Here is a 125,330-nt window from a genome sequence, read left to right as displayed (position 1 = left end):
CAAATGTCTGACCATATTATAGACACGTATTTCCCTCAGATTACACAGACCCCTCAAAAATTCTAAAACTTATCAAATTTTGAGAAACTCCCATATCTATTAGGTGAAATACCACAGTGTGTCCTCAAAGCAGCAAGATTTGTGACCTGTTGCCACAAGAAAAGGGCAACCAGTGAAAAACGAACACAATTTTAAATTCAACCCATATTTATGTTTATTTATTTTGCATGTTGTACGTTAACTATTTGCACATCGTTACAACACTGTACACAGCTATAATATGACATTTGAAATGTCTCTATTCCTTTTAAACTTTTGTGAGTGTAATGTTTACTGTTAATTTTATATTGTTTATTTCACTTTTGTTTATAATCTATTTCACTTGCTTTGGCAATATAAAAGCCCTTTGAATTGAATTGAATTGAGAGAGAGAGAGAGAGAGAGAGAGAGAGAGAGAGAGAGAGAGAGAGAGAGAGAGAGAGAGACCTGGGTCCTGACAGTAAATCTCAGTAACACCAAAATAATGGTGTTCCAAAAAAGGTCCAGTCGCCAGGACCACAAATACAAATTCCATCTAGACACCATTGCCCTAGAGCACACAAAAACTATACATACCTTGGCCTAAACATCAGCGCCACAGGTAACTTCCACAAAGCTGTGAACGATCTGAGACAAGGCAATGCCATCAAAAGGAACATAAAATTCAACATACCAATTAGGATCTGGCTAAAAATACTTGAATCAGTTATAGAACCCATTGCCCTTTATGGTTGTGAGGACTAACCAAGATTTCACAAAATGGGACAAACACCAAATTGAGACTGTATGCAGAATTCTGCAAAAAAATCCTTTGTGTACAACGTAGAACACCAAATAATGCATGCAGAGCAGAATTAGGCCGATACCCACTAATTATCAAAATCCAGAAAAGAGACGTTAAATTTTATAACCACCTAAAAAGGAAGCTATTCCCAAACCTTCCATAACAAAGCCATCACCTACAGAGAGATGAACCTGGAGAAGAGTCCCCTAAGCAATCTGGTCCTGGGGCTCTGTTCACAAACACAAACACGCCCCACAGAGCCCCAAGACAGCAGCACAATTAGACCCAACCAAATCACGAGGAAACAAAAAGATAATTACTTGACACATTGGAAAGAATTAACAAAAAATCAGAGCAAACTAGAATGCTATTTGGCCCTAAACAGAGAGTACACAGTGGCAGAATACCTGACCACTGTGACTGACCCAAACTTTGACAATGTACAGACTCAGTGAGTATAGCCTTGCTATTGAGAAAGGCCGCAGAAGGCAGACATGGCTCTCAAGAGAAGACAGGCTATGTGCACACTGCCCACAAAATGAGGTGGAAACTGAGCTGCACTTCCTAACCTCCTGCCCAATGTATGACCATATTAGAGACACATATTTCCCTCAGATTACACAGATCCACAAAGAATTCCAAAACAAACCCAATTTTGATAAACTCCCATATCTACTGGGTGAAATACCACAGTGTGCCATCACAGCAGCAAGATTTGTGACCTGTTGCCACAAGAAAAGGGCAACCAGTGAAGAACAAACACCATTGTAAATACAACCCTTATTAATGCTTATTTATTTTACCCTTGTGTACTTTAACCATTTGTACGTTGTTACAACACTGTATATATACATAATATGACATTTGTAATGTCTTTATTGTTTTGAAACTTCTGTATGTGTAATGTTTACTGTTAATTTTGATTGTTTATTTCACTTTGTATATTATCTACCTCACTTGCTTTGGCAATGTTAACACATGTTTCCCATGCCAATAAAGCCCCTTTAATTGAATTGAATAGAGAGAGAGAGAGAGAGAGAGAGAGAGAGAGAGAGAGAGAGAGAGAGAGAGAGAGAGAGAGAGAGAGAGAGAGACAGAGAGAGAGAGAGAGAGAGAGAGAGAGAGAGAGAGAGAGAGTCAGATAGACAGAGACAGAGACAGTGAGAGAGGACGACTTGGGCTCATTTAAAAACCATGTCACTGTCCACCTGAGCAAACAGAGTCCCGGGGAACCAGGGAGGGGGGCAGAGTAGAGGGGGGAGAGGGGTAAGGAGGCGTGAGGAACCAATTGGTGAGGGAGGGCTGGAAAAGTGACAGCCAATGTACAATAACATTAGTCTTCCGCCTTGGCCCAGTGAGTGCTCCTTCTGGACATCTCTCTCTCTCTCTCTCTCTGCTAGCTGCCTTCCTTTACTGTACTCTGAGCTGTTTCTTTCCTTCTCCTCCTCCTTCTTCTTCTTTCTTTTCTTTTTCTAGGACTGACGGAGTGACTCTCTCCAATGGAAACACATTCCTGTAATGCCTCACTGCTGTTCCCTGTTTAGATTTCTCATTACAAACAGCATTACACACATGGGCTGGAGCTGGCTAGGGCATATCCAGCCAGCGTCAGAGAGAAAGAGGCTGCATACGGACCTCGGCTCTCTGCACGCAGCGGGCCAGGGCCAAGGGGAGAGAGGTAAAAAACTAGGCCCTAGCTATCGCAGACAGACAGCACATGGAGGGGGAACAGACAGTCATCACAACTCACATTTTCCTCTATTTACTCAGTAGGCCCACTGTACTGAGCCAAATATCAATAACACGCCAGAATAACAGGGATGCCTCTTCCAACAAGCTCCTCTAAGCACGGGGAATTCTTTGACATTTTTATATCCAGGCCTGAACTGGTGTTTAACTTTGTGCTGACTAGTATTGGTTTTCTGCTTTTCAATGATCTTATTATATACGGAGACGGAAGCCTTTCAAGACATCGGGATGCACTGTATTTCTTCCCTTTAGACATTCTAGGGTGAATATGATTGATTTCATACCTTTCATACTTTTGAGATCAACTCCTTTGCCAAATATGACCATTTTTTATTTCTTGGAATTTTCCTGTTGTTATATTGAAAAATGCCCCAAGCGCTGACTCTCGCTGACACGATTTATGCATGTGAAGTGGTTCTATCTCATATAGGACGCCAGGACTTTATGGAAAGCAGACCTTAACTCTCCTCCCTCTCCTCCAGACCCTCTCATCTTGCTCCAAGCCCAGCATCAGTGAGTTTCAGCTCTCATCTCTCCCCAGGAGGCTCTTGGGTGTTGCTGACTGACACCTGACAGTCTATTCCATATATGGTGCACTACCCCATAGGCCCTGGTCAAAAGTAGTGCACTATATGTCAAAAGGAGTGCACTATATGTCCAAAGGAGTGCACTATATAATGAATATGGTGCTATTTGGGACCCAAACAAAGATGGAGGGAGAGGTCTGACTAGTCACGATATCACAGCAGCAGTGCAGGAGACCTGGAAACGCCAGCGCTCTGGTTTACTCTCAGAAGTGTCATATCCTCTTAGAATAAATGGAGTATGGAGTTCACATTCAGCTGTCCCATATTATGGACAATGAAGGGCCGTTCATTTCTTTGTGACTTGAAGAACTCTTTAGGTTGAGAGTCTGCGACTCTGCGGCAGGTGAAACCCAAGCCAACGTCTCACAGTGGGTTCCACCCCAAATAGAAGCAAACCTGGTTTACTGTTGTGCTCAGCGTGCCACCTGAAGCCAATCCAAGATACCTTGCACAGTAAGAGGGCTTAGCCCTCATCCAAACACACAGAACACGAACTCTTCCTGCTGCATTTCCCAGCCAGTAGTGAGGTGTTACAATCCTTTGAGGTGTTACAGTCCTCGATGCCAGAGAAAGGTTTGGACACAATCTGTTATTGATTTTCCCTCAGTCCAAGGAATTGCATCATCTGCTCCAGCCAATTCTATAAATGATAACAAATGTGGACAGCAGGGTCTTTTGAAGATGTGATGACGCCATCTTTACAAAGGAGATGCTTCTGTTGTCTAACAGACATGAATATACAGACTTAAATAATATCCGAGAGAACAGTCAGAGATCTGTGTTCTCCTTGTGCTCTTCAACACAGGTAACGTTAAGTGTGCCATTCTGGGTTGATCAAGCTCCACAGGTCTGTGCAATCTCAAGATCCAGATTGGGAAAATCGCAAAAATGCTCTCAAAGGATGTTATGACAGATGCATATTATGTATGTTATAGGTTAGTATATTTCACTATCATGCGTTTGACAGGTGCAAGAATCATGCCATTTTAATAGAACAGCACAAACCATAAGTATGGTAATGCAAAGAGTATCTAAAAACACAATGAACAACTCTAAAAACAGTCATAGTTAGTCACTAATATAAAAACATTTGTAGGAAAGGATTTCATCTTCTAGCTCACGATCTGGGGATACTATACGATTAGAAAGGTTAGAAATTTATCTAAAACATCACAGAACAATTGAAAAATATATGGAAACCAATCGAGGGTGGACTATGGTGATAGGTGGGATGGGCTGAGAGAGGCAGAGGGGTGGGATTAAAGAGCTGAGGTCTATGGTGATAGGTGGGATGGGCTGAGAGAGGCAGAGGGGTGGGATTAAAGAGCTGAGGTCTATGGTGATAGGTGGGATGGGCTGAGAGAGGCAGAGGGGTGGGATTAAAGAGCTGAGGTCTATGGTGATAGGTGGGATGGGCTGAGAGAGGCAGAGGGGTGGGATTAAAGAGCTGAGGTCTATGGTGATAGGTGGGATGGGCTGAGAGAGGCAGAGGGGTGGGATTAAAGAGCTGAGGTCTATGGTGATAGGTGGGATGGGCTGAGAGAGGCAGAGGGGTGGGATTAAAGAGCTGAGGTCTATGGTGATAGGTGGGATGGGCTGAGAGAGGCAGAGGCAGAGGGGTGGGATTAAAGAGAGCTGAGGTCTATGGTGATAGGTGGGATGGGCTGAGAGAGGCAGAGGGGTGGGATTAAAGAGCTGAGGTCTATGGTGATAGGTGGGATGGGCTGAGAGAGGCAGAGGGGTGGGATTAAAGAGCTGAGGTCTATGGTGATAGGTGGGATGGGCTGAGAGAGGCAGAGGGGTGGGATTAAAGAGCTGAGGTCTATGGTGATAGGTGGGATGGGCTGAGAGTGGCAGAGGGGTGGGATTAAAGAGCTGAGGTCTATGGTGATAGGTGGGATGGGCTGAGTGTGGCAGAGGGGTAGGATTAAAGAGCTGAGGTCTATTGTGATAGGTGGGATGGGCTGAGTGTGGCAGAGGGGTAGGATTAAAGAGCTGAGGTCTATTGTGATAGGTGGGATGGGCTGAGTGTGGCAGAGGGGTGGGATTAAAGAGCTGAGGTCTATGGTGATAGGTGGGATGGGCTGAGTGTGGCAGAGGGGTGGGATTAAAGAGCTGAGGTCTATGGTGATAGGTGGGATGGGCTGAGTGTGGCAGAGGGGTGGGATTAAAGAGCTGAGGTCTATTGTGATAGGTGGGATGGGCTGAGAGTGGCAGAGGGATGGGATTAAAGAGCTGAGGTCTATTGTGATAGGTGGGATGGGCTGAGTGTGGCAGAGGGGTGGGATTAAAGAGCTGAGGTCTATGGTGATAGGTGGGATGGGCTGAGAGTGGCAGAGGGGTGGGATTAAAGAGCTGAGGTCTATTGTGATAGGTGGGATGGGCTGAGTGTGGCAGAGGGGTAGGATTAAAGAGCTGAGGTCTATTGTGATAGGTGGGATGGGCTGAGAGTGGCAGAGGGGTGGGATGGGATTAAAGAGCTGAGGTCTATTGTGATAGGTGGGATGGGCTGAGTGTGGCAGAGGGGTGGGATTAAAGAGCTGAGGTCTATTGTGATAGGTGGGATGGGCTGAGTGTGGCAGAGGGGTAGGATTAAAGAGCTGAGGTCTATTGTGATAGGTGGGATGGGCTGAGTGTGGCAGAGGGGTAGGATTAAAGAGCTGAGGTCTATTGTGATAGGTGGGATGGGCTGAGTGTGGCAGAGGGGTAGGATTAAAGAGCTGAGGTCTATTGTGATAGGTGGGATGGGCTGAGTGTGGCAGAGGGGTAGGATTAAAGAGCTGAGGTCTATGGTGATAGGTGGGATGGGCTGAGTGTGGCAGAGGGGTAGGATTAAAGAGCTGAGGTCTATTGTGATAGGTGGGATGGGCTGAGTGTGGCAGAGGGGTAGGATTAAAGAGCTGAGGTCTATTGTGATAGGTGGGATGGGCTGAGTGTGGCAGAGGGGTAGGATTAAAGAGCTGAGGTCTATTGTGATAGGTGGGATGGGCTGAGTGTGGCAGAGGGGTAGGATTAAAGAGCTGATGTTTGGTAATGTATTATTGTTATGTGACTGCTTTATATAAAAGTACCATGTATGTCAAATGTGTATGTAAAATATATGTGTAAAATGTATGTAAAATATATGTATATGTAGCAGAAAAGCTGTAAAAAAACAAGAAGATATGTGTCCTCTGAAGAATGAAGATGAACCTGGCCACGACATAATGAATGTTCTGGAAACTTTCACAGAACCAATCTTGGTTTTCTGGGTAACCACTGCTGCACATTGTTCTGGGGGAATTTCCTCCCTGACTACTAACTTGTCATAGGATGAATGTGGATGCTTAGAATTGTTCATTATGTTTTCAGAAACTATTTTCATGACCATAAATAGAGTTTGTATTGTGGGGGGTAGGAGAGAGAATGAGAGAGAGAAAATGTAAAAACGACCCATATGTTTATTTATTTTCCCTTTTGTACTTGAACTATTTGCACATCGTTACAACACTGTATATATAGCCATAATATGACATTTGAAATGTCATTTGAGATAATGTCAAGAGTGTGCAAAGCTGTCATTAATGTAGAAAATAGTAAAATAAAGAAAAACCCTTGAATGAGTAGGTGTGTCCAAACTTTTGACTGGTAATCTCTCTCTCTCTCTCTCTCTCTCTATATATATATATATATAAAGAAAGAGAGAGAGAGAGAGAGAGAGACCACCTGTTCTGCAGTTACTTCCACACTGCTCTCAGCATAATGTGAAGCTTGTTCATGGAGGATTACCACCAGCCCAGATAAGGTGGGCAGTGCCAGCTGAACATCAGAACTGCAGCAGCAGCACAGTGTGGCATCCTGTGCATTTAAATCAGATAATCCCCATACTTGTATATTAGTGGAGACTGCTGAGGGGAGGACGGCTCATAGTAATGGCTGGAACGGATCAAATGGAATGGCATCAAAGACCTGGAAACCATGTGTTGAATGTATTTTAACCGTTCACCTATTCCACTCCAGCCATTACCACGAGCCAGAGATGCCGCCAACCTCCTGGGTTGTATATGGCGATTTCCAGGGTCATCAAAAGCAAAGCCCTGTCTGACAAGACTTGTAGTGTAGTGCTCGAGAAGGGGCATACATTCTAGTCCAGGCGAGTCATGCATCCTTACATTAGTGTAGAACACTTGATTGAAACACTGGCAGGGCCATGGCACCAGGGTGAGGGTTGTGTCCAGTAGTAGTCATGCCCACTGTAGTAACATCCACGTGGGTATCTTGGAACAGTGTGAGCCCCTTGGTCATGGAGCTCCTGTTATACAAGCAAATGAAGGCAAACCACTGTTTTTACTCATTTACGTAATTTCCTATAAACTTGCTGCTTGGCTGGCTAACCAGATCCAAACTGATCCAGACAGATTCTCTTGGATCAACAGTGATGCTGGAGCTCCTATAGTCTTCCTAGGCAGACTGTTGCCTAGGGTCTGGTTTAGGAGACTGTGGAGCTCCTATAGTCTTCCTAGGCAGACTGTTGCCTAGGGTCGGGTTTAGGAGACTGTGGAGCTTCTATAGTCTTCCTAGGCAGACTGTTGCCTAGGGTCTGGTTTAGGAGACTGTGGAGCTCCTATAGTCTTCCTAGGCAGACTGTTGCCTAGGGTCTGGTTTAGGAGACTGTGGAGCTCCTATAGTCTTCCTAGGCAGACTGTTGCCTAGGGTCGGGTTTAGGAGACTGTGAGCTCCTATAGTCTTCCTAGGCAGACTGTTGCCTAGGGTCGGGTTTAGGAGACTGTGAGCTCCTATAGTCTTCCTAGGCAGACTGTTGCCTAGGGTCGGGTTTAGGAGACTGTGAGCTCCTATAGTCTTCCTAGGCAGACTGTTGCCTAGGGTCGGGTTTAGGAGACTGTGAGCTCCCTCCTCAGAACCTCTTTAACTGATTCTAGAATGTTTGTCATCACTGCTCCTGACTCCGACTAATGACTGTGGATTGGATGGATTCATGAAGTGAGTCAGGTTCTGGTTCTGTGTTCTGTCAGGAGACCACTGTTCCTGCAAAGCTTCTTTCTGCTTTCTCACACTGAACAGGACTAGACCCAGCAACTATGATGATGATAATGACGAGAGATATTTTCTCTTTAAATACTGTGTGCAGCTGTACTCTGCTTGAGCCTCACATTTGGCAAGACTCAATGTTTGATTAAACCTCAGAAAATAATGATAGTCAACACCTGTACGATGGGAGTAATTAATTTATAACTCAATTCAAACTCAAAGTTGAACTATGTGCGTTGAATGCCTTGCCAGGATATCACCAGCTCATATGTACATGAACTCATAATCTGAACACACACATATTTGGAACTTGATTAAACACCTCTTTAATTCTTATAATGAGCTCTATGATATTCAGTCTTTTCTCATACTCTGGCCTTTCCTAAAGACTAAATCATGTGAAATACTGTTGAGTACATAATCATCACTGCTTTCAGAGGATGGATGCACAGAGTAAGGATACTTAGCTCATGGTGAATTGCCTGCCATTTCCATGTCTCTTAGGGACAGGGATACTCCAGGGTTCATGGTGAATTACCTGCCATTTCCATGTCTCTTAGGGACAGGGATACTCCAGGGTTCATGGTGAATTACCTGCCCATTCCATGTCTCTTAGGGACAGGGATACTCCAGGGCTCATGGTGAATTACCTGCCATTTCCATGTCTCTTAGGGACAGGGATGCTCCAGGGTTCATGGTGAATTACCTGCCCATTCCATGTCTCTTAGGGACAGGGATACTCCAGGGTTCATGGTGAATTACCTGCCCATTCCATGTCTCTTAGGGACAGGGATGCTCCAGGGCTCATGGTGAATTACCTGCCCATTCCATGTCTCTTAGGGACAGGGATACTCCAGGGCTCATGGTGAATTACCTGCCCATTCCATGTCTCTTAGGGACAGGGATGCTCCAGGGCTCATGGTGAATTACCTGCCCATTCCATGTCTCTTAGGGACAGGGATGCTCCAGGGCTCATGGTGAATTACCTGCCCATTCCATGTCTCTTAGGGACAGGGATGCTCCAGGGCTCATGGTGAATTACCTGCCCTTTCCATGTCTCTTAGGGACAGGGATGCTCCAGGGTTCATGGTGAATTACCTGCCCATTCCATGTCTCTTAGGGACAGGGATACTCCAGGGTTCATGGTGAATTACCTGCCATTTCCATGTCTCTTAGGGACAGGGATATGGTGAATTACCTGCCCATTCCATGGGGACTCAGGGCTCATGGTGAATTACCTGCCCATTCCATGTCTCTTAGGGACAGGGATACTCCAGGGCTCATGGTGAATTACCTGCCATTTCCATGTCTCTTAGGGACAGGGATGCTCCAGGGCTCATGGTGAATTACCTGCCATTTCCATGTCTCTTAGGGACAGGGATACTCCAGGGTTCATGGTGAATTACCTGCCCATTCCATGTCTCTTAGGGACAGGGATGCTCCAGGGCTCATGGGGAGGGCTGAATTCAGACCCTTTTTAAGCACTTTTCTCTCTACGTGTAATTACAACTTTGAACTAAAGCATGAGAATAGCGTGGTATTCATCGATAATCGTGTGTGGTGGAGATCAAATAACTGAAGGTGTGGTGGAGGTGTGTCTACAGATACACCCTATTCTGGCCTTGACTTAACTCCCTCATAATTCCTCCACCTGAAACGGTGAACCTCATCTACTTCATCTTTTCTGATAGAAATAACAGCATTCTCCGTGCACTGGAATTTACAGATTGATAAGAACTATTGATAAGAGCGAGGTAAATGAGTAAGCTGTTTGGGTAAGGGGGTGGTAAATATACATTACAATTGTTTTAGATCTATTTTACCTTATGATCGCTGGAGACAACTGTGAAACCAGTCATATGGCAGCAAACGGATTAACTGAAGCATAGCAACATGTCTATCACCTTTTCCACAGTGCAGCTTCTGAAATGCTGGCCTTGTTAACTTACAGGGATAACATTTGGAGACCCAAGCTATAGGCTTCTGTAGCCAAGCGCAAATGACAGTATAGCGCCAAACCTACTGACTTGATTTGAGTTTTTTAGAAGGTTTTCATTATATGCTCAGACTTTTTATTGTATTTTTTACCATTTGTATGGTGTTAAATAATAGCCACTATCTGTAACAACAATCAAGTATACCCACATTGATTTATAACTGTCACTTTAGTGTTAGTTTCCTTACATTTATAACTGTCACTTTAGTGTTAGTTTCCTTACATTTATAACTGTCACTTTAGTGTTAGTTTCCTTACATTTACAACTGTCACTTTAGTGTTAGTTTCCTTACATTTACAACTGTCACTTTAGTGTTAGTTTCCTTACATTTATAACTGTCACTTTAGTGTTAGTTTCCTTACATTTAGAACTGTCACTTTAGTGTTAGTTTCCTTAAATGTTGCATCATTCCATTATTAGTTTACGTTTCTTTCCTCTGTCATGTTCGTGTGGTGGTTCCTCAGGATCGCTAACAATAGTGGAAGGATCATAATAGGTTGACACTTTACAAGCCTATTTCAATCACTATGGGAGGCAGACCAGACACACCAGTTTAAACCTGGACCCTGGTGCACGGTTCATTCCCACTGGACCCATTTCATCACAGGTCCATGATTAGTGAGGATTATTAGGGTAGATTTATAGGATTATTTTTCAAATCCCTATTGTGTACTTTTCACACCATTCAATATTTTATGGCTGAAACAATTGAATATGGCAACTTTCAGGATGAATCAAACCACTGTATTTTGTATTCACCATGATATGCATAAAGGCTCTTCAACGCTGTTTTTATTATTATTCATGAATACTTTCCTAACCCTAAATATTAAGCAAGATCAGAGTATTTTTTGTCCACCAATTGATGCTGAAAACGAGACGAATATGCATGTATTGACATTGCTTTCTGTCATTGATCCTAATAATAGGAACGTTCTCTCCATATATTCTACTGAGCCTGTCGAGAAATGTCAAAGTATAGCCCTTTTCGTGCAGTCAAATGTGGTCTCATGGGTGGATCTTTTCATCATTTTGTTTTGTTTTGTTTATTTTTTTTAGACAGCCGAAAATTCGGTGTTTCTATGTCAAACGATGTTGATATTTTCAGTCTTCTGTGATGTATATAAAGTGTAATATGGGGATGCAAACTCAAAATGGAGTACATTTCAACTCAATATCTGACATGGTACAGGTGTCTTCATTTTTTAAAGCCCATAACCATGTGTGTGAGGTGTATACTTTTGTTTCGAGGTAGATTTGTTTGACTACCAAGAAACACTCGGTACGACCCTGATTTAGCCCACTGCAGTAAAAGTGGTGCACCACATTTAAAGGGATGGCTTTATTTAAATGTTCTGAAACCCTATTAAATGAAACTCCATTATACGATCTGTTGGCCAGCAAGTGGGAGGGTTTTCAGTGGTTGAATGACATTTATTCAGCGCACGCAAGAGGACCACGCCTGCAAAGCTCATTACGCATCTGCATAAGACTGAATACTAACTACTGAGAAGTACATAGTAAACGCGAGCATATGAAAGGCGTACATTTATGAGTCCTGGTCAAAAGTAATGCACTTTATATGGAATATAGGATGCCATTTGGGACAGACTTAGCCCAGGGACTTGGCCAGGAGCCTCATACCGCTCGAAGACAGATGATGACCCTCATAATGGTGTTGGACAGACAGCCTTGCTCCGAGATGTTTGTATTAGATATTGAGTTAAGCACCCTAACATTCCACAGCTCTAGTTTTGATGTGACCTCTCTCTACTTAGCTAAAGTAAACAATATTAAGGAAAAATAGAACGAGATTCAAACAAATATTTGGTGTAATTAGATTTTATTTCAGAGATAAAAAATATATATATTTAAGTGAAAAAGCTGTCCTCCAAGTCTACTCGTCATTCAAATTGGAAACAGGAAACCTCACAGAGTTCATTGTACATTTGAAACATTTTCTAAACATACTTCAAAGAACCACTCAGTTTGGCACAGGCTGCATTGCTTATTTAAGAGTTTGACATTCCCAGTAGCTTGACGGAAACCCCACTCTCTCTATACAGTCTGTCTAATATTTACACCACCGTGCTAAAGATACAAGATATGAAGTTTCAGTACCTCTTGTGGGAACATACTTTTTATGGATATTTTATACACTTCACATAATGTGGAATCCAACGTGAGCTATGGACATGGCTCCACAAGCAAGGGCTGCATCCCAAATGACACCCTATTCCATAATAGGGCTCGGATCAAGAGCAGTGCACTAAATAGGGAATATGGTGCCCTTTGGACCGAAGACAGGGCCTCCTCTGTAATGTATTGGAGTGATGACGCAATTTGAACATTACACAGATGAACAAACATGGCTGCCAGTGACATTAATGGCCGTTGGAGCCCTGTATTTCCCACTGACCCTGTTAGAGGTTAGTCTACATGCACAACCACGCGCCTTACGTATCACCATACAGATGTTCACCCCAGAGATTAGCCCTATAGTGATATAGTGTGTAGCATGAAGGACAGTCAACTCCCCTGCATGCCATGCGGGACGGGGTGGATGCCTGTGGGACCTCTCCTGGGTCCTTTGTTTCATTTTCTCAATATATAGTGATAATGAGGGAATACTTCACCCCAACCTTGAAAAATGTGCCTCGAGCTGAATTCCCCAGAGCCACTTAATAACATTACTCAAAACCTGTCTGAGATCTCCTCTAGAAGATCTGGAAATAACTGTATCCTATAGACTGAAATGCATTCTTTAGAGAAGTCAATGTGTAAGTGGCTATACATACACAGTACCAGTGAAAAGTTTAGACACAGCTACTCATTCCAGGGTTTTTCTTTCTTTTTACTGTAAAATAATAGTGAAGACATCAAAACTTTGAAAAGAACACATATGGAATCATGTAGTAAGCAAAAAAAGTGTTAAACAAATCTAAATCCAAATATATTTTATATTTGAGATTCTTTAAAGTAACCACCTTTTGCCTTGATGACAGCTTTGCACTTTCTTGGTATTCTCTCAACCAGCTTCACGAGGTGGTCACCTGGAATGCATTTAAATTAACGTGCAATCATTGGAAAATAAAATTGATGACCTACGATTAAGATGATCCTACCAACGGGACATTAAAAACTGTAACATCTTATGTTTCACCGAGACGTGGCTGAGCGACAATATAGAGCTAGCGGGATTTTCCATGCACCGGCAGAACAGAGACACTACCTCTGGTAAGACGAGGGGTGGGGGTGTGTGTCTATTTGTCAATAACAGCTGGTGCGTGATGTCTAATATTAAACAAGTCTCAAGGTTTTGCTCGCCTGAGGTAGAGTACCTTATGATAAGCTGTAGACCACGCTATCTACCAAGAGAGTTCTCATCTATATTATTCATAGCCGTCTATTTACCACGATAGAACGAAGCTGGTACCAAGACCGCTCTCAACCAACTCTTTAAGGCCATAACTAAAGAAGAAAATGCTCACCCAGAAGCGGCGCTCCTAGTGGCAGGGGACTTTAATGCAGGCAAACTTAAATCAGTTTAACCAAATTTTACCAGCATATCACATGTGCAACCAGAGAAAAAAAAATCCAAGACCACCTTTACTCCTTACAGATCCATACAAAGCTCTCCCCCGCCCATCATTTGGCAAATTTGACCATAATTCTATCCTCCTAAATCTTGCTTACAAGCAAAAACTAAAGCAGGAAGTACCAGTGACTCGCTCAATACAGAAGTGGTCAGATGACGTGGATGCTACACTACAGGACTGTTTTGCTAGCACAGACTGTAATATGTTCCGGGATTCATCAAATGGCACTGAGGAGTACACTACCTCAGTCATCAGCTTCATCAATATGTGCATCGATGACATCGTGCCCACAGTGACTGTACGTACATATCCCAACCTGAAGCAATGGATTACAGGCAACATCTGCATCGAGTTAAAAGCTAAAGCTGCCGCTTTCAATGAGCGGGAGACCAATCCGGACGCTTATAAGAAATCCTGCTATGCCCTCAGATGAACCATCTAACAAGCAAAGCGTCAATACAGGATTAAGATTGAATCCTACTACACCAGTTCTGATGCTCATCGGATGTGGCAGGGCTTGAAAAGTATTATGGACTACAAAGGGAAACCCAGACGTAAGCTGCGCAGTGACACGAGCCTACCAGATGAGCTGAATGCCTTTTATGCTCACTTCGAGGCAAGCAACACTGAAGCATGCACGAGAGCACCAGCTGTTCTGGATGACTGTGATAACGCTCTCGGTAGCCAATGTTGTCACGCCCTGACCATAGTTTGCTTTGTATGTTTATAGGTTTTGTTTGGTCAGGGTGTGATCTGAGTGGGCATTCTATGTTGTATGTCTAGTTTGTCTCTTTTCTGTGTTTGGCCTGACATGGTTCTCAATCAGAGGCAGGTGTTAGTCGTTGTCTCTGGGAACCATATTTAGGTAGCCTGTTTTGTCATTGTGGGTTGTGGGTGATTGTCTATGTGTAGTGTTTGTGTCAGCACGATTGTTCATTAGCTTCACGGTTGTCACGTTGTTGTTTTGTAGAGTTCTATTTTCCCATTAAAATGATGAACACTTACCACGACCGCATCTTGGTCCTCCTCTCTATATCCAGACGACGATCGTGACAGATGTGAACAAAACCTTTTAAACAGGTCAACATTCCAAATCCGCTGGGCCAGACGGATTACCAGGACGTGAACTCAAAGCATGCGCGGACCAACTGTCAAGTGTCTTCACTGACATTTTCAACCTCTCCCTGACCGAGTCTGTAATCCCTACATGTTTCAAGCAGACCACCATAGTCCCTCTGCCCAAGGAAGTGAAGGTAACCTGCCTAAATTATTACCGCCCCGTGGCACTCACGTCGGTAGCCATGAAGTGCTTTGAAAGGCTGGTCATGGCTCACATCAACAGCATCCTCCCGGACACCTTAGACCCACTAGACAAAAGGAACACCTATGTGAGAATGCTGTTCATTGACTACAGCTCAGGGTTCAACACCATAGTGCCCACGAAGCTTGCCATGCTACCTACCGCATGGTAAGCGGTACCCCCCCTCCCTTTTGTACACTGCTGCTACTCGCTGTTTATTATCTATGCATAGTCACTTCACCCCTCCCTACATGTACAAATTACCTCAACTAACCTGTACCCCCGCACACTGACTCAGTACTGGTGCCCCCTGTAGATAGCCTCGTTATTGTTATTCTTATTGTGTTACTTTTTTATTATTATTTATTTAATTTTTTTATTTGAGTTTACTTGGTAAATATTTTCTTGCACTGTTGGTTAAGGGCTTGTCAGTAAGCATTTCGCGGTAAAGTCTACACTTGTTGTATTCGGCGCCTGTGACAAATACATTTTGATTTGATTTGATTTGGTAAAATACCAAATTTGGCAAAATACCAAATCAAATCAAATGTAACTTTATTTGTCACATGCGCCAAAAACAACAGGTGAAATTCTTACTTAAAAGCCCTTAACCAACAATGCAGTTTTAAGAAAAATAATTGTTAAGTAAAAAATAGATAAGTAAAAAAATTACCAAGTCCATATTGTGGCAAGAACAGCTCAAATAAGCAAAGAGAAATGACAGTCCATGATTAATTTAAGACATGAAGGTCAGTCAATATGGAACATTTCAAGAACTTTGAAAGTGCAGTCTCAAAAACCATCAAGCGCTATGATGAAACTGGCTCTCATGAGGACCGCCACAGGGAAGGAAGCCCCAGAATTACCTCTGCTGCAGAGGATAAGTTCATTAGAGTTAACTGCACCTCAGATTGCAAAACAAATAAATGCTTCACAGAGTTCAAGTAACATACACATCTCAACATCAACTGTTCAGAGGAAACTGTGTGAATCAGGCCTTCATGGTCAATTGCTGCAAAGAAACCACTACTAATGGACACCAGAGTAGGTGAACGGATGATCTCCACATGTGTGGTTCCCACCGGGAAGCATGGAAGAGGAGGTGTGATGGTGAGGTGGTGCTTTGCTGGTGACACTGTCAGTGAATTATTTAGAATTCATGGCACACTTAACCAGCATGGCTACCACAGCATTCTGCAGCTATACGCCATCCCATCTGTTTCGCGCTTAGTGATGCTATCATTTGTTTTTCAACAGGACATTGACCCAAAACACACCTCCAGGCTGTGTAAGGGATATTTTACCAAGGAGAGTGATGGAGTGCTGCATCAGATGACCTGGCCTCCACAATCACCCGACCTCAACACAATTGAGATGGTTTGGGATGAGTTGGACCGCAGAGTAAAGTAAAAGTGCTCAGCAAATGTGGGAACTCCTTCAAGACTGTTGGAAAAGCTTTCCTCATGAAGCTGGTTGAGAGAATTCCAAGCGTGTGCAAAGCTGTCATCAAGGCAAATTGTGGCTACTTTGAAGAATTTCAAATCTAAAATATATTTAAATTTGTTTAACACTTTTTTGGTCACTACATGATTCCATATATGTTATATATGTGATATTCTAGAATATTACACATTTTTTGGAACATGGAAACAATGCTAATTCTATAGTCATTAAAGGACATGCAGTTTGATGATGGAGATTTAATCAGGGCAGTATATTAGTTTACTCTGTCCCCTATCAGTGACGGCCTTTTTCCCTAACAGATATCATTTAGCATGCCATGTAGACCATGAGGTAGGTCCCGATGCTTCATGATCACACAGGCCACAAACGACTAGAGGAATTGAGCTGGAACTGGAAATGGCTTCTTGGCTTGGAGTTGGAAGAAAAACTCACAAGCCTTACGAGCCCTGGGGGTGTTGTTTCTCCTGGCGGTGCATTCAGGCAACACTTACAAACACGTCCTGTCCAACTAGCCTCTGAGCCTCCGGGAGCGGGCCCACTTGCTTTATGGGCTCTGGAGCACCGGTGGTGTGAGGGAGGCAGGCACTTAAAAAGTGTCCTGGTCGCTGGAATCAAATAGAGAGGGGGAATAGGAGGCATCTCGGGGATGCCTGAGCCACAACGGTAGAGGTTTCTTTCTTTTAAGAGAAGAGGCCAAGTTTGCCAGCCTGTCCAACTCCCACCCCATCACCCCCAGATCCCACTTCTCTGGGCCACTGCAGTTCCTCAGAATCACCTATCAGCCAGGCCAATCATTGGGCTGAGATAAAGCAGTTCCTGGTGGGGCTGCAGGGTCTTTGAACACGGCAGGGGGATGCCTCCCCCAGGTCTCTTATCTCATTAAACTTGAAAAGGAGCATTAATCCTGGTGGAGCTAAGATAACAGTATGGATGACACCGCTCAAGGAGACTGACAGAGGTATAAACCCCTGGACACTATCTATCTGACTGGCTTTGGGTGTTTCATCTCTGTCTGAAGAAGGAGAAGAAGAAGGAAGAGAAGGGAAGAAGAAGAAAATGGAAGAGATGAGAAGGTGAAGAAGAAGAGAAGGTGAAGAAGAAAAGATAAGAAGAAAATAGAACAGAAGAGAAGTTGAAGAAGAAGAGAAGGTGAAGAAGAAGAGAAGAGAAGAAGATAGAACAGAACAGAAGTTGAAGAAGAAGAGAAGGTGAAGAAGAAGAGAAGAGAAGAAAATAGAACAGAAGAGAAGTTGAAGAAGAAGAGAAGGTGAAGAAGAAAAGATAAGAAGAAAATAGAACAGAAGAGAAGTTGAAGAAGAAGAGAAGGTGAAGAAGAAGAGAAGAGAAGAAAATAGAACAGAACAGAAGTTGAAGAAGAAGAGAAGGTGAAGAAGAAGATTAGTGAAGACAATGTGAAGAATAAGAGAAGAGAAAGAGAAGGAAAAGAGAAGACAAGGAAAAGAGAAGAGGGAGTTTTTCCTAGCCACCGTGCTTCTACACCTGCATTGCTTGCTGTTTGGGGTTTTAGGCTGGGTTTCTGTACAGCACTTTGAGATATCAGCTGATGTACGAAGGGCTATATAAATACATTTGATTTGATTTGAGAAGAGAAGAGAAAAGAGAAGAGAAGAGAAAACAGAAGAGAAAACCCCTGGTTCATGTGAGAGGAAGACCAGTAGTTACTTCTTGTAGTGATGGTGGTCTTTCAGAATGATTTGGGTTGAAAAGATGTATTTGTTTGATTTGAAAATCATGTCCCAAAATCGCATTCGTTGCAAAGTACATAAACATAACTAAATGTACTTTGAATAGGTATTAAAAAATAGAGAAGCTTTTGATTTATTCTCTTCACCCCATATTACATATCTCGTCATATATTAAATTACAGTTTGTCTCCAATGATGTCATGCCCACCAGCCCCACTGGACCAAACAAAGCTCAGTAGACAGACCATCAGGCTCAGCCAACTTGGAACAAACTTGAACAATTGGACGGTACTGCGAGTACATTTGGTTTGACAGTCTTGTGAAAATAACCTCAGCCCAAACCCTGGAGAACTGGGCACACAGAGGCCTCCAACATAAATGAGTCCACCACAGTCAGTCCCCAGTCTACCAGAGCACTATTTCTTTAAAGTTCCAGGTGGTCTTTTTGACACCAGCTAGCAGACAAACACAGTGTCTACTTTATTTGCTGGCAGTGGTGTCTCTGCTGTAATGTCAGTGTCCCACACCTCCAGCATTGGTACGAGCAAATGGAAAGAAAAACAGCCCGTTGTATTATAGCTTCCAAGTGGATGCCAACATCGCATCCCCTCACATCCACACGAGAAAGCTGGAAAACGTCAATGCTATGCCGTACTATTAATCTACTTCTATTTCAGCTGTGCAAGTGGCTTTCAAATAGTTCAGGGTTTGATCAGACAACTGAGAATAATAAACAGGGTTTTAGTCAGGAAATAGAAACACAGGGTATAAGGTCTTCACCGAACAGCCAACTTTATGCTATCGTTAGAATGAAGAGTAAAAACATAGACAGTTATACGAACTGGTACGATTGTGTGGCAATCATGCCTCATCTAGTTGATTTTTAAAATTAATTCATTCATTTTAGTTAACCTTTATTTAACTGGGCAAGTCAGTTAAGAACAAATTCTTATTTACAATGATGGCCTACCCTGGGCAAACCCTTCCCTAACCCGGACGATGTTGGGCCTTGATCGGACTCCCGATCAAGGCCGGTTATGAATCAGGCCGGGATTGAACCCGGGTCTGTAATGACGTCTCTAGTGACGCCGCTTTTAATGAAACCAAAGCTAATCAAATGAACTGAAGTCTCAGCCGCGGTTCGATAATCTTTTCTAACAAACTGACCCAAGGAACTTGGTTCCAAAAAGTTTTAATACAGGGGCCAATGTTTACCATATGTTTTCACACAGTTAGCTAAAACAGTTCTTAGTACCTCGCCTAAAATAAGCAAGAAAATTAACTTTTGCTATGAGTAAATGAAAGGAAATTACAGTAAAGTAAAACTTAAAACATATTGATAAGAGAAGAAAGACAGACGGATGGACTGACAGATGGACAGAGAGAGAGAGACAGAAGCCCTGTTAACATGTGTCCTTCGCCCTGATCTTGTCCTGATCTTATCCGTTTACACTTACAAGATCTGATCACAATCAGATCCCAATGCGTCTTTTAACCGTCTACACCTGTCTCAAAATGTGGGCAATATCACGACAAAGGCCTTATGCTGGAAAAAGGTATGAACAGGGCTATAGAGACAGAGAGACTGACAATAGTGTTGTAGTCCACTACTCTGCCTTCCTCCTGACAGCTGGACCTCAGGCTATCCTGGTTTTCTCTGCTTCCAGCCAGGCGATGTCCCATGTCCTGCTGCCAGAGCCCCAGGAGGCAGGACTCCTCATGGGAACCCTCCAGATCATCATTTAGGCCTACCTCAGCACAGACAGAGGTTCTGTCCCATATCTTGCTGCCAGAGCCCCAGGAGGCAGGACTCCTCATGGGAACCCTCCAGATCATCATTTAGGCCTACCTCAGCACAGACAGAGGTTCTGTCCCATATCTTGCTGCCGGAGCCCCAGGAGGCAGGACTCCTCATGGGAACCCTCCAGATCATCATTTAGGCCTACCTCAGCACAGACAGAGGTTCTGTCCCATATCCTGCTGCCGGAGCCCCAGGAGGCGGAACTCCTCATGGGAACGCTCCAGCTCATTATTTAGGCCTCAGCACAGACAGGAGTTCTGTCCCAAATGGACCCTGTTCCCTATATCAGGGCTTCTCCAAGTGGGGTACTGCAGCTAGATCTCAAAATATATTACAAATGAGAGATTTTGATTTACATACAATATATATTTTTAAATGAATAGTACTAAGAACAAAAGATGAAACCAATTTTGGCCAAAGGATGAGTGGAATAAGTTTATGGTGTGTATTATAATACAATGTAACATATTTCATCTAAAATGTATGTTTTAACCCTGGGCAGCATGGGCTTGGGAGGCTCACAGGGATAGTGGTATCTACAGTACTCCACCAATTCTACATTTTTCCACTCACTATGTCTTTTTTATATATACATACATGCAATGTAATTGAAGCTTTAAAACTGCAACATTTTATCTCTGCCCATAAAAAAATTGCAGGATATTATTGTTAAAGCTGCAAAAACCAAAAAATCTTTACTCATGACGAAATGTGTAGAATTACAGAAAATTTGCTTGAAAACTACAATATTTTCTCTCTGATGTCAAAAGGCAGGACTTTAAAATGTTCCTTCCCAGGGTCCATGATTTGGTTTGACAGGCCATGCACTGCCGAAGTCAAAGTCAAACGCCTTGTTGTAAGTAGTACACTATATAGGATAGGAATGCCATTTGGGAAGCACTAGGGACCAAATTCTGAGAATTTGAGGTGCTTTGGGAGAGATTAATTGACAGGAAGTGTATCATCATCTATCACACACACACACACGCACCCACACACAACATCCCAATCTTTAGAGCACACTATGCTCTCCTAATGAAGACCCCCCTACACACTATGCTCTCCTTATGAAGACCCCCCCTGCACACTATGCTCTCCTTATGAAGACCCCCATACACACTATGCTCTCCTTATGAAGACCCCCTACACACTATGCTCTCCTTATGAAGACCCCCTGCACACTATGCTCTCCTTATGAAGACCCCCTGCACACTATGCTCTCCTTATGAAGACCCCCCTACACACTATGCTCTCCTTATGAAGACCCCCTACACACTATGCCTCCTTATGAAGACACACACTATGCTCTCCTTATGAAGACCCCCTGCACACTATGCTCTCCTAATGAAGACCCCCTGCACACACTATGCTCTCCTAATGAAGACCCCCTGCACACTATGCTCTCCTTATGAAGACCCCCCCCCTGCACACTATGCTCTCCTTATGAAGACCCCCCCTGCACACTATGCTCTCCTTATGAAGACCCCCTGCACACTATGCTCTCCTAATGAAGACCCCCTGCACACTATGCTCTCCTAATGAAGACCCCCTGCACACTATGCTCTCCTTATGAAGACCCCCTACACACTATGCTCTCCTTATGAAGACCCCCTACACACTATGCTCTCCTAATGAAGACCCCCTGCACACTATGCTCTCCTTATGAAGACCCCCTGCACACTATGCTCTCCTTATGAAGACCCCCTGCACACTATGCTCTCCTAATGAAGACCCCCTGCACACTATGCTCTCCTTATGAAGACCCCCTGCACACTATGCTCTCCTTATGAAGACCCCCTGCACACTATGCTCTCCTTATGAAGACCCCCCTGCACACTATGCTCTCCTTATGAAGACCCCCTGCACACTATGCTCTCCTTATGAAGACCCCCCTGCACACTATGCTCTCCTTATGAAGACCCCCTGCACACTATGCACACCCTGCACACTATGCTCTCCTAATGAAGACCCCCTGCACACTATGCTCTCCTTATGAAGACCCCCTGCACACTATGCTCTCCTAATGAAGACCCCCCTGCACACTATGCTCTCCTTATGAAGACCCCCCTGCACACTATGCTCTCCTTATGAAGACCCACCCTGCACACTATGCTCCCCCTGCACACTATGCTCTCCTATGAAGACCCCCTGCACACTATGCTCTCCTTATGAAGACCCCCTGCACACTATGCTCTCCTAATGAAGACCCCCTACACACTATGCTCTCCTAATGAAGACCCCCTGCACACTATGCTCTCCTTATGAAGACCCCCTACACACTATGCTCTCCTTATGAAGACCCCCCCCCCTGCACACTATGCTCTCCTAATGAAGACCCCCCTGCACACTATGCTCTCCTTATGAAGACCCCCTGCACACTATGCTCTCCTAATGAAGACCCCCCTGCACACTATGCTCTCCTTTTGAAGACCCCCCCTACACACTATGCTCTCCTTATGAAGACCCCCCCTGCACACTATAACTCTGTGCGGAGAGGAAATAGGTATGTTTTCTTGCTTCCTCCCCTGCTTGGCCACCCTTTAAAAATGCTTGTTTGCTTTTACAACTGGGTCTGTGGGCACCTTGGGGAGGGCTGGTGCAGATAGATGGGGACTCCATTATTTGTTCTGCCTTTGTAACAGCTCATTTAAAACCACAAGGGCAAGAGGCCCCAAGACAGATGGCATCAACTTAAAAAATAATCAAGGTTTAATTTGACTCTGAATACTTCCTAATATAAGGTAACATTACAACTTTGTGAATGTTCCGGAAGAAGTATCTGGAAGCTTTGAGGGAAGAAGGCTGAAACTGAAAGAATAAGAAATGGTTGCCCAATATTTGCTACATTTGCAGCAGTTACTTTGGCTACAGAAATGTCACTGGAGACAAATAACAACCATCCCAAACAGGCTACCTTAAATAGCAGAAAACTGCTCAAGGGTCTGAGCTGTGATCTTTCCTATTGTCATTATTGCGTGTAGTGTGAAATATATCAAGTCTTACCAGTGCAAGAAAGAACTAAGCCTGGGTGTGAAATTGCTTAAGCTCAGTTTAAGTCTCAGTGCAAGTCATACCTATCACCCACTCCTAGCCTAGCCTCACCTAGTCTTAACTGCTGTAATGCTGCTGCTAGGAGCCTCTCTGCTCATCAAAGAGCTGCTTAGAAAGCCCCTTAAGCTCTCCTTTAAAGGGTTACACAGATCCCAGAGAAATGAGGAGCTGGCCTGTGTTTAGTGGGTTATGTGACTGAGTGTGGGAAAGTGGGCTAATGGTTTAGTTTAGGGGGAGACATCTGAGATGTACAATAACATGAACACAGTCTTGTGTTGGGTCTTGAATGTGAAAAATGAAAATCTATGTCCCAAAATAAGGCTATGGGAAGTTGGAAGTATAGACTCAAGCTCTATGACATGTTAGAAACATCCTCTACAAAGACCAGAAAGTTGCACAGTTGGGGAATGAACTTTATTTTATAAAAGAAAGGTTTGTAGCACAAGGCAGAAAAAAGGAGAACAAACGCAAACAGCTATGAACAGAATCCAGGGACCCCCCACGGGTAGAGAAGGGGCCCCGTTACAGCCCAATCAAAGAAGCAAGGGAACAAGACTGACATTGTTCCGATTGAAAGTGATTTTTACACTACAAACATTAGAATGGGCTGAGCTAAATGTACAGTATGAGTCAGACAGGCAGACAGACAAACTGACAGACATAGTTTATGTCTTTCACAGGAACCCAAACACAGAACCCCATAGTCATATTTTATATATTGACAAGACAAACGAAACAGGAAAAAAAAGTTACAGCTTTACATACATTGATTGACCACTTTAAGACCAGAGTCGACATGTTGCATGGGGCAATTTCAAGAGGGAGTCAGGGGTGGGGGATGGGGAGAAGGAGAGAGATCCCATCTTGTTTTTTATTTTATTGAAGTAACATCAAACCTGCGTGTGGAGGTAAGCATGTCACTGGGGAGTACGAAGGAAGCGATTCCCTTTAAAAAAGGGTCTCCCTTAACCATATCCCCACTCGCTTTGTAATTCGCCTTGACAGTAAATCAATTCTCAAGCCTGGCCCCTTGGACTCCTACAACCCTGGGTCCTCCTCTCCCCTAACATTCCTGCACACATGAATCATTCCGACTCCTGGCTTCTAGAAGGCATTTCCTGCCCGCCCTCTACTCTCTCCTTCTTTCTCTCTCTCTCTCTCATTCTCTCTTTCTCTCCCTCTCCTTCTCTCTCTCTCTCTCTCTCTCTTTCTCTTCCTCTACTTCTCTCTCTCGCTCTCTCCCTCTCTCGCTATTTATCTTCTTCTATTTCTCTCTCTCTCTCTCCTTCTCTCTCTCTCTCACTCTCCTTCTCTCTCTCTCTCTCTCTCTTTTTCTCTTCTTCTATTTCTCTCTCTCTCACTCCTTCTCTCTCTCTCTCCCTCTCTCGCTATTTATCTTCTTCTATTTCTCTCTCTCTCACTCTCCTTCTCTCTCTCTCTCCCTCTCTCGCTATTTATCTTCTTCTATTTCTCTCTCTCTCACTCTCCTTCTCTCGCTCTTTCTCTCCCTCTCTCGCTCTTTCTCTCCCTCTCTTTCTCTCTCATTCTCTCTGTTAGTGAATCCTCTGTTGAAAGTTGGGCAGGAACCTGGCTGAGCTTTGATTTGGACCCAGAGGGGGAGGAGGAGGAAGAAGAGAAGGAAGAGGAGGTCGAGGAAGAGGAGAACGAGGAAGATTAGGACGACACGGCATCTCAACACAGGACCGTGGCAAACCAGGATGATTTTGTTGTTTTGTTCTTGCTATATTCCCTATATAGCACAGAACTTTTAACCTGAGGCCTAAGGGATACACATTTGAGAAGCAGACCTGGTCCTATGGCCTGATGGAGCTGACTGCCTGCACCATCCATCATCTATCCATCCATCCATCCATATATCCCTCCCTCCCTCCATCCATCTATCATCTATCCATCCATCCATCCATCCCTCCCTCCCTCCCTCCCTCCCTCCCTCCCTCCCTCCCTCCCTCCCTCCCTCCCTCCCTCCCTCCCTCCCTCCCTCCCTCCCTCCCTCCCTCCCTCCATCCCTCCATTATCTATCCCTCCCTCCCTCCATTATCTATCCATATATCCATCCATTCATCCCACCATCCATCCATCCATCCATCATCATCATCTATCTATCCACCATCTATCCATATATCCATCCATCCATCCATCTCTGCATCCATCCATCTATCCATCCATCCATCCATCCATCCATCCATCCATCCACTGATTTACCATTTGCTCCTCCACTCTGCAGTACTGTACATCAATAAACAGTCTCATTCCCAGTGTAGGCTGGCTGTACTCAGTCGTAAGGGTGTGCTGTGTTGTGTTAAGGTTGAACAATACATTCTCTCTCATACAGACATGAGCATGCTTCCTTATTTTCATGTCATTTTCAGAGACCACTGAACACAGAACATCACAGCTTTTTGGAGAACGACGGAGAATATGACATTTGAATAAAACAACAACAGTTAGCAAGTTAAAGTTGAAGTGAATTGATGGCATAAATGTTACACTATGGGAACATAAAATGGCATTCATAAACTGTACAACGGTTAAACTTTCCATCCCTTCTAGAATATTCTCTTACGCTAAATCTACTGTATACATACATACTACATTCTGTCAATTGAGCAGAACCTGAAAACAATCAAAGCAGTTCCTTAGAAGTAAAAAAAGAAGGAGCACTCTTCTAGTAAATCTTCTCTTCATGTTATATACAGCACGGTGAAACATACTTTACATTACAGATCACTTCACAAAGTTCACAAACAGAGAGTCAGTCTGGTGGGGGTTTGGGGTGCGGCTGCACTTCACTGAGACAGTGTCACATCTCAGGGCAGGGAGAGGACTGCCTGGGGAGTCCTAGTCGGCTCTGTGTGTGTGTTGGCTGCAGTGTGTGTGTGTGTGTGTGTGTGTGTGTTTGTGTGTACGTATGCGTCTCTGAATGTCGCAGTGTGTGATCTCCTTCATCTTCTGCCCCCTCTCAGATCATAGCTCTTATCACCAGCTGACCTTTGACCTGGTGGAGTGAGGCCCTCTGCTCCGCCGCTAGGCTCTGACTGGACAGGGACTCGTCCTCGCTGTCGATTGGCTCCTCTTTGACCTTTATGACCCCCAGGTGGTGGTGGGCCTCTACGATGGAGGACAGCTCCCCGAGAGAGCTGTTGCTGCCACTGCTGTTGCTGGAGCGAAGGGTGTGTTTCTGGATCACGCCACCAGGGGGCATCCTGTCCTCCTGCATGTCCATCCTCTCATCCTCCATCCTCCGGGTGTTGTCCTCCTCCTCCTCTGACTCCTGCAGGTGTGGGTTGACCAGGGAGCTGGGCTGACGGAGTTGCTCGATGGACTTGGACAGCAGCTGCAGAGAGGTACAGCATCAGAGGTAATTTAGTTATAATGCTCAACAGACAGATTCATTATTATTTCACAATTCATCTTTACGTTTTATTATGAGTTTGACCTAGCCAGTAGAGGGTGTTCTGTGCAAAGCAACACAAGTCAAATTCATCCAACATAAGACTACATTTCCACATAAATAAGGCTACACAGAGAATGCAGTCACTGGTGCTGTCTCCTTAAGAGCATGCCCCAGACAGTACTATGAGGCGCTGCTATGGGTTTCATGTCTCAACATCTAGTTAAGCTTTTTGTTAGACAACAGAAATTGGAGCAATCACTTAAACACCTTAACCATTGACAGCTTGTAAGATAGCACAAACACTTTGGCGTAAGAACGTAGGCCTGGTATAAATACCTCTCCGGCAGAGAATTAGCCTCTTTATCTTGGTATTAGTCAACGCTTTTTATACCTCCCTCTAAAATCCTCTCTAAGCTCTTGTAAATGTCCATTAGTGATTAGTGGCCCCTATTGTTGGTGTAAAAACCTTACAAAATACTAACCTTGCAAAACAATCCTGCGCCATAGTGCTACTGTTATTCCTACCATTACTGGTGCTGCAACTGGTTCCAATACTGCTACTACTGCTGCTGCTGCTGCTGTTACCACTACCGCTAATGCTAACGCTACTGCTGCTGTTTCCACTACCGCTAATGCTACTGCTGCTGTTATCACTACCGCTAACGCTATTGCTGCTACTGTTAACACTACCACTAATGTTAACACTACTGCTACTGCTACTGTTACCACTACCATTACCTACTACTGCTACCACTACCACTACCACTACCACTACCACTACTACTGCTACTACTGCTGTTACCACTACCACTACCGCTATTACTGCTACTGTTACCACTACCGCTGCTGTTACCACTACCATTACCGCTACTACTGCTACCACTACCACTACCGCTACTACTGCTACTGTTACCACTGCTACTGCTACTGTTACCATTACCGCTACTACTGCTACTGTTACCATTACCGCTACTACTGCTACTGTTACCACTACCACTACCGCTATTACTGCTATTGCTACCACTACCAATACTGCTACAACTGCTGCTACTGTTACCACTACTGCTACTACTGCTACTGTTACCACTACTACTGCTACTGTTACCATTACCGCTACTACTGTTACTGTTACCACTACCATTACCACTACTACTGCTACCACTACCACTACCACTACCACTACTACTGCTACTGCTACTACTGCTACTGTTACCACTACTAATACTGCTACAACTGCTGCTACTGTTACCACTACCGCTACCGCTACTACTGCTACTGTTACCACTACTACTGCTACTGTTACCATTACCGCTACTACTGCTACTGTTACCACTACCATTACCACTACTACTGCTACCACTACCACTACCACTACTACTGCTACTACTGCTACTGTTACCACTACCACTACCGCTATTACTGCTACTGTTACCACTACCGCTATTACTGCTACTGTTACCACTACCATTACCGCTACTACTGCTACCACTACCACTACCACTACTACTGCTACTGTTACCACTACCACTACCGCTATTACTGCTACTGTTACCACTACCGCTACTACTGCTACTGTTACCACTACCACTACCACTGCTACTGTTACCACTACCACTAGCGCTATTACTGCTACTGTTACCACTACCGCTATTACTGCTACTGTTACCACTACCATTACCGCTACTACTGCTACCACTACCACTACCACTACTACTGCTACTGTTACCACTACCACTACCGCTATTACTGCTACTGTTACCACTACCGCTATTACTGCTACTGTTACCACTACCATTACCGCTACTACTGCTACCACTACTACTGCTACTGTTACCACTACCACTACCGCTATTACTGCTACTGTTACCACTACCGCTACTACTGCTACTGTTACCACTACCACTACTACTGCTACCACTACCACTACCACTACTACTGCTACTGCTACTACTGCTACTGTTACCACTACTAATACTGCTACAACTGCTGCTACTGTTACCACTACCGCTACCGCTACTACTGCTACTGTTACCACTACTACTGCTACTGTTACCATTACCGCTACTACTGCTACTGTTACCACTACCATTACCACTACTACTGCTACCACTACCACTACCACTACTACTGCTACTACTGTTACCACTACCGCTATTACTGCTACTGTTACCACTACCACTACCGCTATTACTGCTACTGTTACCACTACCGCTATTACTGCTACTGTTACCACTACCACTACCGCTATTACTGCTACCACTACCACTACCACTACTACTGCTACTGTTACCACTGCTGCTACTGCTACTGTTACCATTACCGCTACTACTGCTACTGTTACCATTACCGCTACTACTGCTACTGTTACCACTACCACTACCGCTATTACTGCTATTGCTACCACTATCAATACTGCTACAACTGCTGCTACGGTTACCACTACTGCTACTACTGCTACTGTTACCACTACTACTGCTACTGTTACCATTACCGCTACTACTGTTACTGTTACCACTACCATTACCACTACTACTGCTACCACTACCACTACCACTACTACTGCTACTGCTACTACTGCTACTGTTACCACTACTAATACTGCTACAACTGCTGCTACTGTTACCACTACCGCTACCGCTACTACTGTTACCACTACTACTGCTACTGTTACCATTACAGCTACTTACTGCTACTGTTACCACTACCATTACCACTACTACTGCTACCACTACCACTACCACTACTACTGCTACTACTGCTACTGTTACCACTACCACTACCGCTACTACTGCTACTGTTACCACTACCGCTATTACTGCTACTGTTACCACTACTTACTGCTACCACTACCACTACCACTACTACTGCTACTGTTACCACTACCACTACCGCTATTACTGCTACTGTTACCACTACCGCTACTACTGCTACTGTTACCACTACCACTACCACTACTACTGCTACTGTTACCACTACCACTAGCGCTATTACTGCTACTGTTACCACTACCACTGCTACTGTTACCACTGCTACTACTGCTACCACTACCACTACCACTACTACTGCTACTGTTACCACTACCACTACCGCTATTACTGCTACTGTTACCACTACCGCTATTACTGCTACTGTTACCACTACCATTACCGCTACTACTGCTACCACTACCACTACCACTACTACTGCTACTGTTACCACTACCACTACCGCTATTACTGCTACTGTTACCACTACCGCTACTACTGCTACTGTTACCACTACCACTACCACTACTACTGCTACTGTTACCACTACCATTACCACTACTACTGCTACCACTACCACTACCACTACTACTGCTACTAGTACCACTACCATTACAGCTACTACTGCTACCACTACTACCGCTACTATTGCTGCTCCTACTACCTGTTACCACTACCGCTAATGCTACTGCTACTACTGCTGCTGCTACTGCTACCACTACTACTGCTACTGTTACCATTACCGCTATTACTGCTACTGTTACCATTACCACTACCGCTATTACTGCTACTGCTACCACTACCAATACTGCTACTACTGCTGCTACTGTTACCACTACCACTACCGCTACTACTGCTACTGTTACCACTACTACTGTTACCACTACCACTACCGCTATTACTGCTACTGTTACCACTACCGCTATTACTGCTACTGTTACCACTACCATTACCGCTACTACTGCTACCACTACCACTACCACTACCGCTACTACTGCTACTGTACCACTACTACTGCTACTGTTACTGCTACTACTGCTACTGTTACCACTACCACTACCGCTATTACTGCTACTGTTACCACTACCGCTATTACTGCTACTGTTACCACTACCATTACCGCTACTACTGCTACCACTACCACTACCACTACTACTGCTACTGTTACCACTACTGCTATTACTGCTACTGTTACCACTACTAATACTGCTACAACTGCTGCTACTGTTACCACTACCGCTACTACTGCTACTGTTACCACTACTGCTACTGTTACCACTACCACTGTTACCACTACCATTACCACTGCTACTGTTACCACTACCACTACTACTGCTACTACTGCTACTGTTACCACTACCACTACCGCTATTACTGCTACTGTTACCACTACCGCTATTACTGCTACTGTTACCACTACCATTACCGCTACTACTGCTACCACTACCACTACCACTACTACTGCTACTGTTACCACTGCTACTGCTACCATTACCGCTACTACTGCTACTGTTACCATTACCGCTACTACTGCTACTGTTACCACTACCACTACCGCTATTACTGCTATTGCTACCACTACCACTACTGCTACAACTGCTGCTACTGTTACCACTACTGCTACTACTGCTACTGTTACCACTACTACTGCTACTGTTACCACTTACCACTACTGTTACTGTTACCACTACCATTACCACTACTACTGCTACCACTACCACTACCACTACTACTGCTACTGCTACTACTGCTACTGTTACCACTACTAATACTGCTACTACTGCTGCTACTGTTACCACTACCGCTACCGCTACTACTGTTACCACTACTGCTACTGTTACCATTACCGCTACTACTGCTACTGTTACCACTACCATTACCACTACTACTGCTACCACTACCACTACCACTACTACTGCTACTACTGCTACTGTTACCACTACCACTACCGCTATTACTGCTACTGTTACCACTACTATTACTGCTACTGTTACCACTACCATTACCGCTACTACTGCTACCACTACCACTACCACTACTACTGCTTGTTACCACTACCACTACCGCTATTACTGCTACTGTTACCACTACCGCTACTACTGCTACTGTTACCACTACCACTACCACTACTACTACTGTTACCACTACCACTAGCGCTATTACTGCTACTGTTACCACTACGGCTATTACTGCTACTGTTACCACTACCATTACCGCTACTACTGCTACCACTACCACTACCACTACTACTGCTACTGTTACCACTACCACTACTGCTATTACTGCTACTGTTACCACTACCGCTATTACTGCTACTGTTACCACTACCGCTACTACTGCTACTGTTACCACTACCACTACCACTACTACTGCTACTGTTACCACTACCATTACCACTACTACTGCTACCACTACCACTACCACTACTACTGCTACTAGTACCACTACCATTACAGCTACTACTGCTACCACTACTACCGCTACTACTGCTACTGTTACCACTACCACTACTATTGCAGCTGCTACTGTTACCACTACCGCTAATGCTACTGCTACTACTGTTGCTACTGTTACCACTACTACTGCTACTGTTACCATTACCGCTATTACTGCTACTGTTACCATTACCACTACCGCTATTACTGCTACTGCTACCAATACTGCTACTACTGCTGCTACTGTTACCACTACCGCTACCGCTACTACTGCTACTGTTACCACTACTACTGTTACCACTACCACTACCGCTATTACTGCTACTGTTACCACTACCGCTATTACTGCTACTGTTACCACTACCATTACCGCTACTACTGCTACCACTACCACTACCACTACTACTGTAACCACTACTACTGCTACTGTTACCATTACCGCTACTACTGCTACTGTTACCACTACCGCTATTACTGCTACTGTTACCACTACCACTACTACTGCTACTGTTACCACTACCACTACCGCTATTACTGCTACTGTTACCACTACCACTACTACTGCTACTGTTACCACTACCACTAGCGCTATTACTGCTACTGTTACAACTACTACTACTACTGCTACTGTTACCACTACCATTACCACTACTACTGCTACCACTACCACTACTACTGCTACTACTGCTACTGTTACCACTACCACTACCGCTAATTCTGCTACTGTTACCACTACCGCTATTACTGCTACTGTTACCACTACCATTACAGCTACTACTGCTACCACTACTACCGCTACTATTGCTGCTCCTACTGTTACCACTACCACTACCGCTACTATTGCAGCTGCTACTGTTACCACTACCGCTAATGCTACTGCTACTACTGCTGCTGCTACTGCTACCACTACCGCTACTACTGTTACTGTTACCAATACCACTACCGCTATTACTGCTATTACTGCTACTGTTACCACTACCACTACCGCTATTACTGCTACTGTTACCACTACCGCTATTACTGCTACTGTTACCACTACCATTACAGCTACTACTGCTACCACTACTACCGCTACTATTGCTGCTCCTACTGTTACCACTACCACTACCATTGCAGCTGCTACTGTTACCACTACCGCTAATGCTACTACTGCTACTGTTACCACTACCATTACCACTACTACTGCTACCACTACCACTACCACTACTACTGCTACTACTGCTACTGTTACCACTACCACTACCGCTATTACTGCTACTGTTACCACTACCGCTATTACTGCTACTGTTACCACTACCATTACCGCTACTACTGCTACCACTACCACTACCACTACTACTGCTACTGTTACCACTACCACTACCGCTATTACTGCTACTGTTACCACTACCGCTACTACTGCTACTGTTACCACTACCACTACCGCTATTACTGCTACTGTTACCACTACCACTACTACTGCTACTGTTACCACTACCACTAGCGCTATTACTGCTACTGTTACAACTACCACTACTACTGCTACTGTTACCACTACCATTACCACTACTACTGCTACCACTACCACTACCACTACTACTGCTACTACTGCTACTGTTACCACTACCACTACCGCTAATTCTGCTACTGTTACCACTACCGCTATTACTGCTACTGTTACCACTACCACTACCGCTATTACTGCTACTGTTACCACTACCGCTATTACTGCTACTGTTACCACTACCATTACAGCTACTACTGCTACCACTACTACCGCTACTATTGCTGCTCCTACTGTTACCACTACCACTACCGCTACTATTGCAGCTGCTACTGTTACCACTACCGCTAATGCTACTGCTACTACTGCTGCTGCTACTGCTACCACTACTACTGCTACTGTTACCATTACCGCTATTACTGCTACTGTTACCATTACCACTACCGCTATTACTGCTACTGCTACCACTACCAATACTGCTACTACTGCTGCTACTGTTACCACTACCGCTACTACTGTTACTGTTACCACTACCACTACCGCTATTACTGCTACTGTTACCACTACCGCTATTACTGCTATTACTGCTACTGTTACCACTACCACTACCGCTATTACTGCTACTGTTACCAATACTGCTATTACTACCGTGCTTCTACACCTGCATTGCGTGCTGTTTGGGGTTTTAGGCTGGGTTTCTGTACAGCACTTTGAGATATCAGCTGATGTACGAAGGGCTATATAAATACATTTGATTTGATTTTTGATTATTACTGCTACTGTTACCACTACAATTACAGCTACTACCATTACAGCTACTACTGCTACCACTATTACTGCTACAATTGCTGCTCCTACTGAACCTTTTGAGGATCTCAGGATCAATGCCAAATCTTTTTAGTTTCCTGAGGGGGAATGGCTTTGTCGTGCCTTCTTCACGACTGTCTTGGTGTGTTTGGACCATTCTAGTTTGTTGTTTATGTGGACACCAAGGAATTTGAAGCTCTCAACCTGCTCTCAACCATGCAGTCCACTACAGCCCCGTCGATGAGAATGGGGACGTGCTCGGTGAACCTTTTCCTGTAGTCCACAATCATCTCCTTAGTCTTGGTTATGTTGAGGGATAGGTTGTTATTCTGGCGCCACCCGGCCAGGTCTCTAAGCTCCTACCTATTGGCTGTCTTGTCGGTGATCAGGCCTCCCACTGTTGTGTCGTCAGCAAACTTAATGATGGTGTTGGAGTCGTGCCTGGCCATGCAGTCGTGGGTGAACAGGAGGGGACTGAGCACGTACCCCTGGGGAGCTCCAGTGTTGAGGATCAGTGTGGCAGATGTGTTGCTACCTACCCTCACCACCTGGGGGCGGCCCGTCAGGAAGTCCAGGATCCAGTTGCAGAGGGTGGTGTTTGGTCCCAGGATCCTTAGCTTAGTGATGAGCTTTGAGGATACTATGGTGTTGAACGCTGAGCTGTAGTCAATGAATAGCATTCTCACATAGGTGTTCATTTTGTCCAGGTGGGAAAGGGCAGTGTGGAGTGCAATAGAGATTGCATCATCTGTGGATCTTTTTGGGCAGTATGCAAATTAGGGTAGGTCTAGGGTTTCTGGGATAATGGTGTTACCAGCCTTTCAAAGCACTTCATGGCTACGGATGTGAGTGCCACGGGTCTGCTGTTGCTACTGCTACCACTACCACTACCGCTACTACTGCTACTGTTACCACTACTGCTAATACTACTACTGCTGTTGTTGCTGCTACCACTACTACCGCTACTATTGTTGCTGCTACTGTTACCACTACCACTACCGCTACAACTGCTGCTGCTACTGCTACAGCTACTGTTACCACTACCGTTACTGCTACCCTTTGCTACTACAGTACAACTCCTATTGCTACTGCTACTTCTACCCCTGCTGCTGCTACCTCTACTGCTACCATTACTACTGTTACTGCTACTGCTGTAAATGAATTGGGCCAATGGCTAAGATCCTTCTAAATAAACACAGAGCTCATCTCTGATTAGTAGACATTTATAACCTCCTCTTAGTGAGAGAGGTGCTTTGGTCTAAAGGATCTACTGTTATTGACCTGAGTGCTCACATCAGGGGTGATAGGGTAGCTAGGGTTATTTGTTTAGATAACCATCCAATACCCCTTCCTCCCGTCAAACAAATGCACCTTCAAGCTCAAGGAATGCTTGTGCATAGCAAAACCTATTTTGAGTCACTGCATTATTTTTTTGTATATTGATTAAGAGGGACTAGAATCAGAACTAAGGAAGTGTTTTAAACAGTCCTCCATTGGGAAGTTTGACTGGGGAGACTTAAACTGTGTAGTTAGGGTGTTTTGAGGCCCTTCCTTGTTAGTTTTAAGTGAGAGTTTTGCGTTTTGTTGCTCTCAGATTCCCATGGCTGTTTGAGGGCTTGTGCATTGGGACAGATCAGTGTGAGAGCAACACAATGCTGCCTTTCACTGTGTCTCTCTGGCTGTGTCTCTGTATGTCCGCCACCTCAACCACTCACTTCCCGTGGCTGAATAATTGCACTCTGCCAATGGCACGGTCACCACAGCCTGCTCACAGAAACACAAATATTGCCACAGAGGAACAAAAGCGTGTATTCTGGGGCCATTTGAACTTGGCTGAATTGAATTTCACAGGGTTTGCATGCGAATGCCACTGATGCCTTAAGCTATGATAACAGAATTAGTGCTATGGGAAGCATTTCTTCCCCTATTTGAAGTCAGGCTCAACTTGTTTACTTAGCAGAAATAGCACAGGGAGGCTGAGCCGGGTGGAAGGGCTCTGTAAACACAAAGCAGCTACCACAGAAAGTTTGATAAGACTAAATATAGCCTCAGAATTTGTGTGTACAAACTGCTGAAATTAAAATCCCCACTGGACACACACTTGGTGATTTGAATGTATAGGTTGCATGTATTATTTACAGGCGATATGGGGTCCAGTTACTCTCCGGGGATTTTAGTGTACAGCAAAAGTACAGTAAAGGTCATTTAGCTGATTGATGTGGATCAGTTTAGTTTTCTACATCATAATGAATGGACAGGGGGACCTGATCCTAGATACACACTCCTACTCTGCTGCTGGTACTGTTTCTTACCTTATTGATGTGGATCTGCTGCTGGTATTGTTTCTGCTTCTCCAGGAAGTGCTGGTGTTGCTGCTGGATGACCAGCTGAGCCAGGGTGCTCTGGGGCAGAGGGGCTGACTGGGTCCGGTTCAGGGGCCGGTGCTTGGGTAGCTTGGGTCTGCTGTTGGAGGAGGGCCTGTCCTTCATGGCCAGAGGGGAGTGGGGGTGGGCGGGCATGGAGCCTTGACCTGGAGGGGCAAGATGGCGGCACTAAGATTCAACGTTCCAAATCTACACTAATTCCAACTCATTTAATTCATGATCTTCATGACCACTTCTTAAACTAATTATAAGCAATATTTAATCATTCAATATCTCTCCCATTCAAAGTGGTGTAATTCTATTGCCCAGTAACCTGGTCAGATTGTAGTCTTGGACTGAAAAGTTCCACTGTGATTTCCATTGAGTATGCTTTTTAGTCCAGGACTAAGCTTAATCAATGTCTGGGAAACGGGCCCTACATCTCGGTTTAAGTCTGTCTCAGTGTAAGGATAAGGACTCACCAGAGGAGGAGAGGATCTTCTGGCGTCTTATCTGTTCCTTCTGAAGGAGGTGTTGGAGCAGAGCCTGATGGCTGGGGGACACCTTGGTCTCCATGGAGGTCACCGTGGGCATGGGCACAGGCCCCAGGAGCTGCCCTGGTAGACCATGCCTGACCTCCCCAGTCTTCTCCTTCAGCCCGATGGCAGCCTGAGAGAACACAGAGACACACAGAGCAGGGGCTTAGAAATACAACTGAGGATTAAAGTTCTCACAATATAATAGTGCTTCTATATATTCTATTACATTTTCATTCCCAAAAAACTGAGAAGAGTTGTCATTTTGTGCAGTCAGTTTTTTTTCTGCATTATTTGCCAGAAACACTTGGTGTAATTTTTTTTTCGACAATCACCTCTTCAAATGGTTACACTCTTTCTATCCAGCTGATGTACCAGACAGGTCTCAATGTAAGGAATGTGTCAGGGAGCTAAAAGTGATGTATCATTTGGCCCTTATCTGGACTGGAGCTAGCTGTACTTGACCGGGCAAGGGGCCGCTGGGACGTTTTAAAAAGCTGTGATTAATGAGGTCATATAGAGAGAGATAAGAGGAGGCCTGACAACAGACTCTTAACAACATCTAACATCTAAGTGGAATAAAATAATCTGGGGTTAAAGGTCGTTGCCCTGCTGCCGTATGTATAATCCTGACAGCCACTGATGCTGAAGTCTTTCAACAGCCAGACAAGGCAGAGAACATCTCTCAAACTACACTTCCCTTTGTTTTCAGTGAAAACCTGACTTTGTTATCTAAGAATCTATTGTTGGCTAAAACCTTTTTTGAACCACCTGGCTATGTATTACAAAAGTGGTTCAATTAAAAGAGTTAAAGAATGTTGTTCTACAAATTAAAGACTACGGTAGTTGATAGCTATCTACGTAACAAATTAGAAATCCTCTCTCTAATGGCCTCTGTTTGTGAGAAGGTGTAAAAGCTAGCCAGCTAGCTAACCACGATCAGGTCAAGGGTGGCTGGTTGTACTAGCTAGCCAGGATCAGGTCATGGTGGCTGGTTGTACTAGCTAACCAGGATCAGATCAAGGGTGGCTGGTTGTACTAGCTAACCAGGATGAGTCATGGTGGCTGGTTGTACTAGCTAGCCAGGATCATGTCAAGGGTGGCTGGTTGTACTAGCTAGCCAGGATCATGTCAAGGGTGGCTGGTTGTACTAGCTAGCCAGGATCATGTCAAGGGTGGCTGGTTGTACTAGCTAGCCAGGATCATGTCAAGGGTGGCTGGTTGTACTAGCTAACCAGGATGAGTCATGGTGGCTGGTTGTACTAGCTAACCAGGATCAGGTCAAGGGTGGCTGGTTGTACTAGTTAGCCAGGACCAGGTCAAGGGTGGCTGATTGTACTAGCTAGCCAGGATCAGTTCAAGGGTGGCTGGTTGTACTAGCTAGCCAGGATCAGTTCAAGGGTGGCTGGTTGTACTAGCTAGCCAGGATCCGGTCATGGTGGCTGGTTGTACTGGCTAACCAGGATGAGTCATGGTGGCTGGTTGTACTGGCTAATCAGGATCAGGTCATGGTGGCTGGTTGTACTGGCTAACAAGGATCAGGTCATGGTGGCTGGTTGTACTAGCTAACCAGGATGAGTCATGGTGGCTGGTTGTACTAGCTAACCGGGATGAGGTCATGGTGGCTGGTTGTACTAGCTAGCCAGGATCAGGGCATGGTGTCTGGTTGTGCTGGCTAATCAGGATCAGGGCATGGTGGCTGGTTGTACTGGCTAACCAGGATGAGTCATGGTGCCTGGTTGTACTGGCTAACCAGGATGAGTCATGGTGGCTGGTTATACTGGCTAACCAGGATCAGGGCATGGTGGCTGGTTGTACTGGCTAACCAGGATGAGTCATGGTGGCTGGTTGTACTGGCTAACCAGGATGAGTCATGGTGGCTGGTTGTACTGGCTAACCAGGATGAGTCATGGTGGCTGGTTGTACTGGCTAACAAGGATCAGGTCATGGTGGCTGGTTGTACTAGCTAACCAGGATGAGTCATGGTGGCTGGTTGTACTAGCTAACCAGGATGAGTCATGGTGGCTGGTTGTACTAGCTAGCCAGGATCATGTCAAGGGTGGCTGGTTGTACTAGCTAGCCAGGATCATGTCAAGGGTGGCTGGTTGTACTAGCTAGCCAGGATCATGTCAAGGGTGGCTGGTTGTACTAGCTAGCCAGGATCATGTCAAGGGTGGCTGGTTGTACTAGCTAACCAGGATGAGTCATGGTGGCTGGTTGTACTAGCTAACCAGGATCAGGTCAAGGGTGGCTGGTTGTACTAGCTAGCCAGGACCAGGTCAAGGGTGGCTGATTGTACTAGCTAGCCAGGATCAGTTCAAGGGTGGCTGGTTGTACTAGCTAGCCAGGATCAGTTCAAGGGTGGCTGGTTGTACTAGCTAGCCAGGATCCGGTCATGGTGGCTGGTTGTACTGGCTAACCAGGATGAGTCATGGTGGCTGGTTGTACTGGCTAATCAGGATCAGGTCATGGTGGCTGGTTGTACTGGCTAACAAGGATCAGGTCATGGTGGCTGGTTGTACTAGCTAACCAGGATGAGTCATGGTGGCTGGTTGTACTAGCTAACCGGGATGAGGTCATGGTGGCTGGTTGTACTGGCTAACCAGGATGAGTCATGGTGCCTGGTTGTACTGGCTAACCAGGATGAGTCATGGTGGCTGGTTATACTGGCTAACCAGGATCAGGGCATGGTGGCTGGTTGTACTGGCTAACCAGGATGAGTCATGGTGGCTGGTTGTACTGGCTAACCAGGATGAGTCATGGTGGCTGGTTGTACTGGCTAACCAGGATGAGTCATGGTGGCTGGTTGTACTGGCTAACCAGGATCAGGGCATGGTGGCTGGTTGTACTGGCTAACCAGGATGAGTCATGGTGGCTGGTTGTACTGGCTAACCAGGATGAGTCATGGTGGCTGGTTGTACTGGCCAACCAGGATCAGGGCATGGTGGCTGGTTGTGATGGCTGACCAGGATCAGGGCATGGTGGCTGGTTGTGATGGCTGACCAGGATCAGGTCATGGTGGCTGGTGGTACTCACGTTGATCTGTGAGGAGGTGGCGGAGAGGCCCAGGGTGATGTTGGGTAAGGAGGGAGACGTGTATAAGCTCAGAAGGTTGGACATGGAGCCCTCTGGACGAAATAACCTAGGCTGTGATGGCCAGCGCTGAAATGACAGGAAAGAGAGGGAGGGAGAGATAGAGACAGATAGATAGAGGGAGAGATTTAGAAAATCGGACTATGGAACATTTATAAGAGCAACAAGAGCACTGTAATAAACATTAATGCACTAAGACGGACGACGTTCCGGCTCCCTGCAGTATAGCAGAAAGATATGCGCTATTACTGACGGATGATCAAAATGAGTACCACTTAAAAGTGTGTCATCAAATTGTAGGATATTGTGAAGACAACATGATCAGGTATCGTTTAGCATCACCCCCCCCCGCCCCCATCCACCAGAAATCTACCCTTCTCTTCAAAAGATCTCTGTACCCCGTCCCTGGTCTTCCCATCCTCCAGCCCCAGGCCTCACCCTCCTCAGGCTACTCTCTCTACCAGAGAACATCAGTGTAGCTGGGGCATGCTTCCTGTACCCAGCAGGGCCAGCAGAGCAGTCTAGCAGCATGTGGTTCTGGAAGGGCCGTGTTTATCCTTCCAACCCCCTCTAGTATTCAGTGACCTGAACAGGGATATCCGGCCTGTATTCCACCCCAGGGACCCGTTCCCTCTGAAAAAGGATACCTAATGTAACGGTGCACAAACACGACTTGCTTTTGCAACAGGCATGAGGCCTTCGGTTAGCCCCCGCCAGTTAGCCCCCACTAACAGTCCCGCCACAGTACGTTTCATGAGAGAACGAGTCTCAGCTTTGGGCTGATACAATAGCAATCCTGTGTGTTTATGTTGTTAGCATGTGGGTGGGTGTCTTTGGCTACCAGCGCCTGGGATATCAATTAAGCTCCACGGTTCCCCCCCTCCTATCCCCCTCCACCCCAATGGCAGGCCTGTTACTCCCCTCTCAATGTCACTGAGGTCCCTGAAAGAGTAAACATCGCTGGTTAAAGAAAACACAGCTGCTCTGTTAAAGATGGTTCAGGGATGTATCATATCTGCCACCCGCTAGAACGCAGTGTTTTGTGAGGCTGGGGTCCTAGGAGAGCCCCTGCCCCCGGCTAGTTACTGAGTCATGAATCTATTGGGGAAGGCCTCAGAAGGAAGGGAACAACTCACAGGGCTGTGGTCAGACAGCTCAGTGACAGATATACTATGACACGCCAACAGAAGGCTTAGCTTGGATTCTTTTAGACTGCTTCTGGAATATTTTTGTTGTTGTTGAATATTTGGATTCTCTTTTAGCGTAGAGTAGCTAAATAGCTTGCACGATACGTGTTGAGCAAGGGAAAACATCAAGAGGTATGAAAATTGTGAATCGAGATACTGGATGAGGCATTTTTAACCACAAAACCATAGGGAAACACACAGGGATCCAATATGCTTTCTGCCCTGAGAATTTATAGAGATTGAATTGCAACAAAAATTTTGCTGCCAATATTGCCTCACCATAAGAGTTCATGCCATGGATATGCAAACGCTTTGCATTTCACCCTTTATGAGAAATAAGACATAAGAAGAAAAAGGAAAATAAATAGTAAGTAGAAAGAAAGAAGTAAAGCAGGTGTGTATTACATGTCGACATTATGGGAGAGCTGTGTCTCTTCACCCTCAGTGTGGGGAGTCATTTCTACTGGACTGTAACAGACTGAACGCTTAGAGACAGACGGCAGGGACAACTGGCTGTTTTCATAGCTGCACACACACACACACACACACACACATACACAGGCAGGCAGGCAGACAGACACCCCGTGTGAGACATGACTTAAGAAGTTAGATTTTCACGAATCAGATTATTTATCTTGAATCCACTTGAATCAATTAAAAGTCACCGTAGTGTGTAGAGGATAAATACGAGCGGTCTGGCTACTGTTCTTTAGCTTTTGCTTTGGTTGCTCCTTGGGGTTTAAGCCGGGTCACTGTGAAGCACTTTGTGACAACTGCTGATGTAAAAAGGGCTTTATAAAATAAAATGGATTGATTGATGGTCTGGGTTCGTACCTCGGTTTTTGTGGTGGTGGGGAGAGAGGAGGGCCCGTTCTCAGCCCCCAGGGCGCTGGAGGCTCCGATGGGAGAGCTGGGTCCTGAGCCTGGGGCACTGTTAGTTACTGTAGAGTCTGTGAAGCGGACAGAGATAATGTTAGTGACTGTAGAGTCTGTGAAGAGGAAAGAGATAATGTTAGTTACTGTAGAGTCTGTGAAGAGGACAGAGATAATGTTAGTTACTGTAGAGTCTGTGAAGAGGACAGAGATAATGTTAGTGACTGTAGAGTCTGTGAAGAGGACAGAGATACTGTTAGTGACTGTAGAGTCTGTGAAGAGGACAGAGATAATGTTAGTGACTGTAGAGTCTGTGAAGAGGACAGAGATAATGTTAGTGACTGTAGAGTCTGTGAAGAGGACAGAGATAATGTTAGTGACTGTAGAGTCTGTGAAGAGGGATAATGTTAGTTACTGTAGAGTCTGTGATAATGTTAGTGACTGTAGAGTCTGTGAAGAGGACAGAGATAATGTTAGTGACTGTAGAGTCTGTGAAGAGGACAGAGATAATGTTAGTGACTGTAGAGTCTGTGAAGAGGACAGAGATAATGTTAGTGACTGTAGAGTCTGTGAAGAGGACAGAGATAATGTTAGTGACTGTAGAGTCTGTGAAGAGGACAGAGATAATGTTAGTGACTGTAGAGTCTGTGAAGAGGACAGAGATAATGTTAGTGGCTGTAGAGTCTGTGAAGAGGACAGAGATAATGTTAGTGGCTGTAGAGTCTGTGAAGAGGACAGAGATAATGTTAGTGGCTGTAGAGTCTGTGAAGGGGACAGAGATAATGTTAGTGGCTGTAGAGTCTGTGAAGAGGACAGAGATAATGTTAGTGGCTGTAGAGTCTGTGAAGAGATAATGTTAGTGACTGTAGAGTCTGTGAAGAGGACAGAGATAATGTTAGTGGCTGTAGAGTCTGTGAAGAGGACAGAGATAATGTTAGTGACTGTAGAGATAATGTTAGTGACTGTAGAGTCTGTGAAGAGGACAGAGATAATGTTAGTGTAGAGTCTGTGAAGAGGACAGAGATAATGTAGAGTCTGTGAAGTCTGTGAAGAGGACAGAGATAATGTTAGTGACTGTAGAGTCTGTGAAGAGGACAGAGATAATGTTAGTGACTGTAGAGTCTGTGAAGAGGACAGAGATAATGTTAGTGACTGTAGAGTCTGTGAAGAGGACAGAGATAATGTTAGTGACTGTAGAGTCTGTGAAGAGTACAGAGATAATGTTACTGTGGCTGTAGAGTCTAATGTTGTGAGGGGACAGAGAGATAATGTTAGTGAGTCTGTGAAGAGGACAGAGATAATCTGTGAGTCTGTGAGAGGACAGAGATAATGTTAGTGGCTGTAGAGTCTGTGAAGAGGACAGAGATAATGTTAGTGGCTGTAGAGTCTGTGAAGAGGACAGAGATAATGTTAGTGGCTGTAGAGTCTGTGAAGAGGACAGAGATAATGTTAGTGGCTGTAGAGTCTGTGAAGGGGACAGAGATAATGTTAGTGACTGTAGAGTCTGTGAAGAGGACAGAGCTCATGTTAGTGGCTGTAGAGTCTGTGAAGGGGACAGAGATAATGTTAGTGGCTGTAGAGTCTGTGAAGGGACAGAGATAATGTTAGTGGCTGTAGAGTCTGTGAAGAGGACAGAGATAATGTTAGTGGCTGTAGAGTCTGTGAAGAGGACAGAGATAATGTTAGTGGCTGTAGAGTCTGTGAAGAGGACAGAGATAATGTTAGTGGCTGTAGAGTTTGTGAAGGGGACAGAGATAATGTTAGCGACTGTAGCGTCTGTGAAGGGGACAGAGATAATGTTAGTGACTGTAGAGTCTGTGAAGAGGACAGAGATCATGTTAGTGGCTGTAGAGTCTGTGAAGGGGACAGAGATAATGTTAGTGGCTGTAGAGTCTGTGAAGAGGACAGAGATAATGTTAGTGGCTGTAGAGTCTGTGAAGAGGACAGAGATAATGTTAGTGGCTGTAGAGTCTGTGAAGAGGACAGAGATAATGTTAGTGCCTGTAGAGTCTGTGAAGAGGACAGAGATAATGTTAGTGGCTGTAGAGTTTGTGAAGGGGACAGAGATAATGCTAGTGACTGTAGCTTCTGTGAAGAGGACAGAGATAATGTTAGTGACTGTAGAGTTTGTGAAGAGGACAGAGATAATGCTAGTGACTGTAGCTTCTGTGAAGAGGACAGAGATAATGTTAGTGACTGTAGAGTTTGTGAAGAGGACAGAGATAATGCTAGTGACTGTAGCTTCTGTGAAGAGGACAGAGATAATGTTAGTGACTGTAGAGTTTGTGAAGAGGACAGAGATAATGCTAGTGACTGTAGCTTCTGTGAAGAGGACAGAGATAATGTTAGTGACTGTAGAGTTTGTGAAGGGGACAGAGATAGAGATTGTTATTGGCTATAGAGAGGACATAAATAGACATAAAGGAGTGACAGGGAAACAAGCTCCTAACACCATAATGTGTCCTTTGGCTGCACCATCACAGCTCTCTATGTCAATACAGAGTTATGACACAGCAGAACTGCTACAATATGTGTCAACAACAATCATACCCATCATTTCTAGGGCCCTCTTCTTGTAGGGGGTCATGACGTTGCTGTCTTTCCTCTTCAGCAGTGGACTACTCCTCCTCTCTGCTACCTTCTGCTTCAGTCTAGACTTCACCTTCAGGTTGGGCTCTGAGGCTGGAGGAGGACAGAGAGAGGAGGGAGAGAGGGGATGGTTTAGTAAGACTCAGGCTAGAGGAGGACAGAGAGAGAGAGAGGGAGAAGGGGAGAGAGAGAGAGAGAGAGAGAGAGAGGGGGGGGATGGTTTAGTAAGACAGGCTAGAGGAGGACAGAGAGAGAGAGAGGGAGAGGGAGAGAGAGAGAGAGAGAGAGAGAGAGAGAGAGAGAGGATGGTTTAGTAAGACTCAGGCTAGAGGAGGACAGAGAGAGAGAGAGAGAGAGAGGAGAGCGGGAGAGAGAGAGAGAGAGAGACTGAGGCTGGAGAGGTTATGGTTTAGTAAGAGGAGAGAGAGAGAGGGAGTGGTTTCTTAAGACTGAGGCTGGAGGAGAGAGAGACTATGGTTCAGCATAGTTCATCAGGTCCTTCGTACTATACTCCATGTACTAGATCTATTTATATGCCTGTAGTGGTTGATGTTGGTGGCCACTGTCACTAACAGAAGACAGCCACCAATCAGCTTGAGTTCCCTCAAAGAAATGTTTACCAGTGGGAGGGACTGTAGCTCACGCCTGACAGGATTCCAAAGATGGTTTTGATATATTGTAGACCCGACCAGGACAGAATGACACATACCCTCCATATCTTTAAACACAATCCTAAAAATGAGGAACAACTCAGCAAGATCAGAATAGTGGTCCTGTCCTTTTAATACATTTAAACCTGTAAGAAGAAGTATAGACACAGTTCTGGTAGTTTCTCTTCAACCAAATGACACCATTTCATTTCAGAGAGAAGATTCTGAGCTGTTTGAGGAGATGCAATGAGTCAAGATTGGGCCCATTTCCACCTCATCTGGTCTAAATTAGGTTGAGCAACATACAGGGTCTCTCTAAGTGAAGTGGTCGCTACCTGCTGCCCTGGTGACCACAGCCTGATACAGTAGCAGCAGTTAAACTAACACAAACGCATGGCAGATGTTTCAGATACGTTCCTCACACCATCCCCACATTCCTAATGCAAAGCAGAGATACCACCCCAAACACACACACACACACACACACACACACACACACACACACACACTCCAATGTCACTGGACAAACACGTCCCAGGCTAAATTAATCCAGACCCACTTTTAGATGAAGTCCTAATGGACAGCCTCTGTTTGACAGGAATATGAAGAAAGTCAAGTAGTGACAGAGAGAAGTTGAGAGAGTCACTACTGGACTGCTACCAAGGAGTAGGAAACATGGACAAATCACATGGAACCAAGCCAAATGATCAGCTCCTACTATTTATTTATTTGATTTATTTCACCTTTATTTAACCAGGTAGGCCAGTTGAGAACAAGTTCTTATTTACAACTGCGACCTGGCCAAGATAAAGCATAGCAGTGTGAACAGACAACAACACAGAGTTACACATAAACAGACGTACAGTCAAAAACACAAAAGAATAGAAAAATGTATGTACAGTGTTTGGAAATGTAGAAGAGTAGGGAGGAAAGGCAATAAACAGGCTCTAGAGGCGAAAATAATTACAATTTAGCATTAATACTGGAGTGATAGATGTGCAGATGATGATGTGCAAGTAGAGATACTAGGATGCAAAAGAGCAAGAGGTTAAGTAATAATATGGGGATGAGGTAATCGGGGTGCTATTTACAGATTGGCTGTGTAAAGGTACAGTGATTGGTAAGCTGCTCTGACAGCTGATGCTTAAAGTTAGAGAGGGAGATATAAGACTCCAGCTTCAGTGATTTTTGCAATTCATTACAGTCATTGGCAGCAGAGAACTGGAAGGAAAGGCGGCCAAAGGAAGTGTTGGCTTTGTGGATGACCAGTGAAATATACCTGCTGGAGCGCGGGCTACGGGTGGGTGCTGCTATGGTGACCAGTGAGCTGAGATAAGGAGGGCTTTACCTAGCAAAGACTTATAGATGACCTGGAGCCAGTGGGTTTGGCAACGGATATGTAGTGAGGGCCATCCAACGAGAGCATACAGGTCACAGCGCTGGGTAGTACAGTATATGGGGCTTTGGTGATAAAACGGATGCCACTGTGATAGAGTACATCCAGTTTGCTGAGTAGAGTGTCGGAGGCTATTTTGGAAATGATATCGCCAAAGTCAAGGATCGGCAGGATAGTCAGTTTCACAAGGGTATGTTTGGCGGCATGAGTGAAGGAGGCTTTGTTGCAAAATCTGAAGCCGATTCTAGATTTAATTTTGGATTGGAGATTCTTAATGTGAGTCTGAAAGGAGAGACACCCAGGTATTTGTAGTTGTCCACATATTCTAAGTCAGAACCGTCCAGAGTAGTGATGCTAGTCGGGCGGGACGGTGCGGGCAACGAACGGTTGAAAAGCATGCATTTGGTTTTACTAGTGTTTAAAGGCCACGGAAGGAGTGTTGTATGGCGTTGAAGTGCGTTTGGAGGTTAGTTAACACAGTGTCCAAAGAAGGGCCAGATGTATACAGAATGGTGTCGTCTGCGTAGAGGTGGATCAGAGAATCACCAGCAGCAAAAGCAACATCATTGGTATATATAGAAATCTATTGGAAAAAAAACTGTAATATTTCAGTCAAATATCTATCTAGCATCACACAGTACAGACTGCCACTGAGTGTGTTGATATAACGAAGGGTTGTTGTTGTGTCTGAGTGTTGTTGAGGCGTGGCGGTGATGATGAGGATGATCCTGTCAAGCCCTGAGGAGGAGTCAGTCAGTAGGCCAACTCAGCCTAGCTCAACTCACCCCAAATGACACCCTATTGCCTATTTAGTGCACTACTTTTGACCAGAGCCCTATGGGCGCTAATAAGGAAAACTGAGGGTGCTATTTGGGATGCAACCATGGCCCAGCCAAGGCCCAGGCTCTGAGACCCCCCACTCTCTCTCCCTACAGCCCTGGAATCCCCTCCACTCACACTTTAACACTACTGACATCCAGATCAACACAGAGGTGAACCTACTAGTGCTGTAGGAGGAGGATCCAGGTCAACACAGAGGTCAACCTACTAGTGCTGTAGGAGGAGGATCCAGGTCAACACAGAGGTCAACCTACTAGTGCTGTAGGAGGAGGATCCAGGTCAACACAGAGGTCAACCTACTAGTGCTGTAGGAGGAGGATCCAGGTCAAAACAGAGGTCAACCTACTAGTGCTGTAGGAGGAGGATCCAGATCAACACAGAGGTCAACCTACTAATGCTGTAGGAGGAGGATCCAGGTCAACACAGAGGTCAAACTACTAGTGCTGTAGGAGGAGGATCCAGGTCAACACAGAGGTCAACCTACTAGTGCTGTAGGAGGAGGATCCAGGTCAACACAGAGGTCAACCTACTAGTGCTGTAGGAGGAGGATCCAGGTCAACACAGAGGTCAACCTACTAGTGCTGTAGGAGGAGGATCCAGGTCAACACAGAGGTCAACCTACTAGTGCTGTAGGAGGAGGATCCAGATCAACACAGAGGTCAACCTACTAGTGCTGTATGAGGAGGATCCAGATCAACACAGAGGTCAACACAAATCAAATCAAATCAAATTTTATTTGTCACATACACATGGTTAGCAGATGTTAATGCGAGTGTAGCGAAATGCTTGTGCTTCTAGTTCCGACAATGCAGTAATAACCAACAAGTAATCTAACTAACAATTCCAAAACTACTGTCTTATACACAGTGTAAGGGGATAAAGAATATGTACATAAGGATATATGAATGAGTGATGGTACAGAGCAGCATAGGCAAGATACAGTAGATGGTATCGAGTACAGTATATACATATGAGATGAGTATGTAAACAAAGTGGCATAGTTAAAGTGGCTAGTGATACATGTATTACATAAGGATGCAGTCGATGATATAGAGTACAGTATATACGTATGCATATGAGATGAATAATGTAGGGTAAGTAACATTATATAAGGTAGCATTGTTTAAAGTGGCTAGTGATATATTTACATCATTTCCCATCAGTTCCCATTATTAAAGTGGCTGGAGTTGAGTCAGTGTCAGTGTCAGTGTGTTGGCAGCAGCCACTTAATGTTAGTGGTGGCTGTTTAACAGTCTGATGGCCTTGAGATAGAAGCTGTTTTTCAGTCTCTCGGTCCCAGCTTTGATGCGCCTGTACTGACCTCGCCTTCTGGATGATAGCGGGGTGAACAGGCAGTGGCTCGGGTGGTTGATGTCCTTGATGATCTTTATGGCCTTCCTGTAACATCGGGTGGTGTAGGTGTCCTGGAGGGCAGGTAGTTTGCCCCCGGTGATGCGTTGTGCAGACCTCACTACCCTCTGGAGAGCCTTACGGTTGAGGGCGGAGCAGTTGCCGTACCAGGCAGTGATATAGCCCGCCAGGATGCTCTCGATTGTGCATCTGTAGAAGTTTGTGAGTGCTTTTGGTGACAAGCCGAATTTCTTCAGCCTCCTGAGGTTGAAGAGGCGCTGCTGCGCCTTCTTCACGATGCTGTCTGTGTGAATGGACCAATTCAGTTTGTCTGTGATGTTTATGCCGAGGAACTTAAAACTTGCTACCCTCTCCACTACTGTTCCATCGATGTGGATAGGGGGGTGTTCCCTCTGCTGTTTCCTGAAGTCCACAATCATCTCCTTAGTTTTGTTGACGTTGAGTGTGAGGTTATTTTCCTGACACCACACTCCGAGGGCCCTCACCTCCTCCCTGTTAGCCGTCTCGTCGTTGTTGGTAATCAAGCCTACCACTGTTGTGTCGTCCGCAAACTTGATGATTGAGTTGGAGGCGTGCGTGGCCACGCAGTCGTGGGTGAACAGGGAGTACAGGAGAGGGCTCAGAATGCACCCTTGTGGGGCCCCAGTGTTGAGGATCAGCGGGGTGGAGATGTTGTTGCCTACCCTCACCACCTGGGGGCGGCCCGTCAGGAAGTCCAGTACCCAGTTGCACAGGGCGGGGTCGAGACCCAGGGTCTCGAGCTTGATGACGACCTTGGAGGGTACTATGGTGTTGAATGCCGAGCTGTAGTCGATGAACAGCATTCTCACATAGGTATTCCTCTTGTCCAGATGGGTTAGGGCAGTGTGCAGTGTGGTTGAGATTGCATCGTCTGTGGACCTATTTGGGCGGTAAGCAAATTGGAGTGGGTCTAGGGTGTCAGGTAGGGTGGAGGTGATATGGTCCTTGACTAGCCTCTCAAAGCACTTCATGATGACGGAAGTGAGTGCTACGGGCGGTAGTCGTTTAGCTCAGTTACCTTAGCTTTCTTGGGAACAGGAACAATGGTGCCCCTCTTGAAGCATGTGGGAACAGCAGACTGGTATAGGGATTGATTGAATATGTCCGTAAACACACCGGCCAGCTGGTCTGCGCATGCTCTGAGGGCGCGGCTGGGGATGCCGTCTGGGCCTGCAGCCTTGCGAGGGTTAACACGTTTAAATGTTTTCCCCATGTCAGCTGCAGTGAAGGAGAGTCCGCATGTTTCCGTTGCAGGCCGTGTCAGTGGCACTGTATTGTCCTCAAAGCGGGCAAAAAAGTTATTTAGTCTGCCTGGGAGCAAGACATCCTGGTCCGTGACTGGGCTGGATTTCTTCTTGTAGTCCGTGATTGACTGTAGACCCTGCCACATGCCTCTTGTGTCTGAGCCGTTGAATTGAGATTCTACTTTGTCTCTGTACTGACGCTTAGCTTGTTTGATAGCCTTGCGGAGGGAATAGCTGCACTGTTTGTGTTCGGTCATGTTACCAGTCACCTTGCCCTGATTAAAAGCAGTGGTTCGCGCTTTCAGTTTCACGCGAATGCTGCCATCAATCCACGGTTTCTGGTTAGGGAATGTTTTAATCGTTGCTATGGGAACGACATCTTCAACGCACGTTCTAATGGCCTCGCACACCGAATCAGCGTCAGAGGTCAACACAGAGGTCAACCTACTAGTGCTGTAGGAGGAGGATGGAGCACAAAGTTACATAAACGGCCATCTCAGTATTATACAATAACTAAACACCATGTTGTTTCAATTATTTATCCTTTCCCTGAGATCAATTATTGAGAAGGGTTGTTTTTGTGATGCGACCATAGACGTGATGTTGCACAAGGGAGACGAGGGGAGATGAGAACACGAGGGGGGGGGTTAGGGGGGTGTTGACAGGGCCAGATGCTTCTATTTTGAGAGTCCTGTCAAATACAGCAGCACCAGCCCCTCTCTTTCCCTGTCTATCAGCCATCCGTCCTGTGAGTGAGGGGTACTGAAAGAGAGGAAGAGAGAGAGCGAGACAGAGGGAGCGAAAGCCCTGCAGGGAGTCTTCATAAATCCTCTTCATGCCCCGCTGCCCTGATTGCTTTCTATTTTTAGCACTGCTCCGTTCGCTGCCACCAAGCGCTCCGTCGCCACGGGAACGCCAGACAGCGGCGAAGTGGGAAACGGACAGACTTTGTCACCGTGTTTGTGTTCCAAATAGCACCCTATTCCCTATATAGTGCACTACTGTTTTTAAGGCAAAGGGTACCATTTAGGACGCATCTCATTAGTCTATGTGGAAAAACCAGTGGTAGCGTTACCTGCCTACGACGCAACAGGAAGAGAAGCTGGCAGCAGACATCTCTAACTAACACAGCTCTCACGTTGATACAAACACCTGGGCCACTTCATTGGTTAACTGGCAAAGTGCCAAGAACACATCACCCAACTGAAACAGGTAGCAATATGAATGGGCCACGATGTGTTTAACATGTCCATACAACAACCAGGTTATTACATTAGAAAGTCCTGGGTTGGAGGTTGGTGGAGGCTGAATGTGTGATGCCTGTCTCCACTACATCTCAATGTTAACTCTGCTGTCAGTGTGATGCCTGTCTCCACTACATCTCAATGTTAACTCTGCTGTCAGTGTGATGCCTGTCTCCACTACATCTCAATGTTAACTCTGCTGTCAGTGTGATGCCTGTCTCCACTACATCTCAATGTTAACTCTGCTGCCAGTGTGATAACTGTCTCCACTCCATCTCAATGTTAACTCTGCTGTCAGTGTGATAACTGTCTCCACTACATCTCAATGTTAACTCTGCTGTCAGTGTGATGCCTTCTCCATTAGGCTGCCGGACCAAGACAAGGCCAGGTGGCTGGCTAGGGGGACTCATAGGCTATGTCCCAAATGGCACTCTATTCCCGATATAGTGCACTGCTTTTGACCAGGCCCAGAGGGCCCATAGTGCACTATGTAGGGAATAGGGTGCCATTTGGGACCGAGCCTTCCAGAAAGACTATATGCTGGGATACTGTGTGCTGTTGGCTACAAGGCCTTACCTTTATACCCTTTTCATACAAACTTGAACTGTTCTGTACTGGCTCAGATATACAGCTGGCTCAGATATACAGCTGGCTCAGATATACAGCTGGCTCAACTGGCTCAGATATACAGCTGGCTCAGATATACAGCTGGCTCAGATATACAGCTGGCTCAACTGGCTCAGATATGCCTACAGCTCATCTCAGCTGGCTCAGATATACAACTCTCCACTCCATCTCAGATATACAGCTGGCTCAGATATACAGCTGGCTCAGATATCTCACAGCTCTGCTCAGCTGGCTCAGATATCTCACAGCTGGCTCAGATATACAGCTGGCTCAGATATACAGCTCGGCTCAGATATACAGCTCTGCTCAGATATACAGCTCCGGCTCAGCTGGCTCAGATATACAGCTGGCTCAGATATACAGCTGGCTCAGATATACAGCTGGCTCAGATATACAGCTCGGCTCAGCTGGCTCAGATATACAGCTGGGATACGGCTCAGCTGGCTCAGATATACAGCTGGCTCAGATTTTCATACAGCTGGCTCAGATATGTAGCTGGCTCAGATATACAGCTGGCTCAGCTGGCTCAGATATACAGCTCGGCTCAGCTGGCTCAGATATACAGCTGGCTCAGATATACAGCTCGGCTCAGCTGGCTCAGATACAGCTCGGCTCAGCTGGGTAAGCTATACAGCTCGACCAGATTCAGTTCCCTGTTCATAAGTCATTCTACGATACTTATCAAAAGCCACCGGCTTCAAAATCCATGAACCTTTCCATGAACTCATCCAGTCCAGACAAATGTACAATGATTCACCCGATTGTATTACTATTGAAATGAGAATGGATCATTGTCTCACCATGGGGAGGTACAAGGAGCGGGTTACTTTGCCTCCAGGCATCCAGGCCTTAAAATATCCCCTGGTTTCAGAAAGCAATGTGAAATCCTCCTTCCACTGCACCTGCTACACACGTTTGGTAAGTGGGTCAAGAGTGGAGATGAGGGTGGTGCACCTCTCCTTTCCTCTAAGTCAGGCTGGTCTTACCACGGCCCGGGGCATCACATGATCTGAGACCCGTCTATTCTTGGACATTGCACAAAGAGGATGTACGGTCAAGTAAACAAGCTCATCACGTGGAATTGTATTGCTTTGTGGAATAAAAAGCTTTTGGGGGGGTGAAGGATGTATTCAAGGGATGGTCTTGTGATCAAAGCACGATGAATCCGCTAGGCCTTTTCTGATTAGAGAAGCCTAACATGGACTGATTCCAGAGGAGAGGAAGCATTTGTAATGCTTATGGGCTTAGTTCTTAAACAGCCTTCACCTTAATAACTCTGTAGATGGAACACCATGAAGAGGAGACGAGGACCCACTGAACACACACTGGCCTTAATAAGTCTGTAGATGGAACACCATGAAGAGGAGACGAGGACCCACTGGACACACACTGGCCTTAATAAGTCTGTAGATGGAACACCATGACGAGGAGACGAGGACCCACTGGACACACACTGGCCTTAATAAGTCTGTAGATGGAGATGGAACACCATGACGAGGCCTTAGACGAGGACCCACTGGACACACACTGGCCTTAATAAGTCTGTAGATGGAACACCATGACGAGGAGACGAGGACCCACTGGACACACACTGGCCTTAATAAGTCTGTAGATGGAACACCATGAAGAAGAGAAGAGGACCCACTGGACACACACTGGCCTTAATAAGTCTGTAGATGGAACACCATGAAGAGGAGACGAGGACCCACTGAATCAACATTCAATGAAATTACGTTGAACCAACGTGGAAATGACATTGAACCAACGTGGAATAGACGTTGAACTAACGTCTGTCACCAGTGGGTGTCACACCCTGACCATAGTTTGCTTTGTATGTTTCTATGTTTATTTGGTCAGGGTGTGATCTGAGTGGGCATTCTATGTTGTGTGTCTAGTTTGTCTGTTTCTGTGTTTGGCCTGATATGGTTCTCAATCAGAGGCAGGTGTTAGTCATTGTCTCTGATTGGGAACCATATTTAGGTAGCCTGAGTTTCACTGTGTGTTTGTGGGTGATTGTTCCTGTCTCTGTGTTTTCACCAGATAGGGCTGTTTCGGTTTCCGTTACGTTTCCACGTTTGTTGTTTTTTTGTAGTTTTTGTATTGATTCGTGGTTTACGTTTGTTGATTAAACATGGATCGCAATCTACACGCCGCATTTTGGTCCGACTCTCCTTCACCAAAAGAGAACCGTTACAGAATCACCCACCACAACAGGACCAAGCGGCGTGGTAACGGGCAACAGCAATGCAAAGAGGAATGGACATGGGAGTACGGTTTGGACTGCAAGAGTATGGACTATACTTCTTGGGAGGAGATAGACAGGTGGGCGGTCGACCCAGGGAGAGTGCCGGAGCCCGCCTGGGATTCGATGGAGGAGTGCGCGGAAGGTTATCGGAGAATGGAGTTGGCGAAGCAAGCACGGCGGCTATCGGAGAATGGAGTTGGCGAAGCAAGCACGGCGGCGCGGACGGAAGCCCGAGAGTCAGCCCCTAAATTTCTTGGGGGGGGGGGCTCACAGGGAGTATGGCTATGCCAGGTAGGAGACCTGTGCCAACTCCCTGTGCTTACCGGGGGGCGAGAGAGACCGGGCAGGCACCGTGTTATGCTGTGAAGCGCACGGTGTCCCCAGTGCGGGTGCATAGCCCGGTGCGGTACATTCCAGCTCCGCGTATCGGCCGGGCTAGAGTGGGCATCGAGCCAAGTGCCATGAAGCCGGTTCTACGCAGCTGGTCTCCAGTGCGTCTCCTTGGGCCGGCTTACATGGCACCAGCCTTGCGCACGGTGTCCCCGGTTCGCCTGCATAGCCCAGTGCGGGCTATTCCACCTCGCCGCACTGGCAGGGCGACCGGGACCATTCAACCGGGTAAGGTTGGGCAGGCTCGGTGCTCAAGAGCTCCAGTGCGCCTGCACGGTCCGGTCTATCGAGTACCACCTCCACACACCAGCCCTCCGGTAGCAGCTCCCCGCACCAGGCTTCCTGTGCGTGTCCTCGGCCCAGTACCACCAGTGCCAGCAACACGCATCAGGCCTACAATGCGCATCGCCTCTCCAGCGCAGCCGGAGTCTCCCGCCTGTTCAGCGCTACGAGAGCTACTCAGTCCAGCGCTGCCAGAGCCTTCCTCTCCAGCGTTGCCGGAGCTTCCCGTCTGCCCAGCGCCATCTGAGCTTCCCGTCTGCCCAGCGCCATCTGAGCTTCTCGTCTGCCCAGCGCCGCCTGAGCCACCCGTCTGCCCAGCGCCGCCTGAGCCACCCATCTGCCCAGCGCCGCCTGAGCCACCCGTCTGCCCAGCGCCGCCTGAGCCACCCGTCTGCCCAGCGCTGCCTGAGCCACCTGTCTGCCCAGCGCCGCCAGTGCCGCCAAGTCTGCCAGGAGCCGCCAGTGCCGCCAGTCTGCCAGGGGCCGCCAGTGCCGCCAGTCTGCTAGGGACCGCCAGTGCCGCCAGTCAGCCAGGGGCCACCAGTGCCGCCAGTCAGCCAGGGGCCGCCAGTGCCGCCAGTCAGCCAGGGGCCGCCAGTGCCGCCAGTCAGCCAGGGGCCGCCAGTGCCGCCAGTCAGTCAGGGGCCGCCAGTGCCGCCAGTCAGCCAGGGGCCGCCAGTCAGCCCAGAGGCGCCAGAGCCCCTCTGCCCAGAGGCGCCAGACCCCCTCTGTCCTGAGCAGCTGCCCCTCTGTCCCGAGCAGCTGCCCCTCTGTCCCGAGCAGCTGTCCCTCTGTCCCGAGCAGCCGCCCCTCTGTCCCGAGCTGCCGCCCCTCTGTCCCGAGCAGCCGCCCCTCTGCCCAGAGGCGCCAGACCCCCTCTGCCCAGAGGCGCCAGACCCCCTCTGCCCCGAGCAGCTGCCCTCTGCCCCGAGCAGCTGCCCCTCTGTCCCGAGCAGCTGCCCCTCTGTCCAGTGGGGTCATGTAGTAGGGTCGCCGTAGTTAGGAGGCCAAGGAAGCGGACAAGGTGGCGGACTAAGACTATGGTGAAGTGGGGGCCACGTCCAGCACCAGAGCCGCCACCGCGGACAGATGCCCACCCAGACCCTCCCCAATAGGTTCAGGTTTTGCGGCCGGAGTCCGCACCTTGGGGGGGGTACTGTCACACCCTGACCATAGTTTGCTTTGTATGTTTCTATGTTTGTTTGGTCAGGGTGTGATCTGAGTGGGCATTCTATGTTGTGTGTCTAGTTTGTCTGTTTCTGTGTTTGGCCTGATATGGTTCTCAATCAGAGGCAGGTGTTAGTCATTGTCTCTGATTGGGAACCATATTTAGGTAGCCTGAGTTTCACTGTGTGTTTGTGGGTGATTGTTCCTGTCTCTGTGTTTTCACCAGATAGGGCTGTTTCGGTTTCCAGACTGAAACATCCACCATGTCTAGCAGCCAGTCCACTTCTTCTGTCTAAAATAAAATCTATTTTCTGCACGCTAGTAAAGTCACCAAACAGTTTCTGAAAGTTCAGGATCAAACTAGTAGCGGTACAGTAGATGGAACAACACAAGGGCACCTGGGCTCCCCATCTCCCACTGCAATGTAAATGCATCAACAACAACAATTCATATTTCATAGCCTGTCAAATGAAGCGTGTTTGATCCTTTTCAAATCGTCCAAACCAAGGCAAAGGTTCTGTGGCTTTCAAGGGCATGCATAAGGCATGTGGCTGTAGAAACAAGGGCATGCATAAGGCATGTGGCTGTAGAAACAAGGGCATGCATAAGGCATGTGGCTGTAGAAACAAGGGCATGCATAAGGCATGTGGCTGTAGAAACAAGGGCATGCATAAGGCATGTGGCTGTAGAAACAAGGGCATGCATAAGGCATGTGGCTGTAGAAACAAGGGCATGCATAAGGCATGTGGCTGTAGAAACAAGGGCAATGCACAAGGCATGTGGCTGTAGAAACAAGGGCATGCATAAGGCATGTGGCTGTAGAAACAAGGGCATGCACAAGGCATGTGGCTGTAGAAACAAGGGCATGCATAAGGCATGTGGCTGTAGAAACAAGGGCATGCATAAGGCATGTGGCTGTAGAAACAAGGGCATGCATAAGGCATGTGGCTGTAGAAACAAGGGCATGCATAAGGCATGTGGCTGTAGAAACAACAAAATGACGGAACTAAAAAAGTTACTGTTGTTAATTCAACCAGTACAGTAGCTCTTGACTTATCCAGCAGAGACATCTGGCTAAGTGGCTAGCTTCAAAGCAAATCATAAAAGTGCTAAAATTGTACAGTTTCACCACAACAACTGCAACCCCCCCCCCCAAAAAAGAAGGTGTTAGACCCTACGGCCAGCCAAGCTAAAAACCAGGTAGTCAAACCCCCAGACCGTGTCCCAAATGGCACCCTATTCCCTATATAGTGCATATATAGTGCACTACTTTTGACCAGAACCCTCTGGGGCCTGGTCAAAAGTAGTACACTATATAGGGAATAGGGTGCCATTTGCGACTCAATCCAGACCTGTAAAGTCTCCTCCACTTTGTTTTCAGAAGGCTGTTTTTGCTTAAACAAACAGTGGTGTCTTACTTCATTCTGCCCGGCAACAGTCCTCTTAACTCAGTGACACCTGCCTGTCAGAGTGTCAGCTATCGATGACGGACAACGTGTCCAGGAACAACACCACCTTTGTGTGTTTGCATGCCAATCTCTCAGAGGACTTTAATGAAGACGGACAAGAAATGGGGGGGGGGGGCCTCGCACAGAAAATGACCACATATAGATTCTAGAATCCAAAGGAAATGTTTTTATTAAGGGGCTTTTATCAATGCATAAGAATTACTCAGAGAAACAGAGATTATTTCAAGATAATCCAAAAGGAAGATCATAGGGATTATTAGAATTTTGTCCTGCAAAGAATAAGGCAAGCAGAGTTTTGTCAGTGTTAATAAATGTGCTGTTTCTTTGCAGCTTGCGTCAAAGGTAAACATAGGCTAAAGCATTGATGGTAAGACTCTGTCTGCCTCGCAAGATAAATTCTAAATCATTTCTGGGAACCCTCTTATTTGGTCGAGGCACATTATTTTACTTTGGCAACTGGTTATTTGGATTTGCAGGCCACTCCTAACCTCCTAGGTTTACAGGTATGTTACCAGACAGAGAGAGAGGAGGTATTTCCTGGTGCGGGATTGTTTTTTCAAAGAGAGACACAATAAACACAATTGTCTTTCATGTGCTTCCCCAATTGTTATTTTAACCACAAAGTCTGCACAATGACTACAAATTAGCTTAAATGTATATTACAAAGTACTAAAAAAGCTGACACTATAATTCCCCTAGCCTGATCCCTAAAGTGTGTTGATACACAATCTGCCAGCTCATGTGGTAAAGTCATTAAACAGGTACTATTGTTTACCACCGTAATTTGACGAGACACAAAAGGGAAAGAATGTAATGTCATTTCCGTGACCTCACAGCAAAATGATGAACCGTTTTAGCTTGTGGCGCAGCGAAACCAAGAGGGAGGTATAATTCTTATTTATACAGCGTTCCCTAGAGAGATCCTCAGCTTTAAACCAACAAACCTGAGCTGCCTTTTGCTGACAAGTTGTGTGTTTTCAAAAGAGTTAGTGGAGCTCATAACTCTGAAGAAATGAAAGGTGCTTTAAGTCGTACATTAACTGTTCAACTGAGAAGCTCCAACAGTGAGGCCTTGGCTTTTGTCTGTGTATTATCGCTAATAACACAATAAATAACCAAAGATAGTTCTTAGGGAACAGTATTGTAGCCTATGTCTTTGTGAGGAAAATAACACACAATATATAGCATCATCAACTTACAATACAACAGAAAAAGATTGCATTGGTTTTGTATGATATTCTCAACAGTGTGTGTTAGTGTTCTGTCGGGGTTGCACACGTCTGGCTCTGTGTTAGGAGAGGTCAAACAGGAAGGAAGGATTCTGATAGATATTACTGCTCTGGCTTACCTCGTAACCCCTCCCCATTATTTGAGTAAGGGGTCCCCTGAAGGGGTACGAGGGGTGAGAGGGGCCTTGGGGGCGGGGTGAAGGTTCAAAGGTCATAATAGGCCTAACTGATGTCATTAGCAGGTCATCAGTATGGTCAGGAAATGCTGTGTGGATACACAGAGGTAACCCTGGGATGACAGAGGTCACAGCACATTCATTGTATTAATAACTCATTGATGGAAGGTCATTGTACCACCCTGCAGACAGACACACTACTGGTTGAGGACAAGATGTCTGTTGAAGGATTTATCCACACGTACCTTAATGTTAACACTCATGAGAATAGAAGGATAGAAAGGACTTTGGAATGTCCTGCAGTTCATTTGGAATGAAGTGTTAGAAATAGTTTGATTGTGGTTGAGTTTGGTCAATTGATGCTGGTGTGTGTGGTTGAGTGTATGCTGGTGTGTGTGGTTGAGTGTATGCTGGGTGTGTGTGGTTGAGTGTGCTGGTGTGTGTGGTTGAGTGTATGCTGGTGTGGGTGGTTGAGTGTATGCTGGTGTGGGTGGTTGAGTGTATGCTGGTGTGGGTGGTTGAGTGTATGCTGGTGTGGGTGGTTGTGCTGTTGTGTGTGGTTGAGTGTATGCTGTGTGTGGTTGTGGTGTTGTGTGTGGTTGAGTGTATGCTGGTGTGGGTGGTTGAGTGTATGCTGGTGTGGGTGGTTGAGTGTATGCTGGTGTGTGTGGTTGAGTGTGTGCTGTTGTGTGTGGTTGAGTGTATGCTGGTGTGGGTGGTTGAGTGTATGCTGGTGTGTGTGGTTGAGTGTATGCTGTTGTGCGTGATCGCGTGTGTTTGTACGCGACATGGTCGCCGTTTACGAGTTCAGTCCCAACTTTTTTCATGTTTACCTTTCCTTTATTGAACAGAAAGTTCATATTATTATCACCTATGACCGCCAAGCAGTTCATACTTTTATCATCTATGACCGCCAAGCAGTTCATACTTTTATCATCTATGACTGCCAAGCAGTTCATACTATTATCATCTATGACCGCCAAGCAGTTCATACTTTTATCATCTATGACCGCCAAGCAGTTCATACTTTTATCATCTATGACCGCCAAGCAGTTCATACTTTTATCATCTATGACCGCCAAGCAGTTCATACTTTTATCATCTATGACCGCCAAGCAGTTCATACTTTTATCATCTATGACCGCCAAGCAGTTCATACTTTTATCATCTATGACTGCCAAGCAGTTCATCTATGACTCATACTTATCATCTATGACTGCCAAGCAGTTCATTCATACTGACCGCCAAGCAGTTCATACTTTTATCATCTATGACCGCCAAGCAGTTCATACTTTTATCATCTATGACCGCCAAGCAGTTCATACTATTATCATCTATGACTGCCAAGCAGTTCATACTATTATCATCTATGACTGCCAAGCAGTTCATACTATTATCATCTATGACTGCCAAGCAACTCATACTATTATCATCTATGACTGCCAAGCAACTCATACTATTATCATCTATGACTGCCAAGCAGTTCATACTATTATCATCTATGACTGCCAAGCAACTCATAATATTATCATCTATGACCGCCAAGCAGTTCATACTATTATCATCTGACTGCCAAGCAGCTCATAATATTATCATCTATGACCGCCAAGCAGTTCATACTATTATCATCTATGACTGCCAAGCAACTCATAATATTATCATCTATGACCGCCAAGCAGTTCATACTATTATCACCTATGACCGCCAAGCAGTTCATGCTATTATCATCTATGACCGTCAAGCTGTTCATACCATTATCTCCTGTGACCGCCAAGCAGTTCATACTATTATCTCCTGTGACCGCCAAGCAGTTCATACTATTATCATCTATGACCGTCAAGCAGTTCATACTATTATCATCTATGACCGCCAAGCAACTCATAATATTATCACCTATGACCGCCAAGCAGTTCATGCTATTATCATCTATGACCGTCAAGCTGTTCATACTATTATCATCTATGACCGCCAAGCAGCTCATAATATTATCATCTATGACATCCAAGCAGTTCATACTATTATCATCTATGACCGCCAAGCAGTTCATACTATTATCATCTATGACCGTCAAGCAGTTCATACTATTATCATCTATGACCGCCAAGCAGTTCATACTATTATGTGTGTGCGTGGGTGCGTGTGTGGCCGGACCTGTTTTCCTCAGTGGGAAGTCGTCCTGTCCGTCCTGAGGGGAGGGGAGTGTGTAGTGGCAGACAGGAGACATGCCTCCCAGGGGAGAAGAACTCTGGTCCAGAGACGTGTGGTGGGAGGACCTGGACACAGAACACACAGCGCCAACACGTCACAAATCTTCGTTTATTTCTTCTTGCCAGGGGCAAATAGTGATATATATAAATATATATACATCATTTTGAATGATAAATAGTAACTAGAAAAGTTCATTTTCCTGAAGAAAAATGGTGTGCTTGCTTTATTTTTCTAGTAGTGGAAGAAGTTACTAGACAGAATCACAACAGTGGGTAGTGGAAGACATTACTAGACAGAATCACAACAGTGGGTAGTGGAAGACGTTACTAGACAGAATCACAACAGTGGGTAGTGGAAGACGTTACTAGACAGAATCACAACAGTGGGTAGTGGAAGACGTTACTAGACAGAAACACAACAGTGGGTAGTGGAAGACGTTACTAGACAGAATCACAACAGTGGGTAGTGGAAGAAGTTACTAGACAGAATCACAACAGTGGGTAGTGGAAGACATTACTAGACAGAATCACAACAGTGGGTAGTGGAAGAAGTTACTAGACAGAATCACAACAGTGGGTAGTGGAAGGCGTTACTAGACCAGAAACACAACAGTGTTACTAGACAGAAAAACACAACAGTGGGTAGTGGAAGACGTTACTAGACAGAAACACAACAGTGGGTAGTGGAAGACGTTACTAGACAGAAACACAACAGTGGGTAGTGGAAGACGTTACTAGACAGAATCACAACAGTGGGTAGTGGAAGATGTTACTAGACAGAAACACAACAGTGGGTAGTGGAAGACGTTACTAGACAGAATCACAACAGTGGGTAGTGGAAGACGTTACTAGACAGAATCACAACAGTGGGTAGTGGAAGACGTTACTAGACAGAATCACAACAGTGGGTAGTGGAAGACGTTACTAGACAGAATCACAACAGTGGGTAGTGGAAGACATTACTAGACAGAATCACAACAGTGGGTACTTACGTGTACCAGAGCTTGGGGTGGTGGATGAGCATGTGTGTGGCTCCGGCAGTAGACAGGTCCTTGTTTGATTTACTCAACAGAAACTCTTGGAGTTTCTGCTTCACCTCATTACTGGCCACAGCACCTGTGAGACCAGCAGCCAGAGAGAGACAGGGATTGGGGTCACCCTGGGGCTCAGGGGGTACAGACTCAGAGAGACAGGGATTGGGGTCACCCTGGGGTTCAGGGGGTACAGACTCAGAAAGAGACAGGGATTGGGGTCACCCTGGGGCTCAGGGGGACTACAGACTCAGAGAGACCGGGGTTGGGGTCACCCTGGGGTTCAGTGGGTACAGACTCAGAAAGAGACAGGGATTGGGGTCACCATGGGGCTCAGGGGGTACAGACTCAGAGAGAGACAGGGATTGGGGTCACCCTGGGGCTCATGGGGTACATCCTTAGCGATAATGTGTCCCCTATGGCACACTATTCACTTTGTAGTGCACTGCTTTTGTCAAATAAAAAAATATATAAAAAATAGCACACTATATAGGGTATAGGGTGCGATTGGGGACGAAGAGACTGTCTACCAAAGATATATCTATACATCACTGTATTCCTATAGTAGATTTCATCACATCCACACATATTGTTGCATTGAAATGTTAGAGACTGGGTTTAGCTATTCTATAGTATGTTCTCATCACATCCACACATTGTATTGCTCTGAAATATCTCACATTGTATAGTTTTCCATAACTAGCACACCAAATATCAGGTATTTTATTTCTCATAGAATTGATATTTCTGAGTGGATCCACACGTAATGTAGGAACATCTCCCTCTAGTGGGGGAAGAACATGCAACAATAAAGCCCAAGCCACAGCCTTGGCTAGTGTTTAATTAGGCATCACTACATACAGCCTTGGCTAGTGTTTCATTAGTCATCACTAGTCACTACATACAGCCTTGGCTAGTGTTTCATTAGTCATCACTAGTCCCTACAGCCTTGGCTACTGTTTCATTAGTCATCACTAGTCACTACAGCCTTGGCTAGTGTTTCATTAGTCATCACTAGTCACTACAGCCTTGGCTAGTGTTTCATTAGTCATCACTAGTCACTACAGCCTTGGCTAGTGTTTCATTAGTCATCACTAGTCACTACAGCCTTGGCTAGTGTTTCATTAGTCATCACTAGTCACTACAGCCTTGGCTAGTGTTTCATTAGTCATCACTAGTCACTACAGCCTTGGCTAGTGTTTCATTAGTCATCACTAGTCACTACAGCCTTGGCTAGTGTTTCATTAGTCATCACTAGTCACTACAGCCTTGGCTAGTGTTTCATTAGTCATCACTAGTCACTACAGCCTTGGCTAGTGTTTCATTAGTCATCACTAGTCACTACAGCCTTGGCTAGTGTTTCATTAGTCATCACTAGTCACTACAGCCTTGGCTAGTGTTTCATTAGTCATCACTAGTCACTACAGCCTTGGCTAGTGTTTCATTAGTCATCACTAGTCACTACAGCCTTGGCTAGTGTTTCATTAGTCATCACTAGTCACTACAGCCTTGGCTAGTGTTTCATTAGTCATCACTAGTCACTACAGCCTTGGCTAGTGTTTCATTAGTCATCACTAGTCACTACAGCCTTGGCTAGTGTTTCATTAGTCATCACTAGTCACTACAGCCTTGGCTAGTGTTTCATTAGTCATCACTAGTCACTACAGCCTTGGCTAGTGTTTCATTAGTCATCACTAGTCACTACAGCCTTGGCTAGTGTTTCATTAGTCATCACTAGTCACTACAGCCTTGGCTAGTGTTTCATTAGTCATCACTAGTCACTACAGCCTTGGCCAGTGTTTCATTAGTCATCACTAGTCACTACAGCCTTGGCTAGTGTTTCATTAGTCATCACTAGTCACTACAGCCTTGGCTAGTGTTTCATTAGTCATCACTAGTCACTACAGCCTTGGCTAGTGTTTCATTAGTCATCACTAGTCACTACAGCCTTGGCTAGTGTTTCATTAGTCATCACTAGTCACTACAGCCTTGGCCAGTGTTTCATTAGTCATCACTAGTCACTACAGCCTTGGCTAGTGTTTCATTAGTCATCACTAGTCACTACAGCCTTGGCCAGTGTTTCATTAGTCATCACTAGTCACTACAGCCTTGGCTAGTGTTTCATTAGTCATCACTAGTCACTACAGCCTTGGCTAGTGTTTCATTAGTCATCACTAGTCCATACAGGAAATTAGAATTCTTGTTTCTCCATTGGTTGTTCATCTCAGTGTACAGCCTTGCACTGTTACAATCATTACCATTATGATAAAAGAGCCACAATGACACACGGTGAGTTAGCTGCCTCCAAGGTTTTGGTTGGTAAACTAGCAGTTAGTTATCGGTTAATCTTGTTCACGAGCCCTCTATCTATCTATATATGCAGTATCAATTGAGTTGGGGAGGAGGTTAGTTATCAGTGATTGGGCAGAGAGTTAGCTGTGGTGAGTGCTCGGTGGTGAGCTCTTACTCTCTCTGGTGCGCTCCTTGCCCCTGAGGCTGAGACAGAGGACATGCTGCTCCCTGCGATGTCTCTCCTGCTCCTTCTCCTGCTGGCTCTGTTGCTGCTGCAGCTGCTGCCTCCTCTCCTTCTCCACCAGCTCCTGCTGCTGCTTCATGGCCTGCAGCTCCTGTTGCAGCTAACACACAGAGAGAGAGAGAGAGAGAGAGAGAGAGAGAGAGAGAAGAGAGAGAGAGAGAGAGAGAGAGAGAGACAGAGAGAGAGAGAGAGACAGAGACAGAGACAGAGAGAGAGAGAGAGAGATAGACAGAGACAGAGAGAGAGAGAGAGAGAGAGAGAGAGACAGAGAGAGAGAGAGAGAGAGAGAGAGAGAGAGAGAGAGAGAGAGAGAGAGACAGAGAGAGAGACAGAGAGACAGAGAGAGATAGACAGAGACAGAGAGAGAGAGAGAGAGAGAGAGAGAGAGACAGAGAGAGAGAGAGAGAGAGAGAGAGAGAGAGAGAGAGAGAGAGAGAGAGAGAGACAGAGAGAGAGAGACAGAGAGAGAGACAGAGAGAGAGAGAGAGAGAGAGAGAGAGAGAGAGAGACAGACGGACAGAGGGAGAAGGAGAGAGAGTGAGAGAGAGGGAGATACAGAGAGAGAGAGAGAGAAGGGGTGAGAGAGAGAGAGAGATGGAGGGAGAAGGAGAGAGAGTGAGAGAGAGGGAGATACAGAGATCCAGTCAATCAGTCAGTCAGACAGTATGGACCCCAGCAATAGAGTAACAAACTATAGTGGTGAAGGTGCTGTGTAGTGTAGTCCTGGTAAAAAGGGGGAAACCTGTACTGAAAATAACTAGATCATATTGAAGTATTTACAGTGCATTCGGAAAATATTCAGACACCTTGACTTTTTCCACATTTTGTTACGTCACAGCCCTATTCTAAAATGGATTTGTTTTTCCCCCTCATCAATCTACACACAATACCCCATAATGACGAAGCAAAAACAGGTTTTTCAACATTTTTGGAAATGTATTAAAAATAAAAACAGGAAATATCACATTTACATAAGTATCCAGACCCTTTACTCAGTACTTTGTTGAAGCACCTTTGGCAACAATTACAGCATTGCGTCTTTTTGGTTATGACTCTACAAACACCTGTATTTTGGGAGTTTCTCTCATTCTTCTCTGCAGATCCTCTCAAGCTCTGTCAGTTTGGATGGGGAGCGTCGCTGCACAGCTATTTTCAGGTCTCTCCAGAGATGTTCGATCGGGTTCAAGTTCAGGCTCTGGTTGGACCACTCAAGGACGTTAAAAGACTTGTCCCGAAGCCACTCCTGTGTTGTTTTGGCAGTGTGCTTACGGTCATTGTCCTGTTGGAAGGTGGACCTTCACCCAAATCTGAGGTCCTGAACTCTATGAAGCAGATTTTGATCTCTCTGTACTTTGCCCCGTTCATCTTTCCCTCAATACTGACTAGTCTCCCAGTCCCTGCCACTGAAAAACATCCCCACAACATGATGCTGTCACCACCATGCTTCACCATCCTCCAGACATGACGCTTGGAATTCAGGCCAAAGAGTTCAATCTTGGTTTCATAAGACCAGAGAATCTTGTTTCTCATACTCTGGGAATCCTTAAGGTGCCTTTTGGCAAACTCCAAGCGGACTGCCATGTGCCTTTTACTGAGGAGTGGCTTCCATCTGGCCACTCTACCATTGGTGGAGTGCTGTAGAGATGGTTGTCCTTCTGGAAGATTCTCCCATCTCCACAGAGGAACTCTGGCACTCTGTCAGTGACTATCGGGTTCTTGGTCACCTCCCTCACCAATGCCCCGATTGCTCAGTTTGGTCAAGCAACCAGCTCTAGGATGAGTCTTGGTAGTTCCAAATAGCGCTGGGCGATATGATGATATATATGGTGCGACGATAGAAAAACGTCTATCGTTTCATATTGTGCTCTATCGTTTATTTCGTCGCAAATCACACTCTTTGCGGAAATATTTTTCGTCATTTGGAAGGAAATTTGAAACAAACAAACATGGAGGAGAGTGAACGTGACACAGAGCACAGAGCCGTACCTAAAAGAGGGGCTACTTCGGTCGTATGGACGTGGTTTGGGTATGACAAGTCTGACATGGACCAGAAAACCGACCAAAATATGCTACAGGCCGGTCCTGACAACAGGCTCAAACACCACTAACCTCTTTTACCACTTTCGCAAGAATGATGTGAAACAGTACGAAGAGAGTCTACGAATGAGACCCAAAAAGAAAGAATAGGCATTTACATGTGGTCATTTTATAACTATTTATTCATTGAATTTACAGAAAATGTGCTATATCGTGATATGTATCATTATCGGGATATGGAACGAACTATATCGGGATATGTATCATAATCGGGATATGAAACGACCTATATTGGGATATGAGATTTTGGCCATATCGCCCAGCCCTAGTTCCAAACTTCTTCCATTTAATTCCATTTAATAATGATGGAGGCCACTGTGTTCTTGTGGACCTTCAATGCTGCAGACCTTTTTCGGTATCCTGCTCCAGATCTGTGCCTCGACACAATCCTGTCTCGGAGCTCTACGGACAATTCCTTCGACCCCATGGCTTGGTTTTTGTTCTGACATGCACTGTCAACTGCCTTTCCAAATCATGTCCAATCAATTGAAATGACCACAGGTGGACTCCAATCAAGTTGTAGAAACACCTCAAGGATGATCAATGGAAACAGGATGCACCCGAGCTCACTTTCGAGTCTCATAGCAGAAGGTCTGAATACTTATGTAAATAAGCTAATAAACTGTTTTAGCTTTGTCATTATGGGGTATTGTGTGTAGATTGATGATAATTAATTTAATCCATTTTAGAATAAGGCTGTAATGTAAGAAAATGTGGAAAAAGGGAAGGGGTCTGAATACTTTCCGAATGCACTTGAAGCATTGTTTCCAGTGAGGATCTGTGACTGTTTTTCTCCTAGCATAGCCTATAATCTAGCAACCTTGCATCAAAGATATCGTACCACACACACAAGAATTATGAACTACTATATATTCACTATCACAATACTATACTATTACTATAGTATACTATGCTACTATTACTATACTATACTATATTATTGCCACTACTATAATTTTACTATACTACATTACTATGCTAATATTACCATACTAATATTACTATACTATCACTATACAATTACTAAACTATAATATTACTATTAAAATACTGGTACTATGCAGCGACTATACTATTATAGTGCTGTAGTATACTATTACCACACTATATTATTACTATCCTATACTATGCTACTATTACTATACTACACTATATAATTGCTGCTACTATAATACTGCTATACTACATTACTATGCTAATATTACCACACTAATATTACTATACTATCACTATACAATTACTATACTATGATATTACTACTACTATTATACTACTATACTACATTACTATACTAATATTACCATACTAATATTACTATACTATCACTATACAATTACTATACTATAATATTACTATTATTATACTGTTACTATGCTGCTACTATACTATTATAGTGCTGTAGTATACTATTACCACACTATATTATTACTATTACTATGCTATGCTAATATTACTATACCAGTGCTATCCCATCGCTATAATACCACTATGCTTTTACCATACTATTACTATACTATGTCTATACTATACTATTACTATGCCATACTATATTATTACTGGACTATTACAATAGTATTACTATACTATGCTGTATTATTACTATACTATTACTTATTGTAATAGTATAGTAATGCTATATTATCCCTATACTATACTATTTCTATACTATACAATATTATTGCTATTACTATAAAATTAATATACTATACCATGCTAATATTACTATTACTATACTATTACAATACTATACTATTACTACAATATTACTACACCATACTATCACTATTGCAATAGTATTACTGTACTGCTGTATACTACTACCATCCTATACATTACTATTACTATAACATTACCATACGATACTACTACTATTCTATTACTATACTATTTCTATACTATTACTATGCTATGCTATGCTAATATTGCTAAACTATTACTATACTATTTCTATTCTAGTACTATACTATGCTAATATCACTATACTGCTACTATACAATTCTGTACTATTACGATACTATGCTAATATTAATATACTATTACTATACCATGCTAATATTACTATACGACTACTATACTACTACTACGCTATTGCTATACTATTACTATACTAATTATATACTGTTACTATACTATTTATATACTATCACGATACTATTGCCATACGAGTCCTATATTATTTCGGTACTATTGCTATAATATACTATATTAGTACTACAGTAGTACTATACTATTACTATACTATCCTGCTATTACTATGCTATACTCTATTATTACTATACTATTACTATATTTGGCTATATTATTACTATACTATACTATTTCTATACTGTACTCTGACTATGCTATACTACTGTTTGTAAACTATTGTTCTGTTTAACTGAGGGATTCTGACTATGATTTACTCATGGAGCTGGGCCTGGTGTCAGGTTCTATACTATACTATTCTTTGCTATACAATACTATACTACTGTTGCTAACTATGCTATGCTATACTATTGTTGCTATACTATACTATGCTATGCTATGCTATACTACTGTTGCTATAGTATACTGTAGTTGATGTTGTAGTCCTGACCTTGAGGTGCTCCTGGAGCTGGGCCTGGTGCTGGCGGGTCAGATTCTCATGCTGCTTCTGGAACTCGCTGATCAGCAGCTGTTTCTGGACCTGCTGCTGTTTCTGGATGAGGAGCAGCTCCTGCTGCAACTGACGCTCCCACATTCCCGGGTCTGAGCCAGGCCCTAGCATCCTCAGGTCTGTACGCAGGTCCAACGGAGACACGGGATCCAAAAGTACCTCTGGCTTAATGTCCACTGGGAGAGGGAGGGAGGGAATATGAACTATGAGCACAATATTTTCCTATATTATATTCATATTCATAAACATGCCCACATTAGTCTTAGTGAGTTCCCACTCTGCGTTACTTAACAGTCCTGTTGCAGAGAACAAACTGTACTTTGCATTACATGAGTCCCAATACAAAGTGCATGGTGTTTTCAGCAGAGGAAAGAGGAGAAGCTTTCGAAGGGAAAGACAGCTTATGGGCACAGAGCCAAAAGAAAAGAGAGAGAGACAGGAACCAAAGACAGGAACTTCTCCCTGCCTCCTCTCCTCCCTGCCTCTGTCTCTCCTCCTCCCTGTGTCTCCTCTCCTCCTCCCTGCCTCTGTCTCTCCTCCTCCCTGCCTCTGTCTCTCCTCCTCCCTGAGTCTCCTCTCCTCCTCCCTGCGTCTCCTCTCCTCCTCCCTGCCTCCTCTCCTCCTCCCTGCCTCCTCTCCTCCTCCCTGCCTCTGTCTCTCCTCCTCCCTGCGTCTCCTCTCCTCCTCCCTGCCTCTGTCTCTCCTCCTCCCTGAGTCTCCTCTCCTCCTCCCTGCGTCTCCTCTCCTCCTCCCTGCCCTCTCCTCCTCCTCCTCCTCCTCTCCTCCTCCCTGCCTCTGTCTCTCCTCCTCCCTGCGTCTCCTCTCCTCCTCCCTGCGTCTCCTCTCCTCCTCCCTGCATCTCCTCTCCTCCTCCCTGCGTCTCCTCTCCTCCCTGCGTCTCCTCTCCTCCTCCCTGCCTCTGTCTCTCCTCCTCCCTGTGTCTCCTCTTCTCGTGTCATCCACAAAAAGCCACAATTATATTACAGTTTCTATAAACAAACAGCAGATCACTTCCTGACACAAAGCCTTCAAGTCTTCAGGGAGCCCACTTAGGGCAACAGCACAGAGACTCAATGGACCCTTGGCACGACATGTCTCAGTAGTTATTTCAAGTATTTACATGAAAATCCTGTCTGTTCACGGCTCCATAAATAAATAAATAAAGCATCAATTTAGGGGATGTGCTCCCTCTTGACTCCCTCCACTCTGCATCATCAACCAGAACACATCTCTGGTTTACAATTTAATGTTTGAAATATTAACAAAATAAAAATACAAATGTTTTGGTGTTCCTCTCTCTCTCTCTCTCTCTCTCTCTCTCTCTCTCTCTCTCTCTCTCTCTCTCTCTCTCTCTATTCAATTCAATTTAAGGGCATTATTGGCATGGGAAAAGCATATGTTAACATTGCCGAAGCAAGTGAATTAGATAATAAACAAAATTGAAATAAACAATAAAAATGAACAGTACACATTACACTCCAAAAGTTCCAAAAGAATAAAAACATTACAAATGTCATATTATGTGCAAATAGTTCAAGTACAAAAGGGACAATAAATAAACATAAATATGGGATGAATTTACATTGGTGTTTGTTCTTCGCTGGTTCCCTTTTCTTGTGGCAACAGGTCACACATCTTGCTGCTGTGATGGCACACTGTTTTTTCACCAATAAATATGGGAGTTTATCAAAATTAGGTTTGATTTCAAATTCTTTGTGTATCTGTGTAATCTGAGGGAAATATGTCTCTAATATGGTCATAGATTTGGCATTAGGTTAAGAAGTGCAGCTCAGTTTCCACCTCATATTCTGGGCAGTGAGCACATAGCCTGTCTTCTCTTGAGAGCCATGTCTGCCTTCGGTGGCCTTTCTCAATAGCAAGGCTATGCTCACTGAATCTGTACATAGTCAAAGCTTTCCTTAAGTTTGGGTCAGTCACAGGTATTCTGCCACTGTGTACTCTCTGTTTAGGGCCAAATAGCATTCTAGTTTGTTCAGTTTTTTTGTAAATTCTTTCCAATATGTCAAGTAATTCTCTTTTTGTTTCCTCATGGTTGTGTTGCTGTCCTGGTGCTGGGGTCCTTTGTTTTCTCATGATTGTGTTGCTGTCCTGGTGCTCTGTGGGGTGTGTTTGTGTTTGTGAACAGAGCCCCAGGACCAGCTTGCTTAGGGGACTCCAGGTTCATCTCTCTGTAGGTGATGGCTTTGCTATGGAAGGTTTGGGAATCGCTTCCTTTTAGGTGGTTGTAGAATTTAACGTCTCTTTTCTGGATTTTGATAATTAGCGGGTATCGGCCTAATTCTGCTCTGCATGCATTATTTGGTGTTTTACGTTGTACACAAAATATATTTTTGCAGAATTCTGCATGGAGAGTATCAATTTGGTGTTTGTCCCATTTTGTGAATTCTTGGTTGGTGAGCGGACCCCAGACCTCACAGCCATAAAGGGCAATGGATTCTACAACTGATTCAAGTATTTCTTTGCCAGATCCTAATTGGTATGTCAAAATATTTTCTCTTTGCCCCAGACGAGAGGATGGTTAAACCCAGGTTACTGTATCTCTCCTCCTCTCATTTACACCATAGAGGACAAGGCTAGTCCATCTCTCTGCCCCAGAGGAGAGGATGGTTAAACCCAGGTTACTGTATCTCTCCTCCTCTCATTTACACCATAGAGGACAAGGCTAGTCCATCTCTCTGCCCCAGAGGAGAGGATGGTTAAACCCAGGTTACTGTATCTCTCCTCCTCTCATTTACACCATAGAGGACAAGGCTAGTCCATCTCTCTGACCCAGAGGAGAGGATGGTTAAACCCAGGTTACTGTATCTCTCCTCCTCTCATTTACACCATAGAGGACAAGGCTAGTCCATCTCTCTGCCCCAGAGGAGAGGATGGTTAAACCCAGGTTACTGTGTCACTGTATCTCTCCTCCTGTCATATGAGGTTAAGGAGAACAGCAAGCCTTTTGTTTTAAAGCAACCCATGTCTCATAATACCAGATAGTAACTACTGTTCTCTGGTGACAGGACATTTTGTTCACTGCTACGTTTAGCTTTTTTCCAACTCTTGGAGAATATTCTAGTTCTATTCTTGTCATGGCATCAGTCACATTGTGAGAAGAGTACACACTGTACAGGCCTTATACATGTCTCTTCCATTTTTAGCCTGAAAGAAAATATTCAAACCTACTTAAAATGCCAAAGGCTGAGGGGAGATTTATCGGGTGCATTCACTGCCGTAATCTTCTCAAGGGTCACATTTAGGAGAACAAATACAGGCAGTGTTTCAGGCAGCACCTGTTGTGAGAATCCTGACAGCGTTCACTGTACCTGTTCACACTATGGGAATCGGTGGCCACTAGAAGGCTGCATCCAAAATGACACCCTATTCCCCAGATAGGGTTCTGGTCAAAAATAGTGCACTATAAATGGAATAGGGTGCCATTTGGGACGCAGTCTAAGCGTTCCTCACTCGTGCTGCACATGTAAAAGGCATAAAATGTCAAACCCAAATTGGCCAGAGTTGAGCCCTACCAGAAAAGGTCTCCATTAGCCCAGTTGTCCGTTAACAACATACCTTCCCTGTTATAGTGTCCACTGATAATGTGAAACATATTGTCTTTCCTCCGCTTGGTGGTGGCGGTGCAACCAGTTTTTCATTACACCATCCAACCAACCCCTCTGTGTGGTGCAGCGGGCGGCGCTGTCGTTATAAATGATTATAAATAGAAACATTAAAGCAAGTGCCGCAATCCTGGGTTCTGACAACCCCACATCCTTTCCACCACCACTACCACCCTAACTGGCTGCCATGGTAACGTTTGCAGGCGGCGGCAGGCGACATAATAATGTCCCTCCTTCCTGCAGAACAGATATAGAGTCTTGTTGCGTGTTGTCTCCTTGTCTCATCCTTCCTATCCTAGCTACAGTTGCTGTGTGACACTGGGGCTGGGGCAGGTAAACTACCATCATCCTTTTAAGACTGTTATCGCTATGTAAGAGTTGATACATTAGGAGAAAAAAATAAAAAATACGTACACACATCATGCCACAAACACAATAATAATGATTGCATTGTAACCTGTACCTTGTCTTGAGAAAGGCTACATGAATGGAATCAAAGATACCATCACCATATTTCCTTATCCTCCCAGTTTGTGTTCTGTTTACTTGATGCTAGGGGTTTTCTAATTTCTTTGTCACATTCAGAGAGTGAAGAGAGCAAAGGGGACTCCCCCAAGACTGTACTTCATCCCTCTCTCTCTCTCCCTCCCTCCCTCCCTCTCTCTCGGTCCCTCCCTCCCTCCCTCCCTCCCTCCCTCCCTCCCACCCTCCCTCCCTCCCTCCCTTCCCTCCCTCCCTCCCTCCCTCCCTCCCTCCCTCCCTCCCTCCCTCCCTCCCTCCCTCCCTCCCTCCCTCCCTCCCTCCCTCCCTCCCTCCCTCCCTCCCTCCCTCTCCCCTCCCTCCTTCCTTCCTCCCTCCCTCCCTCCCTCCCTCCCTCCCTCCCTCCCTCCCTCCCTCCCTCCCTCCCTCCCTCCCTCCCTCCCTCCCCTCCCTCTCACCCTCCCTCCCTCCCTCCCTCCTTCCTCCCTCCCTCCCTCCCTCCCTCCCTCCCTCCCTCCCTCCCTCCCTCCCTCCCTCCCTCCCTCCCTCCCTCCCTCCCTCCCTCCCTCCCTCCCTCCCTCCCTCCCTCCCTCCCTCCCTCCCTCCTTCCCTCCCTCCCTCCTCCTTCCCTCCCTCCCTCCCTCCCTCCCTCCCTCCCTCCCTCCCTCCCTCCCTCCCTCCCTCCCTCCCTCCCTCCCTCCCACCCTCCCTCTCACCCTCCCTCCCTCCCTCCCTCCCCTTCCTCTCCCTCCTTCCTTCCTCCCTCCCTCCCTCCCTCCCTCCCTCCCTCTCCTCTCTCTCTCCTCTCCCTCCCTCCCTCCCTCCCTCCCTCCCTCCCTCCCTCTCTCTCTCTCTTCTCTGTGTTCTAAAAACAGCTCATTTTAAATAACAGAGGAACTCCTGTCAAAGAGCAGCCCAGCACCTGTAGCACACAGCCTTCCTCTAGTGACAGGGAATATTCATCTTAGTGGTAAGTACTTGACAAAATACTATCTTGTAGCAGCACCGGAGGTGTTCCAGGCGCAGTGGTGAACCTTTGAACCAATGAAAGGGCTGCGTACGGCAGTGAGTCAGACAGACAGCAAGGACCCTGGCGGTACGACACTGCTGCTTCTCTAATGGAATTAAATATAGACAGAAAAACACCTGCTGGCTGGCTGAGGGAGAACCCAGCACTGTGATGTCTTATTAATTTCATATTTAATTCCCTACCCTCACTGTGACGAGTATTAAGACGCTCCACTTTGAACTGGAGAATCCAGCTGAGGCTCCATCAGAATAATACAGCACAGCTCTGTGACTCCATCAGAATCATACAGCACAGCTCTGTGACTCCATCAGAATCATACAGCACAGCTCTGGGACTCCATCAGAATCATACAGCACAGCTCTGTGACTCCATCAGAATCATACAGCACAGCTCTGTGACTCATCAGAATTATACAGCACAGCTCTGTGACTCCATCAGAATCAATCAGCACAGCTCTGGGACTCCATCAGAATCATACAGCATAGCTCTGTGACTCATCAGAATTATACAGCACAGCTCTGTGACTCCATCAGAATCATACAGCACAGCTCTGGGACTCCATCAGAATCATACAGCACAGCTCTGTGACTCCATCAGAATCTGTGACTACAGCACAGCTCTGTGACTCCATCAGAATCTGTGATACAGCACAGCTCTGTGACTCCATCAGAATCATACAGCACAGCTCTGTGAGCTCTGTGACTCCATCAGAATCATACAGCACAGCTCTGTGACTCCATCAGAATCATACAGCACAGCTCTGTGACTCCATCAGAATCATACAGCACAGCTCTGTGACTCCATCAGAATCATACAGCACAGCTCAGCTCTGTGACTCATCAGAATCATACAGCACAGCTCTGTGACTCCATCAGAATCAATCAGCACAGCTCTGGGACTCCATCAGAATCATACAGCACAGCTCTGTGACTCATCAGAATTATACAGCACAGCTCTGTGACTCCATCAGAATCATACAGCACAGCTCTGGGACTCCATCAGAATCATACAGCACAGCTCTGTGACTCCATCAGAATTATACAGCACAGCTCTGTGACTCCGTCAGAATTATACAGCACAGCTCTGTGACTCCATCAGAATCATACAGCACAGCTCTATGACTCCATCAGAATCATACAGCACAGCTCTGTGACTCCATCAGAATCATACAGCACAGCTCTGTGACTCCATCAGAATCATACAGCACAGCTCTGTGACTCCATCAGAATCATACAGCACAGCTCTGTGACTCCATCAGAATCATACAGCACAGCTCTGTCACTCCATCAGAATTATACAGCACAGCTCTGTGACTCCATCAGAATCATATAGCACAGCTCTATGACTCCATCAGAATCATATAGCACAGCTCTATGACTCCATCAGAATCATACAGCACAGCTCTATGACTCCATCAGAATCATATAGCACAGCTCTGTGACTCCATCAGAATCATACAGCACAGCTCTGTGACTCCATCAGAATCATACAGCACAGCTCTGTGACTCCATCAGAATCATACAGCACAGCTCTGTGACTCCATCAGAATAATACAGCACAGCTCCATGACTCCATCAGAATCAATCAGCACAGCATTGTGGCTCCCAACCTAACGAGGTTCCAGCAGAATCATAGAGCACAAAACAGCGATATGACTCCTCCCCTTACAGAAAGGAAATGGTTATCACATGAAAGGAAATGGTTATCACATGAAAGGAAATGGTTATCACATGTTGCTTTACAGGTTTTCACATTATTACATTAACTTCACATAAGATCACAAGTGATCACATGAAAACATGTGTTTTTGGAACACTTCACGTGTTCACAAGTGAAATTCATGTGTGTTTTTTCGAAATGGTCCAAGCTCTAAGAGGTGAGGAAAAAGGACACCTTTGACCTTATTTCCTATTTAGTGCACTACTTTTGACCAGAGCCATATCGACCCTGTTCAAAAGTAGGGCACTATAAATACAGTTGAAGTCAGAAGTTTACATACACTTAGGTTGGAGTCATTAAAACTCGTTTTTCAACCTCTCCACAAATTTCAGACTACGGTTTGCAACTGCACATGGGGACAAAGATCGTACTTTTTGGAGAAATGTCCTCTGGTCTGATGAAACAAATATAGAACTGTTTGGACATAATGACCATCGTTATGTTTGGAGGAAAAAAGGGGAGACTTGCAAGGTGAAGAACACCATCCCAACCGTGAAGCACAGTGGGTGGCAGCATCATGTTGTGGGGGTGCTTTGCTGCAGGAGGGACTGGTGAACTTCACAAAATAGATGGCATCATGACGTAGGAAAATTGGTGGATATATTGAAGCAACATCTCAAGACATCAGTCAGGAAGTTAAAGCTTGTTCGCAAATGGGTCCTCCAAATGGACAATGACCCCAAGCATACTTCCAAAGTTGTGGCAAAATGGCTTAAGGACAACAAAGGTATTGGAGTGGCCATCACAAAGCCCTGACTTCAATCCCATAGAAAATTTGTGGGCAGAACTGAAAAAGTGTGTGCGAGCAAGGAGGCCTACAAACCTGACTCAGTTACACCAGCTCTGTCAGGAGGAATGGGCTAAAATTCATCCAACTTATTGTGGGAAGCTTGTGGAAGGCTACCCGAAACATTTGACCCAAGTTAAACAATTTAAAGGCAATGCTACCGAATACTAATTGAGTGTATGTAAACTTCTGACCCACTGGGAATGTGATGAAAGAAATAAAAGCTGCAATAAATCATTCTATCTACTATTATTCTGACATTTCACATTCTTAAAATAAAGTGTTGATCCTAACTGACCTAAGACAGGGACTTTCTACTAGGATTAAATGTCAGGAATTATGAAAAACTGCATTTAAATGTATTTGGCTAAGGTGTATGTAAACTTCCGACTTCAACTGTGCATAGGGAATATGGAATGAGGATGCAAGGTTTACTCTCCACTGCAGATTCTTCCATTTAAACAATGGTAGTTGTTCCAGAAAGGTAAGTGACCCCAGCCACCTTCAGACTTTAAGTAACGTCCATTTAGAAAGTTAACATGACCAAAGTTACAGTTACATTGTAAGATGCAACATTTTAAGTCGGCGGGAAAACTATTTTATAAGTTGAAATATTTTTTTCAAACTAGTCCTTACACTTCTTATCAACATAAGCCATCTGTTGTTCAGGTCAAGTGCAGACTGTATAGAGACACAGCACCCTGTTAAACAGAACACATAGTAAAGAAGGCAGATCTTTGCCCAAGATATTATCATCATGTCTGTTTTGAATTAACCAGCATCATACACCGACATTAAAATAGACCAATGTCTATCTGGTTATATCTGTGGCTGCCTACGGCTAAGTTTAGGATTCAGAAATGACTATGTCAAATGTTATACGTGAAACTGAAATCTGCTGTTGATGCACTGCAAATAGGAGGAGAACACGGAAGCAGCAGTAACTACGGCTAAATATAACAGATTTTCTGAGCTGCCTGGGTCTTAATATAGACAATGTGTGAAAGACTGTCACGGATGTCAGGCTGTCTGCTTAATTTAACACAGAGTTTTGTTTTTAAGCTAAACGCCCTGAAGGAGCACTGAATCAACCTCTTTGGCTTTTTGAAGAAGATACAATAAACTGTTACTACTAGATATTAATTCACCTGCAGTTTTCCTTGAGCGAAAGAAGTGATGGGGCCTCCTCATTGGTGGAGAGGTGTCACTAAGCGCCAACGGCAGGGACTGGCGGGTAAAGGAGATTTATGAATGACAGGTCCAATTTGTTTTTAGCACCAGGGAGAAACAAGCAGCACCCTGCCCCATGCCCAAATTCTTCCCCTCCGAGGGCCCTGCCAACAGGGGATAGGGTGACTCATAACCAGTGGCTGCACTCCCACTGCACTAGCCTCCTCTCTGACACCCCGGGCCAACACTACCACCATACAGCTACGTGACCGCCTGTCCCCAACGTCTTTATTTCTATAACAGATCTGTCTCTCGTTAGCCCCCATGGCGGTTAGAGTGACGATCACAGCCTTCATTTGAGACGTTGGCATGGCAATGGCAGGTGGTTGCTTCCCATTTGGCACCCTATTTCCTATATAGTGCACTACTTTTGACCAGAGCCCATAGGGAATAGGGTGCCATGTGGGACACAGTACGTGTCTGTTTTTACCTTGAGGAGTCACACTAGCAGGCTTCACCCACCACACAGCAGAGAGAGAGAGAGAATAGAGACAAGTCGTCTGGACTGGTGAGAGTGTTACATGTTGTGACGTCTGTGATGTGAGATATGTGTTCTTGGATCTCTTCCCATCATCTATTTGTCTAATAATAATAATAATAATGATAATAGGCTAGAAGACAGTGCCCATGTTAGATCCTACAGCTACATACCATAGGTGGTGTCCTGCTTCATTTGCAGTCAATGGATCGGCTATAGGGCCAGTTTCCCAGACACAGAAGAAGCCTCGTCCTGGACTAAAAAGCATGCTTAATGGAGACTCATCATTGAATCACAGGGCGGCACACAATTGACCCAGCGTCGTCCGGGTCAGGGGAGGGTTTGGCCGAGGCCGTTATTGTAAAACAGGAATTTGTTCTTAACTGACTGACCGAGTTAAATAAAGGTTCAATAAAAACATTCAATAAAAAAGTGACAGACTCTATATGACCAAAGGTATGTGGACACCTGCTCGTCAGACATCTCATTCCAAAATCATGGGCATTAATATGGAGATGGCCCCCTTTGCTTCTATAACAGCCTCCACTCTTCTGGGAAGGCTTTCTACTAGATGTTGGAACATTGCTGCGGGAACTTGCTTCCATTCAGCCACAAGAGCATTAGTGAGGTCGGGCACTGATGTTGGGCGATTAAGCCTGGCTCACAGTCAACGTTCCAATTCATCCCAAAGGTGTTGGATGTGGCTGAAGTCAGGGCTCTGTGCAGATCTGTAAAGTTCTTCCACACTGGAACAGGAAAGGGCCTTCCCCAAACTGTTGCCACAAAGTTTTCCCTTCACTGGAACTAAGGGGCCTTCCCCAAACTGTTGCCACAAAGTTTTCCCTTCACTGGAACTAAGGGGCCTTCCCCAAACTGTTGCCACAAAGTTTTCCCTTCACTGGAACTAAGGGGCCTTCCCCAAACTGTTGCCACAAAGTTCTCCCTTCACTGGGACTAAGGGGCCAAGCCCAAACCATGAAATATCAGCCTCAGATCATTATTCTTCCTCCTCCAAACTTTACAGTCGGGGCAGGTAGTGTTCTCCTGGCATCCGCCAAACCCAGATTCGTCCGTTGGACTGCCAGATGGTGAAGCGTGATTCATCACTCCAGAGAATGCGTTTCACTGCTCCAGAGTCCAATGGTGGCGAGCTTTACACCACTCCAGCCAACGCTTGGCATTGCGCATGTTGATTTTAGGCTTGTGTGCCACTGCTCGGCTATGGAAACTCATTTAGTGAAGCTGCTGACGAACAGTTCTTGTGCTGACGTTTTCTTCGAGAGGCAGTTTGGAACTGGGTGGTGAGTGTTGCAACCGAGGACAGACGATTTTTGTGCGCTTCAGCACTCGGAGGTCCCTTTCTGTGAGCTTGTGTGGCCTACCACTTTGTGGCTGAGCCGTTATTGCTCCTAGACGTTTCCACTTCACAATAACAGCACTTACAGTTGACTGGGGCAGCTCTAGCAGGGCATACATTTGACGAATTGACTTGTTGGAAAGGTGGCATCATATGACGATTGCATGGCTGTGTGCTGTCAGCAACGGATGTGGCTGAAATAGCCAAATCCACTCATTTGAAGGGGTGTCCACATACCTTTATATATATTGTATTGTCTTAATTAATCAGTGTCCGAGAAACTGGCCCATAGTGTTTAATATATCATTCTGAATGGAGATGAGACTGTGGCCGACACTTTGACACTAAGTAGACATATCACCACTAGGTTAATTATTAGGTTATTCATCTTTCTGATGGTACTTTGCTTGACTGCTTACTCATAGCAACACTTTGTGAAGACCATAATATTATTATAGATCTCTGTGAAGACTATAATACAATTATAGAGCTCTTTGAAAACCATAATATTATTATAGAGCTCTGTATAGACCATAATAATACTATAGATCTCTGTATAGACCATAATAATATTATAGATCTCTGTATAGACCATAATAATATTATAGATCTCTGTATAGACCATAATAATATTATAGATCTCTGTATAGACCATAATAATATTATAGAGCTCTGTATAGACCATAATAATACTATAGATAAATAATATTATAGACCATAATAATATTATAGATCTCTGTATAGACCATAATAATATTATAGATCTCTGTATAGACCATAATAATATTATAGATCTCTGTATAGACCATAATAATATTATAGATCTCTGTATAGACCATAATAATATTATAGATCTCTGTATAGACCATAATAATATTATAGATCTCTGTATAGACCATAATAATATTATAGATCTCTGTATAGACCATAATAATATTATAGATCTCTGTATAGACCATAATAATATTATAGAGCTCTGTGAAAACCATAATAATATTATAGATCTCTGTGAAAACCATAATAATATTATAGAGCTCTGTGAAGACTATAATAAAATTATAGATCTCTGTATAGACCATAATAATATTAGAAATCTCTGTATAGACCATAATAATATTATAGAGCTCTGTGAAGACTATAAAAAGTGCAATAATATTAATATAACAGTGTGTAAATGAGGGTTTTCAGTGAATTTATGTAAAGTAGGAAGCTCATCTGCATTTCCTGTGGCAAAGAAGAATTCTCAGCAACAAAAGAGCGATCAAATAAGATTCTACATCTGTTTTGGCTCTTACAGACACATTTGTTAAAAGACAGCAACAAACAACAAGCCAATAATAATAATAATAATAATATAACACTTACAATCCAACAATACAAAATGATTTGAATATAAGTGAAAAGACATCAACAAACAAAAAAATAGATCACAACAACTGACACTTAATTATAAATACAGTGCAATATAGTCAATCCAACAATCCCACAATCCCAAACAATACTTTTTCCTGCTTTCCAAAAACATTGTGACATTCAACCAAGCTCTCAGAGCTCTTTCTAACTGGCCTTGTATAAATAGAACCTGGGAGATGCAGAAGATGTTTCAGGGCAGGAATAGCCTGATGCTTGGGTCTGCTATGTGGTGCTGGATCTCTCATTAAGTGCCTTGTTATTTTTGGGCAGCTGGCACGTCTAAAGCAGGAAACAGAGCTTTATTTTTAAGTCCCAGGCGGTCAGGCTCGTCTTCGCAGCTCAAACAGAGCTGTGGCTTGCAGGCTATCATCTAACGCTAACAAAAGGAGCCGAGCCGCTGCCGAGCCACAAACCGAACCACTCAAACCCTGGTCATTCACCATAGAGTTTAATGTGTATGTCCTTAAAGGGATACTTGGGGAATTTGGCAATGAGGCCCTTTATCTACTTCCCAAGAGTCAGATGAACTCTGTGGTGTGTCTCCGTGTCCAGTATGAAGGAAGTTAGAGGTAGTCTCGTCAGCCAATGCTAACTAGCGTTAGCACAATGACTGGAAGTCTATGGTTATCTGCAAGCATGCTAGTTAGCAATTGCACTAATAAAAATGGTATCCACAAGTTCATCTGACTGGTGAAAATCCAGAAATAGCCCTTTAATGTAATGAAACTGTCCAACCATGGGGCACTGCTTTATACAGTCTATAGGACTCTGTCACCTCCCAAAATCACTACCGTTCTGTAATGTACAGTAACATAGCAACACAATCAAGATAATGTACATAACGGTGGCAGACAGAGAGAACTGTACGTTTCACATTTGTATAGCACTTTACTACCTCCCCAGGATGCCATGCGAAGCCTGTCTTTTTCCTTGTACAGGTCCAAGCATCAGCCCAGTGATGGACGGATGTGGGCCCAGCACATTCAGAGCAACTCAACAGAGCTTCACACCATACAGACACTCTGATAGGCCATATAGATAACTCTGATAGGCCGTACAGACACTCTGATAGGCCGTATAGACACTCTGATAGGCCGTATAGATACTCTGATAGGCCGTATAGATAACTCTGATAGGCCGTATAGACACTCTGATAGGCCGTATAGACACTCTGATAGGCCGTATAGACAACTGATAGGCCGTGATAGATAGGCCGTATAGACACTCTGATAGGCCGTATAGATAACTCTGATAGGCCGTATAGATAACTCTGATAGGCCGTATAGACACTCTGATAGGCCGTATAGACACTCTGATAGGCCGTATAGACACTCTGATAGGCCGTATAGACACTCTGATAGGCCGTATAGACACTCTGATAGGCCGTATAGATACACTCTGATAGGCCGTATAGATGATAGGCCGTATAGACACTCTGATAGGCCGTATAGACAACTCTGATAGGCCGTATAGATAACTCTGATAGGCCGTATAGATAACTCTGATAGGCCGTATAGACACTCTGATAGGCCGTATAGACACTCTGATAGGCCGTATAGACACTCTGATAGGCCGTATAGACACTCTGATAGGCCGTATAGACACTCTGATAGGCCGTATAGGCCGTATAGATAACTCTGATAGATAGACACTCTGATAGGCCGTATAGACACTCTGATAGGCCGTATAGATAACTCTGATAGGCCGTATAGATAGGCCGTATAGACTCTGATAGGCCGTATAGATAACTCTGATAGGCCTGATAACTCTGATAGGCCGTATAGATAACTCTGATAGGCCGTATAGATAACTCTGATAGGCCGTATAGATAACTCTGATAGGCCGTATAGATAACTCTGATAGGCCGTATAGATAACTCTGATAGGCCGTATAGACAACTCTGATAGGCCGTATAGAGAACTCTGATAGGCCGTATAGATAACTCTGATAGGCCGTATAGATAACTCTGATAGGCCGTATAGATAACTCTGATAGGCCGTATAGACACTCTGATAGGCCGTATAGATAACTCTGATAGGCCGTATAGATAACTCTGATAGGCCGTATAGATAACTCTGATAGGCCGTATAGATAACTCTGATAGGCCGTATAGACACTCTGATAGGCCGTATAGACACTCTGATAGGCCGTATAGACACTCTGATAGGCCGTATAGACACTCTGATAGGCCGTATAGACACTCTGATAGGCCGTATAGACACTCACTCACTGATAGGCCGTATAGATAACTCTGATAGGCCGTATAGACACTCTGATAGGCCGTATAGATAACTCTGATAGGCCGTATAGACACTCTGATAGGCCGTATAGACACTCTGATAGGCCGTATAGACACTCTGATAGGCCGTATAGATACTCTGATAGGCCGTATAGATAACTCTGATAGGCCGTATAGACACTCTGATAGGCCGTATAGATAACTCTGATAGGCCGTATAGACACTCTGATAGGCCGTATAGACACTCTGATAGGCCGTATAGACACTCTGATAGGCCGTATAGATAACTCTGATAGGCCGTATAGACACTCTGATAGGCCGTATAGACACTCTGATAGGCCGTATAGACACTCTGATAGGCCGTATAGATAACTCTGATAGGCCGTATAGACACTATAGGCCGTCTGATAGATAACTCTGATAGGCCGTATAGATACTCTGATAGGCCGTATAGATAGAACTCTGATAGGCCGTAACACTCTGATCTGATAGGCCGTATAGACACTCTGATAGGCCGTATAGATAACTCTGATAGGCCGTATAGATAACTCTGATAGGCCGTATAGACACTCTGATAGGCCGTATAGACACTCTGATAGGCCGTATAGACACTCTGATAGGCCGTTGTGTATTAGAAATTACGCAACAACAGCTGGTCCTCTAATATTATGTTCCTCTAAATTTCAGCAAATTTGTATCAAATTATTATAGTGAAGAAATAATTGCTTGATACCAAGACTATGCTTATCGTAGTCTTGGTATTATTCATTTTCAAACCGTATATTTGGAACGTTCAACTATTGTTTAACAGTTCAAGAGGAACATCTTGTTACATATTTGTAATGCAGAAGGGGTACAGAGTAACTGTAATGCAATATACAAATCTAATTCACCAATGACAGTCTTTGTTAAGCAGCAGATGATTGAAATGAATATAACGGTAGAGAGAGCAGCAGACAAAGGAGAGGCCATGGTCATATTATAGCGCATTATAAACACAGTGTTGTTTTGTGTTTTATTATTCTCAACAATCCCACTTCCTGACATTACATTCAGTTAACTAATTAGTCATTTTCTCTTTTTCAAAAAGCCTTTGTGTCTGAGCACTTTGTTTTGGTCACGTTAGAACATGTTGATGTCACTGCTACATGGCTCATCTCATTAAAATCACAAAGACATGTTGTCTTCCTCCCTCTGAATTCATTGAGCTTCTTCAACATGAAAGCCGGAGAGATGAGAGTGTTATTAAGTGAAGTGTGAATTCATGAAGAGCTCTGTGGACAGAAACCTTTATGAATGTTGGTTCTCCAGACAGTGGCAAGGACAGCTTCATCACCATTGAATGTGATTATAAACCCACTCATAACACACCATGTTAGATGGTTTCAGATGTTATGTCTAACATGTGTACTGTCAGGAAATGAATGTATGTGTATCTTTCTGTATGTGAGCTTCACTAGGTCAAATTCCTAACAACTTCTGTTTACCCTGTCTGCCCTGTCTGCCCTGTTTACCCTGTCTACCCTGTTTACCCTGTCTGCCCTGTTTACCCTGTCTACCCTGTTTTCCCTGTCTACCCTGTTTTCCCTGTCTACCCTGTCTGCCCTGTCTGCCCTGTCTACCCTGTTTACCTTGTCTCCATGGTCTTAGTCCAACAGAACAGACCTGTGTGCTGTGCAGCAGTCACTGTGGTGCCTCCCTGCCTCCCATGCAGCCGTCATAAAAGGCATGTGACAAGGCTATTTTTAGAACCGAAAATATAATCGTCAACAAGTGAAACCAGAATAAGAGACAGGCACACACACACACACACACACACACACACACACACACACACACACACACACACACACACACACACACACACACACACACACACACACACACACACACTTAATAGGTGAATGATAAATGAACTATATCTCTCCTTCCAAAAGCACTGTTATATCAGGGGTGTGCTGCTGGCTGCTGAGATGGAGTGATAAAGACAGCAAGGCACCTAATCTTAGCTGGCTAATGCCATAAGCCCAAAATAACACACCTAAGAATAGCTGACCCACAGAATAAGCAAGAAGCCTGAATTTCAGGCACTTAAAATATCTTGTTGTTTGGCAGATAATGTTCTGCGAGAAGAAGAACAAGAAGAGCTGAAATGCTTGGCTTGAAGGAGAGAGAAAAGCAGCAATGGATGTTGGGATTGACCTGGTGTTCTATTGACAGAGCAGAGGAGATAGAATGTGTCATACTAGAGCCTTATTCACACTTGTTCTGCTCTTCTTGTTCTGCTGACTACCAAGGATAATGTACTGTACTACCTTTCAGCTTGTCTACAGGATACAATACAACAGAATAGAATAAAACAGAGCAGAATAGAACAGAGCAGAATAGAACAGAGCAAAATAGAATACAACAGAATTGAACAGAGCAGAACAGAATATAATATAATAGAACAGAGCAGAATATCATAGAATATGACAGAATAGAACAGAACAGAATAGAATAGGACAGAATACAATATAATATAATAGAACAGAGCAGAATACAAAAGAATCAAACAGACCAGAATAGAATAGGACAGATTAGAACATAATAGAACAAAGCAGAACAGAATAGGACAAAATAGAATAGGACAGAATAGAATAGAGAAGAACAGAATAGAATAGGACAGAGAAGAGACATAATATAATAGAACAGAGCAGGATAGAATAGGATAGAATAGAGACATACTATAATAGAATATAATCGAACAGAGCAGAATAGAATAGGACAGAATAGAATAACAATGCAGTATGTAGTTAATGAAGTAGAGACGTGTCTGTTCTGTAGTTAATGAAGTAGATATGTGTTTGTTCTGTAGTTAATGAAGTAGAGATGTGTTGGTACTGTAGTTAATGAAGTAGAGATGAAGTAGATATGTGTTTGTTCTGTGGTTAATTAAATAGAGATGTGTTGGTACTGTAGTTAATGAAGTAGAGATGTGTTGGTCCTGTAGTTAATGAAGTAGAGATGTGTTTGTTCTGTAGTTAATGAAGTAGATATGTGTTTGTTCTGTAGTTAATGAAGTAGAGATGTGTTGGTCCTGTAGTTAATGAAGTAGATATGTGTTTGTTCTGTAGTTAATGAAGTAGATATGTGTTTGTTCTGTAGTTAATGAAGTAGAGATGTGTTGGTACTGTAGTTAATGAAGTAGAGATGAAGTAGATATGTGTTTGTTCTGTGGTTAATTAAATAGAGATGTGTTGGTACTGTAGTTAATGAAGTAGAGATGTGTTGGTCCTGTAGTTAATGAAGTAGAGATGTGTTTGTTCTGTAGTTAATGAAGTAGATATGTGTTTGTTCTGTAGTTAATGAAGTAGATATGTGTTTGTTCTGTAGTTAATGAAGTAGAGATGTGTTGGTACTGTAGTTAATGAAGTAGAGATGAAGTAGATATGTGTTTGTTCTGTGGTTAATTAAATAGAGATGTGTTGGTCCTGTAGTTAATGAAGTAGAGATGTGTTGGTCCTGTAGTTAATGAAGTAGATATGTGTTTGTTCTGTAGTTAATTAAATAGAGATGTGTATGTTCTGTGGTTAATTAAGTAGATATGTGTTGGTCCTGTAGTTAATGAAGTAGATATGTGTTTGTTCTGTAGTTAATTAAATAGAGATGTGTTGGTCCTGTAGTTAATGAAGTAGATATGTGTTTGTTCTGTAGTTAATTAAATAGAGATGTGTATGTTCTGTGGTTAATTAAGTAGATATGTGTTGGTCCTGTAGTTAATGAAGTAGATATGTGTTTGTTCTGTAGTTAATTAAATAGAGATGTGTTGGTCCTGTAGTTAATGAAGTAGAGATGTGTATGTTCTGTGGTTAATTAAGTAGAGATGTGTTTGTTCTGTGGTTAATTAAGTAGATATGTTTGTTCTGTAGTTAATGAAGTAGAGATGTGTTGGTCCTGTAGTTAATTAAATAGAGATGTGTATGTTCTGTGGTTAATTAAGTAGAGATGTGTTTGTTCTGTAGTTGATTAAGTAGAGATGTGTTGGTCCTGTAGTTAATGAAGTATAGATGTGTTTGTCCTGTAGTTAATGAAGTATAGATGTGTTGGTCCTGTAGTTAATGAAGTAGAGACGTGTCTGTTCTGTAGTTAATTAAGTAGAGATGTTTTTATTCTGTGGTAAATTAAGTAGATATGTGTTTGTCCTGTAGTTAATATATTGTACTGGTGGTTAAATATAGTTCTACAACAGACAACAGTACAATGCGTATGAGGAGAAATACACTGAGTTTACAGAAACACACTATAAGAGTCATGTCCACAGAGCATGTGGTATCCTTGGTGATCAATGTGAGGATGTGTGAAATGAATCATTTAAGCGTTTATCTCTGATGTTCACAAGTTATTGAGAAATCAATAGCCATAATATTCATTTCCTGTATACCACTCTCTGCCCACAATACGCAGTACATGACTCAATCTGTGTATTGTCATAACAATGCTGCCCACCAAAACTCCTGACATTTACTGTAGTGTGTGTGCTTTCCCATAATACAATGCTGGTCCCATTAGATGACAACAGCCAAGTGAATGTTCTGAACTACCACAAGTCCAAAAGGCAGAGAATAACAGAGTGACTCACATTGAGTGAATACCGTAAACCGACATTACTCAGAATGATGTCAGATTTGTTTGAACCCTGAGATTCATTTCTCAGGTCAGGAATAGAATGTCATTGTGTTTGGTAAACATCCACAGAGACGCAGAGATAATCTTTTGATGTTCATTTCCCTTTGCCTTGTACTGTCTGTATTTTTACCTTGGCATTTCCTGCTACTGTTATACCCCAAAACGTGAAGCCTGACATGGAAGCCTCCCTTCCAAACACAACATCCCTTTCATGTTTTCATGCCATTTCATTGTGGTGACAATGACTGTAAAAAGCACAGTGCTATTAATATGCACCAAAACAAATCCAAACTGTGCATTCAGTCCCATATCCACACAATGATAAAACTATGTGTATTTACTAACACTCACTATACAGACAGTTTTAAACATGTTTGTTTTACTCCTTTCAGACACTAGCAAACAGAGAAACAATGAGAGTAAATGAATACAAGGAGGAACTGCCCATCCAGAAGCACTGCACACTGTAAAACCATGCAGTATAATATCACACATGTAAATACCTGGATACAGAAAGCAGTGCCTGATCATAACGCGTTGCTGTGCTGAGAAGTTTGGAGCCCTCCTTTCACAGAGGCAGACAGATAGAGACTGACTGGGAGAGACCGGAGAGTTGAGAGAATGAAACCGAGGGAGAGGGAGGTAGTGAGTGAGAGAGTGAGAGAAAAGAGAGAGAGAGAGAGAGTGGGAAATAAGGAGAGAGAGCGGCAGACCGCCAGATGAAGAGAAACAGAGAGAGAGGATAAGAGTGCTGTAAAAATCCAGAGGAAAAAGAGAAAGATAGGCTATCCCTTTAGGAGCAGAGAGAGAGCATGGTGGGTCTGGTCACCTGAGTTAACATTGTGCATCTTCTGCTGGTCCAAGAGTTGCTGGTGGACAACGAGCTTGTTTGTTGTGGTGGAGAAATTTGACTCGCTCTCGTAAATCGTCTGCAGCATACTCCACTCAGCGCTCAGGTCGCATCGCAAGTCCTGCTCTTCCTGTCCCTAAAGAGCCAACCCTCTCACAGCAGTGCACTCAGGGGAACGACCACGACGGCGTACGGAGACTAGAGACAGAAACAACTCTCCTCCTTTTCCTCTGAGGAAACTCTCTCTCTCTTGCTGTGCTGAAACGCAATACAATAACCACACCACACACTCCCTCTGTGAGGCTTTCCCCACTATACTGTGACTACACAGCACCATAGAACACAGAGCTTCAGTCAAGAAGTCCCTGTTCAGACAGAGTTAGAAGATGACTTGCAGTCTGATTCTCTTCTCTTGTTGTGACACTGAGCTACTACCCTGCTCTTATTCCCTCTGATCTCTCTCTCTGTCGTCTCTCTCTCTCGTCTGTCTGTCTTCTCCTCTCTGTTCCTCTCTCAGTAATGTCTGAGCGGTGAGAGTGAGCCTGCCTGTGTTTCAACCTTCCAGTGGGGGGTGTACTAGTCAGAGATGAGCTAAGCCGTGCACTGTTTACCCGTCCACCTCTCACAGGAAAGTAATGCTTGAGCCGGAGAGGGTGCAAGCTTCATTTGCATGTGAATTAACAACAGCGTGGCCCACAGGTGACAGAAATAGAACAATGGCCGGCCCCAGCTATAAATAGGAGGGCCGAGGCGAGGGGATTGGAGCAGCATTGATGCGTTTAAAAATACCTCCACCAAACACAGCTGTCTCTTCTACAGCTCTACAGCTAGATTCCTGCCAGAAGGCATGTCTCCTGACTGACTCTCTCCCTCCCTCTCTCCCAGAGCAGAGCCCAGCCAAGCTGCAGATGGAGGCTCACTGCTTGATTCCTCTCTCTCCCCCTCTCTCTCTCTTGCTCTTTTTTCTCTCACTCTTTCTCTCATTTAAACTCTATTTATCTCTCTCTCCTTTCTCATTCCCTCTATTTATCTCTCATCTCTCTCTCCCTCTCTCTCTACCCTCTCTCAACTGGGATTCTTCATTTCTTTCTCTCGTACAAGATTCATCCTTCTATCCCTTTTTCCAAAACATACTATCTAAATCACATATATTTCCTCATCCGTACAAGGTCTTGCTACTGTTGTTTTTCTTTCATGGTAGTTTATGGTGCCTGTGATATTCTGTATTTTGACAACGTAACTTCTATTCTTATTGGCAGCCCATTTCTGATAGGTTGGTTATTAGTTCAAGCAGCCCATTTCTGATAGGTTGGTTATTAGTTCAAGCAGCCCATTTCTGATAGGTTGGTTATTAGTTCAAGCAGCCCATTTCTGATAGGTTGGTTATTAGTTCAAGCAGCCCATTTCTGATAGGTTGGTTATTAGTTCAAGCAGCCCATTTCTGATAGGTTGGTTATTAGTTCAAGCAGCCCATTTCTGATAGGTTGGTTATTAGTTCAAGCAGCCCATTTCTGATAGGTTGGTTATTAGTTCAAGCAGCCCATTTCTGATAGGTTGGTTATTAGTTCAAGCAGCCCATTTCTGATAGGTTGGTTATTAGTTCAAGCAGCCCATTTCTGATAGGTTGGTTATTAGTTCAAGCAGCCCATTTCTGATAGGTTGGTTATTAGTTCAAGCAGCCCATTTCTGATAGGTTGGTTATTAGTTCAATCTCAAGATGATTGGTTAGTCATTGAGAGTAACAAACCAGCACCATATTCTGCATGTTAAAAAAACACATGTATTATATAACTAACTGTGTCAAACCCCCCAGATCACCCTGACCTAACCACCTGACCAAGTGGAATAGTAACTATTATCTCAGATTGTAGGATGGAGAGAGAGCAGGGGTCAGTGTGCATCCAGGACACTGCAGATGTAAGATCTTCATTCCAGCCAGTTTGCTATAACAGGAAACAAATCCTGCAGCAACAAGAAATGTGAATTATTGTGTGGATTATAATTCATGGGTATTTTTTATGAAGGCGTTAAAACATGCTTCATCAGGGCAAATCAAGTCTTACATTTTAACGTGAAAATGACAAACTTTAGAACCTTTTTAAAACCCTGAATACACTACAAGTTGGCCTTTCCTGCCGTGCAGGAACATTCTCAGCTACAAAATAGGGTTAACCCTAACCCTAAACCTAACCCTAACCCTAACCCTAACCTAACCCTCTAACCCTAACCCTAACCCTAAACCTAACCCTAACCCTAACCCTAACCCTAACCCTAACCCTAACCCTACACTACAAGTTTGCCTTTCCTGCCGTGCAGGAACATTCTCAGATACAAAATAGTCATCAAATTAAGATCCTAAATCTGTACTGCTCTTGAGGAAGCATGCCCTGAGCCAGCCAATCGTGTGAGGAAGCATGCCCTGAGCCTGCTAATCGTGTAAGGAAGCTTGCCATGAGTCAGCCAATCATGTGAGGAAGGATGCCCTAAGGCAGTGGTTCCCAAAATGTTTATAGTCCTGTACCCCTTCAAACATTCAACCTCCAGCTGCGTACCCCCTCTAGCACCAGGGTCGGCACACTCTCAAAAGGGTCGGCACACTCTCAAAAGGGTCGGCTCTCAAATGCTGTTTCATTGTAAGCCTGCCACACTTACACGGTACATTTCTTAAACATAACAATGAGTGTGAGTTTTTGTCACAACTTCCCACAAAGCTCGTGGGAAGTGACAAAGAGCTCTTATAGGACCAGGGCACAAATAATAATGTAATAATAATAATTTATTTAGCCATCTTACATATAAAACTGTATTTGTTCATCAAAAATTGGCAATGACTCAACATGTTGGGTTGTATTGGAGAGAGTCTCAGTCTTAAATCATTTTCCACACACAGTCTGTGCCTGTATTTAGTTTTCATGCTAGAGAGGGCCGAGAATCCACTCTCACATAGGTACGTGGTTGCAAAGGGCATCAGTGTCTTAACAGCGGGATTTGCCAAGGCAGGATACTCTGAGCGCAGCCCAATCCAGAAATCTGGCGGTCCCTTCTGATTAAATTAAATTTTCACAGAACCGCTTGTTGCAATTTCAATGAGGCTCTCTTGTTCAGATATGGTAAGTGGACTGGAGGCAGGGCATGAAAGGTATATCGAATCCAGTTGTTTGTGTCATCTGTTTCGGGACAGTACCCAACTCACTCAGGTGCTTTGCTATATCACATTTGACATTGTCCGTAAGCTTGAGTTCATTTGCACACAAAGAATCATACAATGATGGAAAGACCTGTGTGTTGTCCTTGTTAAGCTTCCCACCATTAGCTCTGACAAATTGAAAACTCTAGTCATTGGCGACTCCATTACCCGCAGTATTAGACTTAAAGCGAATCATCCAGCGATCATACACTGTTTACCCGGGGGCAGGGCTACCGACGTTAAGGCTAATCTGAAGATGGTGCTGGCTAAAGCTAAAACTGGCAAGTGTAGAGAGTATAGAGATATTGTTATCCACGTCGGCACCAACGATGTTAGGATGAAACAGTCAGAGATCACCAAGCGCAACATAGCTTCTGCGTGCATATCAGCTAGAAAGATGTGTCGGCATCGAGTAATTGTCTCTGGCCCCCTCCCAGTTAGGGGGAGTGATGAGCTCTACAGCAGAGTCTCACAACTCAATCGCTGGTTGAAAACTGTTTTCTGCCCCTCCCAAAAGATAGAATTTGTAGATAATTGGCCCTCTTTCTGGGACTCACCCACAAACAGGACCAAGCCTGACCTGCTGAGGAGTGACGGACTCCATCCTAGCTGGAGGGGTGCTCTCATCTTATCTACCAACATAGACAGGGCTCTAACTCCTCTAGCTCCACAATGAAATAGGGTGCAGGCCAGGCAGCAGCCAGTCTGCCACTAGCACAGTCAGTGTAGTCAGCTCAGCTATCACCATTGAGACCGTGTCTGTGCCTCGACCTAGGTTGGGCAAAACTAAACATGGCGGTGTTCGCCTTAGCAATCTCACTAGGATAAAGACCACCTCCATTCCTGTCATTACTGAAAGAGATCATGATACCTCACATCTCAAAATAGGGCTACTTAATGTTAGATCCCTTACTTCAAAGGCAATTATAGTCAATGAACTAATCACTGATCATAATCTTGATGTGATTGGCCTGACTGAAACATGGCTTAAGCCTGATGAATTTACTGTTTTAAATGAGGCCTCACCTCCTGGCTACACTAGTGACCATATCCCCGTGCATCCCGCAAAGGCGGAGGGGTTGCTAACATTTACGATAGCAAATTTCAATTTACAAAAAAAAAAAAAACGTTTTCGTCTTTTGAGCTTCTAGTCATGAAATCTATGCAGCCTACTCAATCACTTTTTATAGCTACTGTTTACAGGCCTCCTGGGCCATATACAGCGTTTCTCACTGAGTTCCCTGAATTCCTATCGGACCTTGTAGTCATAGCAGATAATATTCTAATCTTTGGTGACTTTAATATTCACATGGAAAAGTCCACAGACCCACTCCAAAAGGCTTTCGGAGCCATCATCGACTCAGTGGGTTTTGTCCAACATGTCTCTGGACCCACTCACTGTCAAAGTCATACGCTGGACCTAGTTTTGTCCCATGGAATAAATGTTGTGGATCTTAATGTTTTTCCTCATAATCCTGGACTATCGGACCACCATTTTATTACGTTTGCAATTGCAACAAATAATCTGCTCAGACCCCAACCAAGGAACATCAAAAGTCGTGCTATAAATTCACAGACAACACAAAGATTCCTTGATGCCCTTCCAGACTCCCTCTACCTACCCAAGGACGCCAGAGGACAAAAATCAGTTAACCACCTAACTGAGGATCTCAATTTAACCTTGCGCAATACCCTAGATGCAGTTGCACCCCTAAAAACTAAAAAAATTCTCATAAGAAACTAGCTCCCTGGTACACAGAAAATACCCGAGCTCTGAAGCAAGCTTCCAGAAAATTGGAACGGAAATGGCGCCACACCAAACTGGAAGTCTTCCGACTAGCTTGGAAAGACAGTACCGTGCAGTACCGAAGAGCCCTTACTGCTGCTCGATCATCCTATTTTTCTAACTTAATTGAGGAAAATAAGAACAATCCGAAATTCCTTTTTGATACTGTCGCAAAGCTAACTAAAAAGCAGCATTCCCCAAGAGAGGATGACTTTCACTTTAGCAGTGATAAATTCATGAACTTCTTTGAGGAAAAGATTATGATTATTAGAAAGCAAATTACGGACTCCTCTTTAAACCTGCGTATTCCTCCAAACCTCAGTTGTCCTGAGTCTGCACAACTCTGCCAGGACCTAGGATCAAGAGAGACGCTCAAGTGTTTTAGTACTATATCTCTTGACACAATGATGAAAATAATCATGGCCTCTAAACCTTCAAGCTGCATACTGGAGCCTATTCCAACTAAACTACTGAAAGAGCTGCTTCCTGTGCTTGGCCCTCCTATGTTGAACATAATAAACGGCTCTCTATCCACTGGATGTGTACCAAACTCACTAAAAGTGGCAGTAATAAAGCCTCTCTTGAAAAAGCCAAACCTTGACCCAGAAAATATAAAAAACTATCAAATCTTCCATTCCTCTCAAAAATTTTAGAGAAGGCTGTTGCTCAGCAACTCACTGCCTTCCTGAAGACAAACAATGTATACGAAATGCTTCAGTCTGGTTTTAGACCCCATCATAGCACTGAGACGGCACTTGTGAAGGTGGTAAATGACATTTTAATGGCATCGGACCGAGGCTCTGCATCTGTCCTCGTGCTCCTAGACCTTAGTGCCGCTTTTGATACCATCGATCACCACATTCTTTTGGAGAGATTGGAAACCCAAATTGGTCTACACGGACATGTTCTGGCCTGGTTTAGATCTTATCTGTCGGAAAGATATCAGTTTGTCTCTGTGAATGGTTTGTCCTCTGACAAATCAACTGTAAATTTCGGTGTTCCTCAAGGTTCCGTTTTAGGACCACTATTGTTCTCACTATATATTTTACCTCTTGGGGATGTTATTCGAAAACATAATGTAAACTTTCACTGCTATGCGGATGACACACAGCTGTACATTTCAATGAAACATGGTGAAGCCCCAAAATTGCCCTCGCTAGAAGCATGTGTTTCAGACATAAGGAAGTGGATGGCTGCAAACTTTCTACTATTAAACTCGGACAAAACAGAGATGCTTGTTCTAGGTCCCAAGAAACAAAGAGATCTTCTGTTGAATCTGACAATTAATCTTAATGGTTGTACAGTCGTCTCAAATAAAACTGTGAAGGACCTCGGCGTTACTCTGGACCCTGATCTCTCTTTTGAAGAACATATCAAGACCATTTCAAGGACATCTTTTTTCCATCTACGTAACATTGCAAAAATCAGAAACTTTCTGTCCAAAAATGATGCAGAAAAATTAATCCATGCTTTTGTCACTTCTAGGTTAGACTACTGCAATGCTCTATTTTCCGGCTACCCGGATAAAGCACTAAATAAACTTCAGTTAGTGCTAAATACGGCTGCTAGAATCCTGACTAGAACCCCAAAATTTGATCATATTACTCCAGTGCTAGCCTCTCTACACTGGCTTCCTGTCAAAGCAAGGGCTGATTTCAAGGTTTTACTGCTAACCTACAAAGCATTACATGGGCTTGCTCCTACCTATCTCTCTGATTTGGTCCTGCCGTACATACCTACACGTACGCTACGGTCACAAGACGCAGGCCTCCTAATTGTCCCTAGAATTTCTAAGCAAACAGCTGGAGGCAGGGCTTTCTCCTATAGAGCTCCATTTTTATGGAACGGTCTGCCTACCCATGTCAGAGACGCAAACTCGGTCTCAACCTTTAAGTCTTTACTGAAGACTCATCTCTTCAGTGGGTCATATGATTGAGTGTAGTCTGGCCCAGGAGTGGGAAGGTGAACGGAAAGGCTCTGGAGCAACGAACCGCCCTTGCTGTCTCTGCCTGGCCGGTTCCCCTCTTTCCACTGGGATTCTCTGCCTCTAACCCTATTACAGGGGCTGGGTCACTGGCTTACTGGGGCTCTCTCATGCCGTCCCTGGAGGGGGTGCGTCACCTGAGTGGGTTGATTCACTGTTGTGGTCATCCTGTCTGGGTTGGCGCCCCCCTTGGGTTGTGCCGTGGCGGAGATCTTTGTGGGCTATACTCAGCCTTGTCTCAGGATGGTAAGTTGGTGGTTGAAGATATCCCTCTAGTGGTGTGGGGGCTGTGCTTTGGCAAAGTGGGTGGGGTTATATCCTTCCTGTTTGGCCCCGTCCGGGGTGACCTCGGATGGGGCCACAGTGTCTCCTGACCCCTCCTGTCTCAGCCTCCAGTATTTATGCTGCAGTAGTTTATGTGTCGGGGGCTGGGGTCAGTTTGTTATATCTGGAGTACTTCTCCTGTCCTATTCGGTGTCCTGTGTGAATCTAAGTGTGCGTTCTCTAATTCTCTCCTTCTCTCTTTCTTTCTCTCTCTCGGAGGACCTGAGCCCTAGGACCTGAGCTCCAGGACTACCTGACATGATGACTCCTTGCTGTCCCCAGTCCACCTGGCCATGCTGCTGTTCCAGTTTCAACTGACCTGAGCCCTAGGACCATGCCCCAGGACTACCTGACATGATGACTCCTTGCTGTCCCCAGTCCACCTGGCCATGCTGCTGCTCTAGTTTCAACTTCCACCTGACTGTGCTGCTGCTCCAGTTTCAACTGTTCTGCCTTATTATTATTCGACCATGCTGGTCATTTATGAACATTTGAACATCTTGGCCATGTTCTGTTATAATCTCCACCCGGCACAGCCAGAAGAGGACTGGCCACCCCACATAGCCTGGTTCCTCTCTAGGTTTCTTCCTAGGTTTTGGCCTTTCTAGGGAGTTTTTCCTAGCCACCGTGCTTCTACACCTGCATTGCTTGCTGTTTGGGGTTTTAGGCTGGGTTTCTGTACAGCACTTTGAGATATCAGCTGATGTACGAAGGGCTATATAAATAAATTTGATTTGATTTGATTTGAATGCAGACAGAGAAGAGCTCCAACTTCTTCATCACAGCCTCAGTTTTGTCTCACACATTGAATATAGTTGCGACTACAGAGAGTCCCTGTAATCCTAGATTCAGATCATTCAGTCGAGAAAAAACATCACCCAGATAGGCCAGTCGTGTGAGAAACTCGTCATCATGCAAGTGGTCAGACAAGTGAAAATTATGGTCAGTAAAGAAAACTTTAAGCTTGTCTCTCAATTAAAAAAAACTTGTCAATACTTTGCCCTGTCATCAAGGCAAAGGGTGGCTATTTGAAGAATCTCAAATATAAAATATATTTTAATTTGTTTAACACTTTTTTGGTACAACCTGGTATTTCAAAATGTGGAAAGCATCAGCCTGACTACCATTGCTCAGACTCTGACCAAACACAGAGTTGGAATGAAACAGTTTTACACACTTTTGAAAGGAACAGTGAGCGGGTCAAGGAACTCCGGCACCAATACGTCCAGGTATGATGTCTATCCAATATGTCTAGTTCTATAGTGAGTTTTACACTATGCTACTCTACATGTAAACATAGGTTACAGTACATACAGTAGGACACACTGAAAAGCATTTACACATACTGTGTTTGATTTCTTTCAGAGAGTCATGGAGGTGGAGGCTAATCAGACCCCATAATGAAATAATGTATGTAGACGAGGCAGGGTTTAACCTGGCATAAGCACATCGGCAGGTAGGAAACGTCATAGAGAAAAGGGCCACTGTTGACGTGCCGGGTCAGAGAGGAGCAAATATCACAATGTGTGCTTCAACCTCGAGTGCTGGTTTGGTCCTGCAGAAATGCCAGATTGGTCCCTGCAACACTGAGCACCTTCTTTTGTGTTTAGATGACCTCCACCAACAACTGGTGCCAGAAGCAGAAAGGGAACAGGTGGGAGGAAACATGAGGACATTGTGATTACATGGGACAATGTAGCATTCCACCATTCACATGCAATCACAAACTGGTTTGGAAGCCCATCCAAGAATGCCGCCCCCCCCCCACTCACCGCTCCCCAAACTTTTTTCTGCCTGGAGGTGGAAAGTGTATGATCATCGGTCACATGACCAAATGTCCCTCCTGGATGCAATGAATGCCGTCTGCAGAGACATCTCAGCTGAAGACTGCCAGGGGTGGATGAGGCATGACAAGCGTTTCTATCCAAGATGCAGAGACATTTCAGCTGAAGACTGTCAGGGGTGGATGAGGCAGGACAAGCGTTTCTATCCAAGATGCAGAGACATTTCAGCTGAAGACTGCCAGGGGTGGATGAGGCAGGACAAGCGTTTCTATCCAAGATGCAGAGACATTTCAGCTGAAGACTGCCAGGGGTGGATGAGGCATGACAAGCGTTTCTATCCAAGATGCAGAGACATTTCAGCTGAAGACTGTCAGGGGTGGATGAGGCATGACAAGCGTTTCTATCCAAGATGCAGAGACATTTCAGCTGAAGACTGCCAGGGGTGGATGAGGCAGGACAAGCGTTTCTATCCAAGGTGCATAGCGAGAGACGACATAAGATGTGGACGAGAACATGTGGCCAAATGTTGAAAAATGGTATAGATTAGAACAGGACGGGCATGTATGTTGGATGTGTTGTTGAACCAAAGGCCATGTATGTTGGATGTGTTGTTGAACCAAAGGCCATGTGTGCTGGATGTGTTGTTGAACCAAAGGCCATGTATGTTGGATGTGTTGTTGAACCAAAGGCCATGTATGTTGGATGTGTTGTTGAACCAAAGGCCATGTATGTTGCTTCTACACCTGCATTGCTTGCTGTTTGGGGTTTTAGGCTGGGTTTCTGTACAGCACTTTCAGATATCAGCTGATGTACGAAGGGCTATATAAATACATTTGATTTGATTTGATTTGTTGGGTGTGTTGTTGAACCAAAGGTGATGTATGTTGGATGTGTTGTTGAACCAAAGGCCATGTATGTTGGATGTGTTGTTGATCCAAAGGCCATGTATGTTGGATTTCTTGTTGATCACTGGCAGCAATTTCATGTTGCTAATAACGCTTTTACTGCAGCACTTCCTATTTGTTTCTACTGTACATTCTATGAAGTAAAGATCACTCATTCACTTTTAGATGGTATGTTGCCAAAATTGCATACATTCGACACTCGAAACTGAATTATAAAAAACTATGGATTTCATATTGTCTAATGTCTGCAGGTAGAACTGAAACATGAAAAGTAATGCAGTTTTTGTAATGCCATCAACTGTTAGTATTTTGAAAGTCGTTGTGCTAAGATTGACTATATGCTCCTCTTAGATAGAAAACATGTGCTAGTGTTTTGACAGAATGATTAGATATTGAGTCCGGTTTACCGTGTGTTGATAGAGTTAGTGTATGTAGAGAAAGTGTTTTTGTATTTTGAAATGTATTTAATGAACAAAATGTGGTTTTGAGCAGAACATTAACTATTTGGCTAATTGTGTGTTGCTGTGTTTAAGAGTTTAGAAAAAGTATCTTAAGTATAGGTAAATGCTTGTTAGCGACTGTAAAAAACTGTAACAGCTTTCAGCTTTGCTTCCGTTGTCCTTGTCTAAAACACAGGACAACACTGTCCCTTTCATAGTCTTTCATGTGACACAACAGGTTTTTTTAAAACACAAACTACTGCATCAGAACTAGGTCACTAGGGAGTGCTGTGCATTGATAGCATTACAGAGCAAAGGAGGCTGGTGGCACCTTAATGGGGAGGACGTGCTTGTGGTAATGGCTGGAGCGGAATGAGTGGAAGGGTATCAAATACATCAAACACATGGTTTCTATGGTTTCCATGTGTTTGATGCCATTTCATTTGCTCCGTTCCAGCCATTATTATGAGCCGTCCTCCCCTCAGCAGCCTCCACTGGTACAGAGGAACAAAATAGTTCATTGTTTGATAATACATCCACATGATCTGTTTGAATGGCAGGGGGAAGGAAGCAATCGCTTTGGTCTGGCTCTAAAACAGAACAGTGTATTATTCCATCAGAGCCCCGTAGAGAACCAATAACATGATAATTAGACTCATAACATACACGTCAGGTCGAGTGTTCTCTCTGACCACTGATAGACGCAGGCCTGACTTACTGGCTAAGTGGGTCTGAGATACTGGCTAAGCAGGCTTGAGTTACTGGCTAAACTAGCGGGCTGAGTTACTGTCTAAGCTAGCGGGCTGAGTTACTGGCTAAGTTAGTGAGTTGAGTTACTGGCTAAGCTAGCGGGCTGAGTTACTGGCTAAGTTAGTGAGTTGAGTTACTGGCTAAGCTAGCGGGCTGAGTTACTGGCTAAGCTACCGGGCTGAGTTACAGGCTAAGTTAGTGGTTTGAGTTACAGACTAAGTTAACGGGCTGAGTTACTGGCTAAGTTAGTGAGTTGAGTTACTGGCTAAGCTAGCGGGCTGAGTTACTGGCTAAGCTACCGGGCTGAGTTACAGGCTAAGTTAGTGGGTTGAGTTACAGACTAAGTTAGCGGGCTGAGTTACTGGCTAAGCTAGCGGGCTGAGTTACTGGCTAAGCTAGCGGGCTGAGTTACTGGCTAAGCTAGCGGGCTGAGTTACTGGCTAAGCTAGCGGGCTGAGTTACTGGCTAAGTTACCGGGCTGAGTTACAGGCTAAGTTAGTGGGTTGAGTTACTGGCTAAGATAACGAGCTATGCCTTTAAAATTGTCATCTTCTTTTCCTTCATAATTTGACCTGTCCTCCAGCCAGGGGCGTGAAGCCAGCACAGTGCTATTTATAGAGTCCTGCTCAGCGCTTTTATGACTCTACAGGCAGGGGAGAGAGAGAGAGGGCGAGAGAGAGAAGGAGAGACAGAGAGAGAAAGAGAGAAAGGAGTTGGACTGTGTTATTTCAGCTGGCCAAACAGTTAAACCCTCAATGCTTTTATTACAACACAACATGGGAAACACAGAATAGGGAATGCACAGCTCACAGACTAGGCTATACTCAAGTGGCAAAAACATCTATGTCATTTTGGAATAAAACGAAATGATCATATTTGTTTCTGTTATATTAAACAGCGTCATACTGTAGCCAATACACTCGTTTTCTTTTTCTTAATAAAGCAATGAGCATTTGGACAGCCTTGGGAATTATCAGCTACCTAAAAGCTATGTGATCGCAATGTTGTGTTTGGAGAGCCATGCATACTGTACATCATTGTATCTATTCTAGTGAGATTTAAATTTATCTATCCTAGTAAGATTTATCTATCTGCCTGGCTAACCTAAAGTACCTACATCATGGAAAACACGGTCTACAATTAGTGATTGTTTTTATCTCCACAGGCGACATAATCCCCAGTAAATTAGGGCAATTAGAGTTAGGAAACTGGTGCCGGGAGGGGAGTGGGGGATTAAAGATCTGTCAGTCTTGCAATGTAAATAGTAAAGTTGTCTGTCTTTAATATATGTTTTATTATGTGTATGGACATCGTGGCGTAAAAATGTAATAATAATAAACACAACTGCACCATCTGTCACAGTGACAGACCAGCTCTGATCCTAAAGCCTAGAGACCTGGAGCTGTCACAGTGACAGACCAGCTCGGATCCTAAAACCTAGAGACCTGGAGCTGTCACAGTGACCCACCAGCTCTGATCCTAAAGCCTAGAGACCTGGAGCTGTCACAGTGACAGACCAGCTCTGATCCTAAAACCTAGAGACCTGGAGCTGTCACAGTGACAGACCAGCTCTGATCCTAAAGCCTAGAGACCTGGAGCTGTCACAGTGACCCACCAGCTCTGATCCTAAAGCCTAGAGACCTGGAGCTGTCACAGTGACCCACCAGCTCTGATCCTAAAACCTAGAGACCTGGAGCTGTCACAGTGACAGACCAGCTCTGATCCTAAAGCCTAGAGACCTGGAGCTGTCACAGTGACAGACCAGCTCTGATCCTAAAACCTAGAGACCTGGAGCTGTCACAGTGACAGACCAGCTCTGATCCTAAAACCTAGAGACCTGGAGCTGTCACAGTGACCCACCAGCTCTGATCCTAAAACCTAGAGACCTGGAGCAGTCACAGTGACAGACCAGCTCTGATCCTAAAACCTAGAGACCTGGAGCTGTCACAGTGACAGACAAGCTCTGATCCTAAAACCTAGAGACCTGGAGCTGTCACAGTGACAGACCAGCTCTGATCCTAAAACCTAGAGACCTGAGGCTGTCACAGTGACAGACCAGCTCTGATCCTAAAACCTAGAGACCTGGAGCTGTCACAGTGACAGACCAGCTCTGATCCTAAAACCTAAAGACCTGGAGCTGTCACAGTGACCCACCAGCTCTGATCCTAAAACCTAGAGACCTGGAGCTGTCACAGTGACAGACCAGCTCTGATCCTAAAGCCTAGAGACCTGGAGCAGTCACAGTGACAGACCAGCTCTGATCCTAAAGCCTAGAGACCTAGAGCTGTCACAGTGACCCACCAGCTCTGATCCTAAAAACTAGAGACCTGGAGCTGTCACAGTGACACACCAGCTCTGATCCTAAAACCTAGAGACCTGGAGCTGTCACAGTGACCCACCAGCTCTGATCCTAAAACCTAGAGACCTGGAGCTGTCACAGTGACCCACCAGCTCTGATCCTAAAACCTAGAGACCTGGAGCTGTCACAGTGACAGACCAGCTCTGATCCTAAAACCTAGAGACCTGGAGCTGTCACAGTGACAGACCAGCTCTGATCCTAAAACCTAGAGACCTGGAGCTGTCACAGTGACAGACCAGCTCTGATCCTAAAACCTAGAGACCTGGAGCTGTCACAGTGACAGACCAGCTCTGATCCTAAAACCTAGAGACCTGGAGCTGTCACAGTGACAGACCAGCTCTGATCCTAAAACCTAGAGACCTGAGGCTGTCACAGTGACAGACCAGCTCTGATCCTAAAACCTAGAGACCTGGAGCTGTCACAGTGACAGACCAGCTCTGATCCTAAAACCTAGAGACCTGGAGCTGTCACAGTGACAGACCAGCTCTGATCCTAAAACCTAGAGACCTGGAGCTGTCACAGTGACAGACCAGCTCTGATCCTAAAACCTAGAGACCTGGAGCTGTCACAGTGACAGACCAGCTCTGATCCTAAAACCTAGAGACCTGGAGCTGTCACAGTGACAGACCAGCTCTGATCCTAAAACCTAGAGACCTGGAGCTGTCACAGTGACAGACCAGCTCTGATCCTAAAACCTAGAGACCTGGAGCTGTCACAGTGACAGACCAGCTCTGATCCTAAAACCTAGAGACCTGGAGCTGTCACAGTGACCCACCAGCTCTGATCCTAAAACCTAGAGACCTGGAGCTGTCACAGTGACAGACCAGCTCTGATCCTAAAACCTAGAGACCTGGAGCTGTCACAGTGACAGACCAGCTCTGATCCTAAAACCTAGAGACCTGGAGCTGTCACAGTGACAGACCAGCTCTGATCCTAAAACCTAGAGACCTGGAGCTGTCACAGTGACAGACCAGCTCTGATCCTAAAACCTAGAGACCTGGAGCTGTCACAGTGACAGACCAGCTCTGATCCTAAAACCTAGAGACCTGGAGCTGTCACAGTGACAGACCAGCTCTGATCCTAAAACCTAGAGACCTGGAGCTGTCACAGTGACAGACCAGCTCTGATCCTAAAACCTAGAGACCTGGAGCTGTCACAGTGACAGACCAGCTCTGATCCTAAAACCTAGAGACCTGGAGCTGTCACAGTGACAGACCAGCTCTGATCCTAAAACCTAGAGACCTGGAGCTGTCACAGTGACAGACCAGCTCTGATCCTAAAACCTAGAGACCTGGAGCTGTCACAGTGACAGACCAGCTCTGATCCTAAAACCTAGAGACCTGGAGCTGTCACAGTGACAGACCAGCTCTGATCCTAAAACCTAGAGACCTGGAGCTGTCACAGTGACAGACCAGCTCTGATCCTAAAACCTAGAGACCTGGAGCTGTCACAGTGACAGACCAGCTCTGATCCTAAAACCTAGAGACCTGGAGCTGTCACAGTGACAGACCAGCTCTGATCCTAAAACCTAGAGACCTGGAGCTGTCACAGTGACAGACCAGCTCTGATCCTAAAACCTAGAGACCTGGAGCTGTCACAGTGACAGACCAGCTCTGATCCTAAAACCTAGAGACCTGGAGCTGTCACAGTGACAGACCAGCTCTGATCCTAAAACCTAGAGACCTGGAGCTGTCACAGTGACCCACCAGCTCTGATCCTAAAACCTAGAGACCTGGAGCTGTCACAGTGACAGACCAGCTCTGATCCTAAAACCTAGAGACCTGGAGCTGTCACAGTGACAGACCAGCTCTGATCCTAAAACCTAGAGACCTGGAGCTGTCACAGTGACCCACCAGCTCTGATCCTAAAACCTAGAGACCTGGAGCTGTCACAGTGACAGACCAGCTCTGATCCTAAAACCTAGAGACCTGGAGCTGTCACAGTGACAGACCAGCTCTGATCCTAAAACCTAGAGACCTGGAGCTGTCACAGTGACCCACCAGCTCTGATCCTAAAACCTAGAGACCTGGAGCTGTCACAGTGACCCACCAGCTCTGATCCTAAAACCTAGAGACCTGGAGCTGTCACAGTGACAGACCAGCTCTGATCCTAAAACCTAGAGACCTGGAGCTGTCACAGTGACAGACCAGCTCTGATCCTAAAACCTAGAGACCTGGAGCTGTCACAGTGACCCACCAGCTCTGATCCTAAAACCTAGAGACCTGGAGCTGTCACAGTGACAGACCAGCTCTGATCCTAAAACCTAGAGACCTGGAGCTGTCACAGTGACCCACCAGCTCTGATCCTAAAACCTAGAGACCTGGAGCTGTCACAGTGACCCACCAGCTCTGATCCTAAAACCTAGAGACCTGGAGCTGTCACAGTGACAGACCAGCTCTGATCCTAAAACCTAGAGACCTGGAGCTGTCACAGTGACAGACCAGCTCTGATCCTAAAACCTAGAGACCTGGAGCTGTCACAGTGACAGACCAGCTCTGATCCTAAAACCTAGAGACCTGGAGCTGTCACAGTGACAGACCAGCTCTGATCCTAAAACCTAGAGACCTGGAGCTGTCACAGTGACAGACCAGCTCTGATCCTAAAACCTAGAGACCTGGAGCTGTCACAGTGACAGACCAGCTCTGATCCTAAAACCTAGAGACCTGGAGCTGTCACAGTGACAGACCAGCTCTGATCCTAAAACCTAGAGACCTGGAGCTGTCACAGTGACAGACCAGCTCTGATCCTAAAACCTAGAGACCTGGAGCTGTCACAGTGACAGACCAGCTCTGATCCTAAAACCTAGAGACCTGGAGCTGTCACAGTGACAGACCAGCTCTGATCCTAAAACCTAGAGACCTGGAGCTGTCACAGTGACAGACCAGCTCTGATCCTAAAACCTAGAGACCTGGAGCTGTCACAGTGACAGACCAGCTCTGATCCTAAAACCTAGAGACCTGGAGCTGTCACAGTGACAGACCAGCTCTGATCCTAAAACCTAGAGACCTGGAGCTGTCACAGTGACAGACCAGCTCTGATCCTAAAACCTAGAGACCTGGAGCTGTCACAGTGACAGACCAGCTCTGATCCTAAAACCTAGAGACCTGGAGCTGTCACAGTGACAGACCAGCTCTGATCCTAAAACCTAGAGACCTGGAGCTGTCACAGTGACAGACCAGCTCTGATCCTAAAACCTAGAGACCTGGAGCTGTCACAGTGACCCACCAGCTCTGATCCTAAAACCTAGAGACCTGGAGCTGTCACAGTGACAGACCAGCTCTGATCCTAAAACCTAGAGACCTGGAGCTGTCACAGTGACAGACCAGCTCTGATCCTAAAACCTAGAGACCTGGAGCTGTCACAGTGACCCACCAGCTCTGATCCTAAAGCCTAGAGACCTGGAGCTGTCACAGTGACAGACCAGCTCTGATCCTAAAACCTAGAGACCTGGAGCTGTCACAGTGACAGACCAGCTCTGATCCTAAAACCTAGAGACCTGGAGCTGTCACAGTGACAGACCAGCTCTGATCCTAAAACCTAGAGACCTGGAGCTGTCACAGTGACAGACCAGCTCTGATCCTAAAACCTAGAGACCTGGAGCTGTCACAGTGACCCACCAGCTCTGATCCTAAAACCTAGAGACCTGGAGCTGTCACAGTGACCCACCAGCTCTGATCCTAAAACCTAGAGACCTGGAGCTGTCACAGTGACCCACCAGCTCTGATCCTAAAACCTAGAGACCTGGAGCTGTCACAGTGACCCACCAGCTCTGATCCTAAAACCTAGAGACCTGGAGCTGTCACAGTGACCCACCAGCTCTGATCCTAAAACCTAGAGACCTGGAGCTGTCACAGTGACCCACCAGCTCTGATCCTAAAACCTAGAGACCTGGAGCTGTCACAGTGACAGACCAGCTCTGATCCTAAAACCTAGAGACCTGGAGCTGTCACAGTGACAGACCAGCTCTGATCCTAAAACCTAGAGACCTGGAGCTGTCACAGTGACCCACCAGCTCTGATCCTAAAACCTAGAGACCTGGAGCTGTCACAGTGACCCACCAGCTCTGATCCTAAAACCTAGAGACCTGGAGCTGTCACAGTGACACCAGCTCTGATCCTAAAACCTAGAGACCTGGAGCTGTCACAGTGACAGACCAGCTCTGATCCTAAAACCTAGAGACCTGGAGCTGTCACAGTGACAGACCAGCTCTGATCCTAAAACCTAGAGACCTGGAGCTGTCACAGTGACAGACCAGCTCTGATCCTAAAACCTAGAGACCTGGAGCTGTCACAGTGACCCACCAGCTCTGATCCTAAAACCTAGAGACCTGGAGCTGTCACAGTGACAGACCAGCTCTGATCCTAAAACCTAGAGACCTGGAGCTGTCACAGTGACAGACCAGCTCTGATCCTAAAACCTAGAGACCTGGAGCTGTCACAGTGACCCACCAGCTCTGATCCTAAAACCTAGAGACCTGGAGCTGTCACAGTGACCCACCAGCTCTGATCCTAAAACCTAGAGACCTGGAGCTGTCACAGTGACAGACCAGCTCTGATCCTAAAACCTAGAGACCTGGAGCTGTCACAGTGACAGACCAGCTCTGATCCTAAAACCTAGAGACCTGGAGCTGTCACAGTGACCCACCAGCTCTGATCCTAAAACCTAGAGACCTGGAGCTGTCACAGTGACCCACCAGCTCTGATCCTAAAACCTAGAGACCTGGAGCTGTCACAGTGACCCACCAGCTCTGATCCTAAAACCTAGAGACCTGGAGCTGTCACAGTGACAGACCAGCTCTGATCCTAAAACCTAGAGACCTGGAGCTGTCACAGTGACAGACCAGCTCTGATCCTAAAACCTAGAGACCTGGAGCTGTCACAGTGACAGACCAGCTCTGATCCTAAAACCTAGAGACCTGGAGCTGTCACAGTGACCCACCAGCTCTGATCCTAAAACCTAGAGACCTGGAGCTGTCACAGTGACAGACCAGCTCTGATCCTAAAACCTAGAGACCTGGAGCTGTCACAGTGACAGACCAGCTCTGATCCTAAAACCTAGAGACCTGGAGCTGTCACAGTGACCCACCAGCTCTGATCCTAAAACCTAGAGACCTGGAGCTGTCACAGTGACAGACCAGCTCTGATCCTAAAACCTAGAGACCTGGAGCTGTCACAGTGACCCACCAGCTCTGATCCTAAAACCTAGAGACCTGGAGCTGTCACAGTGACAGACCAGCTCTGATCCTAAAACCTAGAGACCTGGAGCTGTCACAGTGACCCACCAGCTCTGATCCTAAAACCTAGAGACCTGGAGCTGTCACAGTGACAGACCAGCTCTGATCCTAAAACCTAGAGACCTGGAGCTGTCACAGTGACCCACCAGCTCTGATCCTAAAACCTAGAGACCTGGAGCTGTCACAGTGACAGACCAGCTCTGATCCTAAAACCTAGAGACCTGGAGCTGTCACAGTGACCCACCAGCTCTGATCCTAAAACCTAGAGACCTGGAGCTGTCACAGTGACCCACCAGCTCTGATCCTAAAACCTAGAGACCTGGAGCTGTCACAGTGACAGACCAGCTCTGATCCTAAAACCTAGAGACCTGGAGCTGTCACAGTGACAGACCAGCTCTGATCCTAAAACCTAGAGACCTGGAGCTGTCACAGTGACCCACCAGCTCTGATCCTAAAACCTAGAGACCTGGAGCTGTCACAGTGACAGACCAGCTCTGATCCTAAAACCTAGAGACCTGGAGCTGTCACAGTGACCCACCAGCTCTGATCCTAAAACCTAGAGACCTGGAGCTGTCACAGTGACAGACCAGCTCTGATCCTAAAACCTAGAGACCTGGAGCTGTCACAGTGACAGACCAGCTCTGATCCTAAAACCTAGAGACCTGGAGCTGTCACAGTGACAGACCAGCTCTGATCCTAAAACCTAGAGACCTGGAGCTGTCACAGTGACAGACCAGCTCTGATCCTAAAACCTAGAGACCTGGAGCTGTCACAGTGACAGACCAGCTCTGATCCTAAAACCTAGAGACCTGGAGCTGTCACAGTGACAGACCAGCTCTGATCCTAAAACCTAGAGACCTGGAGCTGTCACAGTGACAGACCAGCTCTGATCCTAAAACCTAGAGACCTGGAGCTGTCACAGTGACAGACCAGCTCTGATCCTAAAACCTAGAGACCTGGAGCTGTCACAGTGACCCACCAGCTCTGATCCTAAAACCTAGAGACCTGGAGCTGTCACAGTGACAGACCAGCTCTGATCCTAAAACCTAGAGACCTGGAGCTGTCACAGTGACAGACCAGCTCTGATCCTAAAACCTAGAGACCTGGAGCTGTCACAGTGACAGACCAGCTCTGATCCTAAAACCTAGAGACCTGGAGCTGTCACAGTGACAGACCAGCTCTGATCCTAAAACCTAGAGACCTGGAGCTGTCACAGTGACAGACCAGCTCTGATCCTAAAACCTAGAGACCTGGAGCTGTCACAGTGACAGACCAGCTCTGATCCTAAAACCTAGAGACCTGGAGCTGTCACAGTGACCCACCAGCTCTGATCCTAAAACCTAGAGACCTGGAGCTGTCACAGTGACCCACCAGCTCTGATCCTAAAACCTAGAGACCTGGAGCTGTCACAGTGACAGACCAGCTCTGATCCTAAAACCTAGAGACCTGGAGCTGTCACAGTGACCCACCAGCTCTGATCCTAAAACCTAGAGACCTGGAGCTGTCACAGTGACAGACCAGCTCTGATCCTAAAACCTAGAGACCTGGAGCTGTCACAGTGACAGACCAGCTCTGATCCTAAAACCTAGAGACCTGGAGCTGTCACAGTGACCCACCAGCTCTGATCCTAAAACCTAGAGACCTGGAGCTGTCACAGTGACAGACCAGCTCTGATCCTAAAACCTAGAGACCTGGAGCTGTCACAGTGACCCACCAGCTCTGATCCTAAAACCTAGAGACCTGGAGCTGTCACAGTGACAGACCAGCTCTGATCCTAAAACCCCTAGAGACCTGGAGCTGTCACAGTGACCCACCAGCTCTGATCCTAAAACCTAGAGACCTGGAGCTGTCACAGTGACAGACCAGCTCTGATCCTAAAACCTAGAGACCTGGAGCTGTCACAGTGACCCACCAGCTCTGATCCTAAAACCTAGAGACCTGGAGCTGTCACAGTGACCCACCAGCTCTGATCCTAAAACCTAGAGACCTGGAGCTGTCACAGTGACACCAGCTCTGATCCTAAAACCTAGAGACCTGGAGCTGTCACAGTGACAGACCAGCTCTGATCCTAAAACCTAGAGACCTGGAGCTGTCACAGTGACCCACCAGCTCTGATCCTAAAACCTAGAGACCTGGAGCTGTCACAGTGACAGACCAGCTCTGATCCTAAAACCTAGAGACCTGGAGCTGTCACAGTGACAGACCAGCTCTGATCCTAAAACCTAGAGACCTGGAGCTGTCACAGTGACCCACCAGCTCTGATCCTAAAACCTAGAGACCTGGAGCTGTCACAGTGACCCACCAGCTCTGATCCTAAAACCTAGAGACCTGGAGCTGTCACAGTGACAGACCAGCTCTGATCCTAAAACCTAGAGACCTGGAGCTGTCACAGTGACAGACCAGCTCTGATCCTAAAACCTAGAGACCTGGAGCTGTCACAGTGACAGACCAGCTCTGATCCTAAAACCTAGAGACCTGGAGCTGTCACAGTGACAGACCAGCTCTGATCCTAAAACCTAGAGACCTGGAGCTGTCACAGTGACCCACCAGCTCTGATCCTAAAACCTAGAGACCTGGAGCTGTCACAGTGACCCACCAGCTCTGATCCTAAAACCTAGAGACCTGGAGCTGTCACAGTGACCCACCAGCTCTGATCCTAAAACCTAGAGACCTGGAGCTGTCACAGTGACCCACCAGCTCTGATCCTAAAACCTAGAGACCTGGAGCTGTCACAGTGACAGACCAGCTCTGATCCTAAAACCTAGAGACCTGGAGCTGTCACAGTGACCCACCAGCTCTGATCCTAAAACCTAGAGACCTGGAGCTGTCACAGTGACCCACCAGCTCTGATCCTAAAACCTAGAGACCTGGAGCTGTCACAGTGACAGACCAGCTCTGATCCTAAAACCTAGAGACCTGGAGCTGTCACAGTGACCCACCAGCTCTGATCCTAAAGCCTAGAGACCTGGAGCTGTCACAGTGACAGACCAGCTCTGATCCTAAAACCTAGAGACCTGGAGCTGTCACAGTGACCCACCAGCTCTGATCCTAAAACCTAGAGACCTGGAGCTGTCACAGTGACAGACCAGCTCTGATCCTAAAACCTAGAGACCTGGAGCTGTCACAGTGACAGACCAGCTCTGATCCTAAAACCTAGAGACCTGGAGCTGTCACAGTGACCCACCAGCTCTGATCCTAAAACCTAGAGACCTGGAGCTGTCACAGTGACCCACCAGCTCTGATCCTAAAACCTAGAGACCTGGAGCTGTCACAGTGACAGACCAGCTCTGATCCTAAAACCTAGAGACCTGGAGCTGTCACAGTGACCCACCAGCTCTGATCCTAAAACCTAGAGACCTGGAGCTGTCACAGTGACAGACCAGCTCTGATCCTAAAACCTAGAGACCTGGAGCTGTCACAGTGACCCACCAGCTCTGATCCTAAAACCTAGAGACCTGGAGCTGTCACAGTGACAGACCAGCTCTGATCCTAAAACCTAGAGACCTGGAGCTGTCACAGTGACCCACCAGCTCTGATCCTAAAACCTAGAGACCTGGAGCTGTCACAGTGACACCACCAGCTCTGATCCTAAAACCTAGAGACCTGGAGCTGTCACAGTGACCCACCAGCTCTGATCCTAAAACCTAGAGACCTGGAGCTGTCACAGTGACCCACCAGCTCTGATCCTAAAACCTAGAGACCTGGAGCTGTCACAGTGACCCACCAGCTCTGATCCTAAAACCTAGAGACCTGGAGCTGTCACAGTGACAGACCAGCTCTGATCCTAAAACCTAGAGACCTGGAGCTGTCACAGTGACCCACCAGCTCTGATCCTAAAACCTAGAGACCTGGAGCTGTCACAGTGACAGACCAGCTCTGATCCTAAAACCTAGAGACCTGGAGCTGTCACAGTGACAGACCAGCTCTGATCCTAAAACCTAGAGACCTGGAGCTGTCACAGTGACAGACCAGCTCTGATCCTAAAACCTAGAGACCTGGAGCTGTCACAGTGACAGACCAGCTCTGATCCTAAAACCTAGAGACCTGGAGCTGTCACAGTGACCCACCAGCTCTGATCCTAAAACCTAGAGACCTGGAGCTGTCACAGTGACAGACCAGCTCTGATCCTAAAACCTAGAGACCTGGAGCTGTCACAGTGACAGACCAGCTCTGATCCTAAAACCTAGAGACCTGGAGCTGTCACAGTGACCCACCAGCTCTGATCCTAAAACCTAGAGACCTGGAGCTGTCACAGTGACAGACCAGCTCTGATCCTAAAACCTAGAGACCTGGAGCTGTCACAGTGACCCACCAGCTCTGATCCTAAAACCTAGAGACCTGGAGCTGTCACAGTGACCCACCAGCTCTGATCCTAAAACCTAGAGACCTGGAGCTGTCACAGTGACAGACCAGCTCTGATCCTAAAACCTAGAGACCTGGAGCTGTCACAGTGACCCACCAGCTCTGATCCTAAAACCTAGAGACCTGGAGCTGTCACAGTGACAGACCAGCTCTGATCCTAAAACCTAGAGACCTGGAGCTGTCACAGTGACAGACCAGCTCTGATCCTAAAGCCAAGAGACCTGGAGCTGTCACAGTGACCCACCAGCTCTGATCCTAAAACCTAGAGACCTGGAGCTGTCACAGTGACCCACCAGCTCTGATCCTAAAACCTAGAGACCTGGAGCTGTCACAGTGACCCACCAGCTCTGATCCTAAAACCTAGAGACCTGGAGCTGTCACAGTGACAGACCAGCTCTGATCCTAAAGCCTAGAGACCTAGAGCTGTCACAGTGACCCACCAGCTCTGATCCTAAAACCTAGAGACCTGGAGCTGTCACAGTGACAGACCAGCTCTGATCCTAAAACCTAGAGACCTGGAGCTGTCACAGTGACCCACCAGCCAGCTCTGATCCTAAAACCTAGAGACCTGGAGCTGTCACAGTGACAGACCAGCTCTGATCCTAAAACCTAGAGACCTGGAGCTGTCACAGTGACCCACCAGCTCTGATCCTAAAACCTAGAGACCTGGAGCTGTCACAGTGACAGACCAGCTCTGATCCTAAAACCTAGAGACCTGGAGCTGTCACAGTGACAGACCAGCTCTGATCCTAAAACCTAGAGACCTGGAGCTGTCACAGTGACCCAGCTCTGATCCTAAAACCTAGAGACCTGGAGCTGTCACAGTGACAGACCAGCTCTGATCCTAAAACCTAGAGACCTGGAGCTGTCACAGTGACAGACCAGCTCTGATCCTAAAACCTAGAGACCTGGAGCTGTCACAGTGACCCACCAGCTCTGATCCTAAAACCTAGAGACCTGGAGCTGTCACAGTGACCCACCAGCTCTGATCCTAAAACCTAGAGACCTGGAGCTGTCACAGTGACCCACCAGCTCTGATCCTAAAACCTAGAGACCTGGAGCTGTCACAGTGACCCACCAGCTCTGATCCTAAAACCTAGAGACCTGGAGCTGTCACAGTGACAGACCAGCTCTGATCCTAAAGCCTAGAGACCTAGAGCTGTCACAGTGACCCACCAGCTCTGATCCTAAAACCTAGAGACCTGGAGCTGTCACAGTGACACACCAGCTCTGATCCTAAAACCTAGAGACCTGGAGCTGTCACAGTGACCCACCAGCTCTGATCCTAAAACCTAGAGACCTGGAGCTGTCACAGTGACCCACCAGCTCTGATCCTAAAACCTAGAGACCTGGAGCTGTCACAGTGACCCACCAGCTCTGATCCTAAAACCTAGAGACCTGGAGCTGTCACAGTGACAGACCAGCTCTGATCCTAAAACCTAGAGACCTGGAGCTGTCACAGTGACCCACCAGCTCTGATCCTAAAACCTAGAGACCTGGAGCTGTCACAGTGACAGACCAGCTCTGATCCTAAAACCTAGAGACCTGGAGCTGTCACAGTGACAGACCAGCTCTGATCCTAAAACCTAGAGACCTGGAGCTGTCACAGTGACAGACCAGCTCTGATCCTAAAACCTAGAGACCTGGAGCTGTCACAGTGACCCACCAGCTCTGATCCTAAAACCTAGAGACCTGGAGCTGTCACAGTGACAGACCAGCTCTGATCCTAAAACCTAGAGACCTGAGCTGTCACAGTGACCCACCAGCTCTGATCCTAAAACCTAGAGACCTGGAGCTGTCACAGTGACAGACCAGCTCTGATCCTAAAACCTAGAGACCTGGAGCTGTCACAGTGACCCACCAGCTCTGATCCTAAAACCTAGAGACCTGGAGCTGTCACAGTGACCCACCAGCTCTGATCCTAAAACCTAGAGACCTGGAGCTGTCACAGTGACCCACCAGCTCTGATCCTAAAGCCTAGAGACCTGGAGCTGTCACAGTGACAGACCAGCTCTGATCCTAAAACCTAGAGACCTGGAGCTGTCACAGTGACCCACCAGCTCTGATCCTAAAGCCTAGAGACCTGGAGCTGTCACAGTGACAGACCAGCTCTGATCCTAAAACCTAGAGACCTGGAGCTGTCACAGTGACAGACCAGCTCTGATCCTAAAACCTAGAGACCTGGAGCTGTCACAGTGACAGACCAGCTCTGATCCTAAAACCTAGAGACCTGGAGCTGTCACAGTGACAGACCAGCTCTGATCCAAAAACCTAGAGACCTGGAGCTGTCACAGTGACAGACCAGCTCTGATCCTAAAACCTAGAGACCTGGAGCTGTCACAGTGACAGACCAGCTCTGATCCTAAAACCTAGAGACCTGGAGCTGTCACAGTGACCCACCAGCTCTGATCCTAAAACCTAGAGACCTGGAGCTGTCACAGTGACAGACCAGCTCTGATCCTAAAACCTAGAGACCTGGAGCTGTCACAGTGACCCACCAGCTCTGATCCTAAAACCTAGAGACCTGGAGCTGTCACAGTGACCCACCAGCTCTGATCCTAAAACCTAGAGACCTGGAGCTGTCACAGTGACAGACCAGCTCTGATCCTAAAACCTAGAGACCTGGAGCTGTCACAGTGACAGACCAGCTCTGATCCTAAAACCTAGAGACCTGGAGCTGTCACAGTGACAGACCAGCTCTGATCCTAAAACCTAGAGACCTGGAGCTGTCACAGTGACCCACCAGCTCTGATCCTAAAACCTAGAGACCTGGAGCTGTCACAGTGACAGACCAGCTCTGATCCTAAAACCTAGAGACCTGAGCTGTCACAGTGACCAGCTCTGATCCTAAAACCTAGAGACCTGGAGCTGTCACAGTGACCCACCAGCTCTGATCCTAAAACCTAGAGACCTGGAGCTGTCACAGTGACCCACCAGCTCTGATCCTAAAACCTAGAGACCTGGAGCTGTCACAGTGACAGACCAGCTCTGATCCTAAAACCTAGAGACCTGAGCTGTCACAGTGACCCACCAGCTCTGATCCTAAAACCTAGAGACCTGGAGCTGTCACAGTGACAGACCAGCTCTGATCCTAAAACCTAGAGACCTGGAGCTGTCACAGTGACCCACCAGCTCTGATCCTAAAACCTAGAGACCTGGAGCTGTCACAGTGACCCACCAGCTCTGATCCTAAAACCTAGAGACCTGGAGCTGTCACAGTGACAGACCAGCTCTGATCCTAAAACCTAGAGACCTGGAGCTGTCACAGTGACCCACCAGCTCTGATCCTAAAACCTAGAGACCTGGAGCTGTCACAGTGACAGACCAGCTCTGATCCTAAAACCTAGAGACCTGGAGCTGTCACAGTGACAGACCAGCTCTGATCCTAAAACCTAGAGACCTGGAGCTGTCACAGTGACCCACCAGCTCTGATCCTAAAACCTAGAGACCTGGAGCTGTCACAGTGACCCACCAGCTCTGATCCTAAAACCTAGAGACCTGGAGCTGTCACAGTGACAGACCAGCTCTGATCCTAAAACCTAGAGACCTGGAGCTGTCACAGTGACCCACCAGCTCTGATCCTAAAACCTAGAGACCTGGAGCTGTCACAGTGACCCACCAGCTCTGATCCTAAAACCTAGAGACCTGGAGCTGTCACAGTGACCCACCAGCTCTGATCCTAAAACCTAGAGACCTGGAGCTGTCACAGACCCACCAGCTCTGATCCTAAAACCTAGAGACCTGAGCTGTCACAGTGACACCAGCTCTGATCCTAAAACCTAGAGACCTGGAGCTGTCACAGTGACCCACCAGCTCTGATCCTAAAACCTAGAGACCTGGAGCTGTCACAGTGACAGACCAGCTCTGATCCTAAAACCTAGAGACCTGAGCTGTCACAGTGACCCACCAGCTCTGATCCTAAAACCTAGAGACCTGGAGCTGTCACAGTGACCCACCAGCTCTGATCCTAAAACCTAGAGACCTGGAGCTGTCACAGTGACCCACCAGCTCTGATCCTAAAACCTAGAGACCTGGAGCTGTCACAGTGACAGACCAGCTCTGATCCTAAAACCTAGAGACCTGGAGCTGTCACAGTGACCCACCAGCTCTGATCCTAAAACCTAGAGACCTGGAGCTGTCACAGTGACAGACCAGCTCTGATCCTAAAACCTAGAGACCTGGAGCTGTCACAGTGACAGACCAGCTCTGATCCTAAAACCTAGAGACCTGGAGCTGTCACAGTGACAGACCAGCTCTGATCCTAAAACCTAGAGACCTGGAGCTGTCACAGTGACAGACCAGCTCTGATCCTAAAACCTAGAGACCTGGAGCTGTCACAGTGACCCACCAGCTCTGATCCTAAAACCTAGAGACCTGGAGCTGTCACAGTGACCCACCAGCTCTGATCCTAAAACCTAGAGACCTGGAGCTGTCACAGTGACAGACCAGCTCTGATCCTAAAACCTAGAGACCTGGAGCTGTCACAGTGACCCACCAGCTCTGATCCTAAAACCTAGAGACCTGGAGCTGTCACAGTGACCCACCAGCTCTGATCCTAAAACCTAGAGACCTGGAGCTGTCACAGTGACCCACCAGCTCTGATCCTAAAACCTAGAGACCTGGAGCTGTCACAGTGACCCACCAGCTCTGATCCTAAAACCTAGAGACCTGGAGCTGTCACAGTGACAGACCAGCTCTGATCCTAAAACCTAGAGACCTGGAGCTGTCACAGTGACCCACCAGCTCTGATCCTAAAACCTAGAGACCTGGAGCTGTCACAGTGACACACCAGCTCTGATCCTAAAACCTAGAGACCTGGAGCTGTCACAGTGACCCACCAGCTCTGATCCTAAAACCTAGAGACCTGGAGCTGTCACAGTGACCCACCAGCTCTGATCCTAAAACCTAGAGACCTGGAGCTGTCACAGTGACCCACCAGCTCTGATCCTAAAACCTAGAGACCTGGAGCTGTCACAGTGACAGACCAGCTCTGATCCTAAAACCTAGAGACCTGGAGCTGTCACAGTGACCCACCAGCTCTGATCCTAAAACCTAGAGACCTGGAGCTGTCACAGTGACAGACCAGCTCTGATCCTAAAACCTAGAGACCTGGAGCTGTCACAGTGACAGACCAGCTCTGATCCTAAAACCTAGAGACCTGGAGCTGTCACAGTGACAGACCAGCTCTGATCCTAAAACCTAGAGACCTGGAGCTGTCACAGTGACCCACCAGCTCTGATCCTAAAACCTAGAGACCTGGAGCTGTCACAGTGACAGACCAGCTCTGATCCTAAAACCTAGAGACCTGGAGCTGTCACAGTGACCCACCAGCTCTGATCCTAAAACCTAGAGACCTGGAGCTGTCACAGTGACCCACCAGCTCTGATCCTAAAACCTAGAGACCTGGAGCTGTCACAGTGACCCACCAGCTCTGATCCTAAAACCTAGAGACCTGGAGCTGTCACAGTGACAGACCAGCTCTGATCCTAAAACCTAGAGACCTGGAGCTGTCACAGTGACCCACCAGCTCTGATCCTAAAACCTAGAGACCTGGAGCTGTCACAGTGACAGACCAGCTCTGATCCTAAAACCTAGAGACCTGGAGCTGTCACAGTGACCCACCAGCTCTGATCCTAAAACCTAGAGACCTGGAGCTGTCACAGTGACAGACCAGCTCTGATCCTAAAACCTAGAGACCTGGAGCTGTCACAGTGACCCACCAGCTCTGATCCTAAAACCTAGAGACCTGGAGCTGTCACAGTGACCCACCAGCTCTGATCCTAAAACCTAGAGACCTGGAGCTGTCACAGTGACAGACCAGCTCTGATCCTAAAACCTAGAGACCTGGAGCTGTCACAGTGACAGACCAGCTCTGATCCTAAAACCTAGAGACCTGGAGCTGTCACAGTGACAGACCAGCTCTGATCCTAAAACCAAGAGACCTGGAGCTGTCACAGTGACCCACCAGCTCTGATCCTAAAACCTAGAGACCTGGAGCTGTCACAGTGACCCACCAGCTCTGATCCTAAAACCTAGAGACCTGGAGCTGTCACAGTGACCCACCAGCTCTGATCCTAAAACCTAGAGACCTGGAGCTGTCACAGTGACAGACCAGCTCTGATCCTAAAACCTAGAGACCTGGAGCTGTCACAGTGACCCACCAGCTCTGATCCTAAAACCTAGAGACCTGGAGCTGTCACAGTGACACACCAGCTCTGATCCTAAAACCTAGAGACCTGGAGCTGTCACAGTGACCCACCAGCTCTGATCCTAAAACCTAGAGACCTGGAGCTGTCACAGTGACCCACCAGCTCTGATCCTAAAACCTAGAGACCTGGAGCTGTCACAGTGACAGACCAGCTCTGATCCTAAAACCTAGAGACCTGGAGCTGTCACAGTGACCCACCAGCTCTGATCCTAAAACCTAGAGACCTGGAGCTGTCACAGTGACAGACCAGCTCTGATCCTAAAACCTAGAGACCTGGTGAGCCAGCTCTGATCCTAAAACCTAGAGACCTGAGCAGTGACCACCAGCTCTGATCCTAAAACCTAGAGACCTGGAGCTGTCACAGTGACCCACCAGCTCTGATCCTAAAACCTAGAGACCTGGAGCTGTCACAGTGACCCACCAGCTCTGATCCTAAAACCTAGAGACCTGGAGCTGTCACAGTGACAGACCAGCTCTGATCCTAAAACCTAGAGACCTGGAGCTGTCACAGTGACAGACCAGCTCTGATCCTAAAACCTAGAGACCTGGAGCTGTCACAGTGACCCACCAGCTCTGATCCTAAAACCTAGAGACCTGAGCTGTCACAGTGACCCACCAGCTCTGATCCTAAAACCTAGAGACCTGGAGCTGTCACAGTGACCCACCAGCTCTGATCCTAAAACCTAGAGACCTGGAGCTGTCACAGTGACAGACCAGCTCTGATCCTAAAACCTAGAGACCTGGAGCTGTCACAGTGACCCACCAGCTCTGATCCTAAAACCTAGAGACCTGGAGCTGTCACAGTGACAGACCAGCTCTGATCCTAAAACCTAGAGACCTGGAGCTGTCACAGTGACAGACCAGCTCTGATCCTAAAACCTAGAGACCTGGAGCTGTCACAGTGACCCACCAGCTCTGATCCTAAAACCTAGAGACCTGGAGCTGTCACAGTGACCCACCAGCTCTGATCCTAAAACCTAGAGACCTGGAGCTGTCACAGTGACAGACCAGCTCTGATCCTAAAACCTAGAGACCTGGAGCTGTCACAGTGACCCACCAGCTCTGATCCTAAAACCTAGAGACCTGGAGCTGTCACAGTGACAGACCAGCTCTGATCCTAAAACCTAGAGACCTGGAGCTGTCACAGTGACCCACCAGCTCTGATCCTAAAACCTAGAGACCTGGAGCTGTCACAGTGACCCACCAGCTCTGATCCTAAAACCTAGAGACCTGGAGCTGTCACAGTGACAGACCAGCTCTGATCCTAAAACCTAGAGACCTGGAGCTGTCACAGTGACCCACCAGCTCTGATCCTAAAACCTAGAGACCTGGAGCTGTCACAGTGACAGACCAGCTCTGATCCTAAAACCTAGAGACCTGGAGCTGTCACAGTGACCCACCAGCTCTGATCCTAAAACCTAGAGACCTGGAGCTGTCACAGTGACCCACCAGCTCTGATCCTAAAACCTAGAGACCTGGAGCTGTCACAGTGACAGACCAGCTCTGATCCTAAAACCTAGAGACCTGGAGCTGTCACAGTGACCCACCAGCTCTGATCCTAAAACCTAGAGACCTGGAGCTGTCACAGTGACAGACCAGCTCTGATCCTAAAACCTAGAGACCTGGAGCTGTCACAGTGACAGACCAGCTCTGATCCTAAAACCTAGAGACCTGGAGCTGTCACAGTGACCCACCAGCTCTGATCCTAAAACCTAGAGACCTGGAGCTGTCACAGTGACCCACCAGCTCTGATCCTAAAACCTAGAGACCTGGAGCTGTCACAGTGACCCACCAGCTCTGATCCTAAAACCTAGAGACCTGGAGCTGTCACAGTGACAGACCAGCTCTGATCCTAAAACCTAGAGACCTGGAGCTGTCACAGTGACAGACCAGCTCTGATCCTAAAACCTAGAGACCTGGAGCTGTCACAGTGACCCACCAGCTCTGATCCTAAAACCTAGAGACCTGGAGCTGTCACAGTGACCCACCAGCTCTGATCCTAAAACCTAGAGACCTGGAGCTGTCACAGTGACCCACCAGCTCTGATCCTAAAACCTAGAGACCTGGAGCTGTCACAGTGACCCACCAGCTCTGATCCTAAAACCTAGAGACCTGGAGCTGTCACAGTGACAGACCAGCTCTGATCCTAAAACCTAGAGACCTGGAGCTGTCACAGTGACCCACCAGCTCTGATCCTAAAACCTAGAGACCTGGAGCTGTCACAGTGACAGACCAGCTCTGATCCTAAAACCTAGAGACCTGGAGCTGTCACAGTGACAGACCAGCTCTGATCCTAAAACCTAGAGACCTGGAGCTGTCACAGTGACAGACCAGCTCTGATCCTAAAACCTAGAGACCTGGAGCTGTCACAGTGACCCACCAGCTCTGATCCTAAAACCTAGAGACCTGGAGCTGTCACAGTGACAGACCAGCTCTGATCCTAAAACCTAGAGACCTGGAGCTGTCACAGTGACCCACCAGCTCTGATCCTAAAACCTAGAGACCTGGAGCTGTCACAGTGACAGACCAGCTCTGATCCTAAAACCTAGAGACCTGGAGCTGTCACAGTGACCCACCAGCTCTGATCCTAAAACCTAGAGACCTGGAGCTGTCACAGTGACCCACCAGCTCTGATCCTAAAACCTAGAGACCTGGAGCTGTCACAGTGACCCACCAGCTCTGATCCTAAAACCTAGAGACCTGGAGCTGTCACAGTGACAGACCAGCTCTGATCCTAAAACCTAGAGACCTGGAGCTGTCACAGTGACCCACCAGCTCTGATCCTAAAACCTAGAGACCTGGAGCTGTCACAGTGACAGACCAGCTCTGATCCTAAAACCTAGAGACCTGGAGCTGTCACAGTGACAGACCAGCTCTGATCCTAAAACCTAGAGACCTGGAGCTGTCACAGTGACAGACCAGCTCTGATCCTAAAACCTAGAGACCTGGAGCTGTCACAGTGACAGACCAGCTCTGATCCTAAAACCTAGAGACCTGGAGCTGTCACAGTGACAGACCAGCTCTGATCCTAAAACCTAGAGACCTGGAGCTGTCACAGTGACAGACCAGCTCTGATCCTAAAACCTAGAGACCTGGAGCTGTCACAGTGACCCACCAGCTCTGATCCTAAAACCTAGAGACCTGGAGCTGTCACAGTGACAGACCAGCTCTGATCCTAAAACCTAGAGACCTGGAGCTGTCACAGTGACCCACCAGCTCTGATTCTAAAGCCTAGAGACCTGGAGCTGTCACAGTGACCCACCAGCTCTGATCCTAAAACCTAGAGACCTGGAGCTGTCACAGTGACCCACCAGCTCTGATCCTAAAACCTAGAGACCTGGAGCTGTCACAGTGACAGACCAGCTCTGATCCTAAAACCTAGAGACCTGGAGCTGTCACAGTGACAGACCAGCTCTGATCCTAAAACCTAGAGACCTGGAGCTGTCACAGTGACAGACCAGCTCTGATCCTAAAACCTAGAGACCTGGAGCTGTCACAGTGACAGACCAGCTCTGATCCTAAAGCCTAGAGACCTGGAGCTGTCACAGTGACCCACCAGCTCTGATCCTAAAACCTAGAGACCTGGAGCTGTCACAGTGACAGACCAGCTCTGATCCTAAAACCTAGAGACCTGGAGCTGTCACAGTGACAGACCAGCTCTGAGAGACCTGGAGCTGTCACAGTGACCCACCAGCTCTGATCCTAAAACCTAGAGACCTGGAGCTGTCACAGTGACAGACCAGCTCTGATCCTAAAACCTAGAGACCTGGAGCTGTCACAGTGACAGACCAGCTCTGATCCTAAAACCTAGAGACCTGGAGCTGTCACAGTGACCCACCAGCTCTGATCCTAAAGCCTAGAGACCTGGAGCTGTCACAGTGACCCACCAGCTCTGATCCTAAAACCTAGAGACCTGGAGCTGTCACAGTGACCCACCAGCTCTGATCCTAAAACCTAGAGACCTGGAGCTGTCACAGTGACAGACCAGCTCTGATCCTAAAACCTAGAGACCTGGAGCTGTCACAGTGACAGACCAGCTCTGATCCTAAAACCTAGAGACCTGGAGCTGTCACAGTGACAGACCAGCTCTGATCCTAAAACCTAGAGACCTGGAGCTGTCACAGTGACAGACCAGCTCTGATCCTAAAGCCAAGAGACCTGGAGCTGTCACAGTGACCCACCAGCTCTGATCCTAAAACCTAGAGACCTGGAGCTGTCACAGTGACCCACCAGCTCTGATCCTAAAACCTAGAGACCTGGAGCTGTCACAGTGACCCACCAGCTCTGATCCTAAAACCTAGAGACCTGGAGCTGTCACAGTGACAGACCAGCCTGAGCCTAGAGACCTGAGCTGTCACAGTGACCCACCAGCTCTGATCCTAAAACCTAGAGACCTGGAGCTGTCACAGTGACAGACCAGCTCTGATCCTAAAACCTAGAGACCTGGAGCTGTCACAGTGACCCACCAGCTCTGATCCTAAAACCTAGAGACCTGGAGCTGTCACAGTGACCCACCAGCTCTGATCCTAAAACCTAGAGACCTGGAGCTGTCACAGTGACCCACCAGCTCTGATCCTAAAACCTAGAGACCTGGAGCTGTCACAGTGACAGACCAGCTCTGATCCTAAAACCTAGAGACCTGGAGCTGTCACAGTGACCCACCAGCTCTGATCCTAAAACCTAGAGACCTGGAGCTGTCACAGTGACAGACCAGCTCTGATCCTAAAACCTAGAGACCTGGAGCTGTCACAGTGACAGACCAGCTCTGATCCTAAAACCTAGAGACCTGGAGCTGTCACAGTGACAGACCAGCTCTGATCCTAAAACCTAGAGACCTGGAGCTGTCACAGTGACAGACCAGCTCTGATCCTAAAACCTAGAGACCTGGAGCTGTCACAGTGACAGACCAGCTCTGATCCTAAAACCTAGAGACCTGGAGCTGTCACAGTGACAGACCAGCTCTGATCCTAAAACCTAGAGACCTGGAGCTGTCACAGTGACAGACCAGCTCTGATCCTAAAACCTAGAGACCTGGAGCTGTCACAGTGACAGACCAGCTCTGATCCTAAAACCTAGAGACCTGGAGCTGTCACAGTGACACCAGCTCTGATCCTAAAACCTAGAGACCTGGAGCTGTCACAGTGACCCACCAGCTCTGATCCTAAAACCTAGAGACCTGGAGCTGTCACAGTGACAGACCAGCTCTGATCCTAAAACCTAGAGACCTGGAGCTGTCACAGTGACAGACCAGCTCTGATCCTAAAACCTAGAGACCTGGAGCTGTCACAGTGACAGACCAGCTCTGATCCTAAAACCTAGAGACCTGGAGCTGTCACAGTGACAGACCAGCTCTGATCCTAAAACCTAGAGACCTGGAGCTGTCACAGTGACAGACCAGCTCTGATCCTAAAACCTAGAGACCTGGAGCTGTCACAGTGACAGACCAGCTCTGATCCTAAAACCTAGAGACCTGGAGCTGTCACAGTGACAGACCAGCTCTGATCCTAAAACCTAGAGACCTGGAGCTGTCACAGTGACAGACCAGCTCTGATCCTAAAACCTAGAGACCTGGAGCTGTCACAGTGACAGACCAGCTCTGATCCTAAAACCTAGAGACCTGGAGCTGTCACAGTGACCCACCAGCTCTGATCCTAAAACCTAGAGACCTGGAGCTGTCACAGTGACAGACCAGCTCTGATCCTAAAACCTAGAGACCTGGAGCTGTCACAGTGACCCACCAGCTCTGATCCTAAAACCTAGAGACCTGGAGCTGTCACAGTGACAGACCAGCTCTGATCCTAAAACCTAGAGACCTGGAGCTGTCACAGTGACAGACCAGCTCTGATCCTAAAACCTAGAGACCTGGAGCTGTCACAGTGACCCACCAGCTCTGATCCTAAAACCTAGAGACCTGGAGCTGTCACAGTGACAGACCAGCTCTGATCCTAAAACCTAGAGACCTGGAGCTGTCACAGTGACAGACCAGCTCTGATCCTAAAACCTAGAGACCTGGAGCTGTCACAGTGACAGACCAGCTCTGATCCTAAAACCTAGAGACCTGGAGCTGTCACAGTGACAGACCAGCTCTGATCCTAAAACCTAGAGACCTGGAGCTGTCACAGTGACCCACCAGCTCTGATCCTAAAACCTAGAGACCTGGAGCTGTCACAGTGACAGACCAGCTCTGATCCTAAAACCTAGAGACCTGGAGCTGTCACAGTGACCCACCAGCTCTGATCCTAAAACCTAGAGACCTGGAGCTGTCACAGTGACCCACCAGCTCTGATCCTAAAACCTAGAGACCTGGAGCTGTCACAGTGACAGACCAGCTCTGATCCTAAAACCTAGAGACCTGGAGCTGTCACAGTGACAGACCAGCTCTGATCCTAAAACCTAGAGACCTGGAGCTGTCACAGTGACAGACCAGCTCTGATCCTAAAACCTAGAGACCTGGAGCTGTCACAGTGACAGACCAGCTCTGATCCTAAAACCTAGAGACCTGGAGCTGTCACAGTGACAGACCAGCTCTGATCCTAAAACCTAGAGACCTGGAGCTGTCACAGTGACCCACCAGCTCTGATCCTAAAGCCTAGAGACCTGGAGCTGTCACAGTGACCCACCAGCTCTGATCCTAAAGCCTAGAGACC

The 125,330-nt window shown here is 46.0% G+C and overlaps 1 protein-coding gene across 6 annotated transcripts; it reads right to left on the bottom strand.

The window, feature by feature from the left end:
• Positions 1-25,453: 25,453 nt before the first annotated feature.
• On the bottom strand, positions 25,454-89,981 carry hdac9b (histone deacetylase 9b). Of its 6 annotated transcripts, none has more exons than XM_042314569.1 (12): positions 89,341-89,502; positions 89,015-89,102; positions 69,428-69,663; positions 64,687-64,855; positions 62,181-62,313; positions 61,133-61,254; positions 44,592-44,723; positions 42,003-42,118; positions 39,925-40,050; positions 36,835-37,021; positions 36,302-36,519; positions 25,454-26,460 (listed from the first exon to the last, which is right to left on the bottom strand). In XM_042314569.1, exons 1-12 carry the CDS (start codon positions 89,350-89,352, stop codon positions 26,086-26,088), a joined length of 1,914 nt encoding a protein of 637 aa, XP_042170503.1. In that variant the 5' UTR covers positions 89,353-89,502; the 3' UTR covers positions 25,454-26,085. The 6 variants fall into 6 exon arrangements, with proteins under 6 accessions (XP_042170503.1, XP_042170506.1, XP_042170504.1 ...); XM_042314572.1 differs by having other exon boundaries at positions 89,015-89,106; positions 89,341-89,433; XM_042314570.1 differs by lacking the exon at positions 89,015-89,102 and having other exon boundaries at positions 64,687-64,846; positions 89,341-89,981.
• Positions 89,982-125,330: the final 35,349 nt, after the last annotated feature.

Source organism: Oncorhynchus tshawytscha, unplaced genomic scaffold, assembly GCF_018296145.1.
Source record: "Oncorhynchus tshawytscha isolate Ot180627B unplaced genomic scaffold, Otsh_v2.0 Un_contig_2371_pilon_pilon, whole genome shotgun sequence".
Classification (NCBI taxonomy): domain Eukaryota; kingdom Metazoa; phylum Chordata; class Actinopteri; order Salmoniformes; family Salmonidae; genus Oncorhynchus; species Oncorhynchus tshawytscha.
The sequence above is the reverse complement of the archived record's forward strand: the minus strand, read 5'-3'. Positions and strand labels throughout refer to the sequence as shown.

Coding starts and splice junctions, on each gene's coding strand:
- hdac9b (XM_042314567.1), bottom strand. CDS start 89,449: ATGCTGCAGACGATTTACGAGAGCGAGTCAAATTTCTCCACCACAACA. Junction 61,255..62,180: donor CACCCCAAGCTCTGGTACAC/GTAAGTACCCAC, acceptor TTCTGTGTCCAG/GTCCTCCCACCACACGTCTC. Junction 44,724..61,132: donor CTTCCCACTGAGGAAAACAG/GTCCGGCCACAC, acceptor GTCCTCCTCCAG/CCTCAGAGCCCAACCTGAAG.